At 41.2% G+C, this 121,896-nt stretch overlaps 10 protein-coding genes across 16 annotated transcripts in view; 4 read left to right on the top strand and 6 right to left on the bottom strand.

Moving 5' to 3' along the window:
- Positions 1–394: 394 nt before the first annotated feature.
- Positions 395–21,177, bottom strand: hnf4a (hepatocyte nuclear factor 4, alpha; the record flags this gene model as incomplete). 3 transcript variants are annotated; one of them, XM_080763852.1, is made up of 10 exons in its annotated part: positions 395–537; positions 1,154–1,276; positions 1,465–1,701; positions 2,621–2,773; positions 2,867–2,954; positions 3,627–3,782; positions 3,916–4,022; positions 4,977–5,071; positions 5,502–5,676; positions 21,129–21,177. In XM_080763852.1, 10 exons carry the CDS (start codon positions 21,175–21,177, stop codon positions 395–397), a joined length of 1,326 nt encoding a protein of 441 aa, XP_080619978.1. The 3 variants fall into 3 exon arrangements, with proteins under 3 accessions (XP_080619978.1, XP_080619979.1, XP_080619977.1); XM_080763853.1 differs by lacking the exon at positions 21,129–21,177 and adding an exon at positions 6,817–6,913; XM_080763851.1 differs by lacking the exon at positions 21,129–21,177 and adding an exon at positions 6,817–6,904 and having other exon boundaries at positions 1,154–1,314; positions 1,446–1,701.
- Positions 21,178–22,705: 1,528 nt separating this feature from the next.
- r3hdml (R3H domain containing-like) lies at positions 22,706–25,950 on the bottom strand. The gene is made up of 5 exons (XM_080763887.1): positions 25,820–25,950; positions 25,280–25,398; positions 24,412–24,514; positions 24,183–24,298; positions 22,706–23,589 (listed from the first exon to the last, which is right to left on the bottom strand). The coding sequence occupies exons 1-5, from the start codon at positions 25,829–25,831 to the stop codon at positions 23,463–23,465; spliced, it is 477 nt and encodes a 158-aa protein (XP_080620013.1). The 5' UTR covers positions 25,832–25,950; the 3' UTR covers positions 22,706–23,462.
- Positions 25,951–37,016: 11,066 nt separating this feature from the next.
- fitm2 (fat storage inducing transmembrane protein 2) lies at positions 37,017–39,329 on the top strand. The gene is made up of 2 exons (XM_080763376.1): positions 37,017–37,197; positions 37,829–39,329. Exons 1-2 carry the CDS (start codon positions 37,025–37,027, stop codon positions 38,439–38,441), a joined length of 786 nt encoding a protein of 261 aa, XP_080619502.1. The 5' UTR covers positions 37,017–37,024; the 3' UTR covers positions 38,442–39,329.
- Positions 39,330–43,726: 4,397 nt separating this feature from the next.
- gdap1l1 (ganglioside induced differentiation associated protein 1-like 1) lies at positions 43,727–59,054 on the bottom strand (the record flags this gene model as incomplete). 4 transcript variants are annotated; one of them, XM_080763826.1, is made up of 6 exons in its annotated part: positions 43,727–44,070; positions 44,379–44,493; positions 46,952–47,046; positions 47,892–48,081; positions 54,099–54,323; positions 58,866–59,054. In XM_080763826.1, the coding sequence occupies 6 exons, from the start codon at positions 59,052–59,054 to the stop codon at positions 43,727–43,729; spliced, it is 1,158 nt and encodes a 385-aa protein (XP_080619952.1). The 4 variants fall into 4 exon arrangements, with proteins under 4 accessions (XP_080619952.1, XP_080619953.1, XP_080619954.1 ...); XM_080763827.1 differs by having other exon boundaries at positions 47,892–48,065; positions 54,131–54,323; XM_080763828.1 differs by lacking the exon at positions 47,892–48,081 and having other exon boundaries at positions 54,131–54,323.
- A 2,858-nt stretch (positions 59,055–61,912) lies between these two features.
- On the top strand, positions 61,913–82,093 carry jph2 (junctophilin 2). Its single transcript, XM_080764689.1, has 6 exons — positions 61,913–62,852; positions 64,902–65,706; positions 74,880–74,998; positions 78,114–79,045; positions 80,034–80,134; positions 80,559–82,093. The coding sequence occupies exons 1-5, from the start codon at positions 62,474–62,476 to the stop codon at positions 80,112–80,114; spliced, it is 2,316 nt and encodes a 771-aa protein (XP_080620815.1). The 5' UTR covers positions 61,913–62,473; the 3' UTR covers positions 80,115–80,134; positions 80,559–82,093.
- A 1,221-nt stretch (positions 82,094–83,314) lies between these two features.
- Positions 83,315–89,768, bottom strand: LOC308315799 (tubulin alpha-1C chain-like). Its single transcript, XM_080763951.1, has 4 exons — positions 89,675–89,768; positions 88,139–88,364; positions 87,423–87,571; positions 83,315–84,403 (listed from the first exon to the last, which is right to left on the bottom strand). The coding sequence occupies exons 1-4, from the start codon at positions 89,675–89,677 to the stop codon at positions 83,429–83,431; spliced, it is 1,353 nt and encodes a 450-aa protein (XP_080620077.1). The 5' UTR covers positions 89,678–89,768; the 3' UTR covers positions 83,315–83,428.
- Positions 89,769–91,512: 1,744 nt separating this feature from the next.
- On the bottom strand, positions 91,513–96,717 carry LOC308316363 (tubulin alpha chain; the record flags this gene model as incomplete). The annotated part of the gene is made up of 4 exons (XM_080764936.1): positions 96,659–96,717; positions 94,407–94,629; positions 93,653–93,801; positions 91,513–92,493 (listed from the first exon to the last, which is right to left on the bottom strand). Exons 1-4 carry the CDS (start codon positions 96,659–96,661, stop codon positions 91,513–91,515), a joined length of 1,356 nt encoding a protein of 451 aa, XP_080621062.1. The 5' UTR covers positions 96,662–96,717.
- Positions 96,718–101,355: 4,638 nt separating this feature from the next.
- On the bottom strand, positions 101,356–111,092 carry pmelb (premelanosome protein b). The gene is made up of 12 exons (XM_080763682.1): positions 110,985–111,092; positions 109,191–109,286; positions 108,766–108,912; positions 108,549–108,677; positions 107,802–107,963; positions 107,246–107,581; positions 106,413–106,673; positions 105,329–105,454; positions 105,114–105,216; positions 104,046–104,251; positions 102,071–102,161; positions 101,356–101,663 (listed from the first exon to the last, which is right to left on the bottom strand). Exons 1-12 carry the CDS (start codon positions 111,040–111,042, stop codon positions 101,504–101,506), a joined length of 1,875 nt encoding a protein of 624 aa, XP_080619808.1. The 5' UTR covers positions 111,043–111,092; the 3' UTR covers positions 101,356–101,503.
- A 1,604-nt stretch (positions 111,093–112,696) lies between these two features.
- On the top strand, positions 112,697–119,694 carry sarnp (SAP domain containing ribonucleoprotein). Its single transcript, XM_080763788.1, has 11 exons — positions 112,697–112,740; positions 113,671–113,770; positions 113,911–113,954; positions 114,060–114,133; positions 116,008–116,059; positions 118,028–118,101; positions 118,217–118,254; positions 118,392–118,417; positions 118,532–118,600; positions 118,989–119,075; positions 119,519–119,694. The coding sequence occupies exons 1-11, from the start codon at positions 112,708–112,710 to the stop codon at positions 119,558–119,560; spliced, it is 639 nt and encodes a 212-aa protein (XP_080619914.1). The 5' UTR covers positions 112,697–112,707; the 3' UTR covers positions 119,561–119,694.
- A 2,169-nt stretch (positions 119,695–121,863) lies between these two features.
- ccnt1 (cyclin T1) overlaps positions 121,864–121,896 on the top strand; it is a 5,465-nt gene continuing 5,432 nt past the window's right edge. For both annotated transcript variants that reach the window (XM_080762752.1, XM_080762751.1), the window contains exon 1: positions 121,864–121,896. This exon is cut by the window's right edge and continues 147 nt beyond it. In XM_080762752.1, coding sequence (XP_080618878.1) covers positions 121,868–121,896 — 29 coding nt within the window. In that variant the 5' untranslated portion in view covers positions 121,864–121,867.

Raw genomic sequence — 121,896 nt, 5'->3', positions numbered from 1 at the left:
GCCTTTCAATAAGTCGGAAATCCTCAATTGCTGAATTTGTGTACACATTGCAAAAAGAGCATTCTGCAAGGAACATTTCTGAAATCTACAATTTAGATAACTTATCTAGTTTATTATTTCAGTCAAGTTGACACATTAATTGTGGAATATATGGGAGTTCTGTAAAACAGCTTTAAAACAGTAGTCGAGACGATAGAAAATTGAATGCTGACCACTACGAATGATTTATACTTAGTCATACAACACTATATTGCAAAAATCTCAAGCTCACAGTGTTGCATTGCAACGCGTTGTGGGATTGTAGATTTGCTGTTCTTGACGTGCGACGTCATACAATGGAGTAGTCTGACTATAAATGATTAAATTAAGCATATTAAAGGGTCAGTTTGGGATGTTAGATGGCTTCTTGCTTTGTAATGGTGGGCTGAGGGATGGAGGTGGGCTGCTTGGGCACCGCGGCAATGACCCCCTGGACCATTTTATAATGTTCTGAGCTGGAGGCAGTAGGTGGTGAAGGTATTGGGGTTTCAGGAGTGGCTGAAAAGTATAATAGAAAAGTATGTGAGTTTAGCATCTAACTTATAGGTAGAGTAGCCTATAGTGAACATATTTGCTTCTCAACAGTATAACATTTCTTGGAACAACACCATTTTTAGACAAGGAATAAGCACTTTTGTGACATTTCTGAGGGCATTAAAATGTTAAGAAAAAATAACAGAAGTTCTCTTTGACAAAATAAGCCAGATTAGTCTCCATGAAGGACATAGAGGATTATTCTGCCAAGCCTGTTTGTCCTTCCAGCTACCACATGTAGCTTGTGTACTAGTGAGAAATGTTAGCAATCTCTGTTCATTTAAATATTATGAATTGTAATGCATCATTTTGGATCGGCTTTAAAGTTTTGATTATCTTAGTCCCTTGATTATATGTGGTACAGCTTTGTGGTATACGCCATATCACTTGGCATGGAACGATGGTGAAATAATAGAGAAGCACATTAAACCCATTTTTGGGAGGTTAATCTGATTCTGCTTATATACACACGACACAGTAAAATAATGTATCCATTTGTAACTCCATTGCACTCCGAGTTAAAATTAACACTCAGGATCGTACAGTGTACACATCTCAAAAGTGATGGATTTGTACTTACAGATTTGACCATTATGGATTGGAGTCGGCATGTTGCTGGACACAATGACGTTGCTACTGAGGTGTTCTTGAACTAGGTGAGGATGCAGGGAGTGGGGCGCGTGAGGGGCTTCATTAGCAGAGCCTGAGAGATAAGACACAAACAGATTATCATATTGCATCGTAAAATGTGACAATTATCGTTTGTTTTAAACCGTGTTTAACTTTGACAACTTTTTTTGCGTGAAACTAGTCGAATGACGTTCATTTCAGGTTTGCCTCTTGTTTGCACAGCAGCAGGGAATTTTCAGTACCAATAAGAAGAGGGCTCACCCCCAAGCAGCATCTCCTGGAGCAGGTTGTCGATCTTGGCCATGCCAAAGAGCTTGACGAACTGGATCTGCTCGATCATCTGCCAGGTGATGCTCTGCAGCGTCGGCAGCAGGAGGAGCAGCTCTCCGAAACGACCCCGCGAGTCATACTGCCTGTCGTTGATGTAGTCCTCTAGGCTGACCTGGACCTGATACCTCATCCGTTTGATTTTACCAGGGTCACTCAGTCCTTTGGCATCTAGATGCAAATACAGTACATGGAGGATATAAGTGTGTGGGTTTAACCCATTTTGGCCTGATGTAACAGTTTTCTGAAAGACCCATGTTTCTGTATCAGTGGTGCTCAATATTTCATGTCAATGACCCCAAAAAGTAATTGGCCACCGTCTGAAAATATGTTGTTCCAGGAACCCCCCCCCCCCTTCCCCAGAAGCAAAGATTTGAGTTAAAAACGTTCGCTCTGAAAGAATATGTATTCAAAGATTTGCGCCACATTTTAACGATTTTTCAAAAATAGCAGACCTACAAGCTCGTAGCGCGGCACTCGGTGCCGCGCTATGAGCTTGTAGATCTGCTATTTTTCAATAGCTAAAGCATAACATAGTGCTTAAAACACCAAACGGGGTTCCCGCCTCAAAATGGGTTTTAACAACACCCGAGTGTTAATGAAAGATAAGGGAGTATTTTCCGATCCCTGAAGGAGGGGAATTTGCTTTTGCTGCATGAACCTGCTGAAGGCTGCTCAGATGGCTTTGATGAGCTGTGGGACAGTGGGCAAGCCAAGGGTCCGATGACCTTACAATTCAATCAGTTACGGTACACTCATTGTAATATATGATATTATTACAATTGCATTATATGTTGCAGTTATATACGGCATACAGTAGGTTGGAGACAACACTGAGCTGTCTACAATATAGTATATCGTACAAAATAGGTAGACAGACAAACAAAGAGAACACACTGTAAAGTCGTCAGTGTCTGTTTGTCTCTGAGAGTGTATACAGGTAACCAAATGGATAAATAAACACTGATGATTTTTTACTGTGTAGGCAGAATGCAGCTTAAGATGACATAGTTTTAACTTCCCAATAACCCATTTTAGTTTTTATGGAACCATGTCTACAGTGCAAAATAGTATGTTCTAAATTAAGTACCTGGGTCAAAGAAAACTATGGCTTTCAAACATGCATATTCGTTGTCGTCTATCTGAAGTTCCTGGAAGGGAAGAACCAGTTCATCTAGGATCCTCACCGCTACCCTGCTCACCTCCAACTCCGGGCAGTTCCTAGGAATAATGTGATCATTCCCTGTAGAAAAAGGAGGAGTAAATCATATTAGAACTAGACATTTTTTAACTACTGTAGACTATACTATGTTACCATATTGTTCATAATCTTTACCTAATAACAGGATATCTTTATATAGCATAGACCTCTTTGCAACGCCAAGCAGGAGATGCTCTCCGGCATGAGCTCGCAGTAAAGCCACCTGAAAGAGAAAATTAATTTCCTCGTGGTTTCATATTTGTTTTGTTGTATGAGAAAATCTTACAGGTACCACATATATGAATTAATTAATTGTTTTTGATAATGCCACTTGATCATATTATACCTCAAGGTCACACAGTAAACCAAACATTCAATGAGGGAGAGCAACAGAGATACAGAGACCATGTGGATGTCTGGTTCCCTCACTAATTCAACATCAGCAAATCAGTTACCAAGCCCTGGTGATCACAGTGTTAATGATTCTGGGCTTTTTTTTTAGGGGGGGGGGCATATAACTTTAAAACCAGCTCATCATATTCTAACTCAGGATTAAAATACATTAACCACTCTTGTGGAGGCATTTATATCTTCAGGCCCACAATGAACAAAACGTGTTCGTCGCTTCTTATTCCTAATATGCCGTCCTTTAATGCAATGTTTTCTCCTTTAGTTTAGTAAATATGTTTACTTTCAGAGAGAGAGAGAGAGAGAGAGAGAGAGAGAGAGAGAGAGAGAGAGTACATTTTATACTGATATACGTAACACTGTTACTTGTTCTGTTGAGGTGGTATGGTTTGGCGACTGACGTTGCCGCTACTTGAGCACTAGTTGATGAGTGACCAGAGTGTCTACAGGTATGTATGTGTACACTGGGTCTGGGTAGGAGTCTCACCTGGTCATCCAGGGGCAGGTCACAGAAGGCCGGGATGTATTTAGCCCACTCCACCAGGACCAGCAGCTGCTGTTTCATAGACTCACACACATCTGTGATGGTAGCAATTTTTTTGGTCCTGATGTCTCCGTTCAATATGGGACCAGGAGAGGTGATCTGCTCAGGGGAAATGTACAGTATATAGAAATTTCTTGTTAGCATTCTGTCTCACAGACGTGAGCAGATTAAACTCAAATGGGGAAAAAGCTCTGTGGCATGTGAATCCCAACGTTATTTTTGGCTGTGTTACCTGTCTTGACAGCACATCTGCCTGAATGAGTGCGTTGATGGATGGTAAACTGCTGTCCTCGTAGCTGGATCTCCTGGTGCTGATTCTGTCTCTTTCGTTCTGTACAGCTGAGATATAAACTGAAGGTTTTACTTTGTAGTAGTACTACACAACTAACACCCCAGCTCTGCAGTGTTTTGCGTGTGATTGAACATTGTGGCTTTTTACATAGCGGAATAAATTGTATACATAGTACAATTTAAATGTTGTTTTTTTTTTGTTTTTTTTTTACTAATTACCAAATAGAATATGCATGCTTTGACTTTTTTTTCTTTTACAATTTTATTTATACATTTTCAGGTTTAAAGACAAGACATACTTTACAAACATTCACAACACATACACATACACATACACACGCTCCCACCCCCCCACCCCCCCATTCAAAGGAAAGAAAAAGGAAAAAATGAGCATGCTTTGACATTAAACGGGAAAAATTAGGGTTCCAAGGCTGTGGTGTTTATCACTATATGACTATTATGGCCCAGAAATGTTTGCTCAGCATAAGCTGGTCATAGACTTCAGTGCTTTGTGGAGTGAACATTAACAAGGTGCTATTGCAACACACTGTGACAACGAGTAGCTTCAATTCAGTGAGGCAGCTCATAGTATGACAGTCAGTGTTGTTTTTGGCAGAAAATTTCTATTTTAGTTTTTGTCATAGTCTCTTGAATAGTTTTCACTTAGTTTTAGTCACCTGGAATGTATTCGTGTTAGTCTAGTTTTACAGGTGATTTAGTCAACTAAAATGTGTTTTAGGCGGGCCTTGATGCCATCGTAATGGTAGATTTTATACAATCTACAAAAGAAATTCGTCTTAGTTTTAGTCGATAAAAACAACACTGATGACAGTGATTCACAGATCTGTTTTTGTTACCCTGAGAGAGATGAAAGAAATCACAAAAAATCACTTATTTTAACAAGCAGGCATGTCATGTACAGTATACTGACTTGTTGGGACAATGTGTGTGATTCACTCTGTAACTGTATTGAATAGATAGCTACAGTACATGGTCTCATACCTTCTTTTTTCATGCCAGCTCTAAAGCATTTCTTCAGTCGACAGTATCTGCATTGATTCCTCTTGTCTTTGTCCACAATACATTGTCTGCTAAACCTGGAATTAGTTTGGAAATGAATCAATCAACATTTTTGCTATAATATAATTTACATTTCAAGTTAAATAACACCCCCCAGGGATCTATACTAGGCCGCCTCATGTTTCCCTCCATTTCCCTCTATACTAAATAATATTGTAGAAAAGCCGATCTAGCTAATAGCACATCTACTATTTTGCCGAATGTTCACCCCAGAATAGGGACAGTGGGACACTAGGGGCACCAACAGTACACAGATTCCTATACAGAGTTCCCCTATATGCTGCAGCAGTTGCCATTGCTTCCTACTTGAGTTGCTGTTCTCAAGTTTGGGGAAAACATTGTTCCCTTACTCCCCCCCCTACCCAGAATATCTTGTCTCAAAGTTAGTACTGCTCACATTCTTTGTCTATATTATTGGCAGCATGTGCACAGATCTCGTTCTCTCACCTGCACGAGTACATATGGTTTTTGCGGACACTGCGCCTGAAAAACCCCTTGCAGCCGTCACAGCTGGAAGCCCCATAGTGCTTGCCAGTGGCCCTGTCCCCGCAGATGGCACACAGAGTGCCCACTCCCATGTGGCTTGCAGCATTCATGGTGGCACTCTCACCAGGTGAGGAGTCTGACACAACGAGAGAGAGAGAGAGAGAGAGAGAGAGAGAGAGAGAGAGAGAGAGAAAATGAGAGAGAAGGAACATGAGTTTACCCAAATTAACACTAAAATATAACCATGTTCTATGAAGGGCATTTTTATTTACGCACGCTTTTTCATACGACGCTTCATTCATTGTAAATGGTTATTCGGGTTGGTGTAAATGGCCTCAGTCCTTCCAGCTGATCAAAGACATTTCAAATCAATCTGCAAGGACTACTCAGACACAGTAAACAGGTCAACAGTTTTGATTACCTCTGAAAAGGCAATCACTGGAGACTGTCTTCCCTTCAGCTGCCGTCATATCAGATAAGGTCAATCAATCACACTGAATGTCATGATTTCTTATTCTTCATTCAATAAGTTACGAATGGCTTATTGCGGCATGTGTTCACGTCATGTACAAATTACAGATATGAAGAGTACTAATTGTTCAAATAATCATTCTTAAGACACCAGTGTGACCATAAAATAGGTGAGAACTTTAGGCAGTGAGGTTCAGGAGTTGTTTCGCTTTAGGATCGGCTTTGCAGCCAAAAGTCATGGGAGAGTGAATGCAGAAATGTGTCATTTTGTCATCCTAACTTCTCGAAAACCATTAATCACACAATAAAGGCTAGAAACCCCATACTCTGGTTCTTAACTTCTGAATCTGTGGGAACCAACCGTCTGTAACTAGAGATGGACTTTCTTGATACTCAGCGGCCTATACCGCTTCATTAGAAGATCTATGCCATGTAATCAATCCGGTAGAAATATGACCATGTATCACATCTGTCCACAGGCTTGAACAAGTCACGTCCATGTCTGTAATGTATATTGCCCAACCAGCCAATTAGCACAACATGCATTGAGCACTGCTCATATACACTCTCGTAAATCTAAATCCTTTAATGTTTTACTATAGCAGTAAGTGATAAAAAAAGACATGTCACATGGGACTATAGCATCCACTATCATCCCTTGGCGAGGGCCAGAAGATGGACAAGTGACCCCTTGTATCACTCCATGGCAGAATCCCCTTTGCCCTCTAATGAGCAACGTTTTAAATGGTGAAAAGTCTCAAAGTTCAATGGCATGGCCATTGCATATAGGCTTTCTGTGACTCACCTGCACCCATGGCGAGTACTTGCATGTTTTCGAACTCCAGCGTGGTATAGGCTGGGTCCAGAGCCTCGCTATAGTCTGCCATGTCCATGTCTGCTGGTGCTTTGGGCAAACAAACTCTCATCTACCTGACAGTGAGGCAGAAAGTGGTTTTCTTGTCCAAGAAACTATAATGTCCCCCCCCCCTACCCCCACCCGCACCCCCTTCACACCTACAACCCTCTATTTGAGCCTGACTCCGCCCCCCGGTATGCTAGGTAGATCGTGGGCCCTGCTGCTTGTGCGTGATGGGGACTGGATGGTGTCAAAGGGGAGAGCACATGGAGGCTGCCAGTGACTGACAGCGGTAGGTCCTCCTCCTTCCTTCCTTCTCTCGTGCCTCTCTAACCAGAGGAGAGGCAGAGTGGCTCTCTAGTTGATGTTTAACTGGCCTCCTCTGTGTGGTGGATCAGAGGGGTTGTGGGTTTTTTTGGAGCGATAACACAACTTGGATAATTATCTTTCTTTCTGTTTTGGATCTGTGTGCTCTGTCTGTCTGTCTGTCTCTCATTATCTCTCTCTGTCTGTCTGTCTGTCTGTCTGTCTGTCTGTCTGTCTGTCTGTCTGTCTGTCTGTCTGTCTCTCTCCCCCTCTCTCTCTCTCTCTCCCCCTCTCTCTCTCCCCCCCTCTCTCTCTCTCCCCCCCTCTCTCTCTCTCCCCATCTCTACACACTGCTGCTAATAATGGATAAACAATTTCCCAATGAGGGCCATAAAATGTCAAATCTGCACCAAAGACACATCACCACTCAGCCAGTCCCTTTCAAAGCAGTAGAAGTATCTCATCACACTCTATGGCCTTGCCATATACTGTGAGTATATATTTAAAAAAAATCAGTGACCTAAATCTACTTCAGTACAAGGCAGACTATGCCATTTACAATTCAGTATTGAGCAAAGTTTAGCTTACCTGGGTTGCCCATATCATTAGTCCCAACAGCTTGGATTCAGACTTACATTTAATACATCCCTTGGTAAACCTCAGTTAATTCTTGCATAATTAACTAGAGAAATAACTCTCACTAAAGCAAATTGATGCCTTTAGGTAAAAGAGTTCATTGTTTCTCAAAATGCAGGGCATGCATGTGAGGCTGCATTTTGATCCAAATAGGCCTACTCAAAACTATGGCCTCGCCAGTTTCTCGCCAGTTTCTCCTCAAGTATAGGTCTGTCATGAAAACCTGACCTTCTGCAGGAAAGGGCACTCAAACTTCTGCATGTGTAAGAAGGCCCAGAGGATATATTTTGAGAGTAAAGCTTAAACTTCTATTTTATCGAATACTAAGGTTTCATATGACAAAGTACACAATACAGTAGGCTCAAGCCCACAGCCGCCAAGGTTTTACCAAATAGAAGTATTGAGCAAGTTAGTGAAAAGACTGGCCATATAGGGAATACATCTAAATCTTTGTAATCAAGATGATGAGCTCTAGAGAAATATATTATGCTCTTATATACTGCAGCAATGGTAAAAATGTTGTTGCGAAAATCCACAGCCCCGATCTGTGCGTATGTCAACGTAACATGGCAAACAGTAGTCTGGTATTTGAAGAAGAGAAAGTGCCAGTACAAAGCAATAGGTCAACGATCTTGGGTTCAACCAGACCTCAGGAGCAGTAAACCCCATGTGGGTGAACTTGGTAACCATCCACCCAGAGTATAGAGGATTCATAAAATAATATCTCTCTCTAGAGGCAGGCAAACACCATAACATTCCTCCACGTCACTGTGGAAATAGTCAGATGTGATCTTCTTCACAATGAAATATTGAGCCATATCTCTTAATCCAATCACAAATTAAAAGGAGACATTGTCAACCAGTGATTAAAACCCATTGAAATGGTTCTCTGAAGCCACTCAATGACAATACCCACTCAGATTCCGATTGGTTTATTGATTGATTGATTCATGGTTCGTTTGAAAAAGGCAAAGATTGGAACAAATCCTGATTAAAATTCACCGCCATTACACCTATATTATTAAATTAGTTCAAATCATTTCAACCCGAAAAGAATGCAGTGATCAAAGAATGTACTGAGAGCATGGTTATATATCAATGGCAAAATGTCTTCACATTCATGTGTGTTGAGAGTTTGCTCTCATATTTGCTCAGGAAGTTGGTTCATTATTTCCAAAGCACCCAGTGAGCAGGGGGATGGGAATGAAGGACAACCTGCGTGAAGCTATGAATGAGTCACTTGGAACAAATCTTATCTTCGCCGTCATTAAAGCTTTTTTTATCGCTGCTCCCATCTTAAATTTCTGTGAACTCCTCAAGGAACAGTCATATACAGGACTATAAAGTATAATCTGTGTGGTTATAGCTTTCTTAATCACACTTGGTGACACAAACTGTTCTCATGTGTGAGATAGCCATAGCTAGTTTGAAATCCTCAACTTTGGGGGCATTTATTCTTGCGAGATAGATGCGTCCCACGCATGCATGCACAGCATGCATAGTGTATAAGCATGAAACAGATGGTTGCTGCAGTAGTTACATAAAGATACTTAGCTTTATAGCTGCCCACGATGACCCAGGGAAAAATAAACCTAATGCATACAAAGTAGCAACTGCTTCATAACTTGAGATCCTATTGCTCAAGTTCAGACTATCGGAACCAACTATAACGCTCATGTTGGGTTGGGTCTGGTCCACAAGATTCGATACACCACCAAGGTACCTGTCTAAAAACGTCCTTATAATGTCAATGAAGTCCACACCCACAACACCAGAGGGAATTCAACAAACCATGTGCAACCCAGATTCGACACAAACACAAACTAAATTAATTTCGCTCCTATGTCACAAAAATGTGGAAGCCGTCATTAAGACATGCGAATCCCTTGACTCCTTCAAAACCGCTCTCAAAGGGCACCTACGCACGGCTGCAATTCGTAACTGGCCCCCGTAAAATCTGAATCCCCCCACCCACCCCTTTCCACCCTCACTGTATATATTTTTTCCTCTGTTATGATGATTTCCTGTTTTTGGCTATATAGAAGTGTATATTTGTATTTTGTACGTCTCTAAATGTTATGATGAATTGAAGACAGTGGATCTTCTTGTAAACAAGTGTAATGCAGTTTTTGTATTGAGTTGTGCTTGAAATGTACTGTAATTAAATAATTAATGCATTTTATTTAATAAATTAATCATTCAATCAATGTTCAAGGAAACATTTTTCATAGGAAAATATTCCACAAGAAGAAATAGACATTTTCTTATTTACACAGGGCTATGATAATGTTGGCACACAGCTGACAACATCTGTATTGGAGTTCATTTTGCAGTGGCCATGATGGGATGGGATGTGAGTCCTTTCTTATAATCAGTCACCCAAACTCCCTGCCCTGGGGCTAAAAGTCAAAGGACCGCTGAGAACTGATGTAACACTTGTGTGATTCTCCCCTTTGAAACTTCAAACTCCAGTTTGTGAACAAAGTCCTGTCTATCTTCACAATAGGAATCTCCGACCACTGACCAAACTCCATTTGTAACCGCTGCCTATTTGTACCTTCTCCTCAATCACTAGATTCCATTTACCAAGTCCAGTCCCAAAGGCAAGTGGCAGTATGAAGCCGTTTAGTAAAAATTGAAATTCTGGAAAAAGCAGTTGAGAGAGCAAAGGAGAATTCATTATGGCCTGGAGTTGTCAATAGGATTTGGAATACATTGCATGGGAACCAACTTTGTTTTTTTTAGAAGGGAGCTCCACCACAAGGGAAACGTGAGTGTTTATTGTGCACATCCAACTCTGTGTATATTGATAAAACGACAAAGAGACAATGTGCTTGCTCAAGCACCTTTGTGGCCAGCAGAAAAAGCCTACTGCTCTCCACTCACCTTGTGTGGTAGATGGAGGAGATATGTGAGTATCATGTCCTGGCGAAGACCTTGTCAACAGATAACTATCTGCAAATCACACAGCTTATGCAAGCCCCTCTGGTTGAGCAGGGGAATATCACGTTTTATGTGTCATTGACAAGTTAACTTAATTATTTCTGCCAATGGTGGTTAACTTTTAAGTATATAATTGATCTTATATGTGCCCTTTTTTATGTTTTCTTTTTTTTTTTGCTTTCGCCTATATATTCTTTTTATGGAGGGACAGACAGTAGGCCGACAATATGTGCCCTTTTTAAGTTATTGTCTTTAACGTTTGGATAGATCACTTTTCTGGGATCTAATTAAGCTATTTCTAGTCAGCTCGGTTTTCTGCAGTTCTAAATGATGATACACAGTAGTATAAAAACTAAAGGAAAAGCATCAGCCCCAGAGGCCTGCGATCCCCGTTTGTCAAAAACCTTTGGGACTGTTTGTTTACTTCAGTGAAGTCACCATCTAAAGTCATTGATATCCTGAAGCTGATATGACAGATTGAGAGTCTTTTAATTAGAGGCTTTTTAATTAGCAGATGGGAACTGCATGTGTGTCATTTCAACTCTTTAAAATGTGAAGACAGTGAATGAAGCTTTTGCGCTTTTGGGGCACATTTAGGTCAATGTGATGTATTCTAAGATGGTGAAAGCATACTAGTATGCAAGTACAGAGTACCAGTGTAGTTGCTAGTACTAAGTAGTAGAAAAATACCTCAGAGAACAACAGAGAATATCCACAATCATGATGTGGGTTTGTGTGTATTTTGACACTCTCTTTGGCAATGTAAAATGTGTTTTATCATGCTAATAAGCCCTTTTAAAATTTAAAATGGAATTGTAATAATAAACCAGTTGGTGCTCATGCATGTTGCACAGGTTTCATAATGTACATGTTGGACAATGGACACAGAAGTGTGTAGTTAGATAGCATCAAGTCATAATTGTGGTTTCTCACCTACTGAGTGGGAAAGCTCTAAATCATCAATAGTTCTGTGAAATGAATAGTGCCACTACATCATTTCTCATTTTAGCAGTAATATTGCTGTAGTTGCCTAGTTGGAAGCAGTCATTTGTTTTTTTGTTTTTTCAGACTTCCGCATAAAGATGGACTGATTAAATATGTCATCTTCCAATACATTTCTTTAAATTTGAACGGTATATCAACATGTTTGCATTTGATATATCTACGCATATAGCTTCTTAGCAATGACAGAGAAACTAAAGTTGCCTCAGTGCACCAAATAAGTAAACAATTGCATCAATAAACATGTAGACTGATGTGCAATGTAAATCAATCACAGTGCATGATAAGCCTCTATAATGATTAACCACTGTTTTGCTGAGAATTCATTTTGACTGCAGAGTGCCGACTCAATCACTTATGTCAGCAGCACCGCTCAGCGCACTTTTATCTTCCCGATTCCCTATAGGCCCTCCCAACATCAGCTAATCAATAGACATTTAACCTCAATATCTTGAATAACAAGATTATAAATGTTCAGGCATTCAACCTCATCCCACCCCAGCAGGACCAAAGACAAACAGGCCCACGTTGGGCAGCAGCCACACTTCAGAGGGAACATTTTCAATAGATTTTTGGCAGTTTAGGAACAAAATGGAAATGTCTTCTGTAAAATGTTTGTAGTGAAATTACACATCTGTGGCTGTTTATTAATGCTTATCAGATAGATGCTTATAAACCATGCATTTATGTGTGATCTGCAGTATGCTGTTGTTTGATAGTCTTCAGCCCGCTGTGTGTATTACTAATTATGGTCACAGTAAACTGACATGCTTCTTTGATATGGCCTTATGGGCAGTTTTATTGTTTTCAACCCATTGCCCTCATTATGGGGGTTCATAACCTGCAGGGTGGCAGGTATTTAACTCCCACGCAAGTCAACCATCCTGCAGCACAAATCACTGGATCTGGTCCATAGCTCTAATGCCTAGCAGTAAGGCTATGTATGGACCAGAGCTACTGCAGCACTATGCACAAATCACTGGATCTGATCCATAGCTCTAATGCCTAGCAGTAAGGCTATGTATGGACCAGAGCTACTGCAGCACTATGCACACGTACATCACTGACACTGGCTCTGAATGATGTCTGACCAACCTAGTCTGTCAGTGACGTTACAGTGCAATCACTTGCTACTACTGCCACCATGTGGACATTTCTATACACACTGTTGGGAAATGTGTTATTCAGCATCTAAAATGGTCACCACACCATATTCACTATCCAGAGTAGGACAACAATCTAATACCTTAACTTTCAGCTGGATACTACTACATTCTTTCTCCATTCAACAATATTTTATTCCTATTTTAATACCTTTTACGCCAAATAAGCGTAAAATGTATTTTGGACTTGGACACCATCAAGTCCATACTGTAAACCACAAACACATAGCATCAGTTATTTATAACAGTCGTAACATTTGCTCCCTCAGCAGCGCAGCGGCTTTACTCTCCATATTTATTACAGCAGCAGCTTGTTGTTTTTGCGCCTGACTGTGGAATAACCTACATACTTTTGACTAATTCCTTCGGTTCACACACAGCCAGGTTTTGAAAATACCTCTGTTTTTCTTTCACTTTACCTGGATTGGTGTATTGCAGTGTTCCATCCTCACCAAACATCCCTGTGATGGCAGATAGCCCTGACAGTTATCTGGCCCGTACTGAGCGAAGAAGGCCCATGAGCCCCAGACTTGGAGTGGGCTGCAGCTCTCTCAGGCCCAGCCACACTGAGGCAGGCAAACAGAGGGAGCAGGGCCAGGTCTGTTGTGCTGCCTGGCTGGCTTGCAAGGGCCATAGGGCTGGCCGTAGGGGCCCGAATGAGAGTAGCAACTGAGGATAATCCACTAATGCCTGTCACAATGAGATTTGATTGGAGGCTTGAACACCCAGCTTAATGGTATCAAGCAAAAAAACGGTAATACCCACCCTCCAAGTAGGCTGCTAATTGGGGGGCTCTGCCTCGGGTTTAATGCTACCTAAACACATGAAAATTGGCTAAATTTCCATTTAATGTAGATGATAATTTAGTTTACCGACTTCAAAACACTTTCTGAATTCTGACACAAAGGGCAAATCTTGCCTTATCCTTATCCCTAAACGTATTTGCCATTTACTATTTTGAAAAACATTTGAAAATAGTTCAACTAGCCGATCTACATCGAGACATTGTGAGCTTGTAGATCGGCTATTTGAACAATTTTAAACGTTTTTTCTTTTTTTAAATAGGCAAATTAGTTTAGGGATAAGGGTTAAGGGGTGGTGCAAGATATAGCCCAGAGTTGCATTTAGAGCTATGTTACTCTCAACTTCCGCCGCTCGCATGAATGCAGACCAGCCTCTCCTCTTTAGCGTAAATAAAAAGAACACTTTTGCTACTCACCAAAACAAAGGCGAGTTGTGTCATTAGAAAGCCTACTTTAGTGGATGCACTCTGAGCCCCCCACCACACGTATAAACTGTACTTTTTGGCCAAAAGGGGATTTTGTTTCCACCGGGAAAAAAATACTTTTAGTTACTTCGCTGCACCCTCTACCGATATTGCCCAGAGAATTGCCCCATAGAGAATATTTTTCCGGTGAAAAGAAATCCCTTTCTGGCCAAAAAGTACAGTTTATACGTGTGGTGGGGGGCTCAGAGTGCGTCCACTAAGGAAAGTAGGCTTTCTAATTACACAACTCGCCTTTGTTTTGGTGAGTAGCAAAAACGTTTTTATTTACGCTTAAGAGGAGAGGCTGGTCTGCATTCATGCGAGCGGTGGAAGTTGAGAGTAACATAGCTCTAAATTAAACGCATTAGAGCTATGGATCAGAGCTACGTGTTGCATAGTCACAAATAACCAATATGTAGCGATGGCCTGATGAGCTCTTCTCTAATGGCCCCACAATATCCATAGCTATTCTCTCAAAAGGTGTCTCAATGATTGGCAGAGGTTGTAATTGGGCACGTGCCACCCCCCTCCCTGAAGTCAATTGGCATTTCTCACAGGAGCTACAGAACTGAGCAATTTGACTGAGTATACATGCCCGGCCAGACAAAGTGACTAGAAATCCTGCACAGTGTTTTGTGGGAAGCCATGTGCGGCTGCCCATGGAATTGAATGGCCCCATTCCATCACTTTTTGTCCAAAATGCTCTGAACTCAAGATTTCCCTTTCTCTGGTAGAGTATTCCCCCTTTTATTATATAGGTAGCCTCTTCCAAACAGCCTGCCGTGCCCTGTTTAACTCCCTCTACCTCAGTCACCTTCTCAAACCAAGGTTTTAAAGTAGAGTCCTCTCTTTGCAGCCTACCTACTGTACATCTGGTGGAATTTCAACATCTAAAGGACAGTCTGGTGTTGAAAGCTGTTCTACACCCTTTTTGGCTGTGCCAAGCAACTTCTCTCTCCTTCTCTGGGTCTTTGATTGTAGAGGCTTCACTGGGCCCGCCTCCAATTCTACCTCAGCGAATGGCAACTCTCTGAAAACTGTTCTTGCAGTCTGAGCTCTCGTGGTAACCACATTGCAAGGCTGTACTAGTTTTGTAGCTGTTTGCCTCCTTCACCTGAGCTCTGTACCTTGCTGGTCTGTACTGGCTGGTGCACAAGGTCTAGTAGAGTAGGAACATCATTACCTAGAATGACTGCATATGGCAAAGTAGGAGCTAGCGCTACCAACAAAAAAAATGTCTGGCCTCCTACTGTCAAATAAACCTGTACTGTGGGGTAGGCTACTCATGTTTATCACCATGAACGCAGCTAATTGTGGCCTTCTCTTCACTCCACCTTTCTCTTGGGACAAGACTGGACAGTATTATTGACTGAAAACTCCCTGTATCAAGTAGGGCTTCCTCCCTCTGACCATTAACCAAAACAAGTACAGTAGCCTACTGGCTTTCTCCTGACATGTAACTATGTTGGTCGCTCTAGGGGCTGCAGTGAACATAACTGGTTTATTGTCACCATTTGCTGGGCAAACATATTGGGTGTGGCCTAGACCATTACATAGATATAGCACCTAATGTCTTGTTTTGAGGATCTCTTAGAATTAGCTGAAGGAAAATGCCTACCACTAGAAGCCCAGACCAGAGCCCTGTCTCTTAGAATTAGCTGAAGGAAAAAGCCTACCACTAGAATCCCTCCCCAGACCAAAGCCCTGTTCACCCCCATTGGACTTACTGGACTGAGCGTTGTGGTTCTCGTGGCCAATGCTGCTCCCCTTTCTGGCTGATGTAAAGACCTCAGCGAGGCGTGCTGCTTCGTCTGCCGTCTTGGGATCGTGTTCGCAGATCCAAACCTCCAGGTCAGGCTGCATCATCCTCAGAAACTGTTCAAGGATCAATGTCTCTGCAATATCTTCCTTTGTCGATTCGTCTGGTTTGACCCATTTTCCAAACAGGTCTTTCAAACGTACGTACAGCTCTCTTGGAGTCTCTCCCCGCTCGATGTTCAGGGACCGGAACCTTCTGCGATAAGTATCAGCTGTTATTTCATCACGCCCCCCCATCGGCTTGCCCATCAGGTTCTTCCTCCTCCTCCTGACCTCCTGGTGCTGCTCATGTCCAGGGCCTTCTCCCGTGTCATTGACCTGCAGCTGGAGCTGCTGGAACTGGTGCTGCATACCCTTCCAACTCTGCTCATGTCGAGAGTCTTCCCTCTCCATCTGCTGGTCTCTAGTCTTCCGTGTCCGAACAAGACTCTTCACCATCTCTGTGAGCTCCTCCAGACCTGTCCCCGGCTTAGCCGCTGCCATGACCCCCGGGTCAGCTGACGCGCCCACGTCATTCTCTGGTGCCTCCTGGCCGGCATCCTTCTTTGCTGGTTTGGGTGGCATGACTTTGTGGTCTGTTGTGGGCCCCACTCACTGCCACCAATTGTAATGTCGGCCCGATAAGCGGCTGGCGGCCCGATTTACCTCCTGGAGTCAGGAGGTAAAATGCAGCCACACCATGGTTTATTCCCAAAAGAAGGTTGACAGCATGGGAAATGGCATAACACACCGTACACACGCAGCAAACAAATAGGGCATGTTGGTGTGCAGCTCCACCATGCCCTCTCACTGAATCTAACACTGAGTGTGTGTGTGTGTGTGCTTCCTGGCAGCCTTTTATAGGCAGCTGAAACAATCAGTGCAGACTCTACCATATTACCGGTTAAACATGCAACACTTCTGAACCCCACATAACCCACATCACATGAGCCTATAAATCTATATCACTACACCGGTAAGTAAATATCAATTATGCCCACTATTGCACGATAAACCACATATCCCATTATCATTAGCAGCTCCAATGCATAACTCAAACACCCCCTGGCCATTTCACTGTGGTCCAGTCCAGACCAATATATGGCGCTCTGGTAGCTTGGGGACTCTTTTGCCCGAAGAGACAGAACAGAAGCAGTCAGTATTCAAGTACCCATAACACAGTCTCGTATTACATAATTGTACTTATTGCCCTGACACATATTGCATTCTCATGTTCATAATACTTTCAATAAACCAGTTCAACTCATGACTTTTCCTTTGTGTGCAAATACAAATACTTAAATGTGCCAAATATCAGTAACGGAGGACCACTTCGTTACAATGGCCTACCTTGCAAAAATGTTCAGATATGATTCAGTTTGCAAATTTAACGTTAGCTCCACTGGATTCCTAAAATACATGAAGTTTCATATGTCCTATCCAAACCCTACAATTCTACTGCTCTTCCAAGAGTAGTACCTGAGACAAGGGTCTACATTTTTCATTGGAAGATTAGGGGAAACCACTTCGAACCACTAAAGATCATAACATAACTTAACATAACATAACATATCATAGGTTGATTAAAATAACATTGTATTAATTAAAAATACAATATTTACCAAATCCTATCCTAAAAATAATTTATCATGAGCACCACAAAGTAGGACCTGTCAGTGTAAGTGTTCATTTAACTCTGAAAGCGTAAACTTGTGAGGGTCTTTCAAAATTAAATGACTTCACTATAACATTCTCTGCACCAGATATGGTCTTGTGTGTAGGAGTCTAGCTTATAGCATCTCAGTGCCTCTTCACCAGATATGGTGTTGTGTGTAGGAGTCTAGCATCTCAGTGCCTCTTGACTTCACCAAGTCATTCAACTTTCTAGACAAACAGATCTGTTCATTGAGGGGCTGTCCAATAGCCTTTGTTGTGTTTACATACACCAACTGATTCTGCAAATGACAGAGCTCAGCGTTTGCCTAGGTTGTGACCGTTGAGCAATTAATATCATGTGTCTGACATGAAGTTATGTGTAGCCCTATTATAAAAGCTATAATGTTTGCTCTTCTGTGGTCTTGGTAGTCAACACTTTATGATAAATTAGATTTAAAAGGATATGCAAATTGTATGTTTCCATTTGTGACATTCAAGTCACTGCTGGTTAATACGTGATTGCAAAATGTAAGTAAAATAATGCAAAAATAATGCAAGGAAACGTTAAACTCAGTAATTTCACTATTGTTATGCTTTCTGGAGACAATTTCTACATTGGTGCATCCAGAGCAGTACTGTACTTTGCTGTTATTTTTGTTTGCACCAAGAAATAAAGTGCAACCCGGTCTCAGGCAAAAAGAAGCTTATGGCAGGCACTGGGCAGCTGCCAAGGAAATGCATTTGTAACATAAATATTTCTTGAAAATCTGGTATAGGCTACAAAATAAATAAATACAGTGAGAAATGCATCGAATGGATGTATTTAACCTATCCAAACTATTATGCGCAGCACCAACAGAACAGCTTTAGTTAATTTCGATCTTTCAGAGGGAGACATTACACAAAAACAGTTTACTTTTTCTTTTTTAGGTGATCGAAAAGGCATAGGCAGAAGCTTAAAGCTTATTAGTGCCTATCCTTATCTCAATGTATTCCAAAATACTATTGAAGATATGCATCATTTATAGAAGAAGAAGAATTAAACAAACAAAAAACAAAAACAGACAACAGACAACGAGAAACAAGGAGGGAAAAGGACAAAAACAGACAAAGCTAAAATGTTATAGTCCAACACTATATAGCATAACATAGCTCAGCTCCCCACTCATTCCAGGTTATAATTATACAGTAATTCCTGTTTGAGCCTCTTTTTAAATGTGAAGCCATTCAGGCCAGTGCCTCAAGGTGACTGGCAGGAGTTTGTCCCTAACATGCACGCCTTTCGAAGTGAGTGGGAATTGGAGCACCCAGACAAATCCCACATCAACATGCAAAAGCCTCAGTCAGGTTCAAACTCCTTGCCAACCACTAAGCCAGCCACCATCCAAGGCCAAATATGAATGGATGTGTGGACATAATATATTAGTTGGCTTATTATCAACGCCCATGTGGTTGTTTCCACATTACAGTTTGTCATTTCAACTCTTTTAAACTATAGCCCTATATCATTTTCTATCAAGGGACATACATTTGCCTTGGGCTTTTCGTCTTTTCAGTTATGAATGGATGAATTTGAAATGCCCCATGACCATATAATATTTTTGAAGGAAGTAATGCACTCCTGTGGGACAAGGCAAGCACCCACAATAATAAACGTACCACTAGGCTGAAGCATAATTATGTGAGATTACTGTTACTGTTGCTTTTATTATTACAAGTAGCACTGGGTATAGATGATTTATTTCATACCATGACTAGAAATGGGGCGTATGTTGGGGAGAATAGACCTACAATATATATGTATATTATATATATACTATATGCAGTCGCAAGGTGGAACGGAGAACAGAACAGATAACTGGAAGAGACCATTGGATCTAATAAGGGTTTAATAACTTTTTGAGAAAAATGTGAATATTTATGTCTGCGTATACCTATCTTGTATTTTTAATCTAGATACATTTACCATACTCTTATTATTGTTATTGTTATTTTTGCTGTTTATTAATGGTGTTTTAAAGTAAAGAGTAAATATTACTATTACTACTTTCTCCACTAATGCTGTATGTTATTAGAAATGAAAACCGTAAAAACAGTAGGAATGGTCTGCTCTTAAACCCCCTTTAAATGGTCTTTGCATACCTATAGTCCCATAAGACAGGGGTTCCCAAACCTCTTCACGTCAAGGACCTCCAAATTGACACCAATTTAGCCTGTGGACCCCCATTTGAAGAGATATGCCAGGGACCCCCATAAGAGAAGATTTTTACGGCTCTAGCAGTGATTCTCAACCAGTTCAATTTCAAGGACCCCCAGGGTTACGGAACCCCCATTGAATGGCATTTCTATCTCTTGAGACCCTCAATTTATATTGTAAAATCAATGTTAATTTAACTCTGAGAGTGTACAAATGGAACTACCAGGTCCATTTGGTTCCATTTGTACACTCTCAGAGTTACAGACCCATAAGGGACCATTTGGTTCCAAACTATCATTTAGCTGGGTCCCCCCTGGAACTCCCTCAAGTACCCCTGGGGGTCCCCGGACCCCACTTTGGGAACCACTGCCATAAGATAGAAAGACAGAGATGGAGAGCATAGTACCAAATATTGGGAAAAGTTAATCTGTTCTGTTCTGTTCAAGTTATATCCCATTATAAGTTTAGTTTTCTTGTGTGCTATTATATGTTCATTGCCAATAATGTTTTTGCATCTCCCATCGTAACATGCAAACCAGAACAACTACACCCATGCCATCTATGCACACTATATCTGGTTCATATTCACATGTATCAGAAAAAATACACACAATCTGTCAATTGATCAATTTCTAACAAGGCCAGGATATTAACTTGTTAAAGTGCTTGTAGGTATACAGTAAACAGCATCATATAGGCCTACTATAACAAAAAGCAAAGTTCCAGACAATAATCCACAGAAAACGACTGACATGGTCTCGACTCTCAACATTTCTGTATTTTTCTTGAAACACGTACAATGCAACCCTGCGTTAATTAGCATGTTAAAGATTCACCCTTTACAAAACAAATTTAAATGAATACAGGATTTTACTTTGTACTTTTGCTGTATCCTGTACTCTGCTTCAAACACACATATAGGCAGGCCAATACTCCGATCGGAAACCTAAAACCATCGTCTGTGTCTTTGGAAGGTTACACCAGCCTTTTCTCCATCCCAGACCAGTGTCATCATCGTGTTGGAACACAGCTTTTAGGGCCTATATTTAACAACCTCCATATCTTTGACACGCCTCCTTGATTGCGGGCGGCCATGTGAAAAACCAAGACGTAAATGGCGATGATATTATTAACCACCAGGAAACCATATAGCGTCCCATAGTTGCTCTCAGGCCGGTGACTTTGCAAAGCTACCGGCTTTCTGAGAAGCATAACGAAAGCAAGCAGCTGGCACACACAATCTTTTTCACTCCAGCCACTGAGTTAAAAGTGATGAAAACAAAGTGGTGCTCACCTAATGGTAGTTCCATACTTGAACTGACTTGTTTATTAACATTGACCATGGCTTCTTCCTCCTATTATCTCCTCCAAAGCATGTGTTTTTATAAAGTCTCTTATTCTTCCCCCACGTCTTCTCAAAGCATAAGGTGCAAAATATGGAAGTTTGTCAGCGCCGCGTTGTGAGAAGGGTGTTGTTGGCGCAAGGTAAGGCCCGGTGTCGCTGCTGTTATCTTATTGATTTTTCTAATCTGGGTAAATGTGGGTGGAGAGGTTAAACAGTAACCAGGCTTGTATGGATCCAACCAATCTATATGGCAGCTGCATGTAACTATAGCAACAAGATGATAGAAATTCAAATAGACGTAAAGTTATGATGTGTTTCACCCTCTTTTCTCATCACCAAATGGGACATTTGTCAGCATATGAATTAATTCGGCTGAATAAGAGATTTGAATAGGAAACTGAGTTTGTACAAGAGGAAAGAGAAAGCCAGAAGGCTGTGGGGAATGACATGAGAGAGAGAGAGAGAGAGAGAGAGAGAGAGAGAGAGAGAGAGAGAGAGAGAGAGAGAGAGAGAGAGAGAGAGAGAGAGGTGTGGAGAATGTACTGAGGGTGGGAGTCTGTGCATGTGAGTGACGTAATCCGTTTTGTATTAGGACTGGAGAGTAAAACATATTACCTGTTGAATGACGTAATGCAACTGAAAATAATAGAATAGCATTTATTTATCATTGGTATTGGTGGAACTTACTTTTGGGATTTGTTACACTACTAAACTGCTGGCCTGCAGTTGTCGGTACATGTTTCACTATTATCCATTGTTGATTGATTAGCATCATGGCTAGTGAAAAGGGGGACAAAACAAAAAATTAGCACCAGTCTAGGGTGACAAAAATCTGTCTTCACTGCCAAGTGGTGGTTATGCTTGTGCCTCTCTTTCTCTGTGTGTGTGTGTGTGTGTGTGTGTGTGCGCGCGCGCGCGTGTGGATAGTTTGAGAGCCCCAGCTAATTTCCCCATATGACCATAAAAGATGCATTAGATTCCTCTTTTATAGCACTGAGGTCTGAGACATGTAATGATATCCAAATTAAGGCAGAATCATTCACCATAGCCAGTGGTTGAAAGTAAAAAGTAAGTATAAGTACATGTACAATTTTGAGGTACATTTATTTTTCTTCACCCATTGTTTTTGATTGATTGAAGTATGTATTAACAGTTTGCAGAATGGGTACATTTCACATGAAAGCACAACTCAATACAAAGACTGTTACTGTGGACGACACACTGCAAAAAGCATTACACTTGTTTACAACAGGGTCCACCTTTTTCAATTCATCAGATCATTTAGAGACGTACAAATATACACTTCTATATGTGATACGGTAAACCTCTACTCCACTACATCTCAGAGCCAATCTTGTACTTTTTACAGCAATACAATTATTTGACAGCTATTTAAACTTTTACTCCTTTCGAATACAGGACTTTTAATTGTAACAGAGTATTTTTTATTGAGTACTGCCTGTAGATCACTACTTTTTAATTATTATTATTATTAGGCCTATTTATTTATGGAAATGGATGGATTTGTTTGATTGTTTTAAAATGTATACCATTTTTTGAAATGTTGTTTTAAAAATATATTTTGAAATTTATATATTTTATAAGGAAATTATAAGGAAAACAAAATTTGATTTTCTTTTAATAGTCGTGACCCATAAAAATGTGTTTGTGACCCACGATTGGGTCCCGACCCACTGTTTGGGAAACATTCAGTCGTTTTTAACATGCATTGAAATATTATTAACTACATTGTTTACTTGATTACTCTGTTTTTCCAGCCATGATAACAAAGAATAATGTTACAATGTACTGTAAAACGAAACTGTAAGAGAATCACTAACAACTACTGTATCAGCTGTACAATAAAAAGTGCTTAATTTCAATTGTAACAAATCTTCATAAAACTTAATAAATGCATCAATAACAGTGCAAAACACATGTCTCACGGGTGTGATCTGATGACTGAAGTAATTTACTTCTAAATGTTATTTGCACAATGTAATGGAGAGATTCACAAAATCCTACAGAAAAAACATATATTTGTGCTATTAGACCCACTGGATTATGTATGTGACATTCATTCATAAAGGCATACGTATATGACAATAGTGGTAAAGTAATTGCTAAATTGTTTTTTTAGAAAACCAACAAAAAAAAGATCATGTGCTTTTCTTCCAGTCGTGGTTTCCATTAATAGCATGAGCAGAAGTTCACAAGGATATCTCATTCTCTTCATTCTTCCATTAAAACATGAAATTATGTAATTTTGTCATATTGTTGTTTCTAATATCTTTTATGATTTTTGGTGTATCCAGAACACTGGTTTCTACGGCAGGCTCCTCCGTAGCTGGATGGACACGCTGAACATGGCTTCCCGGTCTTATAAGGAGCCTCTCCGATCCAGTTACCCCTGAGGAATGGAATAAAGAACGTGTTCATTACAGTGTAACCTAAACCTAATTCTAAAACATAATTAATAAACAAGAAAAACTGCGTATGAGATATCTTTTGGTTAAAACAAAAAGTGTGTATGCGGGTGTGTGTGTGTGTGTGTGTGTGTGTGTGTGCGTGTGCATGTGTGTGTTCAGATGGGTTGCCAATTTCATCCAATCAGGAGAGAGTATGAGCTTCAATTTTAAATTGTTCCATTTCCACATTATAACATGATATCACATTGTATTGTAATGTGTGATGTTAAAATCGGATACCTTTTTCCCCCTGACATGGCAGCAAATACACATTTGCAATTGAACACTATACGTTTAAAACCCATTCTGGGCGGGAACCCCTTTTAGTGTGTTAACTAAGCATTATGTTATACTTTAGCTATTGAAAAATAGCAGATCTACAAGCTCGTAGGTCTGCTATTTTTGAAAAATCGTAAAAAATGCGGCACAAATCTTTGAATCTATATTCTTTCAGAGCGAACGTTTTTTTTTTTTTTTTCTCGACGTCAGGCCTAAATGGGTTAACAAAACAACCACATAGTTGCACAGTACTTACTTTATAGAGTAGTTGCAGACTAGAAGCGTGGCCTCCCTCCATTTGCTACCTAACACATACATATTTAAACACTTCTTCACTGCACATCCCATTCTGTTGGTGCTGGCCCACACCATCTGAAATGCAGTGCACGGATTCCACAGGTGTAAATGTTAATGTCATAATTATACTCTTCACACAAGTCACATGTTGCTTTCTTTTGGGGAACAGTTTTTGAAAGCCACCATACCTGTGTGTAGTGCGAACACACGGGTCCATGACACCTGTTGGGGTAGGAGAAGTGTTGCCTCTCATTGTACCACGATCTCAGTAGTTCAGTAATGGACCGGTATCTGTCACAAACAAAGTCACATCCTCATTTTGTTTACTCGTCCATTTCAGGCTGATACTGCATGTTTCCCCACCACACGTCTGTATTTCTTACGCTGCCAGTCTCATCTCATATTCCATATACGTAGGCTAACTACGTCCATAATGTTACAAATGCAACCAAAAACGGCCTCTGAGCAAAAACAAAAGCAACATAGTCCGGCAACCGACAGGCTTATTTTGTTTAAAGCGGGAAATTTGGTATATATAGTCTTTTTTATTGGCCTAAAATATTGTCTATATACATACATTCATGAATGCACTTGCTGACCGGCTGTTAGTATTGAGCAATCTTTTTTTATTGGGGTTTCTTGTGACACTATACCATCCTATGGCAGGCAAAAATGTCAAACTTTCATTTTGCTTTAAGTAGTCTGACATGATTCTGAATCCATTCCAAGCATTACTTTTGCACAAAATACACTCCATGGGCTAAAAGCAGCCATAGCCAATTGTCCAAAATGTGCTGACCTCATCACATTTATCATGATGTCTATGGCTCAAGGAGTGTATTTTGTGCAAAACTAATGCTTGGAATGGATTCAGAATCATGAAAACCCCCTAGTTTGACATGTCACATGCTACTTAAATTCAGCCGGTCAGCAATTGGATTCATGAATGTATGTATGTATATAGACAATATTTTAGGCCAATAAAAAAAGATTTCCCACCCGTCTACCTCGACTGCCGGACTAACAATGGAAATATGATATTCTATTATATGCTACCTTCCAGAGTTTATTGATAGGTTCTGGCCCATATATCTCATGGCTTGTGTTGGGCCATGATCCCAAATGCAGCGTGAAGCCCAGGAACCTGCTGATTTGGCTAATCCCTCATCCCACACCTGTAGATGAGAGAGAGAGAGAGAGAGAGAGAGAGAGAGAGAGAGAGAGAGAGAGAGTGTCAGTGGGACAGACAGACAGACAGACAGACAGACAGACTAAAGAGAACATCTGTTCAAGGACTCACCAAAACCATAAAAATGAAAAACAAATAACCCCTGCTTCTGCAGCAATAAAGAAGACCATGTGGGAAACCCTAACTAACCCTTCACTGGTTTTCGTGTTTCCAGGAATCACATACAGTATGTAGGCCTATCTGTAAATAACAAAATAAAAAACATTTTGTGTTAAGTGAATCCTTTATATGGCAACAGACTCTTTTTCAGACTCTCTGTTACTTTCATTGTAAGATAATTGAAGAGTGGGACTGGTCTCTTGTTTCCTGGTCTGGTACAAAACACAATGTTCACAGAAGACACTCACCATGTATTCCATATTGGCAGCAGGGGGGGAAACTTGTGAACGGACTCGGTTGTGGTAATCCAGCAAAGCATTCACATCCCTGTTCGAGATGGCTCGCCGCCGTCTACCACGGGAAACATTGACACTGCTGGTAAGATTCTTGAAGACCGGATGAGTTTCACCCGCATGGGTTTTGGTCATGTTGAGGAGGAGGTCTGTGGGATTTGAAAATGTAGTAGCTGCGGCTCCCCTGTAAGGTACTGTCCACAAGATGGCAGCAAAGAGGAGTTGGACAGAAGCAGCAGCCATCTGTGCCTTCTGGGCAGAGTAGGAGCAGCACCAAGTCCTCAGTACACTGTTCTGATGTGGAATGAAAGAAAGACTATGAAACTATTGAAGAATTATTTGTTTACATGCTTATACAAAGTTACAAACTATGTTCAGATAGTGCCATGCCAGACAATTCTGCTAACAATTTAGACATAATAATAATAATAATAATAATAATAATAATAATAATAATAATAATAATAATAATAATAATAATAATAATAATAATAATAGTAATAATAATAGTAATAATAGTAATAGTAATAATAATAATAATTATAATAATGGTAATAATAATAATAATAATAATAATAATAATAAAATAAGGTAATAATAAAAAGAAGGTATATAAGGTTTATTAGAAAATGTATTCAATGATTTGCTTTGATTCATTACAGGAGTCAATTAAGTCAATGTGCAAATGATGAGATTAAAGATTAAACTCACTGTATCTGATTAAAATTAATCAACTGAAATTTGTACTGGATTCTGTTTCATTAACAAGCAATCTCATATCATAGATTAATCTTGATGACAGCTGGTAGATGGAAATCTTGAAGAAAATACATTTCAACAAGAAAAACTAAAAGGAATTAAAATAGGAAAGAGCTCTATTTTTCATAACATTACATCTAAGACATACTCATTCAAACCTTACTTGAAAGTAACAATACAGAATACAAGACAAGATCTAGAACTCATCCAATCTGTAAACTATCAAAAATAAAAAGGTCAAGATTAACAGAGTTTAGGACATCTGGTCACTCACCATCACAAGCACATGAATTGTACAAAACATCTCTACTGTAATACGATACTGCAATAAATAATAAAAATTACAACATAATAGTTGTGTTATTGAGTAATAGAAAAATTAAGCAAGTGTGTCTAAAGCTCATGAAAGCTAAGCCACATACCGTCATCAGGGGGATGTTTCCAGATCAGCAGAGCAGTGAGAGTCAGACAAGACGTTGGGAAGCAGAGGACATCCACACTTTAAACACAAGCCTTTGCAAACAAGCCCGTTTGACATATGTGGCAGGGAAATGTTACTGCTCAGGGCATCTGACGCACAAACCCTCCTGTACGCTTCCTCCCACATGGGACGCTCGCTCACAAAACTGTTTGATAGGTGATTCAGCGTTCTCACTACAAGCATTACAGTATGTATAATCTCTTTCACAACTCCCGTAGAAATGAATCAAACTGACAACAAATGTCTCGTGAAGTTCACTGTAACAAACCTTTGACGTGTTTTGTATGCATCACATCTGACATCACATTTGATGTCTTTATGTATAGCGGTATTAATCTTCGTTTTATGATGAATGAATAGTGATATTTTGTCCAAGATTTATATTTCAGTAGCCTAACTGGAATATTTGGGAAGCTGTCTTTCAAACGGCAGTTACCCGTAGAACACATGTTAAAGGTTTTTTATTGAAACTCCCTGCAGTTGTTTCAATAAAAACACAATGAAATGTTTAAATAAGCACAGGCCTACAGTAGAGGAAGGACTGAGCAGCATGTTGAGGAATGCATATTAACCAAAGGGGAATAAGGACCCATTTTGAAGTGACTGCAGACTCAGCGCTCATCTCCAGCTGTTGTTGGTTCTGGGAAGGGCTTCTGGGCCCCTGGTTCTCTGCCATGAGTAATAGAGTATACCAAGAGACTTCAAAACCATGCCAAGGTCCACAGTGGCCACGGGTTCAACAATCACTGGGGTCAAAGAGATCACAGAGACTACTGCTCTGCTGGGTAGGGGGATGATTATTATATAATAAAGGCAGAGTCACATTTGAAGCATTATTATGGCTCATTGTGGCACTGTAGTTTATAATCAGGATGGAATGAGGTATTCGTGTCAAATACTTCATAGGCCTGTGTCTTGCAGACTGCAGATCATCTCCAAAAACAGTTGAGGTGTATATGGCATGGTCATTGAGAAACGTGATTTTCACAGATTGGCCTTCTCACCATGAATTATAGGCGAATAACCTCTTACATACTGTACGTGGCTGTGTGTATGAGAATGGTAAACATCCTGGATCTGCAATGTAATAGAATTCTGTAAAGAATGACATGCATTTACATGAACCCTATATAGCGACCTTATTCTGGAGCAAACAATTGCTGAAAATAGTGGATCTATACAAGCTCGCAACACACATCATGTTAATATTGTATTTTAACTATTTTGGTGCAGATATTTGGTGTAGAAGGAAAAAGGAGCAGATCATGTACAGTATGACCCCAAGTAAATTTACACATTCTATTGAGGCTTCTGATTGTATGGATGAGGAAAGGCAACTTAGTCCATATTGGTTTACAGGGGAGGCTTCAACACATTTAAAATGAATCGCTCCAATCCTTCCAACAAGACAATTAGGCACACATTAAATTGGCTATACATAGCACAATCATGAAAGACAATATACTATGATACAGCTGTGAACCATGCAGGCCAAAAGGCCAAACGCCAATTACAGTAGCTTGCTGGCATTGTCCATTCTTCTCCAGTGCTTCCTACATCTTGACATGTTACTGTTATGGGTGAAATTTCACAGAGCCTTAACAGAGAGTATCCATACAACAATAGTGAGATTTTGTCCAAGATTTATATTTCAGTAGCCTACTGAAATATTTGGGAAGCTGTCTTTCAAACGGCAGTTACCCATAGAACACATAGGTTTTTTTTATTGAAACTCCCTCAGTTGTTTCAATAAAACACAATGAAATGTTTAAATAAGCAGGCCTACAGTAGATCAGACAGTTTTTACAAGAAAAAAACATTAAAGTATTAATATAGCTACACAGTAAAATCATCTATGTTGACTTAATTCTGACTTCACATGCACTCAACACGGTTTATGTTTTGAAAACAGTGAAAAAGACAGCGATCTTCAAAAAAAAAAATTGTTTGTTCTGGTGGGACATTCAGTTTGCATACCAGCCGAAATCAGCATGTACTTGTACAGTACTGTAATACAGGCCTTAATACACAACAAACATTTGCACCCGTTAAGGTAACAACATTCACTTACATGTGTATTGAGTTCAACAGCTTCACATGTCAAGGTGTCACCACAGATGAAACCATTAGTTTCCTATTATGTGTAACCAAAATGTACACACCAAACCCAGTGCAGCCAAGTTTATGTGTCAAAACAGCAAAGTCACCATTTCAAAGGCTTGCTTCAGAACAGATGTGGTTCAGTGTTGTCAGACTTAGTGACTAGGTGTTTAAAGTACAGAGTGGTCATTGAAAATGTCTGTGTGGGTCAGTCCCCTTGTCCATGTCAGGGTCCATGTTGGTCTTCTTAGGCCAAGTAGCCAAGTAGCCATTAATCCATTTCTGTTTGGTTGTAACAGTAGTTACAGTGCCATCAGCATTAAAATGATAACGCTCTTTTGTGCGGTTGAGGGACATGGAGACGTTATGAAGCAAAAAGCAAAAACAAAACATTCAAAATTGTACATCTATCAGCAACCTGGAGCCAGTGGTTTCCAGCATTGTACAGCCCAGATATACCTGGAGAATGGAGTTGTACCAGGTTACACCACCATGATATAATCCAACTGTTATCTTTAGAGTAACATCAATGGCATTTTTTGGTGTTGGTTTGATGGATGAGTCTCAGCCAAGTGCACCCGACTGACAACGCAGCCTTGTGAATCCACCATTTATATTTAGCTATAGCCACATCCATGTCAATTCTGTCACATAGTTAATAACTCTATCATCCCACATCAAAGAGGGGACAGAAATGTTGAACAACAATATAAAATGGATCCATCAACCCTGTGTGTGTGTGTGTGTGTGTGTGTGTGTACCCAGACATACGCGTCAAGTGGTGGCAAGGAAGCGCCTAGAGCAGGCGTCTCTTCCTGGTTTTTAAACAGCTGGTAGATGGAAATGACGCTGCAACTTGACGGTGTCGGCAAAGCGTTTCCATTTTTTGCCGACATGTCAAATTGCAGCCGCGAGCGAGCGTAATAATTTCCATCCACCAGCTGTTTAAAAACTAGGCGCTTCTTTCCACGTATGTCTGGGTACACTGTGTGTGTGTGTGTGTGTGTGTGTGTGTGTGTGTGTGTGTGTGGGGGGGGGGGGGGGGGGGGGGGGGGGTGGGAGGTGCTATCATGCATGTGTGTTCTACTTAAGGATGAATTGTAGATCATTATCTTGAATTTGATCATTATTATTTATATTGTATATGAATCATGTGTGCACTGTAGTGCAGTGTACAAATGATAGTATTTTCTTGTACCAACGATCATTGACATGTCTAGAGGTGTGTGTATATAAAAAAATGTGTATACATTAAAATACCGTTCCTATACTGTTGTTGTGTATGGGGCCTTTTTTCCTGCCAGCATCGTTCAACCTTTGCTTTGGCAACCTGAACACGAATTTGCTGAGTGATGTAGTCCCTTTCCGGTGACACAGAGTTGGAGGCGCAACCAGGCAATTCCAAGCAAAGTTTTACAGGAAACTAAGGAATGAAAAGTGCTCCCTTGCATAAACTTTCAGCCAAGCATTTATACTAACAGGATTGCTGTTTCATGCTCTGGTATAGACAACATAGCCTGGCTAATAAGCCAGACTCAAATCACACGCCGGCAGGCCAATTCTGTTTTGCCAACGGCTGATTAGGTCGGGCTTATTGGCCAGGCTATAGACAACATGCAGGTGATATTACAACATGACGTCTTGTGATCAAGCTTTTATTGAGAGCAGGTGAACTATAAATGCATAGTGATAGTGACGCACTATACTACTGTACTCAACATACACACATGTACTTCAGTATCAGTGTTCATTTATACGTTGGATGCGTGGTGACTCGCACCATGGACACCCACCCAGCACACTAACCAGAGCAGTCTTCTCCTCACGTAACGCTTAATTTATGCTCTGAGTTTGCATGGTCTGCTATCATACAATGAAGCATAAATCAGGCTTGAGACTGAAATGGATGAAGCTATAGCAGAACCTCAGAGCACACCAGACGACCCAGAGAGAGACAAATCCCACACACCCCCCCTGCAGCATGACATCATCTGTCTGGGTCGCCGTGCCCGTGCTTCCGTGCCCTAGCTTGCATATACAAAAGAACACTGTGACGTTTATATGCTAGAATGGCATGGAAAGCCGTTGCACAGAGCAATCTCTGCACACTCACAGATGGCCTCCCTTATTTAACCGAGGGGGGAACATAAAATAAACCTTGTACAAACTATATTTGAGGTCCCTAGCTAAACCACAGCTTTTCAATTGTCTTGCCAGCCCTTTCAGCTCTGTCTGAGTAACTGTGCAGCAGCTGGTGCCTTTCTGAGGGAAAGACCTTGGGGCCTTCTGATGCAATCCACCACAAACTTTCACTCCTCTCAAAGCATTCCGAGTCCAAGTAGTCCATTTTCAAGTCAATTTAACGGAATAAAATAACTAATTAGTAGCTTTGCATAATAATTTGATAAAATAAGTAACACAAAATTAATTAAAATAATATCCTCAATCATCAATTTTGTAGAAGCTGCTAAACTAAACTCTCTCTCTCACACACACACACACACACACACATCACACACACACACACACACACACACACACACACACACACACACACACACACACACACACACACACACACACACACACACACACACACACACACAGGCCAGGGAGGAGGGCTTGTACAGTACAGTACTGCAGCACAAGTACAGTGACACTCAGTTCAGACGGTCTGATTTTACACTATCATACAGTTGATGAATTTTAACACTGAGGAATTAACATTCCGACTTTGCCGTGTGGTGAACATAATCACTATAAGGCTGCCGCTGGAAATCCAAATCATACTCCTTTTTATCTGCAACCATTTATTTAAACACCAGTATTTCGCTCCTCAGTGTATTCTGGAATGGCTTTGAAAGGGTGTTTGAGAGTGTATTTTCAGGAACAATCAGCCACCCGGCACGTCTGGAAAATTCGATTTTGAGGAGAGGCATCATTCTCACCTCAACTCAGAATGCATCAAGGGCAAACCCGAGAGAGCTTCAATTCAGAGGTGCTGGGTCTTGAATACTAAAGAGGTGAATATAATCAAAGATGATAATTTGGCAACAGAGCTCACCCGAATTACCATCATTACTCTCATCTGCACCTCATAGCAGCACCAGGAGGCTGACTTATATAAAACACATTTTTGGATATTACTCCTTCAGATTTGTTTCGCATTTTGACCTATAACTGCACCGATCTGTATAAAACTTTCTATGCACACTCCCTAGAGGCCAAGGAAAAACGCCTGGCCTACATTTTTCAATTTTGCCCTTTAGAGCACCACCAGGAGGCCTACTTTTGTGAAACATATATAATTTTTCTTTGTGATCCTGTCATAATAAATCCTCTACAACACACTACAATCCTAGCTACTGTAAGTCTTTGTCTATTGGCTATTAACTGCTACTTCATAGATCACTCAATACCAAACAATGCACACCCACAACAAACGTTCCTGACCTGGTGGAGACCTGTGCATTTTTTCTAGTTTTGTTTCTGAATACATGCTGGCCTGTTGTGATCATGTTGAGCGGTCGGTCAAACACTGACATGAAAGCTGACACCATAACCTCTTGGCTTGTGTCCAAATACCAAACACTACAAGTCTCTGTCTGAGCAAACATGACCCTGAACAAGACAGGAATGGACAAATCTCACGTCACGAAACGGAAGATTGTGTGTGTGTGTGTGTGTGTGTGTTTGATATATAAATAAAAGTAGTCCCATATCTCATGGAACTTCCCTTTGACGTTGTTCCTCCTGGCAATTGAGTATTCAAAGGATGCAGTTTCAGTCATAAGTTGGGTCCAGTATGTGATCTCTGGCGTAGCAGAGCTCTTCCAATATCAACCTAGCTGCAGTAATAAGACCTGCAGTCACCAATGCATGTTGTGCCTTGGTGACCCCCTGTGGCAGCACCGTGCGATCTCCCAAGAGATATAACCTTGGGCATTCTGGTAGTATTAGCTCCATCCAGTCTCCAAGTTTCCCCAGTACCTCTTTCCAGAAAGGCAAAACCACAGGACATTCCCAAAAGGCATGTATAATCGTTACCATGTTGAAAGATTTAAGTTATTTTTTAAAGTTATTGAATTATGCAAGTATTTATTAGTCATATCTACCCTAGTGTAGAGCTTTTGTTTACGAAGCCTAAAAAAAGCCAGACAAAGTGCAGAAAGCCAAATCTGTACCTCTCCCACCCTACCCCCGTCATTCTAAGGAGGATTCCAGACAGCATAATTTTTCTGTAAAAAAAGGATTAAAAAAATAAACAAAGCAAGCTAGTAATTAAACAACGTTTTTTTTAAGTGTTGATGAATGATTTCGAACCTGATTGGCCAACATTGGCTTCCAAAGTTTGCAGGATTGGCTCGTTTTGAACAAAATGCCTCAAATCATGAATGCAGAGTGCAATTTGAGGGAAATTTTGCACCCACATTATAGTAGGCAGAGGAGTAAATCTCACCCTTCACATTGGCCTGTTATAGCCCCTGTGTCAATAATCTAATGTGATCCTGGGCTCTACACACCCTCTGCCAACCTAGTCCCCATTTATGGGGGACATGGGGAGAGCAACGGACTTGAACTGAGCTTCCTTCATGCCTGAGTGTCCAAGTTTGCTCCTGACAGGGGGGAGTTTTCCTGGTTGGACGTACTGTAGCACGTGGAAGGGACACGTTATTCCAACCAGTTCCTTTCCCCTCCATCAGGCCAGTGCAAGGCAGTTTAGAGACCAGGATTACTGCATGTTTTTGTGAGGGTACCTACAGTATACCCTAGGACACGGGGAGAACATGCAAACTCCACACAGAAAGGCCCTTTCGCCAACAAATCATGACTTTGAATGTCGAATTGCCATCAAAGGCGTAAGAAGAAATGGTACCCTTTTCATATTGGCCTATTATAGCGGCACCAAGAGGCCACGATAACCTACCTGGCCTAGTGGAGATGTGCTCAGAGGAGCACCTTTTCTAGTTTTTGTTATGATTCCCTGCTGAAAAACCCCCCCACAATGATAGTGTACGGTATTTGGAACCATATAATTCAACATATCTCATAGGGTCCCTTTGCCACTTGCTGGCAGCGGGAGCCTTGTACTCTGTCTCTCTGCTAATAAATGACCATCTGAGGAAACATCAAGCTGCTGTCTGCTGTCTCAACTTTCTCTCCGTTTCAGTCTCTGTACACAGTAAGGACTTGGGGGTGTCCAATATTTGCCACAAATTAGTAAAATATTGGACAAAATAGGCCTACTGTACATGCAGATGAATGGATTCACCTCCAGATCTTCATCTCTAAGGGCTCGGCCCGGGTTGAGCCTTCCGTCGAGCTCCTCCTATGATGATTTCCTATTTTGACTATATAGTTGTGTATATTCGCACGTCTCTAAATGTTTTGATTAATTGAAAATGGTGGGCCCTATTGTAAACAAGTGTAAAGATGTATGGTGTCGTCCACTCACAGTTAACAGTTTTTGTATTGAGTTGTACTTGAAATTTACTGTAATTATGCAAACTTTTAATAAATAAATCATTAAATCAATCAATCAATCAATCAATCAAAATCGACTATCGAGAAAGAAAGAAAGATTAATTCAGGGTATAAAACCCCCCCGCTCTGAGCCATGGATGAATTCTGACTGCAATGAAAGCCAGAGACAAAAAATACTCTGAACTTCCTAAATGCAAGTCCAAGTTAGCCAAGCGCTTCGACAGTGATCTCCAATCCCAACTGGGCATCCTAAAACCCCAGCTAAACAAGCTAAGAAACATTGTAACTGCCATGACCAAATCCGCAAACTGTATCAATGATAAAACAGAGGAAAACAAAAACAATCCTCGGGAGCTCTGGAAGCTACTAAACAAGTAACAACCAAGGCTGTTGTCAGAAACTAAAAACCAGGTTTACAAACATAAACATCAAATCAAACGACACCCTCATCACTGACAAGCTTGACGTAGCCAGAGCCATTCTACTGTACTATATCTAAGGCTCTGGACATAGCCAACTACTTAAACATCTTCTTTACAAACATTGCAACAACGCTGTTAACAAACTGCCCTCCAACTCTGGGCGCTTTGGTGTAGAGCACATCAAAGCCTTCTACAAAAACCTATAGGTGTTTGTAAAGATGATTTTAAACTATCAAAACGGAGGAGGTAGGCCTACTTAAAAAACTGAGTGCCCTTCAACCCCACAAGGCCATGACAATATTCCCTCTAAATTTCTCAGACTCGGACATCTCTATAGCTCCAATCATCACCCACATAATAAACCTCTCCATCAAACATGGACAGGTCCCCCAAGATTTCAAACTGGCCAAAGTAACCCCCCTGCACAAGAAAGGGAGCAAATTAGACTCCAGCTACAACCGCTCTAGTTCTATTCTATGAACAGGTTGAAAAGTATCTTGCCACAAAAAAATTAATATACGAATTTCAATCCGGCTTCAGAACATCCCACTCCACTGACACAATGCCTCCTCTATTTGAGTGACTACATCAAACACAAGGTGGCATACATGACATCAGCTTGTGACTACAACGTGTTCCTGTTCGCACTCGCAGATGACTTCGTGGTTAGAGTGGGTGACAAAATTATCACACGAAAAGAAGAAATTACCTACCTAGGTTCCATCCTGGAGGCAAATCTTTCCGGTGATAAAATGGCCACCAAAGTAATAAAAAAAAAGTCAACCAAAGAACAAGATTCCTATACAGGATCGTACAAGGTTTCTTCGACTATGCATGCACCTCCTGGTACCACAGCAGCAACTCTAAGGCCCTTAAAACAAGGCTCCAGACTTCCCAAAACAAACTGGTCAGGCTACTACTTGGCCTCACTCCCAGAATCCACCTCACCCCTGCCCACTTTGACAGGCCGGAATGGCTTAGGGTTGACGACAGAGTACAGCATCTTGCAATGGGTCTGGTCCACAAGATTCGATACACCACCAAGATACCCATGTACCTGTCTAAATACTTCCTTAATGTCAACGAAGTCCACACCCACAACACCAGAGGGAGTTAAACAAACCATGTGCAACCCAGATTCGGCACAAACAAGAGACTAAATTCATTTCGCTCCTATGCCACCAAAATGTGGAACGCCCTACCAACAGTCATGTGAATCCCTTGACTCCTTCAAAACCGCTCTCAAAGGGCACCTACGGATGGCTGCAATTCGAAACCCACCGCCCCCCCACCTTTTCCCCTCACTGTATATGTATCCTTTCCCTTTTTGCTTCCTAAATGATGAATTCCTGTTCTGTTCTTTAACTACATAGAAGTGTCTATTTGTATGTCTCTAAATGTTTTGATGAATTGAACAATGTGGACCCTGTTGTAAACAAGTGTAATGCTTAATTGGGTCGTCCACTCACAGTTAACAGTCTCTGTATTGAGTTTGTGCTTAAAATGTACTGTAATTCTACAAACTGTTAATAAATATTTCAATCAATCAATCAAAACTCAAGGCTGGGTGCTATTGCACACTATTATGATTCATTCCTGATTTGTGAAAAGCAGGAAAGGTTGCACCTTCCTTCCTTCCTCCCTTTCCCTTTCTATGTACTTTCTGGCAGGCAGCGTCTAGACCATAGATAGAGTAATTAAAAAGGAATGATTAATACAAATATAAAATAAATAAATAAATAGAATAAATAAGTAATAAAATGTCTAGAAGACCATGGGGGAGCTGGCCCCTTGACATGGCGTCTTGGCTTCCGGGTTCCTCCCAAGCAAAGCCCTCATTCGTTAAAACCATAACGCACTGACGTCAGAGCTGCCCTTGGGCTGAACGTCCGCCGTCCGCATTCAATAGTCAACATGGCACGGCTGGATGTCATTGTGGACAAGTTTGTTGCACTTTGGAGATTAACGTCTGTCCGACAAAACTTTCCTTGGATATTTTTGCTCCTTTCAATCGTGGGATCAATTTTAAAAGAGTTAGAAGTCGTCCCAAAGACATATTTCAGCAGCAGCAAAAATCTCATTAATGTGTAAGTAAAGAATGCTGACATGTTAGCTTTAGCTAGCTGGCAATGCTGGCATAACGTTATGGTGCTGTAGCGGTTGTATGTACCTTGTACGTTTATATGAGACAATACCTGGCACCTGGCTGCAAGATTTCAGAACTGAATTGTAAAGACTTTGTAAATAATGGGTCAAAGATGATAGAATATTCCATACATTGGCCAATGGCCATGCACTCATGCACTGCACTCCACTCGTCTCGGATCAGAGTCATAGCTCCCTTTTATTGAAAGTCTGGCAGATTTTACCATAATATCTAGTCGGGATTCACAAGGACTACATGAGATGAGGGAATGGAATGCAGCCATAAACACAATTCAAACTTGTATAATTTGATAGAGGCCGCGGCGTCAGCCATTCAAGAGCTGAATTCGCATACTGCCACTGTGCCACATTTGTTCTTGGTAAATTAATGTTAAATGAAATGAATGTATATAGTGCCTTTATCCAAGCGCCTTTGAATGTCAATTGCATTTATCCATTCACATACACATTCATTCACACAGGAGCAATGGCTGAGGAAACCATACAAGGCTTCACTGGCTTGTAGGCATTTTATTACAAATTTTATTGGTAATGTTATTTATCTTCTCTTAGGTACTTTGTGAAGGTGTCCTGGGGATGGACCATATTACTACTGACTCCATTCCTCCTCCTCTCCAACTCTTCCATCAACCGGAATGTGTTCTTTCTATTTCGGCGGTTGTTTTCTCTCGTGGTAGCCACAGTCATTTGGTATGTATGCACTGAGACTTTCTTCTACATCGAGGATGTCACTGGTTCATGTTATGAAACTGAATCTATGGACATCCTCAATGACGAATTCAATCAATCAAAAGCCATCTGCAGGAGGGCTGGCCTCCACTGGCAAGGCTATGACATTTCGGGACACTCCTTCATCCTCACCTACTCCGCCCTCTTCATCTGGGAAGAGATTGCTCCCATGGCCTACCTGAACACAGCTACTTTGTCTACGTTGCCAAGAGTTGTTCTGTGCGTGCTGTATGTATCCCTGAATGGAATTGTGATGATCTGGACATGGATGTTCGCGTGTACCTCGGTTTACTTTCACGACCCGTCTCACAAGTTGCTAGGAACATTGTGTGGAATCCTGGGGTGGTATGTGACATATCGGGTGTGGTATCTAAAGCCATTGTCTCCTGGAGTCCCTCCTCACCGTCAGCCAAAAGAGCATAAGCAACACACCTAACGCATGCTCATTCTCATTCAATATCGATGCCAAGTAGTCAAACTAAACCGAAAATGATAACACATATTATTAAAGTTGGATATTTCCATCTCACTGGGTCTGGGTCCAAGTTGACCATGCTATTTAGAGTTCTTCCTGCCTCACAGAAAGGTGACAGGGGGATTGGTTTGCAGTCGTTGGCAGTTGGCAGTCGTCACAGTTGGCGCAGCTGCTGTTCCCAAAATGAATTCTCTGTAATCTGAGATAAAACGCTGACATCTAGCTTTGACCTCTCACCTATCAGCCGCCCTGGTGCTTATGCATCATTTGTTTAATTCTTTGTTGCCTGTTTTATTTATGTAAATTGGTGTGAGTAGGAAGTAGGAACACTTACAGAATGTTTTAATTCTAGAGTTGTTTAGCGCCACCGACTACTTTTATTAATGTTACCGCCAATAGAACAAGTGCATGTCCGTTTAAATAACTGTAGTAGACCAATATTTCATACAGATTTAATGTTTACCTCCATCTAGGTTTTTAAGGAACCATCTGTTTTGTTTGATTTGGTATGATTTTGTTCCATTCATTAGATTTTTTATGTGTAATATTCACTGTGCAATATAGCCAACAACAACAACAACAACAACAACAGTGAAGTAGTCTATTATTTGTTTGTTCATATTTTATGAATGTGATGTTACGGTATATTCTTACTGTATTTTCAGTACTACATGCTTTGTGGTCACAAGATAATAAGCTGCTTGGTAAAGATGATTACGTTAAAGTGCCATTACCATGTTATAGACCAATTCTCTCTAGTAGGCCACACTTTACAGATTGACAGTGTGCGCGCATGGCTTTCTTTTGGGTGCAAGATAATCATAACATTAAAACAGTTTTCATGGACAATATTTGTAATCTTTTGGATTTGTAAAACTTGACACTGAGAGGATCAGTTTGACACAAACTGTAAAAACCGTGTTTTTTAACAGTGTAAAACTCTGTGGGCTCCATGAAAGAAAAAACTCTGAAAAATCAATTTTCACAATTTATTTGTCATTGATGGCAACTGAATAAATTAAGGCTTATGAACAAATATCATAAAAAGCACCATAAATAAATGTATAAATATAGAAAATTAAAAGTAAAAAATAAAAAAATACTATCGTGAAATATAATGGTCACAAATAACAACTAGGATTTCCCAACTTGAACTCTTTGTGTGATCCAAGGATTATAGGCCCAGTCTTCAGGGATAATGATTGCGTCAGCATTAGCAGTGGAGGAGTCGTAAACCAAAGGTGCTTGTGGTAATCAGAGAATAATCAATGACAGGCTGGTCATGGTCGTGTGATACCTAATTTGTGCTCCGTCGTGTGACAAAACATCAGCTCTACAAGCTCAAACATTGTCTTGTAGATCTACGTTTCGGTGTCCGACATTGTCGTACGGCAAAGCATAAATCCAGGTTTAATCTCTCAATTATTTCTTGAGCTTTTTCTTGCAACTCGGGTCATTGACAAAATACACCAGTAAGACGCGCAAACGCGGGAAGCGAACGCAGCTGAGACCCTGCAGATCATGTCTGTCTGTCTGTGTGTCTGTCCCGCTGTTACTGTATATGTGGACCTGGCCCCTTTTGTGCCCATATATGGAGCTGAGTGATTTGTTTGTGATTGATGCAACACACTCCATATTTGGACGTATTGATGCAACACACTCCATATTTGGACGTATAGCGGGACAGACAGACACACAGACATGATCTGCTAGGTCTCATAGTAAGTGCTCACTGCGTTCGCAATGAACGTTTGTCAATCCAAAACGCAAACCGAAGGGAAATTACTTTGTACAATGCTGACATACACTCGGAATAGACCCGTCGTTAAATCATGAGAAATTGTTCATAGTATACAGTACCAGTAAGACGCGCAAACGCGGGAAGCGAACGCAGCTCGTACATATTTGGATTTTGGACGTATAGCTGCTTTGGGGACTCCTTATATGGTTATGGCTGAGTCATGGTGACGTAATCACTCAGCTCCATATATGGGCACAAAAGCGGGACAGACAGACACACAGACATGATCTATGGTTATGGCTGAGTCATGGTGACGTAATCACTCAGCTCCATATATGGGCACAAAAGCGGGACAGACAGACACACAGACAGACAGACATGATCTGCTAGGTCTCATAGTAAGTGCTCACTGCGTTCGCAAAAATCCTTCTCAGTGTACAAATGGAATCAAAGTTATGAAGCCATTTGGTTCCATTTGTACACTATTAAATTAACAGTGGATTTGACTGTGTACATTTTGCCTAGACATAATCTTTACAATTGACCTTTTTGCCATTTACATCACTGCTAATATCATGCGAGATTTTGAATACAATCCCTTCCCTCTAAAATAACTTTCTTTAGACTCTGCAATGTATAAAAGATTGAGCCCAAATAATTAAACTCATGGTTATATAGCAAGTGCTCTCCCCATCATAATGTAACAAACATAACCACCACTTTCTTTTCTTTCTTTTTTATAGGTGTTATAAGAGTTTTGTAAATGAGAAATACGTTTGCCAGAGTCAGATATTTCCTTGCAGACACTGTTATTAAAGGAGCGCTGATCATCATCTTTGGTTAAAACACGATAGCATTTAGTCACGCAGCGTTTTATTAACCACATTAACCCTTCCTTATTTTTAGCAATTATAATAAAAATGAAAATCCAAGCCTAAATAAACAAAAAACTTCTACAGTACAGATCTACAACCTCCAAACAGTATAGGCTATAGGGTCATGAAGTTAATTAGCACCTGCAGTTTCTGTGGCAAAAGAAAACTTGGCACATCCTGACTTAAATATTGGCCTCCTGGGACTGTTTGTCTTGTTCATCGCCCAAGGCCTAATTTCAGTTGAACGATAATCTCCTTTAAAGATATAAACCCTGTTCATGTTCCACGGTGATGCATATCGAACCATAAGTGTTGTGATCTAGTGGTGCAGACTGCAGACATAAAAAGAATCACTGTGCTGTAGGTCCATCAATGTTGAATGGCTTGGGTCACAGTTCCCATTAAGAGGTTTAGTCTATGTACTGTACATTATACAGTAAGAATGTCTGTACAACCAGTCACAAAACCAGAGACATCATGAACAACATCTTTGTACAAGTTTGTTCAAGTTCACACTCCAGATTTTGCCATGTACTCCCAATAACGCAAGTTCACACTCAACTCACTTTTCAAGTTCACACTCCAGATTTTGCCATGTACTCCCAATGACACTTAACATAACGTTATGAACTGAAACCTAAGTGGTACTGGAGTGGAACCATAAGTAACATTGTGCAACGTTAACCCCAAATTTGACCCAAAATATCAGGATGGCTCAACAGAACAAAATTAATGACGATTTGTGACTGAGCTGACAACATCTTTGCTTGGGCAAAGGCAAGTTAGCCTCTTCATATTCCGCCCTGCTTTAAGATGAGTCAGCCCGTCTACACCTTCCCCACTCATTATCCAAGTTTGAAACCATTTGAATGCCGTCATTCAACGATGAGGAGGACATGAGAGAGTCTGACATTACAGTTCCCAATGTGCTGTGCTGAGAGTGTCGTGATGCTTGCGCTGGAAAAATCATCAGCCTACGTAAAATAACGTGCTTGGACACGCTTTGATGGCATCCCAGCACAGACAGAACGCCATTGGTAAGAGTTATGTCAGATTTTCCACTTGTCCAACTTACAATATAGCCATTAGATCCATGTTAAATACTTGTGAAGTTCCCCTAATAATTCAGTTTAGTTCAATAAATTCAACAAAATGTGCAATTATGAATATCTATCAGTAAAACAATCTAGCATCTGTCAGGAGGATTAAAGGGCAGTAAGAAGCCAGTGATGTCTTGCTTGATATTGGTGAGGGATAAAGCTTCACCATGTAAGGTTTTTTTTAATAAATAAAATGCTATTTTTACCAATCTGTATGGTAGATTATGAAAATACAATATAACTGTCTATACCAACTGCAGTGGTTGTATTTGGTCTCCCTTTTATTCTATTCAGAAAAGTAGATCCTGTGGTCTGGTATGACCTTTAGTGGTTGACAATTGGTACTGCCTGAAAATTCTATTTCTTCCCCTCAGCAAGCAAGCAGGCTAATGGTAAAATATTATTTTCTTGCGTAGGGGATTCAAATCCCAGAAAGGACATGAAATTTACGTAGTGCTGGTTGAATTAATCCCAATATATATTCATAATAGTAATAAATATAATAATTATTAGTATTAGTATTATACTGTAATTATTATTTAACAAATTAATAATGTGACATGATGCGTCACATTATTAGTTGAAAATCAGTTATTCCCCGTAAGCAATGCCAGGTATGACTATGAATTAGGCGTTACTCTACCCGGCCCGGACAATCTACAAAACACAATAAGTGCTTCAGAGTTCATGCTTATAAACTTGCGCTGTGTTATTAAACGTTTATTCAAGAAGAAACCTTGAAATGAAATTAAATCTGTCCTTGGTGGTTATGCAGAGACCTCCAAAAGCACTGGTGTGTCCACCAATGCAAAAGTTGGAATGTTACGTTACCGCCACAAGATGTCACTCAAAACAGCAACACCCAAATTCCTGGTTACCTACTCTACAGACATTGAGAGCCACTGGTCTATGCAGATGCGCAATATGGGGAATGTTTACCTCCATCATTCATCTCATCTGGCAGTTTCTGGTAGCACAGCAATTATCATAAATAATTTGTCATTTAAATCTCCTGAAGTTTCACAGAGAAAACCCCAGGCCAATAAAGGAGTGAAGAGCAGTAAGGTGAACGCCAATGCTATGAATAATGGTTATAAATTCAGTGGTTGAGTGACATGCTGTGGACTGGTAAGTGGTGGTAACCCCTGTAGATGATGCTTTAACCTCATTCCATTATGCCCAATTGTCTATTTCTCTTGTACTTGTAAAGAATATTTGGTTGAAATTCTCATTATGGCTTGACCATGCCTCCAACGAAATGAAAATGAGTGTGCAGGACTAAAGTCGTGAGACCTGAACATTACCACAAATAAAAGCTACTGTAGATGAAGGCATTGATTACCAGAAAAATGTGCTGTCAAGAATTCCTTGTTATGGAATGTTCTTAATATTCTTTGTTCACCCAGGATAACAGTAATAGTGTTCTCTATATAGATTCATATGTTTCCTGCAGTCATAAAACAGTACAGAAAAGTTGAAACATCACACACATATACACAGACATTAAACACAACAAGGGGGCATTCACCACTATATGTATTTCTTTTTTAAAAACCAATAGGCAAAGTAACCCATTCCTCCGAGGGAGCCCATGAGAAAAGAGGCCCCGAAGAAAGATGGTGGCTTCTTTTTTACCATCCGAAATGCGTTGGGTAGAACTGCCGACAGGAGGGTAGTGTGGATGTCGCCCAAGACCTTTCGGAAGGCGTAGCGTTTTTGCACACGCACAAAAAAGGACTGGATGTTGGGTCGGCTGCCGTCCTCCCAATATTTCTTAGAAAGTCCCAAGAACATGAGCCTGTGCAACAAGGCTCCCAGACAGACATCAGCTAGTGTAAATTCAGGTCCACATAGCCACAACTCACACTTTTGACCTGGCAAAAGAAAAGATCTTACTGTAATAGGTAGTCAATTTGAAATGATATGAAAATTAAACTAATTGATTTATATTTGTTTAAAAAAATCTATAATTTATTAAATTTAATAAAATAATTAAATTAAAGTACAAAAAAATGTCCAATGTTGTAAAAATGCATTGCACTCCCAAGTATTGGCAGGTGGTACATCAGTTATTTGCAATTATTCAGTTATTCAATTAATCAAAAAGAAATAAATCAATAGTTGCAGTCCTAATGCAAATGCATTCTTAATAGTGTCTTAATAAATGGGAGTAATATTATACCTTGATACTCAAGTTTCCTCTTTTCTAGCTCGGCTTCCACCTGATCTAGAACCATGGTTAGCTCTCCCAGAATCTTCTTCAGGTGGTTCACATTGTCATGGTCTATGATTTTTGCCTGTTAACACAATAGAACATGTGCATCTCAAGTCCAAATGCAACATTCTGTACAATTATTGTTGCTGACGGACAGAAACCTGTGCAGTATGTCCAAAACCATTACTATTAAAAAAAATAACCTGTGTTCCAATGGATCCAATGTAATTATTAGTGTATTTAGTTACAACCTCTTGTTAATACTTTTGATTGGTTAAATATTTCAACCCGCCGTCACTATTTTTGGCATGTCATATACAGTAGGTGAAAAGTAAAGTGCAGCTGCAGACACACTGCTGACACAAGAACAACGCAGCAAGTCAACATAGTCCATCAAATATTGGAATAAAAAAAATCAATAACACGGAAGAACAAGCTGCAGTGTTTTATTGCCATAGCAAGGTGTGGCAATAGAGAGGATGGAACTGACAGACTTGGAATCACATATTGCTAGGGTAGGTTCCTGTCCAAGCAGCATAAAAAAAAAAACTGGTAAAATTGCTAGGCTGTTAACAGCATTATATCCTAATGTCATGACTCATATCTGTGCATCTGCAGTCATAGCCACATGCACTGTATGTACACTGGACTGTATGACATAGTGTATTAAACATTTAAGCTCTAATCCTTTAGGAAAATACTAGCTCATAACGTGTCGCCTTACGGTGTGTTGTGAGCTTAGCGTCTATTTTTTAAAACAAACACTAAATGTCGAAAGAAATCTGAATGTATTAAATGTTTTGACAGTGACAAAGTAGGGACACCGGGGTTAATAATAATAATAATGAATTGCAATTTATAGCGCTTTTCCAAGTGCTCAATGCGCTTTACAACTGTTCATTCATTCATGCATTAGGAGGTGAAGCGGCGAACAGTCGACGCCAGCGTCCTCACTTCCCACATTCACACACCAATGGTGGCAAGCTACAGTAGCACCGATTGACTCATTGGAGGCAATGTAGGGTTCAGTGTCTTGCCCAAGGACACTTCGACATGTGGACAGGAGGAGGAGCCGGGAATCGAACCGCCGACCCAGGGATCATTGGACGACCTGCTCTACCTCCTGAGCCACAGCCGCCCATAATGCATAATGGCTTATGCATTATGTCCATGTTCATTTACATTACAAACGCAAACACCCTTATTTCTGTGCCCGGATAATCACACGCTGCAACAATGTGCTGCAAGGAAACCCTTATCAATGCATCACTATCTGTTCCTTGTCCTATACTGAATGTCAACAACTACTACTATCAAAAGCTCATTTAATGGATTACCACCATGCATCAGCGCACATGGATCTCTATCTTCAGTCTAATGAATAGAAGCTGCATTCAGGGCAGAGTGATGCGGCACAGTCATACGCAAAACATGCATGATGTTCATATGTTTTCAGCATGGCGCTAACTAAATTACTGCCAGTGCACACACAAGTGCAACACTTAAGGAAAACAGGAATGACTCGTTTGGATCATTGAAATGACAGCGATGCCATGAGGCATAGACAATGTAGACCGCACTTGGCTTGCGTCAGATTCATAACCTTGCCTACTGTATTAACAACTACTCTATAACAACAGAGTTAGGTTGGACTTGTTTTCTCTCTTTTGTTTGAGGATTCAAACATCGGTCTAGACACGATAATAACTAATCTACGAGCTGGACACCACCACAATGGTCTGGTCTCTAATTAACGCCAGAGACATTCCTGCACCTTTTTAATGTGGAACTCTGTCACCATCATCGGGAACAAAGATATTTGTATTTGGAGGCCAATATGATCAGGGGACAGGGCTGGACTGGGACAAAAATTCGGCCCGGGCATTTTCGCGTGAATTTGGCCCAGACCGGCCCACCACAACCAGCGTGCAGATAGCAGACAGAAACTCTACCGCCCGATCCGTCGCGGCACACACAAACAAACAAGCCCTAATACCACCACTTTTACAGAACAACATAAGCCTAAAGCCTAAATGATACAAACCAACAGACAACTACACAACCCTGTAGAGGGTTTATTTGTCACTCACTGATACAGGTACAGTGAAATTATCATGATGGCACTGTCAGAATGGCAGCACGCCCGGACCTTTCCAGGTGGCCTGCCGCCTATTGGCCTGTCTGCCTTTTTTTTTCTTTTTATCATGGAGGCCCCCTACGGTCGCGGCCCACCGGGAAAATGCCCGGTATGCCCTGTGGCCAGTCCAGCCCTGTCAGGGGGACTACAACAACATCAGTGTGTTTGACCAGAGACCGACTGCTGGCTGAGCAGATTCCGCACGGCTTCTTCCAGAAGGGCGCAGCCGCACAGGTGTCATTCAACTATGCCTACTGTACAATGTACTGTTACTGTACTGTTACATACTTCTTGAGGACAACTTCAACCGGAGGTTCAATAATCTTGAACTTTGAACTGCACTTGTTCTAGCATCAGCATTTATACAGTAACACACACGTGTCTGTTGTGTGAATGAACCCACCATGAGTTTCTTCTGCTTGGAGAGGTAAGGTTCTGTCAGCTGGGGCTCCTCATGGTCCAGCTTCAGTAGCTCTGATGCAGCATTAGCCAGGTGTCCTGAGTGGACAGGTGTACACACACACACACGCACGCATGCGCACGCACACAGGCACACACAAACGCACACCACACAGTACATTTGTCAATGTCAATACATAATTACAAATACAAATCACACCCGTGTGAAGTGAGGGGCACTCTTATCATCATACATCATCTCATTCTGGCAAATCACAATTTGTGTGCTCACTTTTCCGTGCATGTAGGTAGGTATTCAGTTTGCCAACTGGCAGTGCTCATAGTCTGCACACACAGACATGTGCCTCTTTAGACAGCTAAGCCATGCCATCAAAACATTATTGTCTCTAATTACACATAAACATCACTGGTTCACCACTTCTATTAAGCCATCAGGTTGATTTAATAGTTATCACACATACTAACTGAGGGTTGCTTGTATAATTGATTCTACTGCAGAACTTAAGGCTAATCCTCTCCCTTTGCCTTGATTTATAGGTTTACACAGAATTGATCGCCAAGACAGCAATGTGCTGTGTTTAGGCCAGGGATTCTTATATTGCATACTGTGTATGTTAACCACTTTAACCGGAACCCTGGCGAAAATAAAATAAAAGTAGGAACATTTAGGAAAAATATAAAAGATAGAAGTCCTGCAAAGTCATTGCGCCTTTTTGTTGGTAGGTGTGGTGTTTTATAACTGTTATCAAACACCACACCTACCATCAGTTCCCAGGACTTCCAGCTAACTTGCAGCACCAAACCAAGCTAATTGTCCAGCTTGGAGAATATCGTGGGGCAGATCTCCACACTGGCCTTGGAATGCCTTGGGATGGATGGATGGATGGACGGATGGATGGATTGGCTTTAATGGCTTCACTTACTACGTATTTCTTCAGTGGCGTACTTTGGGATCATGGAGTCAGTGGTCAGCTCTGGATGGAGGATACAGCCATGCGTGTAAGCGTCCATGGGCAGGCCATCTAGGAGCTGACGGTACTGCTGCACACGCTCATGGAGGACTGAGCCTTCATCAGGAATCAGCTGGGCCACCGTTTCTGAAGGCGAGATCATGTACATCATGATATATATAGCACAAACAATATACACTTATAGCACTTTTAATTTAATCATTGGTTATTGTACAACACCCTTAAAAAATTAATTCAATTTTCACCTTGAGTATCTTGTGGTCTACAGATCTTGTCTTTGATGTTGATGAGCTAAAATCGACATGGATGTCTGCATGCTTATGTTCTTCATTAGTTTGCATCGTTTTTAGACACTGCAGTGACTGCATGTTAGTTCTGGTCTGTAAGCAACGCCAAAGAAGGCCTTGCAAAGTGGTTAAATTGTAACACACGCCATGTCATATAACATTATATGGAATATTATTTACACATTTGACATATTGGCCAATATTATGTTCAGTCAGCTGTCTTTCAATTACAGAGTGTATTCTAGATCGGTTTAGGGTTGTATAAAATTGTACAACTCAATCAATCAAATGTCTTTTTTGTGTAATCAATGTATATTTTCCCATTGAACTGACTCAAACACCCAGACTTACACCCGGTAATATTTAATAATTCCCTAATTATGTTTGATACATTTTCTTATCACATCCATGGTATGAAAACAATGTTAAAGAGTTGCTTCAATGAAATATAATTGATTTAAGCTGCAAACGATGTTTAATGGCATTTTCTTTTCTTTTCTTTATACATTTTTTACATTTATGGCGCATGCCGTTACAATTAATTCCATATGCCCAGTGTGGAACAGAGTCCACTTTCGGTTTAATAACTCCCGACCCGTTTCATCAATGGAAAAACTTGAAGTGGTTTATGATAGCAGACATGTGTAGGTCCTTTGCCTGAAAATATTACATATGTAGATAAAAGGATCTCTGTGTAAATGAGTGAAACTTGCAAAATGTTACAACCATGGCGGCTCTCCCCTACCATTTTATATATCACCTAGCACACAGATTTTATAACACAAAGCCCACACCTTGACACCAACTAAATCTATTATAATGTAATGTTAGTGGATTATTATAATAGTATAGATCATTATAAGACGCCTGAGACCAGTAAGACGGATTTTGAGTGACAAAAATTCCCCATGTATGGAGATTTTGAGTGTCAAAAAAATATAAGATTTCATAGACCATAGGTGATTTTAGGCTCTTCCAACAGGGGGGGGGGGGGGTATTCAAGCCTACAATTTCTGTGTACACATCTGTGAGAACTCAATGGCTATAAGTTATAGAATATAAACAACTAACTGTGCAAGTACACCTTTTTCTAGACACTATTATTTACTCATTTTGGAGCATACTATAGCATGTGAGTCATCAATCAATCATGTAATGTAAAACTGTTCATTACAAAACATGAATGAAATGAAAAGTATAAATGAGAATGAAGTTACAATTGACCAAAAATATATATTTAACCTTTTTTGGGGGGCGGGGCACCAGGGGGGGAACGTGCCCCTGCCTATGACTGCGACCTTCGGTCGCAATAATAAACTATACTTATATATCCATTGAATTCAAGTTCATTGTACAATAGATGTATATTCATCATCATGCATATATTCACTGGTGGTGATTGATTGATTGTATATTTGTTTGTTGACAGAATATACACAAAATACTACACAGCTATAGTATTTTTAGTCTAACTTCCCAGTTCCCAGGAACATCACAACTTTATAGATCACCCATGGTTTCTAAGCAACCCACGTTAATGCCAAGCAAGCATAACAAACAAAAAAACAACAAAATATGACGCAATGAGTACATTATGACGTACATTTTCCCTTCGTTGTCAATGGCGTTTACAAAACAAACATTGAACTAAAGACAAACATACTAAAAAATAACATGTCAGCCATGATATTGGCAAACAGCATGGTAACTACAGTATAGAGCCGTCCTCAACCGCAGTCGTTCCCAAACTTCCATAAGAGAAGATTTCTACAGCTCTAGCAGTGATTCTCAACCCATTTAATTTCAAGGACCCCCAGTTTGACATGCATTAGTCTACGGACCCCCATTTAATGATATTTCTATCTCTTGGACTCCCAATTTATATTGTAAAATCAATGTTATTTTAACTCTGAGAGACCCATAATGGTCCATTTGGTTCCTAACTATCTCTAATTGAGCTAGGTACCCCTGGACCCCACTTTGGGAACCACTGCTCTACCACCACCGTTGTGGTCACATTTCACATAAGGATGACATCTCATTCTCAACAAAGCACTGAGAATACTTAGTTGAATGTCCCCGGCCAATACACTCGACACTATAAGCATCAAGTATTACAATAGTGTGGTATACAAAACCAAATTAGTTGAGTAGTATAATTAGTATTTAACAAGTGAAAAAAAAAGAAAGGTTTTTTGCAAATTTTATGCACATTTAGTATTTTATCAGGGTTAAAGGTCAAAGGTCATAGGTTAAAAGTCCAGAGAGTCCAGAGAGTTTTAATTTGTGTGAATTTCAACCTCTGTGGGGGGGTATTTATATGCAAATATCATGACAACATCATGATGAACATCAATGAACATCAATGATGACGTTTAGGTGAAAAGAAAAAATAATTATATATATATATATATATATATATATATATATATGTTGTATTATTGCAACGCTGGGTGTTACAGGGTTCAAACTTAAAACAGAGCAAGGTCGCAGCAAGGCAAGTCATACACACGGCCCATGGGGACACTGACGAAAGAACGGAGGTTCCATTCCATCCCCATGGGTGGCTGCATGTCCTAGCTGTTCTGTTCACAGTACAGGTTTGTGGAGGGTGGAGCTGCACCTGGCAGAGATCCAGGACTCTGAATAATCAATCCCAGGGCCAGAGCTAGACCGACCTGCAGGGCATGGCAGGTGCAGTCTGCTGCAGCACAGGGGTGTGAATATTTTGAGCATCTTAGGGCCATACTACATTATGGACCGACTGTCGTGTCGTGAAGGCATGCAGTTCTCCTTCAGGCTGAACATGGTCCAGGTGGGATGTATATAATGCCTCCCGCAGTCTGGGTTTAAGTGCTGACAGAAAAGTAAATAAATAAAACAAGACCAAATTCAACGCAGCCAATGTTTCAAAGTATGCATTACAATTGAGAGCTTTAATAGAACTCTCAGAGCCAACTGCTGGGGATTTGGACACAGAGCAGTGGCATATCCAGGAATTACGTTTTGGGCAGGCAAGATGTGTTATTTGTCGTCTCCCCCTGCGCAATCGTAGCACTAAAGGTTTTCAAAGAGATATACCTGCAAGACGAGTAGGATACAAAGGCTGAAAGGCATGCGTTGACATTCCAATGGGTGATTCCATTAATAGTTCTCAGGTCTTGTTTTTGTCCTCTTTTTTTCTCCTCATTGTATGGATTTTGGCCCACGCCAGAAATGGATTTGGACAGGCGCCTGCCCTCGCCTTATATTGTAGATACATGTACGCCTCTGACAGAGGAAATGCATTTCAGCTGATCTCGTCTCGCTGATTAGCAGCTTGAAATCGATTTAGTTTAAACTCTACCTATCACGGAACATTTAACAGGAATAATTGTTTTCTATGTGGCTAATTTGGAATACAACTACACCAGTACAGTAAATAATGCTATTTTAACCGCATCAAACAGTTAAATGAATAAGTTTGAATCGCGAACCATCATCAGCTGCTTTCCTTCTTATAGGAGTTAACGATTAAAACCGGGAAGCATTGGTGTCATGTTATACTTTGGCTATTCAAAAATAGCAGATATACAAGCTCATCGCGTGTCTCTTTATGCCGCGCTAGGATCTTGTAGATCTGCTATTTTTGAAAAATCTTGAAAAGTTGTGCAAAATATTATTTTAATGATATATATTTTTTTTATCCAGTGTAGTCCTGCTGTCCAGTCATTGGTCGGGGGGGTAGGACCAAGGGATTTGGGATTTGTTTATAAACATTTTGGTATTTGTTTATAAACATTTGGGATTTGTTTATAAACATTTGTGATTTATTTATAAACATTTTGGGATTTGTTTATAAACATTTTGGGATTTGTTTATAAACATTTGGGATTTGTTTATAAACATTTGGGATTTGTTTACAAACATTTGGGATTTGTTTATAAACATTTGGGATTTGTAAGTCTCATGGGGGGGGTAGGACCACTACCAGTTTACCTGTAGTAAGTCTCATGGTCGGGGGGTAGGACCAAGGGATTTGGGATTTGTTTATAAACATTTTGGTATTTGTTTATAAACATTTGTGATTTGTTTATAAACATTTGTGATTTGTTTATAAACATTTGTGATTTGTTTATAAACATTTTGGGCTCTGTATAATATGTTGCCTAGGGCCTCAAAAGGCCTAGAACCGGCACTGCCAGTCCTATACCAACCTCACTGGTTGATCTCCTTGTCACTGGAGAGCATGGACAAGAAGACGAAGAAGACTGACGAGTTCTATGAACATGACGGATATCTCCTATGGTACCACTACCAACATCAATGATAAGTAAGTAAGTAAGTAGCCTTGCCGAGTCATGAGGCCCCTTAGGGCAGGAGCCTATGTCCTGTTTCTGTAGCGTGAGGCAGCTTGATGTACAAGTACACCCCCTGGACATGACGCTAGTATGTCGCAGGGACTGAGCCCCAATCCAACCCTTGATGCTGAGTGTCAAGCAGGGAGGCATTGGGCCCCATTTTTACAGTCTTTGGTATGACACTGGGTAAAAAAGAAAAGGGTTTCAAAATACAGGAAAAAAGAGGAAAACCACTGCTATACAGCTAGATACCTTATTTGTATGCAATATTGGTATTAGTACTAGTAAAAATGTGATTATATTATATTTATTATATATATATATATATATATATATATATTATATATTATATAATGGTGGCACTGATTACCACACCATGCCATGGGCATGTGGGTCACTTAGTTTCACTGAGATCCTTGACCCTCAAAACATAGGTCTAGACACCTTATTTGTTCATTTAAGTGCAATATTGGCTGAGATAGTGAAAATCTATTTTTTTGATAATGGCGGCACTAATTTGCATAAGAAATGTAGCTGGGATACTTTGCCATCTTTTTACATAGCTGATTCAAGTAATAATGTGAAGTCAGTTCAATCTCATGCAGTTATTCATTCATTTATTCCAAATGTATAGCTGTATACCCTCATACTGACTGAATATAGATTTCTACCAATTTGAGGTAGAATTTTGGCTACAAAAAGAGTAATTTTCAAGATAGAAAGTTAATCTTGGGGTCAAATTAAAGGTTAGGGAAATGGGAAGTTTTCTATATACAAGTGAATCAGTGATATTCACCATAATGTGCTGGAAAATTACCATCTTTGTTGTTATTTGTTAAGCGAACAGTATATTGTTTCGTGTTTCTGGGGATGATGTCGGTCATATTTAAAAATACAATGGTTGCAAGCCCCAAACCCTATTCTGCTACTTACCCCTATGTGTCAGGATACTCCATGCCAAAGTTGAGACTACCATGTTGATTTATGTAATTTTAGTGAATTAATGTATGCCTTTACACAATTTCACCAGAGCCATATACCAAGTCAGTGGTTCCCTGAAGCATCAACCCTTCCTGCTGTGGATGAGTGAGCACAAAGGGTCTCTTTACTGTGACAAGGACATACTCAACATCCCTCAGGCATTTATTGGATTCATACTCCTAGGATATTGCATAATGGAATGTACACTGCCTCTGCAACTGATGCAATCTGGAGTGTTAATGATCTCTGATATCAGAGTTAAATTAACAAGATTTTGCTGTGTAATGTAGGCTACTGTATGCTTCCAAACTCTTGGCGAGCACATACGTAGCATAAATCTCTACTGTGGCTTATTTTTGAGTGGTGCAACCACTCCTACAACCAGCAATGTCCCTGCGTATGCGTGTGTATCTGAGCACGAGTATATGACTTATTAGTACCAATAGGGGGCACCAGAAACAGAGAGAGGGATAGTGCTGCTCTGTTGCCTGGGGGGGGGGGGGGGGGGGGGGGGATTGGTTTTGCATAACCAGAACTTAACCTGCAGCTACTCCAACATAACAAAAACAGAATGTTATTGTACCTCCCACAAAGTTTGCCTCTAGGTATTCGATGATCTGGTTGTAGTCGCTGACGATGGTGTCTCCGTGGATGACGACGGGCACCTCCTCGCCCAGGTTCAGCCTCATGAACCAAGGCTCTTTGTGCTCCTGCAGAGGCAAGCTCACGTCCCTCTCGTCGCAGATTAGACCTTTCTCGTTAATAACTAGACGGACCTAGAAATTAAATAGTGAATGCACGCAGAATTAGCTGACTACACAAGCCACAGATTCAAGATTGCTTTATTTGTCATTCTTTCCAACTGCAGCAGCAGAAAAAAACGAAATTACGATGTGCTGAGTGCACGGGCCGCAGCAACATGGGTCACGCCGCCACAAACTTCTCTTTACATCAGAGAGAAAGAAAAAGAAGCAAGATAGGTGTGGGGGGGGGGGGGGGGAGCAGAGTACGGGTGAGGGGTATTGACAGAGAGGGAGGGGGGGACGGGACAGAGACATCATATCACATTACAATTATAATTGTATCGTGTAGGCACAGAATGTACTTGGGTGGGGGGCAGGGTGGGTTCTGTCTGGGCAACAATTAAAAAAACACTACTCTCACGCCACCCCTCAGGTTTTAGTACTCCCTATAAGCTAAAGAAGTTTACACTACGCCTGCAGACGTATTGCTGATGGGGCAGGTAAGATGAGACAGTAAATACAATGATATGAACTGTATGCCTATACCACACCCACTGGGGTTAGAAGTAATTTAAACCTCAGAACTACAATAAAAGGTTTTAAGTGCAAATGATTAACTTCCCTTTTCATGGTGTAGCTCTGCTGGAGGCTATAGCTGTCTAGAGCAGGGTTGGTCTGTGGTGCTGGAACAACCAGCGCCAACATATTATATTGTTAATTTGGTGACATGTGATCAATCTTTATAATATTGAACAGAGCTGACGGACCTTTCATCTAGGAGACAGAGTAAAGCGATATGTTCTCAATATCGGAGATACAGAATAGGGAGTAGCCAGACGAACAGAGATCTCTGTCTACCGGTATATGTCTGGTAACATCTAAATAAAATGAATGGGCTGAATCTGAGTTGAAACAATTCAGAAATTTAAAAATAAATAACAGTATTGCAGAACCAAAGAAAGCAAAGACTTTAGTGTGGTCCTTCACAAAAACAGTTTGGTCAGTCAACATCCGTTACTAGCAGGACAAGCTAATGTCCATAGAGAGTTAGCCTATTCATGGGTCAAAGAATAACCACTTTAATCTTGATATCACTATTTGTGGGCAGGTTTCTAAAAATAAAACTAAAGTAAGAGGCAGGGAGTGTACAGTTACAGTCGCCACAGGCCTCTGGTTTGGACAACTTGGAGGATGTGTAAAGCTTAACAAAATGCCACAAATGCATGTATTTTTAAGTAACATTGAAGGAGAAGCTGTTGAAATCTACAGTGAGCCTAGATAGAAATGAATATACTGAAAATCTAAATGTTTCTATGAAAACGCATAGTCATGGCCTTAAAAACAAAATCAGTTTCTTACTTAATGAGTTTAGTCATTGCCTTGTAATATTGCCAATATTACCTCAGCTGTTTAGACATTTGCCCATAGGACTACACACAGAAAATGCAACACAGTGATATAATACTACAGCATAGTATAATGTTCATTATCAAGAACAGCAACATATAGCATTGACTATATACACTGTAGTATTGGAGTACCGACGCACACAGTGCTCTATGCCGATATGAAACGGCAAAAGGTTACAAGCTATGTTGAACATATAATTCTGTAATATGCAGCCCTCAAGAATGCCAGTACTGTAATTTTCAGGCATCAAATTGCCATCCTTCTCTATAACCATAACACCTCTGTTGTGCTTGCTATACTTCAGTCACGACTCACGTGCTATCAGACATGTTTTTTTCTCCAGACCACAGTTTGCTGAACAACGCTTCTGTGAGAGCCGATACCATATCTCGGATATCACTACGATGTGCTTTGCTATCAGGATCAACGATACCTTACACTTTTGTTTTGTTCTGTATGTAGGTTGTTGTTTATTTTACATGCACAAGTCAATGTGCTTCGTATGTCACCAAACATATTAGGCCTAAAATGTAACTGACATAAAAGTAGCATTTTAACCCATTCTGACCTGAGATCAGATTCTAAAAATGTTTATTTTATTCGATTTTTCAAAAATAGCAGACCGACAAGCTCGTAGCGCGCTATGTGTGGCGTGCTATGAGCTTGTAGATCTATTTTTCAATAGCTAAAGCATAACATGATGCTAACACCAAAAGGGGTTCCCGTCCAAAATGGGTTAATTCCACCTACAAATAATGCTGAAAGCAGTTGCATTATATGAGTCACATATTTGATATAGATCCTAGTGGAATGGTCAAGCTATTATGTTAAGAAGTCCACATGCATTAGCTTGCATATCAAACAATGTAGCTAAGAAACATTTATAAATATAATATAAATGCAATGCAGCTTTTCTTCTTTTTCTACGATATATTTTGGGCTATTCTGCCTTTATTGATAATACACAGTAGAGAGAGGAGTTGGGGATGGGGAGTGACACGCAAAGGTCTGGGCTCGGGAATCAAACCCACAACTCGCTGAATGTAATGCAGCTTTGATGCTAATCTTTGACAGCATCTCTTAAGAAAGAACCAATGCTCTGATAATTCATAGCATTTATGTTCAAAACGGCCTCAAGCTGTCACGGTTTGCAGGAAAGACTGAACCCAATTGCAGAGACAAAAGCAGAACAGGTTTCAAATTAACTTATTTATTAAGCCAAATAAGTTTACAAACAAAAAGTAGGGAATGCAAGAAGTAAAGTCCAAAATCCAAAAATGCAATACTTCAAGAAGCAATAATGCAAAACTCAGTAAGTACAAAAACTTAAAGCTATACAAATCACAAATACCTTTTAGAAGCCCAAAATAACACACAAGGAGTCCAAGGCAGACAACACAGGAACAAGGATGTATGTACTGACAGTTTGTTTGTGAAATGAGTCCAGTCTTATAGGGAGCAGGGTGATTGCAGAAGTGTTCTCAGGTGTGGAATGGGCATGGCACTGTTGGACTGAAGAGGGGGTGGAAACAGGTGTGTGACAAGGACTGAGAGAGGGAATGGAGAGTGGGAGTGGCTGATGAGAGTGGGACATGGACCGGTCTGTAGAGCGACAGACCATGACACAAGCTATAGTAAATATAAATCAAACTACTTTAGATTGGAGCCAGCGTCTTGACTGAGAGCCTTGTCTTTGCAACTTTGCTGAGTGACAATGGCTCCAATAAGCCTCAGAGGCAACAGCATGTTTAACAGGCAGGATAAACCTTTAGCCCTGGACCACACGACTGTGCATCTGTAAGGTTGTGGACAGTATAGTATAGTATCACATAATCACATGCAGGTTTTCCATAACATTGACTTATCTGCTTCACTCAACTGTGCGTAAAATAGTGAATGACATAGGCTAATGCTGTGCAAGACTGTAAAATATATCTATGTCATTTTATTAGTATTCAGTGTCCTTTCTGAAGGTAACATTGTGTTGCTCTAATATATGTCCACAATGCCTCCATATATGGAAATATACATTCTTTACCACGGTAAAGAATGGTTATGGTTTTTGAACTTCTATTCCTTCAACACAATGTACCAGACACTCCACTCAGGTTTACTTTACTGTTCCTTTGGTTAGTATTGAATTTGGTAAATATGCCTTTTCCTTTAAAGCCCCTACAGACTGGAATACTTTACCAAATAACATTACCGGTAGATCCATCTCAACATTCCCAGTTTTCAAAAGTGCACTATCTCCCTAATTCAAAGTTGTATGTTCTTGCTTTCGGTAAATATGCCATTATATCATCACCATGTTTATTCCTTTATTTCATTATTTTATTTTGTATTTTTGAATTTTCATAATGTGCTACAGTATATTATTGGATTCAATGCCGTAATGAGGTTGTAAGGTTTTCAAGGTTTGGAATGTTTAGTGTTTTGTCCTGTCCATGTTAGGTGTATGTACGGTCATTTGTTTTGTTTTACTGTTTACATGTACAATAATGTTGTGACATGTATCTGTGTTGGGAGCCCCTTGAAAACGAGATGGTACATCTCAAGGGGTCTTTTCCTAATAAAGAAACTTGAATCATCATATGGTTATATTCACTTAAAGTAAGGGGAGAAAGCCAGCTCCATTTGGTTTGGTTTGCACAGAGATACTTCATTTTAATCAATTATTTAGACACTGTCATGTGTCAGAGTCAGACCACATAAGGTGTAACCATCATTCACATGCTATACAGAGACAAAATAGACCCTGCACGTCAATAAAAAGGTTACTGTTTATGAGATGAATGAATCATCCACTCATACATGAGCTAGTGCATAAGATATTGATCATGAATTCAGGCTATATGTCGAGGAATTGTGCCCCTGCATGCTGCAGAGGTTTCCTAATATCTAAAAGGAAAGATCTGTCAGGATAACATTCAAATGCCATGTTGCATAGACCATGTGTTAATAATAACCATGCACAAAACATGCTTTGGTCACAGCGCACGCGCACGCACGCACACGCAGGTGACACACACACACACACACACACACACACACACACACACTTCCGTGCTATAGAATGTATAGCCTATATGTCACGAAGGAGATGTACTGTAACACCTCCATCTTCGTGCTGTATAGTGTATATTAGCCGTATATAGCCGATACCTTTTGGGAGGTGAAGGACTGCGTCCAGTGGTACAACACGAGCCTGTCTTTTGAGAAAGGTAATTTGGGCTCTGCTGCCATCGTCGGTTCTTCGCCTTCCTCCCCGTCTGTGATTTTGCCGTCTTCATCGAAGGCTGAGATAGGCCACCAGCTACAGTTGGTGGGGGTAACATTGTTGGAAGACGCCATGACAGAGCGTTTTGTGCGTGTGAGAGAGGACCAGGGAGGGGAGCGAGAGAGAGGGATGGAGAGGGAGGGGACAGAAGGGGGAGGGGAGAGAGAGAGAGAGAGAGAGAGAGAGAGAGAGAGAGAGAGAGAGAGAGAGAGAGCAAAGGATTTCAGCACCACGAACCGCGAGCATGCATCTCAACTCAACGCAGCATCATCCGTTTGGGACAGCTCCAGTGCTGAAAGGAGTTCCATAGAGATATCTGTGGCTTGCCTTTGCACACTAGCATAAGCATATTGAAGGACAAATAATGAAGGATTTAAAAAAAAATAACCAGTGGCTCGATGTGCAGTGTTGCATGCTGGTATAATTAAATCCACGTGAAACCTATTAATATACACATGATAAGCGCACAAACATGCGCCGTGGTGGATGCTATATATGCTCAATGAGGGAGGGACACAATTAAGTGCATGTTTTTTCTGTAAGGTCAACCTGCTCCTTATCGTGACAGTATACAGGTCTAATGCTCCAAGGTTTTCTGACTTATAATTTGAACAGATGCAGGCTGCAAAAAGCATGATGTATACCATCAGTAGGCTAATAAGAAAAGTATTAAGGATAAGACATAAGAGCCGAGAGATTATTTTTGCTAAATCTGAGTGCGGTTGAATGAATAAACTGATTTCAAATTCGAAGGAAAATTACTAAACTAACTGACAAATTAGGCCTATGTTACATATTGTTACGGTGAAAATGTTGAAATGTTTTAGTCAGAAAATCCTATCCTAATAATAACCACAATAATGTAGGTCTTGCGGTCATTATTATAGCTACAAGCTGAAAGCAATTTTGCTAGACGATTATATTCCAAGGGTGTTGCAATAATTGACATGTACCAGTAGAGGGTGCGACAATAAAAAGATGCCCTGCAAACCTGAGGGGTAACCAACTCTATGGGGATAACAGATGGAAGAGTGGCCATGCACCTCAGTGTTAAATTGGCTATTTTTTACAAAATGTTAAACAAACAAAAAATATTTCGAAAATGTTTTTTAATTAAAGTATAGGCTTATTTGGCTATACATGAATGAAACATGCTTAAACATTCGACAATAAGGTCTAATAATTTGTACAATTCTTACTAATCTGTAGGCCTAGGCTATGCCCGCCCCCTTTCAGAACGAGAGTGGCCCAGGAAATAATTCCCCATTCATTTTCCCCATAGACATTTCAAAAAGTATTTATTTAAAGACGTTTACACCGCGGACAAAGCCAACTCGGCTTGTGACAAATCATGACAATAAACACAATGTTTTGGTCCAATCAAATAATTAGTAAGAAGAAAAACAAAACAAAAAGTGTTGTAGGCCTACCCTGCCTTTTTTTCTTCTTTCTAATTATTTGATCTGCCCAAAACATTGTGTTTATTGTCATGATTCGTCACGAGCCGTGTTGGCTTTGTCTGGGCGTAAACGTCTTTCAATAACACTTTTTGAAAAGCCTATAGGGAAAATTAATGGGGAATTAATTCCTGGGCCACTCGTCGTTCTGAAAGGGGGCGGGACTGCGATGCTCTATAGAGATAGATAGTAGTAGTAGTAGTAAATAGCCTTGCCAGGCCATGGGGCCCATAGGGCAGGAGCCTATCTCCTGTTTCTGTAGCGTGAGGCAGCTTGATGTACAAGTACACCCCCTGGACATGACACTAGTATGTCACAGGGATTTACCCCCAATCCAAACCTTGATGCTGAGTGTCAAGCAGGGAGGCACTGGGTCCCATTTTTAGAGTCTTTGGTATATGACCCGGACCGGGGATTGAACCTCAACCTCCCAGTCTCAGGGCGGACACTCTAACCACAAGGCCACTGAGCTGGTATATCTATAGAGATACTGTGTGTAACGATTTGCGGGATTTTTGGACAGAATCTGGAGTAATATAAAAAAATCACACCCGTGTGAACTGAGTGGTGCAACTCCCCCCCCCCCTCTCTCTCATTAGCAGGCAACAGTGCAGCACTCTCTCTCTCTCTGTTTCTGGCACAACAGCGCCCCTACGAGTATTAATAGTCATACTGGTGCTCATGAACCAACACATAGGTGTATGAACCAACACATAGGTGGCCTCTTAAGTCGGCCTCTTGGTGGCACTATAAAAGGCAGATGTGAAAAATGCAGTCAAAGGTTTTTCCTTGGCCACTATAGGGAGTGCATTCAATGTGATTGGTGCAGTTATAGGTAAAAATGTGAATCTGCCTCATGGTGGCGCTATAACAGGCGGTTCAAAATTTGGGGCAGAGGTTCCGGTTCGTCATTGGCATCAGGGAGTGTGTGTGCAAAGTTTGGCATCGACGGGGTTAATGGTGCCATCTGGTAACGGATGCACACACACACACACACACACACAAACACACGGTGGGCAAAACATATACTCGGCCTGGTGGAGACAATAAACCATTTGTAAATGGACTAATATACCCCTATTACCCCAACAATATTATATGATAGGCTATAGGTTGACCTGTTTGAGTAGGCCTACCAAGAAGTAGAAAGACAAACGTTCTAATGTAGGTAGGTAGGCTATAGACAATAGGAATTCTTCATGCATAACCTTGGCTAAATTTTGCGCGAGGCTGATGATGGGTTTAAAGTGGCGGCCAAAAAAAGATAAAGCTAGACTTTTAATTAAACACTATAGTTAGCTAATTAGAGTATTCCTATCCTAAATGGCATGCATGATGACGCTGATGCAAACCAACCACGAAGTGGCAAGACTCTGGCATTGCTCCTTGCAGGCAGCAGAGTAAGGATTGGGTTGTATTTTTGGAACGGTGTGTGTGGGGACTGGTCGCCTTGTTAGGTCTGGTGAAATATTTCCAACAACAGCACCAACTGTCAGGCGATAGCTGCGTCTGAGCGAGGGGTGGCAGGGAAAGGGGAAAGGGGCTATTCTATGGCCACCTTGAAAGCCATTTAAGATCACTGGCTTGTCAAGATAAAACATAGAATTAACAGTTTAATTAAAGGGAAACGGGAAATTGGTATTTCAACCCATTCAGCAAGAAAGAAACGTGTTAAGAGGGCCTAAGTTGCTGAAATCGACGAATCCACGACGGGGACAGGACTCCAGGAGTCATTAAAAGACCAGAGGCGAACAAGAATTAGACTAGGCCTAGCCTACTAATAGTGATAGGCGTTTTCTGCAAATACTATAGACTGAAGTGCACTCGGAGCTATAGAGATGTTCAGACATTACCAAACCATTTTGAAACGAAGAAATTATCACAAGCACAGTGCCAATAAGGATATGATCTCGAATCATTTTTGATGTCAGGTGAAGGTGAAATCAGACTGGTGGTGATATATTTATCGAGATAGTCAAATAAAAACTTTTTGATAAGTTCAGCGTGCCTCTGGGCAGGCTGCAGAAAGTCTAGGCATGAGTGGAGGTCGCTTTGAGTTTGACGACGGCGGAGCGTATTGCGGTGGCTGGGAGGGGGGCAAAGCCCACGGGCATGGGATCTGCACCGGACCTAAAGGGCAGGGCGAGTTCTCCGGCTCCTGGAATTACGGATTCGAGGTGGTTGGAGTTTACACCTGGCCCAGCGGAAACACCTACGAGGGCTACTGGGCTACGGGGAAGCGTCATGGTCTGGGACTCGAAACGAAGGGACACTGGATGTACAAAGGAGAATGGACACATGGCTTCAAAGGGAGATATGGCTCGCGTCTTAATTTTAGCAGTGGAGCAAAGTATGAAGGAACGTGGAATAATGGACTTCAAGACGGATATGGCACGGAGACCTATGCTGATGGAGGTGAGAGATCATTCTATTAATGTCATGGTGTTTTCGGCATCGCCATGTATTTTAACTTGATGTAAAAGACAAGTGATGATGATAATGAACACAATATATTAGCCTGGGTTGAATTTTAGAGTGGGCAAAATAGTTTTAAGACCAGACACCTAATAATGTGTTGTCTCGAATGTGTTATGTCTGTGATATGTTTTAAGAATGTAAAAGTGCAATGTAGAAATACTGCTATATACAAGTAAAAGTGTACGAAAAAAAATACTTGAGTAAAAGTACTAAAGTAGGCTATTGGTATAAAAATGTAGGCCTACTTTCTACCAAAAGTAGAAAGTAGGGCCTACTCATTGTGCAGAAAGTTTTCAAGCTATAGTAAATATATAAATCTTTTGAAAATAGCAGCAAGGCATTATGAGCTTGTAGGTCGGCTATTTTAATGATTAATATTTGAATGGCCTAATTTAGCAATATAGGGCTAAAGTTGTTAATATAGGCATATGTTTAGTCATAATAATCACAGTTTTTAAATAAGTGGAGTAAAGGTTGGCTACAATGTTTCACTCTGAGATGTAAAGTATATAACTAAAAGTAGGCCTATTGAAAACTGGAAATATTCCAGTAAAATGAAAAAGTAAATCTACTTAGTTACTTTACACCACTGTTTTTGATATTGTAACATCGTAATAGTAGCCTATACCTCAAGCATGCACTAAAGAAATGGGTCCATATGGTCTATATGGCACGGAACCTGAGGAGGGAACACCCATGATGATGCCAACATCATAGCATGTCATACTTCCTATATTATAAGAGGTGCTTTGCCTCTAGGGCTTACATTGTAATCCTTACAGTATGTTATATTTGCAGCCAAAAGAACTGTTGCTGTCAGTCAAGTTGTAGTATATCTTTAGACTCTAGTCTAGCTCAACTTCTGGAAGGGCCAAAATTAATAAAATAGCTTTATTCCTCAGTCTCCCACAGTCAAATTAGTTCGATTTCTTTCTTCTTTTTTATTTTATTTTTATTTTATTTTTGCCTATCATGTGCGTTTTTTTGTAAAAATGCACATAATAGGCAAAAAGAAAAGGAAAAGAATAAGAAGTGTGGTTGTATAGCACAAGGTCAAAATGAAAATATAAAAAATCACTAGAATACTGCAGCACTATTTTGAGCCAATTCATTTCGAGACAGATTAATTCAAGTACACAAGCACTTATAGAAGACCTTTAATAGTTAATTTAACAACTTGTGCCCAAGACGTCCACAGACGTCCTGGGAATTACCGCTATGTGGTGCCCAGGACGTCTTTGAATTTTTATTTTATTTTATAAAAGATAAATAAAATGTCAAAAATAACATTGGGCACCCATTTTGAAAATGTTGAAAAGGCACACAATGTTAACTCTCCTTTGCAGCCTATCCTGGTGATTGCTTATCTCGCAGTTCACATCATTTGACAGTGTTTCTATATAGAGTTCATAAGTTGGGCCATGCAGTTCAATTGATCGTAATGGTTCTGGTTTGTACAGAGGTAGCGCTGCTCTGCTCAACAGCTGACTCATCAGCTTTCAGCCCCATCATCACTTCATCATAGTTGTATAGAAGAGGGGGGTGTGGTGATAGGATAGATGTCAAGGGTGTAATAATAGCACAACATGGCAGCAGGCCTGTGCCCCTCCTGGTCTGACAGCCCTCTGCCTGTCAGTGGACCCAAACACGTGAGCATTATAGCATGAGAATAGGGCCACATGATGAGGTTTGGTGGGGGACTAGAAATGACTCAGTCTGTAAGCCAGTCCTGGCACACTACATACAGCTATGACAGGACCAAACACATGCACCCATAACAAAGCAACCATGGTTGCCTTTATTGTTTTTGTTTGAAATGTTAGCTTTGAAATGTCAAAGATATATTCACCTGAGTTCGACTGCTTTTGTATATATGAACTGAAAGGGAAAGGACCCAAATGGAAAGCATAGAAGCAGCGTGAAAAAGATTAATTTATATAATTTTGCTTTTGACAAATATGCTAATTTTTTACATTGTCAATTCAGGCACGTTCCAGGGCCAGTTTACTGGTGGGATGCGGCATGGCTATGGCGTTCGTCAAAGTGTGCCTTATGGCATGGCAGCAGTGGTCCGCAATCCTCTCCGTACCTCCCTGACCTCTCTTCGCAGCGAGCACAGTAATGGTACCATTCTGCAGCAGGACTCCATCATCACCAATGCCTCAGGCGATGAGATACCTGTCGCCACCCCCACACACCTGGGACCATCCCGCGGTGGCTTCGCCCTCACCCTTCAGATAGACCCGGAAGCCGTCAAACCGAAGAAGAAAGGCATTTTTCAAAGGGCCAACCTCCTGGGCAAGCTGAAGAAGTCGGACTCTCGCACCTCACTGTCCAGCCAGAAGAGCAAGCTGAGCTTCCTCAGGAGTGATTCAGCCATGAGCTCCAATGCCAGCGAGACCAACTCCACCATCAGCTGCGACGAGAGTCTGGCCGGAGCCGAGGACTTCCCCATGGTGGAGGCTGACATCGACGCCACCACCACGGAGGTCTACATGGGCGAGTGGAAGAACGACAAGCGCTCGGGATATGGAATAAGCGAACGGTCCAGTGGGCTGAAGTACGAGGGAGAGTGGCTGGACAACCAGCGGCACGGGTATGGCTGCACCGTCTTCGCCGAGGGAGGGAAGGAGGAGGGCAAATACATGAACAACATGCTGGTGAAGGCCATGAAGAAGAGGATGATCCAGCTGAAGGGAAACAAGATAAAGCATAAGGTGGAGCGTGGGGTGGAGGGCGCACAGAGAGCTGCAGCCATCGCTAAGCAAAAGGCTGAGATTGCTGCATCCAGGTAAGGTTGGCTGCATACTGTATGTATTAGACATATTTAGAACATTTGGTTTCATTAAGTGTTGCGACTGTTTTTAATGTTTGCTCATATAGCAGCTGCTTATTGGTAACTGTTCGCAAGACTGAGGAAGACAATGTTGGAAGGTATTCGATTGGTCAGCCATTAATGGTGTGTTAATCTAACTCTGAGAGTGTAGAAAATTACCTGTATGGGTTCATTTATACACAAGTAATACAGTGTCAGGGAAGGGTGCTAGTTAATGCACACATAAATTACTGTTAAGTTCAATGGAGCAAGTTGGTAATCCTGTTGTAATAATAGGCTCTGATGCCATTCATGTGGCCTTACTGTATCTCTGTCTACAGTATCTGTCACCCGCTGGTCTGTATGGGAAATATAATGTATGTTGTATTTTTTTGTTGTAATGCGAGCTCTTCTACAGCAGCGAAGTAGTAGTAATGGGTGGACACCTTAGTATAGACACAACAAAGGATTAGGAAAATAGAGTAAATGATTAGGAGAACTTATAATAACATAATTGTCATTGTCCATTTACAACATCACATAATGTTTTCCTTGATTGCTTTCTATTAGTTCTTGTTTGTGTTCACATTTCCTCCTTACTGAACACCATTCACTTCCATTGTTGTGGAAAAGGTGTGGATAAACACAGAGAGTTAGTAGGCATGCTGTGGGTAACTTGCCCTTGTGAAAACTAAGATATCGTTGGAGGTTACTGTCACTACTAACGTTACTAGAGTACTCTACTAAAAACCCTTCAAATTCATTCTATATGATAGAAATCTGTTTTGCTTTCCATGCGTTATTAACTACACCAGTAGGTGTAATTAGTAATGTCACGTTCAAGTGGCTCTCAGCCTCTCAGTTTCAGCTTGCTGGGCTCAATAACAAGCGCACCCTCTTTTTGAGTGGTGCAACCACTCCAAGGGACAGCAATGTCCGTGTGTCTGTGTTCACCTATGTGTGTCTGACTGTCTGTGTTCACCTATGTGTAAGTTAATGAGCACCAGTATATGACTATTAGTACCAGTAGGTGCGCTATTTGCCAGAAACAGAGCTGGACTGTTGCCTGCTAATGAGAGAGAGAGAGAGAGAGAGAGAGAGGAGGGGGGGGGGGGGGGGAGTTGTGCACCACTCGGTTCACACGGGTGTGATTTTCTATGTAGTATAGTTTCCGAGTCCGACTGCCAAGGCACATAAACTATAGCTACTCACACTTTAAACAAGAAGAAAGCAAGCAGTTTAGGAAAAACTCTGTTATTACATAAGATACTACAGGTTTGTTTTGAATGAAAACCCACTTCTAGAATTGTCGACTTAATTGTATGCACTCCTTGTTAAATTTCAACATGATATGAACTCAAATCTATTATCTAGCATATAGCATATTACTACGGAATGTGTTTTTAGTTTGCTTCTTGCTTTATTTATTTATTTATTACCAAGGACGACATTTTTACTACACTTATGCGTAAAGTTGTACAGGGCAAAAGATATGACACACATGTGCGCCTTGGGGTTTTTTCTATGGCCTTACAAGGCGGTAGTGTTTTTATCAACAGTAATCCTCAGCACCTGAAATAAGCCTAGTGTTTATAGTATGGTGGCTCACACTGATGGACTGCAGATCCTTTCCCTGGACAGATTTAAGTCTAAATATTTTAGCATGGGGAGAAGCGGGTATTATAAGAGTTATTATGGACCTGGACCAGTGTTACTTTGTAATGGTAAGCACAATCAAGCACCCTGAACTATACATCATATTCACGACTCTGTCTTCAGCCTCCAATTAACCCATGCGATTCCTTGAATAGGCATTTGGTTGAAGCTATGTACACAGCCAACATCGAAAACAAACAGCATTTATAGGAAATACTTTCAAGAACACCTTGGTGCCCTTTAAATAAAACCTACACCTATAATATATATCTATACATTTTCATGATAGATACAACCACACCTAAAACATTACATTTTGCTCCGTACAATTATACAAGCCGAGCTTAAAGGACAACTTTCGTTTTTTTTCCGAGCTAATAGAAACGGCAGGCTTTCTATTCCTGAAAAGTTGCAATGCGAAAATAGAAGCCATCGGTCTCACAATAGAGTATATGCGTGTGACATCATCATCATACCCGGAAATTATGTGGGAACGCGTACTGGGTGGAAAATAGCAACTTTCTGGCCTTGACATCCCATACTGCACATCCAAACAGGAAAGTCCTATGTATTGAACAATGTTAAACGACGTTAAACTCACTTTGCCACTCACTTTGCCACCTGACTGACAGACAGACAGACAGACAGACAGACAGACAGATATTCAGAAACGCTCGGGAAGGCAGAGCACATTTATCGTCGCTGGATCGTCTCGCAGAGCCTTTCACACACAGTGAGCAAAATCTCTGCAATCAAAGCCTGATCTTGTGTCAGATCGGGTTTTTTTTAAAAAGCGCCCAAGAGCATAATCGGAGCAAATATCATGCAGTATGTACCTTAGGGGGGGTATTAAATACTATAGTCCTATACTAGACCCCAGGAAATGACATCTGGCCACAAAAGATCACAGGATCTATTGAATGTGAAGAGGGAGGTGACAAACTGACATACACACAACTGACACCTACGACACAGTATGGCATCCCTCTAGTATCCCCCTTCACATTCAGTAGATCCTGTGATCTTTTGTGGCCAGATGTAATTTCCTGGGGTCTAGTAGGACTATAGTAAATAATAATAATAAAGAAATCGCCGTATAAAGTGTAAAGAAAATACATATTTAGCCACTTGTTCGAATGCCCCCACCCCTTGTCAAAAATAGCTAAAATCGCTAAAACATGAGAAAGCACACTCATCTTTTACTTTCTCTAATAACAACCTAAAACATGAACCGTGGTTGAAAAAAAAAAGAAGTTGTACTTGTACTATATTAGTTGTACTATATCGGCTATTTTCATTGTACGATAAAGTATAAACCAGGCTGGCTGTCATGTATAAAAGTAGGTTGCATAGTTCTCATAAACCCTGTAAGTCTGACGGCACCACACCAAAGGCTCTATTTAACTAGACAATCCTGCACTTATACATTGATAATCCATTGTTATGTAAAAAGAACCGCAACAGCCAGGTAAGCAGTTTTCCCTGCTTAAGTCGTCAAAGAGATATGCTTGTTCTTATTCCTGTCCTTTGGAGATGCAGTCAGGGTTTATAAATAACATGTAAAACCTGTCCACTGGGTCACTGCACGGACCCCTTGTCTGCCATGGTCAGCTGTTAGCTTTAACTGCTCGCTGTGTTTTTGTTTCGTGATCGTGGACACTTCATTCGCGTGGGCCCGGCCGGGGCATCTGGATGTGGCCCGTGACGTGTGGCCAGCAGGGGGTGTGTACTGTATACTGCACAGACAGGGGCCATATGGGTCACAGAGGAGCCCTGACTAAATAAGGACAGGCACACTGTTGCTAGCTATCACAATCACAGGAGAATGCAACAGCTGATTATCCTCCCCACCTCCCACTGGCTCCCTCCCAGCCTCGTCTTTCCTGTCCTGCCTGCGTCTCTCACACACGCACGCACGCACACACACACACACACACACACACACACACACACACACACACACACACACACACACACACACACACACACACACACACACACACACACACACACACACACACACACACACACACACACACACACACACACACACACACACACACACACACACACACACACACACACACACACACACACACTTCATTTCATGCTGAATGACAGGCGGGCCTCTTGTTTACATTCACACCACGTCACCTGTTACTCTGCAACAGCAGCACTGTCTGTAACAACAAATCAAACAGTCCCTTTGACCTCATTCTGCTTAAAAAGCTAGTTATATGCTTTGCCTTGCCATTCCAGTAGGTGGAACGGGTTGAAATACACAGCAAGGCAAGTTTATTGAACTCTGCCTCTCCACCTTTAGTTTTGAGAACAGAAGACCAGAGAGGCCTGGATGGTGCATGATATATTACAAACCGTTCATTGCTTTATAGAGCAACAGTAGTATTTTGAAATATGTTTTTTTGGTAGGTGATTTGATCCACTTTCATGGTTAAACAATTCAGCTTCAACTGAGATACTGTACTCAATAGCCCCCTGGTGAGCTTTGGCCTACTGACAAGAACAGATCACAGACACCAGACCAGTCCATCTTGCGTCAGTGGTGGTGTCAAATTGTCCCACGGATATAAATATGACACACCTCATAAGCAACTAGGCTACTTTATAGGGATAAGGAGTTAGCATACTGTAGGCCTACCACACCTTGCCTTATACTCTTTCATGCCTTAATGCTGATGTACTGCATGCATTTTGTGTTGGGAACATACTGTAAAAAATATGGACAAAGCGTTCCCCGGGTCTAAGAGGAACGTAAAATGAAGCCTGTCAGTCCTTGAATTGTAAGTCGCCATCTTTCTAGATCCGTTTGGGCCCAGCTGGCCCATTGGCTGGCCCAGACAACGAGGCGGGACATCCCTCCTTCTTCTTAGTTGGTTTTTATTTTGACTCGAGTGGGTGGGGAATCCCGATCATAGACTGTAACTCCCGGAATCCCGATTTCCTTGTGGCTTCACAAAATATCTGTCTGACTGCCCCCCTGGTTGGGAAGCAATCACAACCATTCAAGCTGTCTCACCAGAGCAGTGTTGTACAGTATGTACCGTAGGATCCAGGTTATACAGTTCCTCAGCAGATGACAATAACTGGTAAAAACAAATATGTGATATACGTGATAAAGGAATGCCGGACATTTCAGCTATTATGTGAACCCCATAACAATGTTGCAATTAAGGGACTGTATGTAGCACATGATACAGATATCTAAATAATAAGTTATCTAATTGTGCACTAAAACAGCAAGTCATCTTTTTATAGAACCACTCCCTCTTTCTACCACCCCCTTCACACTCTATGTCACAGTTGAATGGGACACTCAACAGAGATCCAATGGCACATGCCAATATGTAGCTTGCAAAAGCATAGTTACATAAAGCTGTTCAGAAGGTCAGAGACATCTATAGAACGGGATGAGATGCACACAGCGATAGTAGATAACAAAAATATATGCTAATGCACAATGCTTTGATTGCTTTCCAATGAACTCTTACAGCCACAACTTCCACAAGTATCAAAGACAAGTCTCTTGACAACTCTCTTCCTATGATTGACGTCTCGTCATTCTTCGGAATACAACAAGTAGATCGTCCTTAAGGGAGCCCCGAAAGCGTAGCGTATGTAGGTCAAAGTTTCACATGTCACACTGGGTTGTGAGAGTGAGGATTGAGAAAGGAAACTGACTTCATTAGTAGTGTGCCTGGTGTTAATCCTGCTGAACTTTTGGGGGCTCTTGCTTTGCAATGTGGTGTAATTTGGCTATGCACTAGTATGCTGTTGGACACCACATCTAAGGTTCAGATATTGCTGCATTGGCTGACACTCGTCTAGAGATGGCTTTGGGGGAAAAATCACACCTGTGTGAAGTGACTGAGGGGCGCTCCTATCATCGTACATCATCGTACATCATCTCATTCCAGGCAATCAGAATTTGCGTCCTCACCTTCGTCTTCAATGTTTGTGTTTACGCAAACACTCAAAGCTGGCCATTCATTGTAAATGGCATTCCATGTTTGTGTTTACACAGAATACACACACCCTCAAAGCTGAACATAGGAGGGGATAGCGCCCCTCAAAAATACCACCTGCTGCCATTTCCTGTCCTTCACAGTGGGTATACATTGCAGATTTGACTCGACTTTGGCTCTTACAGTATAACTTACTACTTTAAGGCCCCATTTACAATGACAATCAAATCAAATCTAGCCTGATTCTAGCCTGGATATAAGATCTGTGCCACATCAAGATTTAAATCAGATTTGTTCAAATAAGTCTAAATGCAAACAGGTCACATGGAATCAGATTTGGCCGCCAGTCTGAACACACAGATCGGATCTGGTCACTTGCAAACCAGTGTGAAAGGTCGGGCCAAAATATCTGATTTGAGAAAAAACGAACAAATTGGAATCGGATTTGACTTGATGTGACTGCAATCTAAATGGGGCTGTCATTTATGGTGTGGTAACTAGGCTGGTTACTCTGAGAAAAACAAATTGAGGGTGGCAGGTAGAATAACTTTGTAGGGAGACGCCATCTGTTGCCATTGTTTCCTTTTTTCCCCACTCTGTGGCAACGTACCCAGCACAACTTTATGGCGGATTAGCTGCCTGACTGGCTGCCAGCTTGACAACTGCTAAACACCAACGTCATTAGGCTTTCTCTAACCCTTTCCTAAATTGTACAACAAGTGGCTACTTTGTGTGACATCTGTATGCTGGAACAGCTATTGTGATTACATTCGTCGTATGCATCCAGCATAATTTTCTCACTGTTTGGATCTAGTTTTCACTTAACGTTAAAGTTAACTGATTTGTTTGGACAGAACAGACACTCATCAATGTCTTCAGTGATAATGTATCCATTTGTAACTCCGAGAGTGTACAAATGTACCAAACACATGTTTTGTATACTCTCAGAGTTAAATTAACACTATATTCTTCTGTGTTACAAATAACAGCATGCTGGTTAGGCATGCTATCTGCTATTGCAACCTACATATTATCATCCATTTGAATCTAGTTATCAACATCTTGGGAGAACTGGGCGAGAGTATATAGGTGTTGACTGTATGGACAGGTGTTGCTCTGCTATATGAAGCAGGGAACCTCAAGGGGCTCTAATTGTTCCAGTGGGAAGTCACCGTGCCTACTACCCCACAGAGTCCTCAAGTGGATATGTGGGGCTATTTTCAGCACAGTGTAACATTACAGTATGCCAAGAATTCCTCAGAGTAATCACAATCGGTAATACTCCATGTTAATGCGGAAACAAAATATCAATAGTGAGCTTTGAACTTTCAGGTCAGTGAATGGTTTGGCCATCATGACAGTATAACGTCATAGCTGAACACCACAATCTCGTGACGGACGGACGGACGGACGGACGGACGGACGGACGGACGGACGGACGGACGGACGGACGGACGGACGGACGGACGGACGGACGGACGGACGGACGGACGGACGGACGGACGGACGGACGGACGGACGGACAGACAGACAGACAGACAGACAGACAGACAGACAGACAGACAGACAGACAGACAGACAGACAGACAGACAGACAGACAGACAGACAGACAGACAGACAGACAGACACACACACACACACACACACATTCCATTACTCTCTGTCTCGCTCTCTTCCTCTCTCGCTGTCTCTCTCTCTCTCTCTCTCACTCTCTCTCTCTCTCTCTCTCTCTCTCTCACACACACACATACACACACGCACGCACGCACGCACAGATATGCTTGATATTTGAACCCTCAGTAATAAGTCATTTGCTAGAGAAGGAGTATGGGGGGTTAACAAAAAAGACACCCTCGCTCATAGTACCAATGAACCAGTGAAGCCACGCATGATATGATTTAATACTGTAAACAAGCCCTGCCATGTGGTATTTTGGTCAGTCTGTAACTAACGATGAACTGATTGTGTTAACTTGGCAGTGGCTCAGGGTAGAGTGGCGTAGACGGCGGGGGTGCTTGGCAGCTGGAGAACCCCCCCAAGAAATTATAGGAACACAAAATAGCAACGCCTGAGCTCCCCTCCCCCATGACGGGGGTTTTGTCACGTAGGCACACGATCGACTCACACCTTTACGGGGGGTGGTGGGGGCTTTTGGGCCACTGGCGGGGGTGGGCATTGCCTGTTCCCTGTTCACAGAACAGGTATTCAAATGGCACCCCCCAGTTATAAGAACTATTCGCCCCTGACCGCAAGGTTCCCCAGTTCAAACCTGGGCTCCCCCAGAGTCAGTGTCAAAGTGTCGTTGCCGTTTTTGCAAGACTCTGAGCCCGTAATTGCTGGGTGGATGTAATGCACAATCTATGTAGCGCATTGGATAAAGGCGCTATATAAATGCACCATGTATGTTCCATTGTACTGCTTTTTGTGCACAGCCGGGTTCAGGGATGGGTTCTAAGTATAGTGAAACAGAGAGGGCACTGCTTGGGGGGGTTTGAGGTCTTAAGTGTTGTGGACTTCTTGTAACTTTTTCTTTTTTTTTTACATTTTTTTTTTATCCCACAATTTTGTAACCCATTTTTCACCCCTGTGCCAATCATCTACTGTGATCCTGGGCTCTACACACCCTCCGCCAACCTGGGGAGAGCAACGGACTTAACTCATGCTCCCTTCATGCCTGAGTGTCCAAGTTGCTCCTTTACACCTGACAGGGGGGAGTTTCCCTGGTTGGATGTAGCGCGTGGAAGGAACACGTTATTCCAACCAGTTCCTTTCCCCTCCATCAGGCGCCCCGGCTGGCCAGGGGGAGGCAGTTTAGAGACCAGGATTACTGCATGTTTTTGTGAGGGTACCTACCCTAGGGGACACGGGGAGAACATGCAAACTCCACACAGAAAGGCCCTTTCGCCAAACCCGCCCTCGGGTATGGGCACTGATGACGCGGAGGAGGAAACACGCCGCCAGCACCCACAGTGCCCCGAGCGGGAATCGAACCCAGGACCTTCTAGCTGTGAGGCGACAGCACTACCAACTTGTAACTTTTTATCGTCCAGCAGTGCCAACTGCCAAAGTGTCTTTCCAAATAGAGGGCAGGGAATGCATATGGGGGTGGTTGGGTTTGCAAATGGAACCCAGGAGGTCATTGATCTGAGAAAGTGTGACATGTCCTGCCATGTATTTGTTTCATAAATAATTAAAGTTAAACAATTGTGAAGTGAGCGGCGCTCTTATTATCTATTGCTTCACTGTTAATGGGAATTTGTGTATGACTGAAATAGCCAATTTGCTCGTCTACATAATTATGACGTAAATTCTACATTCATTCAATGGGAGTTTGTGTAGGACAAAAATACCGATTTTCTCAGACACATGACATAAATTCTCAATTCATTATCAATGTAATGTTTGTGTCTACATATAGAAATGGCTATAGATATTGTTATTTGTTACTGCTTGTACATGGCAGGTATAATTTAGATGCACTTCAAATGTGTTATTTGTGTTACTTGCAGAACGACCCATGCGAAGGCCAAGGGAGATGCAGCAGAGCTGTCTTCTCAAGCTGCCAACAGTGAGTCCAGCATCTCTAGAGTGGTGGCTAGAGAGCTCTCTCCTTCCTTCCACCAGCCAGGTCAGTGGTCTTCAGCTTCTGCTCTGTGGCCTTCAGCAGTGTTCTGCTATACAATGCAGCATAATTCTATTTAAAAACACAAAACGAAATAGACCGCATCATGCTATCATTGTGTACATAGTAACATCAACAATGAGAGTCAGTATACACAGAGGAATACAGAAAATAAATAATATTGTGTGTAGGCAACACTAAAGGTCCTTGCGGACTCCGAAACACGCTGCAGTGTAGACACCTTAATGTAGTATTATTGCATGTCATAGTGCTAGTCACTCGTTTGTAAGGATGTGAGGATGTATGGATTCATATCTCACCTGGCTGAGTCCTGGAACAGTATTACTGAGGATATAGTCAATCCTAGCAAAGAGCTGTCTCCGGTACTCCAGGCTGTCTAAACATTGGAGAGTCAGCCTCTATTTATGATTTGTATGTTTTCTTGTGACGTTGATTTGATTTGTATGTGCTCTATGGACCCCCTGTGTGTCTGGATTCTGGAATAAAGTTGGAATTGAATTGAATATCTATCTTTAAATCAAACCCCAGGCATAGGCTATAAACAAAACAGAATCCCATTTTCTCCTAGCCAGCTTCACACTGTACTGTGTGAACCAACTGTACTGAACACATAATATACTGAGGAGTATAGTGAGGAACCCAAGGTAGGGCGAGACTCAGGGTGGGGGCGTAGTCTCTGGAGCTGACGGTCATCTTTGCTCTATACTCGGAATGAGCGGCTGGTCGTCTCTGCTCCGTCACTGCCCCCCCTGGATTCCTAGAGAATCGAGGCGGAAGGAGGAGGTTGGGGTGGAGGAGGATGGCGATTTTGAAGAATAGTGAAAATGGCCGATCTACAAGTGCAGTACTCACAACCCATGTTTGGTCTGTCGTGGAGCAGAACAAACAACTTGGTTGAGAGATCGCAGGTGTATTTATGCTGTGGTGATTGCGCCAGGGATTGGCTGGGTGATAATGAAAGGCAGGTGAGTTGATGAGGAGGGAGGAGTGGTTCGGGTGAGTTGATGAGGAGGGAGGAGTTGTTGATAATGAGGGAGAAGTGGTTAAGGTCAAGCGGAAGGAGGTCTCTTCTCCCGAAACTACGTTGTATAGTACAACTTCCCTATATATACAGCTTTAGCTTTCAGAGACTTGGCTGAGCCTCAGTATAAGGGTAGCCACCTTTGAATGCGTCTAAAAAAGGAACATCTTATTAGGCCAACGGGATCATATCAGTTTCCTTGTCGGACTGGCAGTCCAGCAAAGAGATGTGACACGCACGCACGCGCACACACACACACACACACACACACACACACACACACACACACACACACACACACACACACACAGACACACACACGTCACACACACACTAACACCCAGAGCCTTGTATAAGCCTTTTGCATTTCTTCCCATTTCCTCAGAAGAGGGCTTAGAGACGAATTCTAGCAGACACTGATCAAATGTAGCCAGCATTGAGTGGCTGAGATATCTGAGGTCAGTGCTGACCACAGCCTGACCGAACACTGCACTACACATTCCTCCATGAAAGCTCTTTCACCATGAACTCAGGAGATAACACACAGAGAGAGTTACCATGTCAAAGTGATTGTTTGTTTTCAATAACTTAATACAGAGGTCCTGTATAGAATAAATGACAATACAAAATTGCAGTTATAAGTTTATTTTTTATTTTTTATTTACAATGATTGCAGTAGTATACAATTAAATAAATAACTACCTATAGTAATACAAATCACACTTGTGTGAAGTGACTGAGGGGAGCTCTTATCATCATACATCATCAATACAGTGGCATCACCACAATTCCGTCCAATCACTTTTGCCGTCCTCACTTTTCTGTAGGCCTACTCACTAAGCCATCAGCCAATCAAATCATCTCCATGGGGTACACACAGACACACAAAGCTGGGCATAGGAGTGGCTAGCGCCCCTCAGAAATAGAAGCCATATAATATAAAAGCTATTACAGACAAATACGATTATATCAGAGACTGATATAATCGAGTCCAGTTTCCATTTGCGATGTTGTGCATTTAGGGTTTGAATGGCTAACTTTAACATAAATATCCCCTTTTCAACATCCCATTGTTGTCACTTTATAATATCTCATATTGGATCTATCAAGAAAATAAAAATCACTGTTGGGGTTTGTGAGCCCAGGGACAGACTGTGTTACAGACTGAACAAAAATACCACCACTGGCCTGGGCCATGTTGGCTCAGCGGTCCAGGCACCTTGGCTGGTAATCCAGTCTGGCAGTGTGCCGCGGGTTTCACTCCTGATCCCAACAGCCTTTACTGCATGTCTTCCTGTCAGCCTACTGTCTGTCCCTCCATAAAAAAATATAAAATAAAGGCAAAAGCCACAAAAAAGCATCCAAATATATAGGCCTACCACCACTGTACTTCCTATTTTCCTATCGCCACAAGATATCATCTGTCTTTTTGGGGCCGTAAAGTGTATCAAATATACTAGAATGGTCTTGTTATTCACTCTTACAATGACAATTTAGCCATTTATCAGAATCTCTTCTCTGGAACAACATATGTGATCAGAGTAAATAACTAAACCTATACCCCTCAACACATGACAGGGCCAATGTACTTAAAGTGCAAAGAGGATGATTTAATTATCAAATAAAATAAACGGTCTGAAATAACATATTAATAAATATTGGCCTCTGATTGTTTGATTGTTCCTTTGTTTTCTTCTGGTTATACCGTACGACATATACACCCCTTCTCATGCCTATTGGAGCACCAGAACCAGACAGGATTGAAGTGCACAGTAGTTTATTCATATAGCTTTGTACAGGAGGTGATTAGAACATGATGATGAGAATGACGATGGTGGTGATGGAAATGATGATTTAACTGAGCAAGGAAAAGAAACACAGTAGTGTAAATAAACAAAGGCATATTAATCAAACTAGGCAAGAACAACTCAAACAAACAAATACTTAAAGGGCCCTTGCAATTATTACAAGTTCAGAAAAAAACATTTTAGGGAATCTGTATTCTGATCATTTGTGGATGAATTGTTGGTCTGTGCACCGCTCTGAACACTGCATTATACATTCCCTTTGGTGCTATAGGCCCTGAGTACCTGAAGAAGAGAGCATTAGACGAAGTACCCGAGGGCGGTGAGAACGCGGACACGGTCATGCACGAGCCCGCCATGCTGGCCGAAGAGGAGCCCATGCCCACGCCACCAGATAGCCCCCTGATGAATGAACTGCACCGGCTAATGCCCGGCGGCACCACCCCGGCCCGCACGCCGTCCCCTAGCCCTGGCATCACCAACAAGGAGGTCACCAGCAGCCTCCTCACACCCGGAGGCTGGGACGGAGGAGACAAGCCCGTTAAAAGTGCTGGTGGAAGCAGGAGCAGCAGCAGACCGGGCAGCCGCTCTGCCACTCCCTTGTCTTCCGCCCCTGCTGCTGCCCCCGCTGCTGCCAGCGAGCTGGAGTCCAACGCTGCCCCCGGCAGCCGTGGCCCCTCCTCCCGCACGCCCAGCCGCCAGAGCACGAAGGCCGAGCAGGGCTCCGACCTCGAGATTAAGCCTCTGCAGAAGTTTGACTCTGACGCGGCCGCCCCGGTCACCGCTGCTCCTCCCGTAAGCAATGGACTCATCTACGCGGATGAAGAAGAAGTGTCGCCGCCTGCCTCGAAAGCGCCCTCCAAAGCGGTCACGCCCGAGCCGAAAGCGGCCGAGCCCAGACACGAACGAGCCCCGTCTGTCCAGGAGCGGGCGCCGTCTGCCTCGGAGAGCAAGGTGGAGTCGAGGGAAGCGAGTCGACCGGCCAGCAAAGTGGAGCTGAGGCCACCTGTGAGCCGAGAGCCTAGCCCCAGACCGTCACCAAAACCTGCGCCCAAATTTGAACCGAAACCTGACCCTAAGCCAGAGGAACCTGTCGTCGCCAAGCCGGCTGCCAAACCAGCCGCGAAGGTGGACCCCAAAGCTGAAGCCCGACTGAAGGCTTCAGTGACAACCCCAAGTTATGAAGTGACTGCAGAGTCACTGGAGGTAAGGTCATGTATTCTGAACAATTCCCCCTTTTTAAGATCAAATAAGACAGTTTTTCTAGTTTCTCAAATGTGTTGTTTTATTAACGGCTTAGCCGTTGTTTTACTTCCAAGTGTCTGGAAGGTACAGGGCATGTACACAGCATGTTACAAAAATGGGTGTTGCTGAATCTTTACACGAGATTCCACATTAATCTGTTACTTTGACATACTGCACAGTTTACCACCAGCCCAGCCCTTGATTTGAGATTGAGATAATTTTATTATTTTACAATAATACACTTTACAATAATATATCTTTTTTTGCTCACTACACCTACACATCTTTAAGGCTTTACTTTTGAACGCATAAACATCTAAACGTTTGTTGCAAAGACATATAGGCCTACTGTAGAAACACATACAGTATGTACACACATAGAGAACCCCATGGCACTTTCATTTTATTAGTTAATTAATTTAATTTTAACTAGGCCTACTTAAACCCTATACTTCATTGACTTTGGTCCCCAAGGGGTGCATACTATGTAGCCCCCTCCTTGTATCCCTCTACAGGAAAACTCTTATAGCTGAAAATAGCAGATCTACATGCTCATCTATTTTCACTGAATGTTTGCCTATTATAACATACATGTAATGTTCATTGGTTAGGGTCCATATTGTCTCACGAGCCAGACTGTTGCCTTCCACAATTTTCATATGCTTCCGTCATACAGTCTGGAGCACGGAAACTCTGTGACGCCTTCTCCTCACTTCTCTTTCTGTCTTTACAGTCTCGCATATTTGTCCTAGTATCAATAAAAAAAAATCAAAGCCTATATAGCTTGCTAAATTCAAAAATACATTTTCAATAAATTTAAAATATATTTTCATAGCTTCTTTTCTTGGCTTCTCGGGAGATGTATTTTCAGACTAGGGTTCATGTGATTAAATTACGTTTATTTTAATATTCGTGCCCACTCACCATGGATTGTTCTCTTCTTTTCAAGGGGCCAAACGCCATAATGATCTTTATGGTCATCTTGCTGAACATCGGCTTAGCCATTCTCTTTGTGAACATTTTGTCTTGAAACATCATCAACCAACCCAGGTAATAAAAATACTCTATTATAAATCACACTTAACATATATATTTTTTTAAACATTTTTCTTTACAAGATTGTATTTTCAAAGCAATTATTCACATATATTTTGCCCCCCACAACCCCATGGCAGCACAAATACTAAACAAAATCTTCGAAGAAACATCAGGAAATGTCCATAAATACAAAACAAATTAAAAGAATATTATTAATAACAACAAAAAAACATACAAATTACATACAGTTAAAACAAACAAATGCACAATGTCCCATCACACTTAATTAACATTTATTACATTTTCCATCAAAAGGATATGGACCATAAGCACTGACTTTAATTTACCACAACACATTTGTGTGCTCTGCTTCAATATGATGTGTTCGGAGTGGTGCTGTCAAAGGTTTGATCTGTGTGTTGTTGGCTGTCCTCAGGTCACCAGCAGTGTTGCAGAGAGAGATGGCTTGATTCTTCAGCAAGAACCAGAGAGATGAAAGAGACTGCAGAGAGAAACAATCCTTATATGGATACTCACAGCTGCTCCGAAGCTTCTGTCCTGTTCACTTCTGTTCCGCGTGAACCAACTCTATGCCGATTGAAGAAGAGATAGAAGACAAGCGGGAGGATTCAAGTGATTCAGTCAATCTAAACGTGATGACGACGACGGAGGCTTTTGGACTTTTGATTTACATGTTTTGTTTTGTGCTCATGATCTCATGAAGCTCTCGTGGACAGTCAATTCTGCTATCTCTCTGCTACTGTAAATCAAAATAATGTTGTATGGTCATGTTTTTCCACGCTCAACGGAATCCATGAGTTGTGCAGCTCTAATGCCTACAATAACTTGGAAATAAGTTTAGAGAGGTATATAACACTATGCATTTTATACATTCATTAGTATTTTCTATTATGGATATAATGTATTAGTTTAAACACACAGTACACCATCATGTTTCATTGATTTAGGAAATGATGAATGGAATAGACTAGGGAAATTATTGGGTGCTAATATGTGTGATTGTTATTGAACACCTGTTGTAAAATGTGTTATGCTTGATGTTTGTCGTACAGTACTGTGAGGCACCCAAGTGGTTACATTGTGTATGTTTTGCAATGAGAGGGAGAAGCAAGGCAGAGTTAGAAAACGAATAGTGTGGTTAAGAATGGTCTGATGATATGTGAGCAAGAGGAATGTTAATGGAAAAGAAGAATGAAAACTTCAGAAGGGACACTGAAATGAATTTCTAGAATAATTGAGTAAATTGGGGTTATGTTTTGCCTGTAAACAAGTGCTATTGCTTGTGTTCACACCAGTCAATACTAGTATTATTAAGGGCAGGTTATGCTTCAGAGCCAATCAGTTTTGTTGTTATTTTTCAACTTTTGTACGCATGAAGGCACTTTGAGTGAGCGTGTGTATTTTTGTACATTCATGAAATGCACATCTTTCTGCAATGAAAGCACGCTCTTGCAAGATATTTGGGAGAGAAGTGCACAATCACATATTACTAATATTTCCCTATGAGTCAATTACCTCAGGATTGTGATATGGAGGAAAATAGAGAATGACTGGTTACTCCTCGTCTTACATAGTGCTCTCTGACAATCAGTATTGGTTGTTTTGTTTAAGATTTAATTTATTCTTTGCTCTATTTTTGATGAATTAATAAGTGGTAACAATAGGAAATTCATTAACAATTTTACAAGAAAGGTATTACAGTTTCAATATTCTAGACAAGCCAGCCCATGCCAAAGCAATATAAAGAGGCCCTAGGCCTGTATGACTCTCAAATCAATGACTGTGTATCGTTTTCATTGCATGCAAAAGGCAGCAAATGTCATATTTTTTTTGGTCATATGTCATGTCATATTTTTTCTTTTGTAAAGCTCTGGGTTCAATGCAACTCTAAGGAACTTTAATGCATAAAACTGATGAATGGAAAGTAAACATTAAAGCAGGTATACGTTTCATTTTGTTTTGTCCATTTAGTTTTCACTCGCAGTTGCTATAGTCCGCGACATTTCTGAATTCAGAGTAATTCATCTGGTTTTGCCAGAACTGGTCTGAATGACAAAATAACGGAATAAAACTTATTTTACAGTAATGGTGAAATTCATGATTTATTTGAGTGAATTCGAATAGTAAGCAGAGAATCAGTTTTCAAGCATACACTGACCAACACCATTCATAAAATGTACTCTTCTCCAACAGTCCAAAATGTTTCCTCATAAAAGTCAGATTTGCAAGCACACCACAAGAATATTTGTTTTCTTGGCCGGTTTACCATGAAATAAATTCAATTTAATTATTGGTTTAGAGTATAAATTCAGTCTGGCAACTGTGGGAACAAAGATAGTATTTTTAAACACCACCTGTTTGCCAACTTGACAGACCCCCTATACCTCCCTCCCATTGGGCCTCAGTGAATACCAGCCTTATTTTAGACCAAGGCAGTGGCCTAGGTTCTTAAAGCTTTCATGCTGCATGTGCATGAGAAAGAGTTCACACCTAAAGATTAAACTAATATTAAAAATAGTAAACTATAGCCTGGGCCGTGGCTCAGCAGTCCAGGGACCTTGGCAGGTAATCCAGTCTGGCAGTGTGCCACAGGTTCAACTCCCGATCCCGACGGCCTTTACTGCATGTCTTCCCCCACCCCCCATCTCTCTCCCCAATTCCTGTCAGCCTACTGTCTGTCCCTCCATAAAAAATAAAGGAGAAAGCCGCAAAGAAAAAAAACATAATTAAAATATGAAACTTATATATATGTGAATTATATAGGCCTTTGGTGTGATGTTTTGTTCCAGACTTTTTTTTCCAATAGATTTGCAACTTTGCAAAATGTGTTGAACCTCAGCCTAGCCCAGTATACAAGAAACGCTGCCAAACACTGACTGCCATCTAGTGTTGAATGATCACAAGCGTGTGTGGGTTTCTATATTTTTAACCATGATATTATTGACACAAAATGAATTGTTAAACCAACAATATACATCTACAAATTGGGGCAATTTGTAAGTAAAAAAAATAAGTCATATGCTGAAGTGACTACTGCATTATGAGTGTAGGGTTCCGATCATCAGTACCAACAGACAAGGCCAGAAATTCAACTACAAAAAAGAAGACACACTGTCCCCTACAGGAGTGGAAGTGACAACAGAATATGTTACTTATTGGTATAAGGTTTATCTAAATATAATCTAAATTTAAAGGACAAACTTGTGCTGTAAAATCATTTATTTTAAAGCAGACAATTTGCACACAACAGAAAGGAGCAAAGCATTACAAAACGTCTATGCCAGTCTAGTATTCTTCTCCTTCATCATCACCGTCGGTACTATCCGCCCCCACCTCTTCATAATCTTTCTCGAGTGCTGCCATGTCCTCTCTAGCTTCAGCAAACTCTCCCTCCTCCATACCCTCACCAACATACCAGTGCACAAAGGCACGTTTTGCATACATGAGGTCAAATTTGTGGTCAAGGCGAGCCCAGGCCTCTGCAACAGCAGTGGTGTTGCTCAACATGCACACAGCCCTCTGGACCTTGGCCAGATCTCCACCAGGTACTACAGTGGGGGGCTGGTAGTTGATGCCAACTTTGAAACCAGTTGGACACCAGTCCACAAACTGGATGGAACGCTTGGTCTTGATGGCGGCGATGGCAGCATTGACATCTTTGGGCACCACATCTCCACGGTACAGAAGGCAGCAGGCCATGTACTTGCCGTGGCGAGGGTCACATTTCACCATCTGATTGGCTGGCTCAAAGCAGGCATTGGTGATTTCGGAAACTGTCAACTGCTCATGATAAGCCTTTTCAGCAGAGATAACAGGGGCATAGGTAGCCAGAGGGAAATGGATACGGGGATATGGCACCAAGTTGGTCTGGAACTCTGTCAGATCAACATTAAGAGCACCGTCAAAACGAAGGGAGGCTGTGATGGAGGACACAATCTGACTAATGAGCCTGTTGAGGTTGGTGTAGGAAGGACGATCAATATCGAGGTTCCTACGGCAGATATCATAGATGGCTTCATTATCCACCATGAAGGCACAGTCAGAGTGCTCTAGGGTGGTGTGGGTGGTCAGAATAGAGTTGTAAGGCTCCACCACAGCAGTGGACACCTGAGGAGCTGGGTAGATGGAGAACTCCAGCTTGGACTTCTTGCCATAGTCAACAGACAGACGCTCCATCAGCAGGGAGGTGAAACCAGAACCAGTTCCACCTCCAAAGCTGTGGAAGACCAGGAACCCCTGAAGACCAGTGCACTGGTCAGCCTGAGGAGAGAGAAGTATAATAGTCATTGGGGCTTCAAGCCCGAAAAGCTTTGTATTAATTGTTCTTCTCCTGCCGTGATTTTGAAAGTTCCCATAAGGGTCATAACATAATATGAGACCAATTTGCCTGATGGGGTTGCTAGATCAAGATGTTGAACTCCAATGCCTTGAGTCTGATTTACACTAAACTTGCTACACACATCTCTTTACAAATTTGCCTCAAGGATATAAAATCCCTCTGACTACATTTAGATTATAGATACATTTTTGACATCTCCTAAACGTAGGTCAAATCAAATCAAATTATATACCACATTTACAACAATCAAAATTGTGCGCAACAACATAGTCACAGGACTTAGCTGTCAGCTAAGCTCTTAAGGAAAGATTGAAAAACCCCCAATAGTCTGAGCACTTCTAATTGTAAGGGGTAGACTGTTCCAGCGCCTAGGGGGCAGCAGCACCAAAGGGCACAGCCCTTTAAGTCTAGTTTTTGGGAACCTCCAGGAGCAGCTTGTCAGCAGTGACCATAACGTTTTTTGACAAATGTTTGCCTATTATGATGACATGTCCAGAATAGGGATGCTATGATTCATATCACAAATATTTCGCTGAATATTGTAATCGCAATTATTAATCATATTCATAATCATTAATCGCATTAATCATTAATTTAAGTTTTCAGGAAAAGTAAAATTTTATAATATTTAATGCCTTTGTTGCTCATTGTGCTCACTGCTTATTGCTCCCATCTTCGGACAAATAATATGTACTGACCTCTGAAGGATCTATACACTCTCTCCCAGGTCAACTGCAGGTTGAAAAGACCCTCAGCTCTGAACTCGGTAGAATCTGCACCTGGCTCGCTGATAACAAACTATCCTTACACCTGGGAAAAACTGAATCCATTCTCTTCGGATCAAATAGTAATCTCAAAAAGGCAGATGGCTTCTTGGTTAGAGTTGGTGATGATATTATCACACGGAAGGATCAAATTACCTACCTAGGTTCCATCCTGGAGGCCAATCTTTCCGGTGATAAGATGGCCACCAACGTAATCAAAAAAGTCAATCAAAGAACAAGATTCCTCTACAGGATCTCCTCACTGGTCGACAAAAACACCTTGAAGACCTTAACAGGAGCCCTTGTACAAGGTTTCTTTGACTATGCATCCACCTCCTGGTACCACAGCACCTCAAAGGCCCTTAAAACAAGGCTCCAGACCTCCCAAAACAAACTGGTCAGGCTCCTACTTGGCCTCACCCCCCGAACCCACCTCACCCCTGCCCACTTTGACAGGCTGGGATGGCTTAGGGTCGACGACAGAGTACAGCATCTTGCAATGGGTCTGGTCCACAAGATTAGATACACCACCAAGATACCCATGTACCTGTCTAAATACTTCCTTAATGTAAACGAAGTCCACACCCACAACACCAGAGGGAGTGCAACAAACCATGTACAACCCAGATTCGGCACAAACAAGGGACTAAATTCTTTTCGCTCCTATGCGACCAAAATGTGGAACGCCCTACCAACAGTCATTAAGACATGTGAATCCCTTGGCTCCTTCAAAACTGCTCTCAAAGGGCACCTACGGATGGCTGCAATTCGAAACTGGCCTCTGTAAAAGCTGAATTTGTATCTGGATTGTACTATGTTTTTGTATGGACGTGGTGTTGGGTGCCTGCACATATGCACACATGGCATCAACGCATGGTGTTGTGTGCAGGCGCCCTACACTCTGTCCTTGTACTATGGATTGTACTATGTTTTTGTATGGACGTGGTGTTGGGTGCCTGCACATATGCACACATGGCATCAACGCATGGTGTTGTGTGCAGGCGCCCTACACTCTGTCTTTCGTTTTCTTTTCTTTTATCCCCCTGTTCCCCTCACTGTATATATACTTTTTTTCCCTTTTCGCTTCCTATATGATGAATTCCTGTTCTGTTCTTTAACTACATAGAAGTGTCTATTTGTTTGTCTCTAAATGTTTTGATGAATTGAACAATGTGGACCCTGTTGTAAACAAGTGTAAGGCTTAATTGGGTCGTCCACTCACAGTTAACAGTCTTTGTATTGAGTTTGTGCTTGAAATGTACTGTAATTCTGCAAACTGTTAATAAAGATTTCAATCAATCAATCAATGGTGAATACGACCTGGGAATTAAGTTGGGCAACATCTAGGCCTACTGTCACGTTTGACTGACAATGGAATGCAGACGTGCGTGATCACTCCCAACTCGTAATGGGTTGACGTGCCAGTAAAAACATTTAAAACGCGACAGGAAAGCCTGTCGCGTCACACGCCTGACACTCGGTCAGATGTTGCCCAACTCAGCACCAAAGAATGACCTGGGTGTGAGAAAGCATTGGAGGAATGGGGAATGGGGTTGTACAATGTTCTGGTTGTTAACCCTTGTTGTTTTACGGTGACAAAATGTGGCCACGGTGCAACAGCTGACCAAATAATGTTTTTTTTTTTTATTGCTTATTTTCAATTAATTATGCAACCATATGTAAAATTATTTTTGTACACATGGCCGTTAAATCGAGTTTGTCTCAACATCACCAAACTAACTAACGGAAATGTTTAAGCTCATGAAACTACCGGTATAATGTTTTTGTCTTTGAAATTGAACAGCAGGGGGTGGCAGCTTTGCAGAAAAAGGGTGAGCCATCTCTGGCCAATCATCATAAAACCTCTTATTTATCTTCAATACAGGTGTCAGAAACTGTCAACAACCCCTCGCTATTTATATTTGGTTCGTAGACGCACATAGTTGGAGGGTGAAGACAAGAGAGAGATGGTGCTGGAGGTTGGTAGACAACAAGCCGATGTGGTGATATGCATGAATTGAATGAGTGAGTGCAGCGCTAGTCCTATTTGTAGCCTCCCACACCTGTGTGCAGGGAGCAAGCTGCCAGCCACTTAGCCGTGATTGCTGGATTGGCAGTGAGTCTCCATGGGCCTTTTGACAATATTACTATCTCACTATCGCCTAAGACAACTCACCATTTTGCGGGTCCTGTCCAACACCAGGTCAATGATCTCCTTGCCAATGGTGTAGTGTCCACGGGCATAGTTGTTGGCAGCATCCTCTTTGCCAGTGATCAGCTGCTCAGGATGGAACAGCTGGCGGTAGATGCCAGTGCGCACCTCATCTGAGGAACAGATTGTATACGGTATAGTAATCTCAATGATAATGTTATCCTAAATATTATTACCATATAATGCTCAGATATATGCAATACACTACGGAGCATTTAATGTTTTCTTGTTGTTAACTGGTGATTGTGATTCATATAGTTACTGTCGATACTGCAAATTGTACAAATATTCATACAGATATGCTCACTGTATAACGCATTTAGACACTAAATTCTCATATTAATTCTCGTACATTCCCTTCACTACCAATAAGATGTATATTAATTAATATTCCCTGCTGATAGATTGTACATTATGACTTTTTGAAATTTTTGATAGACTCTACATGATGTTAAGTCATTGATTCAGAGACACGGTGCAGATGATTCCTATTCCTATTTCATTGTTTTTAGTTTTTATTTTCATTCTTATCTATCTTGGTTCGCCTTTTCACTCTCACCTATACCTCTCCTGTGCTTCACTCTGCTGTTGCTGGTAGGATACAGGGAGCGAGTTTTATCTCATCTTATATCTTGCAACCTTAATTCTGACATTTTTGATCCAGAGCAGATGAAGCTTACCAATGACAGTTGGTTCCAGGTCTATAAAAACAGCCCTGGGAACATGCTTTCCGGCCCCAGTCTCACTGAAGAAGGTGTTGAAAGAATCGTCTCCACCACCACCTCCACGCCCGCCACTGGGCATCATTCCGTCCGGCTGGATCCCATGCTCCAGACAGTAGAGCTCCCAGCAGGCATTGCCAATCTGGACACCAGCCTGGCCCACGTGGACTGAGATGCACTCACGCTGGATGGAAAGTTAGGAAACATATAGACACTCTTGTTTTTAAAACATCCCGGCAAATCACTGGGGTTGGGAGAACTATATAGCTACTTGCGCTGATTGTTTGTTTTTATCGTGGAAATACACCATACCCACATGACGATGAAAACTCTGAACTCTGAACCTGAAACATAATCATTACACAATAAAATAAACAAGTCCTGGTCCTGAAGTGAAACGGGCTGGGAGGAGTTAAGGAAAGAAGGCTCTCATTGTGCGGCACAAGATATACCAGCACAAGATACCATGACCACACACCACCTGACAAGTTGCAAGCTTAAATTAACTCAACTACTCAAGACAGAATGTTCTTTCAGTTCAACACTTCATTTTCAGGCAAAAAATACATAACACATGTGGTGGCTTATTAGTCATCCTGTTGCCTGAATTTAAAACATGTGATAAACCATGTAGGCTACGGCAGGCAAAAGTATCCAATTCATTTGTGTCAGGTGGAACTACTACCGCTATGAATTAATACACACACATTTTATTACAAAGACTAGAACTTGGGTGTATTTGTCAGTTGTGGGGGAAAAAAGCTTGAACAGAACATCTGCCTTTCATGCTGAGGCCATAGCCAAGTCACTATGAAATGATCATCACAATTATAACCCAGAGAAAGCATGATTCACATTTCATCCTATAGTGCTACACCCGTAGCTCTTGAGCTAGTGTAAGCTACTAAGCTCACAAGAATACATCTCTGCTGTCGGGAAGAAACCAACTCCAAAATGTTCATTTTTCAGAAAATGAAAACCTTCTATTATGAAAACTAAGCAATACTGCCTCATCAAAGTTGGTGACTTTTTATATTGTCAATTACTTGCATGAGAGGTGGTGGAGTTAGGTGTTTAATTTAGCAGACGGTTTGAGGGTCCAATGGAGTTAAGAGGTGTTGTCCAAAGCGCTTTTTAATATACTACTTTTCATTGGTTCAATATTTTCGAAACAACACACAGATGTAAAGGGTGTTCGATAGCACTGATTATTTTAACGGCAGGACATTTAAGGATGAGTGCCAAAGAATGCACAAGTCACAGACTGTATAGCTGTCTGTGACAATGACAGTGTTTTAAAACATCATAATAAAATACTTATTTAGAGGAGTAATAACATTTAATAACTAAACGATGTGGCCAGCCCATATATATATGTTTTATTCATCTTTTAAGATCTGAACTTAGCTGCCACATGCACTTTGTCAATCAATGTAGGCCTATCCTTCTGAACATCAAAACAAGCAAACAAAAACATCCCCTGTTCATACTCACCATGTTGTCTGTGTATGAGAAGTCTCGGATGAGATGAGATGAACGAAAAAATAAGTTATTCTTACAGGTAGACCTTCAATGAGACCTGTGTAAGAAGTTTGGTAAGGAGTGTGTGGTTGGGGTGGGGCCTTATATAGTTCTAGCCGGCAAAAGAAGGGGGGTGCTGGATCCGATTGGCTGCTCATCACATGATTCCTTTTCTATTGGATAGATGGAGTTATCTTTTTCCATTGACACGCCATGATGACATATCTTTTCAAGAAAGTGGGACAGTCACAAGAGGGTGTCTGTATCATGAGTATAACCTCCTCTATACTATACCATTTCACTGGAATGTCAGACCTTTCTGCTTGAAAATGTTTGCCAAATTGATTTCTTATAGTAACAAATAGATTATTAACATACTTTGGAATGGGAATTTGTATTTAGCCTGTGACTTATTGGTCTTGAACCTTTTCACGGCAGGGTAAACACAGCTGGCCTGTTGTGGGTTTGTTTTTCATGTATGTGTTAGGTGTGCTTGCTTGCATGGATGGACAGTCTGTCCTGTACAGTTACATTTCCTGTTCGCACACAAACGGCTAATAGGGCAGGCCTTACCTTTATTTCAAAGCACAATAGCATGCCTTAAAAGGGTCTGTTCATCCTCTGTTCATCGGTGCACTTGATACCACAAATCAACAATCACGAGTGAAGGCTGCCTCTTACACTCATATGTTTCCACATGAGTATTTTTGATAATCCACCTCTACCTCCTCCAGATCTTCCAAGAAAAGCCATCAGTTTCCCAGGACATGGATATGCCACTTGCGTGTCAACACTCCAACACATATCACCACCCTCCTTGCCCATTCCCTATTTAAAAATAAATATATAAATATAATATATTCGGTTTGTTCAATTGTTCAAACCAAAGGGATATATGAATATTTAGATGTTAAACATCAAGCATCAAGTCAAAGCATTTCCAATGCTTGTAGCAGGCTCGGTTTCCGGATGAAATGACTGCGGGGGCAGTTGAAAATGGCGAGGGGACACATCTCATTTTGATATAGTAAAACAGTACATAAAACTTAAACTGAGGGGACAGAATTAGCAACTGAGGGTACCACTGTGCCAGGCACCCCTCTGGCACCTCTAGGGACTCAGGGAGCCAGGCCTGGCTTGTAGTAGCCAGCTGTGGTTTATGTGCATATCATTTGTATACATTTTTTACTTTAATTTATTCCATTGTGAACGCGTCTCACATTAACGGCAGATTTAAATATAACTATCCATACATTTGATGATGACAGAAAATCTATCAAGCAGTGTAAGATTTTCTAATTGAAAACCCTCACTCAATGAATAACAAGGTTGTCATTGGTCATCTGCATACATATACTGTATGTACTGTCTATAAGCACTTATAAGAGATTATGCATGTGATGAGTGCGTTACTTTCTACATATATACTTTATCTATGTTGGTCATCAGTGATTAGTCTTGTGCACAAGGGGAATCAGTCACAGCTGCTGCATACAGTAGTAGGTTATAGAAAGAGATCAAAAACAGGGGACAAAAGGACTGTACTGTACAATAATAGGGTGCACAAATAGAGTATAGACTTCAAAGTAAATGCCATATATTGTTGGTACTGTACAGTGCATGAGAAATAGCTCTTGGGAGTCATGATGGTTGAGCATTTTATTAATACACCAAATTGATCCAAACTTTTTCGACAACCAAATTAGCCTTTCCACAACAAAAAAACAGTGTGCATTGTTTATATGATGTGCATTTATAAGATACTCCCCGTTGATAGGTATCAATAGAAAGTAATTTAACAAATAAAACACTTAATACTCTTCTCCCTCCTCCTCTCCCTCACCCTCAATTGAGTCAACTCCAACCTCTTCATAATCCTTCTCCAGAGCTGCCATGTCCTCTCTGGCCTCAGAGAACTCTCCCTCCTCCATACCCTCACCTACGTACCAGTGAACAAAAGCACGCTTGGCATACATCAGATCGAACTTGTGGTCAAGGCGAGCCCAGGCCTCTGCAATAGCAGTGGTGTTGCTCAACATGCACACAGCCCTCTGGACCTTGGCCAGATCTCCACCAGGTACTACAGTGGGTGGCTGGTAGTTGATGCCGACTTTGAAACCAGTTGGACACCAGTCCACAAACTGGATGGAACGCTTTGTTTTAATTGTAGCAATGGCAGCATTAACATCTTTGGGCACCACATCTCCACGGTACAGAAGGCAGCAGGCCATGTACTTGCCGTGGCGAGGGTCACATTTCACCATCTGATTGGCTGGCTCAAAGCAGGCATTGGTGATTTCAGAGACTGAGAGCTGCTCATGATAAGCCTTTTCAGCAGAGATGACAGGGGCATAGGTAGCCAGAGGGAAATGGATACGGGGATATGGCACCAAGTTGGTCTGGAACTCTGTCAGATCAACATTAAGAGCACCATCAAAACGAAGGGAGGCTGTGATGGAGGACACAATCTGACTAATGAGCCTGTTGAGGTTGGTGTAGGAAGGACGATCAATATCGAGGTTCCTACGGCAAATATCATAGATGGCTTCATTATCCACCATGAAGGCACAGTCAGAGTGCTCTAGGGTGGTGTGGGTGGTCAGAATAGCGTTGTAAGGCTCCACCACAGCAGTGGACACCTGAGGAGCTGGGTAGATGGAGAATTCCAGCTTGGACTTCTTGCCGTAGTCAACAGACAGACGCTCCATCAGCAGGGAGGTGAAACCAGAACCAGTTCCACCTCCAAAGCTGTGGAAGACCAGGAACCCCTGAAGACCAGTGCACTGGTCAGACTGAGGAGAGAGGATAGTGGTCAGTAACAGTTCATTTTAAGGCACATATGACACCTGCATAAGCATTGCATGACATTAACATACATGTATAAGTATATTCATACATTTTTGTTCCACATGGTGTCAACTGTCATTAAGGGCTACAGTACTTGTCAACAGTGTCATGACAATCAATGACAAGCTCTTCTGTGTATGACATTGTCATAGTTACAATTTACAATTTAGGCATTTAGCAGACGCTCTTAATCCAGAGCGATTTACAATAAGCAAGAACAAAAAACATGGTAATACATCAAAACATAAAAAGGTCATCATGAATCCTACGTAAGCTTAAGAACCTAACAGTGCAATATATATCTAAGGAAACTATGTGTATACACTATAGTGCTATGTCTACATAAATTATTTAAATTACATAATTTGAGCCTGTGCATACGCCTGTAGGAGGCCGAGGCCAGGGCAAGCACTACGGCAAGTGCTGTGGGCTAAGATGGAGTCTGAAGAGGTGCGTTGTTTTAGGATGGGCTTGGTAGAAGACAAAAGATGTTGGAAATGTAAGGAAGAAAATGTCCTGTGGTTTAAGTACTGAGGAAACTTGAAGAATGGTTGTGACAAAGATGACCAGAATCTTCTGTGAGATAGCACACTTTTGCCACAAGGGGTCAGCAAGGCACAACGTGCATTAGTGACTGCAGGCCTTATCAATGCAGCCAGGCTGATATTGAGAAACTGGAAGAGAGTATGTACACAGGGGCTCACACAGATTGGACCCAATTTATGACTGAAACTGCATCGTATGAGTATTTGATTGACATAAAGAATATTCAATTAAATCCAAATGAGCTTTAATGGCATGAGAAAACATACGTTCACATTGCCAAAGCAAGTGTCCAAATACTATAAAGTATGAGTATGAGTGTAGACGGGTGCCTATTAGCGTACCGGTAGTTTTTGACTGCTTGTTGTGTTTTGTTTTTTTGTCCTATTCTATGTTTCAACGTGGTTGCTGTCGCTACTATGACACCTGACATTCCAGGGATCAATAAAGGTTATCTCACATTCAAATTAAGTAATTATACATTGGCCCATACAAAACAATTATCCATTTACATTGTACATCTACCAAAACAATCATTTATATACTCTAAAAACGACTTACCAGTTTGCGGACCCTGTCCAACACCAGGTCAATGATCTCCTTGCCAATGGTGTAGTGTCCACGGGCATAGTTGTTGGCAGCATCCTCTTTGCCAGTGATCAGCTGCTCAGGATGGAACAGCTGGCGGTAGATGCCACTGCGCACCTCGTCTGAGGAAACAAGAAGAGGTTTGACGGTTTTGAGAATATTCTGTTGATTATTGGATAATTGGTTTATTGCTTTGGGCACAAACGGCCTCGCCTCCCAGGCCTAGGCTATAATTATGGACAGGTGTGGAGGGAGAATTCATGCACCTACGTGGAGACATGTTTTTTTATCAGTAGCACAGAAGAATGAGTAAATGTTTGTATACTGCACTTTATTTCCAGTAAAAGCAAAGCTAAATGAATGCAACTTGTGGACATTGACTGGGTGCATCAGTGGGTTTGTCATTGAACTGTTTGAAAGCCGACAAACAATTACATTGCAAATGTAACTTTTCTTTGCACAATTTGATATTCTGACAGAATAGAAGAAGAATGTTTTGGTGTCCGAATATAAGTAACTATTGTATATAATTAGATTTTCATTCTTGTCTATCTTGGTTTGGCTTTTGCCTATTACTATCACCTAACACCTCTCCTGTATAGGTCTATTTCACTCACTGCTGCTGCTGGTATGATACATCTAGGGATCAATCAAGTTTTATCTGATCTTATCAACAACAACCTTAATTCTGAAAGATATGCATTTATCCAGAGTAGATGACGCTTACCAATGACAGTGGGCTCCAGATCTACAAAGACAGCCCTGGGAACATGCTTTCCAGCCCCAGTCTCACTGAAAAAGGTGTTGAAAGAATCGTCTCCTCCTCCAATGGTCTTGTCACTGGGCATCTGTCCGTCCGGCTGGATCCCATGCTCCAGACAGTAGAGCTCCCAGCAGGCATTGCCAATCTGGACACCTGCCTGGCCCACGTGGATGGAGATGCACTCACGCTGGAAGCAGAAAAGGGGCATTACAGCATTTTTAAATTGCAATCCTCTCCACTCAGTTCATAACATCACACTTTACTTAGATCATTTCACACCCTGTGTATCATATTATTTAGAGGAAAGAAGAAAAAGGGAAAACAGTGCCCTCTTTTCCTTTGAATTGAGTCAACAGTCTGTCTTGAGACTACATCATCACTAAACAAACCTATATATTTTACCTGATATAATCCATAATTCCATAAAAATGACCCACCCGCCTCAGACATCATGAAGCTTTTTGATTTAAGTATTTATTAACAGTTTGCAGAATTACAGTACATTCCAAGCACAACTCAATACAAGAACTGTTAACTGTGAGTGGACGACACCATAAACTTTTACACTTGTTTACAAGAGGGTCCGCCGTGTTTACAAGAGGGTCCACCGAGCTAAATTAATTTAGTCCCTTGTTTGTGCCGAATCTGGGTTGCACATGGTTTGTTGAACTCCCTCTGGTGTTGTGGGTGTGGACTTGACATTAAGGAAGCATTTAGACAGGTACATGGGTATGTTGGTGGTGTATCGAATCTTGTGGACCAGACCCATTGCAAGATGCTGTACTCTGTCGTCAACCCTAAGCCATTCCAGCCTGTCAAAGTGGGCAGGGGTGAGGTGGGTTCGGGGGGGAGTGAGGCCCAGTGGTAGCATGGTCAGTTTGTTTTGGGAAGTCTGGAGCCTTGTTTTAAGGTTTATAATGAAAACCTTGAGTCTAAACAGTATATTTCCAAAATCATCTTTTGACTAGGCTACTAGTACTATAGTAGGCCTACTATGTAGGCTGAAAATTACATTTAAGACCAACACATTTCCATTATAGCCTACTTTAGCAACCAATTGTTTTCTAGCACACAATAATGCACCCAAGCAGAGAACAGATCATCTGGGTCATGTAGAGGCTACTCTGCCTCTTTAGAATACCATAGAGACTGGTTGATTGATTGATTCATCATAAAAGGAGGTAAACTGGGAAGAAATATAAACAGTGAGGGGGAAAGGGGTGGGGGATTCAGATAAGATTTTAGGGGCCAGTTTTGAATTGCAGCCAGTACCGTAGGTGCCCTTTGAGAGCGGTTTTGAAGGAGTCAAGGAATTCACATTCACATGTCTTAATGACTGTTGGTAGGGCGTTTGTTTATGCCGAATCTGGGTTGCACATGGTTTGTTGAACTGTTCAACAAACCATGTGCAACCCATATTGTTGTGGGTGTGGAGCCTGGACTTGGTTTAGACAGGTAGGCTTATACTGGGTATCTTGGTGGTGTATAGCGAGTCGTGTAGGCTACGGACCACACCCATTGCAAGATGCTGTAGGCCATACTCTGTCCGAATCTGTCGTCAACCCTAAGCCATTCCAACCTATCAAAATGGGCAGGGTGAGGTGGGACCACCACATCTTCCACATTTTTCACCACGATTAAATGCACATTATGTTACTTTTGCAGTAGAAAAGACAAGTATTTTAGAATAGGTAGAAGAATATTTATTTGATATAATGCGTCGTGGTCAAGATTAACTATAAATTAATATTTTTCAATAGGCCTTAAAATATTCCAGAATAATAGACAATGTATAGCCTAGATCAAAATTGCATATAGGTCTGCAGTCTATATTGGCAAAATGGCTGACAAACTACCGTTATAGCCTATACGAAGGAGCCGAGGTAGGCTATGAGCAATTGAATCCGTGCCACGGATTCATTGTTAATCTTGACAAAGGTTTCGCAATGGTGGCGATATAAAGCAATACATTTGAATTAAAAATAACGGGCTAGATGGTGCAATGCGTAATCTATTTTACAGACTATGCAATGATGTGACAGCTAGGCATGCAGCACAGCAGGTGACAATGGGCTTGAGGGAGGCGCTCAGAAAAAAAGCTCCTATACAGCAATAAAAAGCATTCCATTAAACCCGCCCAAATAAATAAAAACAATTAAACCAAAGGAACCCCAGTCCACAGTGTAATAAATATGTGGTCGTAGGCATATACGTACCATGATTGCTTGTCGAGATTATGCAATGTAATATCACAAGGCTAGTGCGGTGCTTCTTCTGCAGGAGTGGGGTGAGGGTCTGACGCAAATCTGATAATCTGCGTCAAACAGGCTACAGTATAGCTGTCTGAGGGGGGCACGTGTACACATGAGCCAACCAGCGGCCGGCCACCTGCTTGATTGCCTACATAGCAGAAAATACCCTTTAATACCTAAATGATTTATTTTTTCGCTAGTCAAGAGAACCGCAGTTGCTCTCTCTCTATCTAGCTCTTAGACTATTCAATAGCTTACCATATACACAAAGCCTATAAACAGTTTTGTCATTCATCTGAAAATATTTTGAGTTTGGAGTCGGACCACATGCAGCTATAAAAGTGTGCTCGCATCAGTCCATCGATCGAAGGGCGCAGGTCTCGGCTATAGATATCCCACAGTTCCCACTGCAGGGCCTGCAAACCTCGGAAGGCATGCAGGCATAGGCTATAGCCAATTGGAATGTAAAAAAATCACACCTGTGTGAACCAAGTGGTGCAACTCCCCTCCCTCTCTCTCTCTCTCTCTCTCTCTCTCTCTCTCTCTCTCTCTCTCTCTCTCTCTCATTAGAGACACAGCACTACCCATCTCTCTGTTTCTGGCGCCCCCTACTGGTATAACTATGTAACATACTCGTGCTCATACAGGTACACAGGTACACAGGTACACGGACAAAGCTGGATGTAGAAGTGGTTGCACCACTTAAAAAATCACACCCGTATGTATGGGGAATGTCCCCAACTCACTTGTGACGTGGATATCTCTTTAAGACACACCACCAGTTGTACTGGCACGCACGGGTATATAGCCTAAGGCCCAGGTGTGCGTGATTACACTGATTTGTTGATCTCCACTGAGCAGTCCAAGACGTGGTCTCCTCAAGTGCAGAGCAAGTTATCCAGAGTAGATAACGCTTACCAAATACCAATGACAGTGGGCTCCAGATCTACAAAGACAGCCCTGGGAACATGCTTTCCAGCCCCAGTCTCACTGAAAAAGGTGTTGAAAGAATCGTCTCCTCCTCCAATGGTCTTGTCACTGGGCATCTGTCCGTCCGGCTGGATCCCATGCTCCAGAGAGTCCAGACAGTAGAGCTCCCAGCAGGCATTGCCAATCTGGACACCTGCCTGGCCCACGTGGATGGAGAATGGAGATGTACTCACGCTGGAAGAGAGAACTACATTGTTTGACTCAAGTTCAACAGAACACAGACGGTATAAAATGTGAGTGAGACAATTCAAGTTTAACCAGTTTCTAATTACATAGTTGTATTGGAAACATGGTCATGGTTAAGTGTCGCATAAAGCTTTGAATATGAATGAATGTCAGGATTTAGAAGGCATTTGTAGAATCGTCCTCAGGTCTAAATAGGTTAAACAGCAGACCTATTAGAAAGCAAATGACGAGAACAATTAATGCAGTATAAGTGTCCAATGGCCATTTACCAATAGCAACAGGCATATTTAATGACTGGCAGGTGGCCATGCTGACAGTGCATTAAATACATTCCATCTATCAGCCCATGGATAGGGTTTCTTTGGACAAGGTCCATTTGATGAAGAAGAGCTCTGTGTCTACACATCACCCATGAGCTATACTACCATGATGAGCAAGGACCAGTAGCCTATAGGATAAGATAAAGATAGGATAAGCCTACCTCAACCTCCAGCCCATTGTGAGTATAGTAGTGGTTGGAAGCGTATTATTCATTCTAACCACACCAGTGTTACCGCATATGTCTACTTATTATATGTGATTATGTGACTTTGGGCTTGTTTATCTGTTATCTCTAAAATTGCTTGTAAATTTGGCTTTGTTGTATGCAGGCATCGGGTCTGGCAAGTCAAGCACCCCCAAATCAACGTGTAGCACTAGCTTTACAGATTTGTGTTGTTAATATGTTTAGGAAAATCTGCTCAAACATTACTCTTTAACCTGCTTTTTACTAAGACTAACTTTACAAAGATGCCCAGAAAATCGGGATGAACCTGTGTAGTTTATGGCTGCTCCGTAGTAGTGGCAACATTCAACAAACGGAATGTCAAAAAATAGACCACGGTGGCTGAGAGTGAGACCAGAGCCATAGAGTAATGGTTGAGATGAAGCAGCGCAAGGTCCTAAAAGATACATAACGTCAGTCTTACACAATACCCAATCTTTAATAATACTTTTTTTTATTTAAAGGGTTTTGATTGTCAACCTTTTGTTCTGGCATGGCTTTACAATGCATGTCACCTGATTCAGTTAACTTATAAATTATAGTTTTAATTAAAACAATCATAAATTGCTGTTGCTGAATGTACTTCTCATAGCCTTTCTCTTCTTAGTTCTTTCTTCTTCACTAGACACTAGTATCTAGTGTCTTCTGTAGGCCGCCTAATGGAGGTTAAACTGTTCAGTCATGTAGATGAGGGATATGTGGGCCAGAGTTACAGATTCCCAACCCCCTCTCAATCCCTCGTCCCAAGAACTTGCCGTTGCTAGGAGATGGTGGACAACGGAGTCGCCAATACAGCCTATATCCACATAAACCGCCTCCCTTTAGCCTGGTAGTCACATGACTACGCTGAAATAGCAGCACACTAACAAGCAACATTTCAGCTGCCCCGGGGGGGGGGGGGGGGGGGGGGGCTGCCTAGATCATTCTCTGCCCACTTGCCTTGTGTCCAAGGAGACAAGTGAGCTTGTGACAAATACATAATTCAACCTACCTATGTATAGAAATGTTGAGTCTGAATATTTAGACTACTATACTAGTAGTCTCATTAATAAGATTACACTCACATTATTTGTATGTTGGGCAGCTATCTATGACCTCCTAAATACAAGTTCAATGTGTAACGTACCCCCTGTGCTCATAATATACAGCAAGTGCAATAATTAATATTTAATATTTTTGAATATCAGGGCCACTTTGTTTGGTGTCATATGTTCTCCATGCAGGATTGAGTGCAGGCCGGGTTCTTTCATTCAGCGGAGGACCACTCCTATCTTGAACTTGAACATCCTCCTCTCTCCTCTCAGCATTCAGCTGTCCAGCTAGGCCACTCCCCCTCCCTGTCTCACAGCTGCTCTTCCCTCCCCGCAGGCACACTGTCGCGCGCAGACGCGTCAGAAGAACCTGATGCCCTTCTTCTTCGTGGGGTTTTTAGACAGCTGGTGGATGGAAAAGAAGCTCCACCGCCGTGGCTGACTGATGCGGAGGAGAGCGCGTCCGGGAAGCTGTCCGTCGCGTCAGTCAGCCGCGGAGGTGGAGCTTCTTTTCCATCCACCAGCTGTCTAAAAACCCCACGAAGAAGAAGGGCTTCAGGTTCTTCTGACGCGTCTGCGCGCGACAGTGTGCCTGTACTGTCTGAAGAACCTCGGCATGGAGCCAAGCGTGGCTTCCTGTTCTGCTCTTTCATCCCACTCACAGATGGTCTGTTGTCAGTCAATCATTTCCACAATTATCCAGTGAATGCATTTCCACAGGGCAAGTTAGTATAGTGTGTCTGTGTGTTGATTGCTTTTCATGCAGTAATTTATGTTTTTTTAGGTATTAAAAAGGTTACTTATATTGTCACTTCACTGTCATCTGGGGACTCCTCAAAATCGGGGACCCGACCCACCGACTGTCCCAGATCACTTAGATTTGAGGCAGAATAACCTGTGTAAACTTATTTTCAAAATGCTCTCAGTATTCAGGGTATATAGCTTGAGAACAGGCAGGGCATTCAAGCTCATCTCATGTTGTAACCCTAGAGACGATGCTGTTAAAATGCAATCTTGGTTGACCAGCTTGTTCTATCACACAACTTACAGTTAATTGCTGCAGTCTTCGTGAGGTGACCATAATGAGAAAAGGTCAAATCATGCATGAAAATTGTTCCTTAAAATGCTCAGAACAAGACAAGGCAAATGGATCAAGTGCCTTTCAAACACTGCAGTCCTGCAGAGACTGAGGAGCAGTGACGCTAGCTTACTTTTCCTCCCCAATATCACTAGTATAGTAGGGGGCCCCCGCGAGGCAGAGCATTCTCACATTCTAACACAGCCTGAAAACCTCACTCTGGCAGCCAACTTGCCTTAATTGTTAGTCACTAGACTTCCAATCCACGCCTCCTGGGTTTGAATCCTGCTGCCGCCACTAACGACCGCCGTTTTACTGTTTCTTTTTGTCCGGGAAAGTATCGTTTTAGACTGCAACGGAGGGGTGCCGTCTCTACCGAACTTGAGCCACGAGAGACACCACCGAGCGTGCACCCCGATAGGCACAGATTAGTCAATTGTTATACCCCCCCCCCCCTCCATATTATTTAATTGATGCCTTAAACAAGTGTGTTTTGTTCACTGGTATGTACAGTGAGGGTATGGAGGAGGCCATAGGGTGTGTTTGCTGAGGCCTAATACAGTAGATAGGTCATGTCAGGTCTGGAGAAGGATGAGGACTTCATTGAGGCAAAGGAGGCAGTGATGGAGCCAACTCCTCTCAAATTCAGAACATCCCTCACAGCATTTTGTTGAATTGAATATTTACTACAACTATTTTGTACATCAAAAATCACTAAAGTAAAACTGAGACAAATTTATTCGAAAAGGATAGGAAATACACTTTCCTCAATAGGTATAAAAATGAACTCTGTAGCCGCCTGAGACCATAAGCATTACTTCAGTAGGGGCAATTATCACTTGAAAGTGATTGAAAGTTAAAGAAAATAAGCCAATTCATAAACATTCGTGAAGGTTTACTTCAAAATGGGAATACAAGTATAAAAAACACAACATCCCAGGTGACATCCCATGTTGTTGAAAGTGGTGATTGGGGCTGATTTACACCAGCCTGTCCTGCAACAGTGGACAGCTGTCCACGGCACCGCGTCTGTTCACAAGGTTCCAGAACATTGCAGTCCCAGAACAGTTCTGAGTCTGGCTGGCCTGGGGCCCGGCAGCCACAACGTCCTCCTTGAGAGGACCATATGACTGGAATCGCCTATCGAAAGTGAAGGGAAAATAAATATAACATTGTCATAATGTCATTCTGAATTGTTGCAACCATACATCTAAATGTGTCCAAGCTTGATGAGCAAAATCATATGTACAGGCCAAAGTGATACTGTCTTTCTAATCTCTTAATCTATAATTTTTTATTGAGGTTTTACAGCAAAACGGAAAACAAACATATACGTACATATACGGTATGTACATACATAATACATAATAGTTATCTGTCTCTCTACTCACTCACTTATTGATCACTATGCATATACGTACAGCCCGCATCCACTTGTTCACATCTTCAAACAGGTGATTATAAAGTCCAAAACTGATTCAATAAACACTTTATTCGAGGTGGTCGATCAAAAGACTTCATTATTTCTAACACAAGTCAGTTCTTACTTGTAAGAGAATGCCACTGTTGCTACTGCCATGGCAACCATCAAGACTCCCATCACCATGGCGAAGGTGCCAGATGAGAGCAGAGAAGAACCTAAAATGAGAGACTCTCCTGTTATGATTCATATTTTCAGGTTACAGAGGGAAAAAAAGTTTGCAATAATGTAGAAACAAATACTTAAAGCAGAAAAAAATAAAAACAGAATACAAAAAACAAAAAAACAGGAATATGAAAATAAGACTATTGTTATTCAGAAAACTTCAAACAGTTCATATAATAGTCTGCTCAGTTCACAATTAGACATTGCCTCCAGTGTGCACCTCCCATTTATCCCATTTAACAGATAGTTATCTACTTTGTTAAGAAGCTTGAAAGAGAGTTTTTCCAGTGCTGCTACCTGACCAAGTTGACTAAACCAAACATTCACAGTGGGGGGCAGAAGGAGCCCTGCAGGCTGCATTCACACATAATATTACGGCCCAGCATTAGCGCTGTTTGATCCCACTTAGCATCATAGGGTGTCAGGTCAGTGGCGTGCACAGATAGACACTAGGGGGTTCTAGAGCACCCCCTGCCCTTTCAAATGTGCCCTTTCTTTTATTTTTCTCCTTTATTTTTTTTATTTTTTTTACAGTGTACAGTACTGTACAGTATGTTTTTATTTTATTTATTCCAGTGCTCTAAAAGAAAAGTGTAATAATGTGAGGCTTTTCAGAAAATCTCATACGTCAGAATATCAGCACTCTGAGGAGTAGAAGGTGATGCAAATGTTTGTACTATTTCCAGTACTGACACTGAGGAAGATCAAAGTACACACATTCCTTTATCCAGCCACTGTCTCCAAATAAATGGAGAACCAACGTATAGCTTTTGGTTAAGACAAATAGAGGCCGAAAGATGTTTATGTGACTTCGACCTTCTTCCAAACCCACTGCAAGTTGCATATTATTGGATGAGATTACTCATCTGCCGTCAATCCGGCTGTGATGAGGTGAACATGTTGTAGAGGCGCACATAAGGATATGCTTTCAATAGGGAACCAAGGAGAAGGAGAAGTGCCGGAGACCAAAGGCGTAGTAATACAATAACAGATTTGGAATGCCAAGACCACCTTGATCTACCTTGATCTACATTTTTTAAATTCAATCTGGGACTTTTACCATTCCACAGGAATTTGTTGCACGATAGGTCGAATATTTAAGAAGAATAAATAAGTAATTGAATTTGGGTGCACAGTTCCTTTTTATGACATTGGCCTTACCCCACAGAGACAGGTAAAGAAGGAGAACGGACCACCTTATGTCAGATTTAAAGTGATCTAAAATAGCCTCAAAATTGGCACCTATAAGGTCAAACAGTTGCGGAGGTTATAAAACACCAAGATAAGACTTCCCTGTTTTAATACTGCTACAGTATTTAAGCAGACTAGAAATCATAACTATATACCAAAACTCTATACTTTACAATGGATTTATCATTTCAGCGTCATTAAGTGTGGTTTATGGACAATGTTTTCAAACTGCTGGAAGTGTTCAGTCTAGCTAAATAAGCCTAATTAATGTGTTTTCCAGCTGAAAGTCCATCATGCAGAATGTCGACCGCATTGATGTCGACCGCACTTTTTTTTATCCTGACATTCCTGAGCGAGATCTTAAGATAATTAGAAATCATGTCCTTTCATCTATTCTACCGTCTGTCTAATTCACCTTAACCCCCGACTGCATTTGCATGACAGGACATCTGACCAGGAATAACCTGGGGCCATTGGTAGTATACATGTCATAGATTTCAATTTCTTGTGTAAAAATCGTTATGGATTGGAGACCATACACCTTGCACGCTGAAAGGGTCGTGTTTTTCTAGGGATCTCTAGCAAATGAATGGAATGTCTCGTCACATTTTATGCTCACCCTGTAGTTGACTTTATCGTAACTTAAGTTATATGTACGTTTCACCATGTAAGGTTGTGTTACATACCCGTGCTGACGTTGACTTTAGCGCTGGTGGCAGCCAGGCTGACATCATTGGTCATTGACACATTGATGCAGTAGACACCAGAGTCATTGAAGAAGTGACGTAACACGAACTGACACTCATTGGATGGTTCTACCATGTTGCACTCTGTGTGGATGGGCCTCAAACACTCAGCATCCAGAATCACACTACACACCTGTTTTGGAAGGCTGGAGAAAGAACATGACTGTTCAAAGACTGTACTTCTACTGTAACTAGGATAAAGGACCATACACATCATTATTCACAGCTTTGGTCACATATATCGCACAGTATGTGAACATAAACCATGTTACTTAATTTTTTGAGGTTGCCGTTATCATTCGTTGCAGTTATCATTCGTTACATTTTGTCCTCCAAAGTCATTACAATTCTACCAAACTTACCTGAATAACTGAAACAATCTTAGCTTAACAATAGGCTACTGTGTGATTTTAATTTATTTGATGAAACAATCTTTTCTCCATGCAGGGACAAATGTTGGCCAGCCATTTCAAATAAAAACATAATTTATAAATGCAGTAAAATTAAGTATAACCAGTAAGACGCCCCGAAGGGCGAGGTTGCGTGCACGCATCCGGCTGGGTGACGTGATGTCACATGATGTCACAAGGCATGACCATATATGGAGGCGTGGGGTGACTAGCTAATGGACGAGATATTTTCATAGTAAATGCGACCGCAGTCGCAATAAAACTTTTATCGAAAATGATCTACTGTATCTGACAACTTAAGTCCCTGCCAGTTGATTTTACTGTATTGAAATTAACGGAAAACATTGGCTTTCTTGATGACCACATAAAATGACTGTATGATTTGGAAAATTAGCAGTATTGTCAAGTATATACAGTGATTCTTCAGTCATTTATTATTATTAATAAGCTAAACATGTATGACACACCACTGGCATTGTCCTTTAGACCAGTTTTTGTAATTACCTGTTTTTACTTAGTTAGGTTTGTAATATTATTATTAAGGTTCTCTCTTAAAGACCTGATTCAAGTTTTCAACTTATAATGCGGTAGTACTCACCTTCCCTGGCAAATAACTGTAAGATCCAACACCTTTCTCTCAGCTTTAGGTGTCATCATCACAGAATTGTCCATTTGCACTATCTCTACTTTCTCAATACCCTCTGAAAGCAAAGGCGTTAAACAGTATGGAGAAAGAGATTCATTGAACATCATATAAATGACCGTAGATGACCTCGATTTGATGTTTGTTTATAATTCATAAACACAACTCACCAACCACTTCAATCCCGGTACAGAAGGAGCCATATCGATAAATCACACAGTCATCATTTGACGATTTGTCATCTGCATCACGTTTCTTCACCACAACCACTGTAGCTTGGCCCATCAGAGTCCTCTCTGCACCGTATGGGAAAAATGCATTGTCATCGACCAGACAATCAACTGAAACAAACACACTTAAGCACAATAGAACAAATCCATTTGAAGACAAACTTACCTTTATTACTTTGTTAGTTTACTTAACAGACAGGGACCATATACTGTACAATTAAAAGGAACATTGCAACAGAGTTATTTTAGTCTGCAGTATAGCCTATCTGCATTATCAAAAACATAGCATCAACCTATTTGTATTCAGGGGGGTAAAAGAATGTCTGGCCTTCTTTGGCCCTTGGTCGTGGAATGATCTACAGTCCAGACAAAAATTGGCTTTGAAAGTTCCCTTGAGAGGTTTCAAAAGGATCATCTTTGATGTGCAGTCCAACACCTGCACATGTTTGGATATGTAGGCTACTAGCCTATGTTCATGCCTATATTTTTTTAATATCTGTTCAGATCGTGTCCTACTAAAAGGTAGGTAGGTGGCTTGTTGTATTTATGCATAGGTACTTTAAGGTGTACCAGCTCAGTGGTTAGAGTGGCCTTAGCCTTGTGGTTAGAGTGTCCGCCCTGAGACTGGGAGGTCGGGGTTCAATCCCCGGCAGGGTCATACCAAAGACTCTAAAAACGGGACCCAGTGCCTCCCTGCAGCTAGACACTCAGCATCAAGGATTGGATTGGGGGTCCCTGCGACATACTAGCGTCATGTCCAGGGGGTGTATACTTGTACATCAAGCTGCGCCTCACGCTACAGAAACAGGAGATAGGCTCCTGCCTCATGGCTCGGCAAGGCTACTTACTTTACTTTAAGGTGTATTATGGATGTTGTATTTGCTGGTTCAAAATGTAACATTGGCGATGTGGTATTGAAGTGTAATTTTATTTCTGCCTTTTGGCCCATGCAGTTCCCACTTGTAAAAGAGACGCAGTCTCAAAGGTTAAATAAATAATAATAATAATAATAAAATTCACTAACCTGCAACAGATCCAGTCCCAGCTTCACTGTTTGACCCAAGTGCCTTGGCGATGATGGGACCAGTTGGCGGACCAGGGTTGACGAGGGAGGAAGTCTTGTCCATTGTGTCTCTTTCCTGTGCAGGTTGAGCAGTAGATGGACTGGAGGCTTCCTCCTCGGCGTTATCTCCCTCTGTATCAGAGGGGCCTACTTTCACAGTCATCACTGACGCCCTGGTGGACACCGTCAAAGGAACTGCGGATGCCAACACAGCAGCGTTCACTGCAGACAGATCAGATTTTGAAGTTGTAAGTCCAACACCTCTTTTCAGTGTGTTGTTGTACGTATATGTACAAAAAGCATTATCAAACAGTTATGGCAAACTTAAAGAAGTGAAGCCATTTCACTGTGTTTTGTATTTTTTGATTATTATTTCTGTTATTATTTATCCTTATTAGTTTGGAGAATATTCTGTAGATAATTGGCTAATTGGGTTATTGTTTTGGGCACAGACGGGAATGCCTCCCAGGCCTAGGGTTTAATTATGGACAGGTGTGGGGGGAGAATTCATGCACCTACGTGGATACATGGTTTTTACCAGTAGCAAGAAGACTGAGTAAACATTTTGTATTTTGCACTGTATTTGAAGTAAAAGCAAAGCAAAAGAAATGCAACTTGTGGACAATGAAGTTCTTCCTGCCTGCGTAGACCTACACCCATAGAATGGGTGCATCAGTGGGTTTGTCATGTAAATGTTTGAAAGCTGACAAACAGCACTTACAACAACGGACATACAAAGTACATATTGGGCTTTCGTTATAGGGTGTTCCAAACAATATAGACCAGTTTGTTACCTGTGGTTCCCAGGTCAGCAGGTGGCGGGCCAGGAGCCTGAGTGGGCTCAACGACCGGGGGATCACAGGCCTTATCGGGGATGACCGCCTGGACCACCACGTGTGGCTTGAAAGAGCCAGACCTGATGTAGGTGTGGGTGACCGACATCTCTCTGGTTATGAGGGCTCCGCTCGCGTCTCCAAAGTCCCAGTTGAAGGTGACGTCGGCGTCACTCAGGTACTCACTGGGGTCGTGGAGAGTGACGGTGAAGGCGATGGCTCGGTTCTGGACAAAGCGCATGTCACCCGCCACGATGTCGTCCACTTGATCCAATGACACGGCAAAGGGGATTTGATCTGAAGAAAGACACAGTTGGATACTCAGACCATAAGCATATTATCACCTATTGTGTTCCAAACGCTAAAACCACGTTTTTTTTAAACATGAAATAAATTAACAAAAACTGTTGGATAAACAAATAGAAAACTGTGCATGGATCATACTAAATCATACTAGAATAACTAGATGATATTACCGTAAACTTCTAAAATATAAATATAAATTTGAATTATTAACCAGTGATGGAGAACTGAGTGGAGGCATATCCCAGAGGAATGAACTTCTGCTTGCTGCGATAGTGATAGATGACAATGTCCATGGTGTAGGAACCCAAAGGGATATCGTCTGTGCTGATGGTCAGTGAGGAGGATGGACCATCTGACACCTGCCAGTACTGACCTGGTCAAAGACGACAAATAGATCATGTGGATAAAGTGCACACATATACCTACAATCATGGCCATCATGGCACCATTGTGTATTAATTCACTGCTGTTACCGACACTCAATAAGTACAATAATGCAATTGTGTTTAGTTCTATTCAAGAATCATCCAGCCAGCCTTCATATATAGCCGCATGTGACTCGGCTGAATATATGCCTGATACTTACTCTACTGTGTGTGCCTTACGGTCAATTACCGCACATTATATTGCATATAAATAAACATGGGTACATTCCATGTTTAAATAATTGACCATGTGTGAATGTGGTGTTGTGTTTCTAATGAAATAAAAAATATTAAATAAATGTTGTAGATTCTAATCTAATGCATGATATATTTTGCCTGAAAGGCATAGCCCCTTTGGTCTAACAAAGGCAAAGTTGAAGAGTTCATATGATCATATGAGCCCTATTAAGACTCTTGCACATAATCCATTCTGGGTCAAGTTTCAGGTCATGCCATGTGGTCTCTCTGACCCAAGGAAATATACATTGTTTAAATGTGATTTAGAATCTTAAGGAGAAGAAAGCTGCACTTACCCCATGTTTTCCATACATACACGTAAGCAGGTGGCTTGTCCTTCTTAAACTGTGTGCCATCTGGGAAAACGTCTTCCCAGTCTATGTCCGGGGCTGGGTACACAGGCTCAGATTCATGATATTTAGTTCCTATAGCAATAAATAATGACATTAATGGTTACAGCCTGTTCAGAAATATGCAAAAAGGTATTGTTAAAGAAACTTGCGTGCGTATTACCATTGATCACACAGTCCTCAGCCCAGACAACCTGTCCGTTGGGCTGTACTTTCTGGTTGTGTGGAAACTCTAGGTCGATGGTGAAGGTCACCTTGGCTCCAGTCAGAGATGGAGCATCATTCCCCACGTTGAAAGTCACCCTTCCACCTGTAGAACAGCAGACAGGAAACACTTAACAACATAGTACATGACAGAAAATAGTAAATACAGCCTAACTAATTCTCTGTAAAACGTACATGTTAGCTTAATGCCGAACAGATAATCAACAATGATTGGACAAACACCCACGCGCGCGCGCGCGCGCACACACACACACACACACACACACACACACGCACACACACACACACACACACACACACACACACACACACACACACACACACACACACACACACACACACACACATTTTATATTGGCATACCTTTCCAAGAGTCTTTGTAGCGAGCGTCTCCTTCTCTCCAGACTGGGTACATCTTCGAATTCCATGACGGATATCTTGTGAAGCGGTTTTTGGCCTCTGAAATACATAAAATAAATACATTATTTAAATAAATAAATGTAGAGTTCCCACCTGTACCTGTACTGAGATGTATTTTCATGGCTGCGCTATAATTTATTTAAAGTGTCCAAATTGTATTCCCATACCAGGGAGGTATAATATATCAACAAATTCATCATTGCTTTTGTGGCTGAAGGTGCTGCTTGACTGTTGAAATTATAATCCAGTCCTCCAAATCCCTCTCATGTGATAGTCAGGTGTGTGTGTGCTGTGCGTGCGTGCGTGCGTGCGTGTGTGTGTGTGTGTGTGTGTGTGTGTGTGTGTGTGTGTGTGTGTGTGTGTGTGTGTGTGTGTGTGTGTGTGTGTGTGTGCGCGCATGCGTGTGCGTGTGTGCGACCATGCGTGCGTGCATGCTCTCACATGGAGGCATTTGATTTTTTTTTTACAATAGATTAATTTGGATTAAAAGCAAAGAGGGACAATATTAAATTAACTGTAAACTGACAGATACTGACAGATTATTACTTATGGTTTGGTTTTAAGTTTGTCACAAGGTTGAACTGGAACACAAGCTATTGATGAATTATTTCGTATGATGAATGTTATATTGAGTATAGGCATTGTAATGTGTCGCTGTTGGATGAAACACGATGAATTGTCCCTTTTCTCAGATAATGTTAACCTAATTGAAGCTGGTGCATGAATTTAAAAATCATCTGACAAAGATGAAAAGAATTCTCTGCATGTTTTCTTTCACTCATGGTCTGGTGAATAGGCCTATCACATGGGAATGGCTTGAAACTACACAAACAGGCCTTGAAACTTCAAAAGGTGACCGTACATCTAATTGTGTACAAGGAGACTATAGGTTTTTATATGAACAAAGCTAGAAGGCAGTATTTTATTGTATGCACATTTATCATGTTGAATTTTTTTTATAAGACACCTCTTTGTTTTAAAGGAACGTTTGACCTGTTAAAGAGACTATCCTTAATCCACGAGTAAAGATAGTTCCTGTTAAACTACAGTATTTCATTGCTTTGCAACTCTCAATTTGACTGTATGCATATGCTATGAGTTTATTACATACTTTTGGTTTTTATGTGCCCATGTATTTGAATTAAACAAAAAACATAGATCCTATAATCCTATCCTATAATTGAGACAATTATTTAACATTAAACATTACTACGTAGTACGTACACATTGTTTTCAAAAGGATGAAAAACTTCTTTAATGGCTGTACAATAAAATCTTCAGTGATACTTTTTCCGTCTGTAACTCTGAGAGTGTACAATTGGACAATACAGGTCCATTTGGTTACATTTGAACAATCTCAGAGTTAAATGAACATTGAGGATTTTCCTGCGGTAATGTGCCTTTATCTGGCTATAGATCTTGTACAGTCATCTCTGTAAGAACAGGATCAATGTCAATCATGGTACTATAATGATTCTGACTGGACCTATGAAATGCACACATTTTTTTTCTAAAATCACAGACCACAACAACCACGACCATCTGCTCTCACCAGAAAAGACGTGTCGGTTTTGTAGAGTTGCAATGTTAGCAATAAAATATACAGCCCTCAAAAGGTGACTAAGAACCGAGTAGAAAGTACAAACAATTAGTATTTATAAGGGACCATTACCCATAAATACTGCATGCATTTTGCCTTCTATTTTTAAAAATGTGTTTAAAAGTGTCTATACTTACTTGCCACAGCACATGAAGCTACTGCCAGCAGCACCAAAGGTATAAGAGCCGTCCGCATTCTCGAGTGCTGCCTGAAATATCCCTTTTCTGAGTGCCAAGCCAGAGGAAATCAGCTTTATAAACTCTTTCAACTCTGACCTCACACAAATAATAGACCAAACCCCTTCAACGCTATGAAATTCTGTGAAATTCTGCGATGCCTCCTCCCATAAGATTTAGAGGCACCTATATAGTATAGTGTAGTGATTGTGTGTTTACAGTAGAAGTACTGTATGTGTCAGGGATTTTGTGGGTCATATAATCCCAGATATATACAGCACATGTACTGTATACATACAGTACAGTAAAGCAAGCAGTGCAAAGAAAGTGCTTTAATTCTCATAGGCTGAGGGAATCACAAGATTTAGTTAAACGTGAACACATTATACACTTAGAGACTAAATACAATTTGAAAATGATACAGCCTCAAATGTGAACTTTGCACTGACTTGCTTCCTTTGTATCAATAATTATAGTGTGTTGGATACTGATCTATTCATTAATATTTTTTACAGAGTTGATACTTTTTAATGAAAACGCGATATTAAATCTATACTGAAAGAGACAAGCTCAACATAACAGAACAGAAGATTGATTCAAATATTCTTTCTGAAAATACGAATATATAGCCTCCTAAAATCTCATTAATTTGTTGTAACCTATATCTACAAAGCAATTGGTTTGAAATGATTTACTTAAGCAATTTTACAGCATTAAGACATGTTGTAATGCCTGTATTTTAGATGTATGTAGCGCTGGCTGGTATAGGAGCCAGTAGTACGGTCATTACAACTATAAGTCACACAACACTGCTAACTAAGAGAAGGAAGGAATGCAATGCTAATAAGGATTATTGAAACACTTGTGACTCCCTAAATTCATCCGGCTTTGTCCTACAACCGAAAGAACTATAAGTCACTGTGTTTTTATGTGTCTTAAATTTGACGGCAAACCGTGACACTGTTTAAAGCTATTTAAAACAATGTCAGCATTCACAACATATCCTATTCCAATCCGTTTCATCATTCATGAATGCCAAATGAACCTTGAACGTTCATTCGCCCACATTTTCATAACTTTACCCATCATTTCTTTTTGAAGTGCTGAATTTGTCTGACAAATTCAATACATGTATCTTCTATTTCTCGACAATACAATCATTTTAAGTTTAAAGTTTTGTTTTAAAAAAAATCCAATCCAATTAATAAAGATAATTGCATTTCAACAGGCACACAAGCTTGAAAGATTAGGCCTACCTTTGTCCCTGGGTGACAGTCTTGTACAGACAATCTTGATGAAGGTCGTCTATATAATATTAAATTATATAGGCAGAGGAGAGCCAAATTCATTTTGTGAATATCTTAAACACTTTGTTATTGTAGCCTATGTGAAAGCTATAATGAGTTTCCTTGTGTTTCAGAAATAATAATACAAAAAATGTTTACTCAAAGCTGTGCTTAGTGAAAATATATTACTTATATATATTATTATAACGTTCTTCACCTCTGATACAGTTGTCTGTACCATAGACTGTAAAAGGTCTGTACAGGTAAACCACACTGTAGTTTTGGATTGCCCGTCTTTCCAGTAGGTGGCAGTGTGAAATATTGCATTGTAGCGAAAGGTATCAGAAGTAGAAGAGCCCCGTCTTGATTGGCGGAAGACATTTCATCAACAAAGAAAGATGGCTGAAGTAATAGAGCTCCAGAAGCTTAAGGTTTGTAATAGATATGTCTAGTTTTTTCAATAATAGTCGGTTTGTTCCAGGATGAAAAAAATAACTTGTGCCTAGTGTTAGTCACCGTGTAGAGAACCGTAATGTAATCAATTCGATACATGCTGTTTTTATAGATAAAAAGACGGACGCGCGTGTTCATGGCGCTTGTTCGGCTAACGTAGCTAGCTAACATACAGTATGTGTGCCGTGCATATTTATTCTAAAAGGCTTTGAATGATGGATTGTTGTGAGATGCAATGTATCCGGAAAACTACCTCCGTACTCTCTTTCGTTTGTGGCAGATGCTTTTTTACGAGTTAATTTAACGTTAAAGGTCGTAACTAGGTCCTTAGCTCTCAGGGTTGAATGGATGCATTTCCGGTGAGGATTTTATTGTGTGGTTAGTGGTGTGATACTATGTATTCACGTGTCTTGAGATAAACTAATATGAATTAATGTTGAATGGTTTTAGTAGCTTGTAGCTACCGGATTACTTATTAACTAGCCGCAATTTGCAACACTTTAAAACAAACAAAATGGTTGAATCTAGAGTTACTGCCTTGCGTGCCGTGCGTACTGCGTACCTGTTTCCAGTTTGCACAGAAGGCAGAAGCCAGAAGCACGATGCGTTAATGGAAACTAGTGCTTCCAAACTGTCTCCAACACTTCGAAAAATAATCAAATGCACGGAATTTCTTGACAAAGTAGCTTATAAATTATAACATGTCTACGGTGGATTTTTATGAAACAAACGCTTTGCCAATTGAAAGAGGATAATTCAAGCTTGCCTTCGGCTGTAGTGCATATGTTGAGTTTAACGTTGTTTAATTCAAGCAGATCAGATTTTTCTATTTGGATCAATGGGCTGCCAACGGAGGGTGTTGCAACTCTAGATTCAACCAATTGTCCTCTTTGTCTCTGTCCCCATAGCTTGCTGAGCTGAGGCAGGAGTGTGAGGCCAGGGGTCTGGACAGTAAGGGAAACAAAGGTGAACTCATTGCCCGACTTCAAGCTTATCTGGAAGAGCATGGTGAGGCTAAATGCTGCTATTTGCAGAAATTATTAACATTTGTGGTGTTCTTTTTTTAAACGTTTTGTTTCTTAATTTGGACTAAAATATCTACCTCACCTCATTCTGTCATTCTGTTTATTTTTTAAATTCCCAAACAGAGGAAGACGTGGATGTAGATGATGTTTTGGCGGAAGACACAGAGGTACATTTCTAGACACTGAGACTTAATGATTTTTCAGTATTTGTTCCTCTTGGTTAGATTGTGCTCTTTGTCAAAATGTGACTAATGGCGTGATCTTTTCTTAAGGACTTGGATAAAGTTGAAGGTGCTGCCGACTTGAAAAACAACAAGGAGGTTCCTCAATCTGATGATAGTGAGACGTGAGTAGTTTATTTTTATTTTGTATTATAATTCTGACCAGGGATGTAATCGTATGCCATTTTTACACAATCATTTCCTTTAAGGGATTCCTTTAAAATAGGAGCTCTGGCTGCTTTTACTCAAAAATAAAAAAGTATATTATTCTCTCGACTGATATCATTGATGATGCGCTAGGACGTGTACACATGCATCCGACGATTGGATTCCCTATGACGTTTCCAGACGTCCTACGGATGGAATGTGTTTTAAGATAATATATATATATATATATATATTATATAATTTCCTCTCCCTTGGGCGAAGGTAGATTTTCAGGCCTGTTTTTAAAAGTGATTTGCATTTTTTGAGGGAGGGGGGTCAGGGCAATCCACACTTGGGTGGCGGTGCTGTAGAAAGATAATTTACCCATATATTTGTTTTGAAAATGGGTGGTACCAGATTGTTGTTCTCGCTCCCTCTAGTATTGTGGCTGTGGGTGTTGCTCATGTTTTTGAGGTAGTTAGTCAGGTATGCAGGTATTGAGGGCGGTTGCATTTACAAATTCGAAGGTCAAGCTAATTTTCAATTGCCTAACACAACAGATGCGCCAGCATATTTCAAAATATAGGTGCTAGAGTGCCAGCAGATATTGCAGTTTTTACTCTGAAAAGCCCCGACTTCCATTCCCCCCCAAAACCGGGAGGCATAATCTTCCATTCTTACCTCGCGCTGGTCAAGCTAAAGTTTCTCTAGAAGTGTTAATATTCCAAACGAGAGGCATGCTGAAGTCAGAAACGAAGACAGAACATCGCCCATCTGGTCAAAACCATGGATTTAGGAGATTTAGATTAGGAGATGCGAGCCATTCGTTTCTAACTGCAAACAAGGAAGTGAACAGCAGTGTGCATGTGCGAATCAACAAGGAGTACATTCCTTCTGCAATGTACTCCTTGTTGATCAATAAAAAGGCCAAAGGATGCCTATACACTAGCCTGGCTTTAGGCCAGCCTCATAGCGGGGATTCACTGAAGATTCCTCCCCGCATATGAGTCTGGAGTTGGGCCCATAGGCAGCATGAAAAGTGGGCGTTAGTAGTTGCCTTAACATCAGAAGGGGGCTTCGGTCTACCACAATTAAAATTGTCCTTAAGTTATCCTATTGGCGCGATTGTCTGCCAGGAGGTCATGTACTCGGGCCAGCTTGGCTTCAGATCAAGAGAGCTTCAGTGGGGGCTACCTCTTTGCCTGCTCTATTAATAACTCAGCTAAACGTAAATTACCATCCTACATAGCCAACCCGATTATACTTGACTCTTTTAAAATCTGGAAACAAATTCAGTCATTTCTTAATCTGCCCATTAGAATCCTGCGGTTGAGCTTTTTTGTCACCCGAATCCGCGTGTGCATATTATTTATAATCTGCCCGTTATCCGACCGCATAATTAATTATTCCAATTTATAAATCCGCAACCACCCGTGGACAAAGCCAACTCATTGTGACAAATCATGACAATAAACACAATGTTTTGGGCAGATCAAATAATTGTTAAGAAGAATAAAGGCAGGGTACAACACTTTGTTTTGTTTTTCTTCTTACTAATTATTTTATCGGCCCAAAACATTCTGTTTATTGTCATGTTTTGTCACAACAAGAGTTGGCTTTGTCTGCGGCGTAAACGTCTTTAGTTTAAATAAATACTTTTTGAAACGTCTATGGGGAATTATTTCCTGGGCCCTCGTCGTTCTGAAAGTGGGTGGGACTGCGACACTGTAGATTAGAATTAGTTTGCAAAAACATTATTGTACATTGTCTTTAGTAGCATACAAAATTAATTTGCTACCTAGTACCTATATTCTGCATTATTATTATACTGTTTTTCTTTTGTTTCCCTCAGGCCTGAGGATAAGAAAGTGGTGAAAATATCTGCTCCAGAATCTTCCAGTGAGGTATTAATTACATTTAATTTCTAAAATATATTAACACATGACTGTCAGAGTTTCTCTAGAACAGAGAAGAAGAACTTAACAGAATGTCTTTGGAATATATACCTATACTGTAGGTGTAGGTCTTTTCTTAGTTGCAATAAGACTTGCCAGAAGGGGAGTTTTGGACAATAACCCATTTTGGGCGCGAACCCCTTTTGGTGTTTTATGCATTTTATAATACTTAAGCTATTGAAAAATAGCAGATCTACAAGCTCATACCGCAGCACCGAGTGCCGCGCTACGAGCTTGTAGGTCTGCTATTTTTTATTTATTTGTGAAAATGTGGCGCAAATCTGTGAATATATTCTTTCACAGCTAACGTTTTTAACTCAAATCTTTGCTTCTGGGGTAGAGACCTGCAAGCCCGTCGGGTACCGACGGGGCCCGGCCCGGCCCACCAAAACGGGCCGGGTCCGGGCCGACTTTGTCACTGCCCAACGGGCCGTGGGCCGGGCGGGCTCACGCGCCGTTATATTAGTTTTCCGATGTGAATTTCACCCAGACTGGACTTGCTTCAGCAGCGAGGCAGCATGCTGCTGTCTGCTCCATAGTGAAGTGACAATAACCCCTCCACACACACGCACGCACACACACAAGCACACTAAAATCTGGTCAAAACTATAAAGACTTTGAAACAACGTGTTTTACATTCTATCTCTCTCGCTCCGTGCTTAGGCTCTCGTCCTCTCTCTCCTAATTATTATGCAGCGCAGCTGTACTACACACACACACACACACACACCGAGTAGGCTACTAAGTAGCCTAGTCTACGGCTCTCCTCTGAGATCCGCAGTCCGCAATAAAAACAAATTAAATACTGCGGGAGCATTATTACCAGTACCACACTAAACAAAGTTGGATTTGTACATTGCAGAAACTGCAGATACATAACGTAAGTGTTCTTATTATTGTCCGTCTACTCTGGGTTTTATAATGCAGCGTGAGTCCGCGATAGCCAATCTGCAAGCTCACAACGCGTTGCGCTGATTGACAGTGCACGTGCAGCAGCTACTGTATAAAACTAATTAAGTAGGCTACTTTTTAGTGTGATATTGACTCATTGTTCCTTAATGTGGGTTTATCAGAGCGCCAGACAGTGCAGCTGTGAGTGAGTAGCTGCTGCTGCGTCCGTGCACCAATAGAGCGACCGCGGCGGCGGCGTGCATGCTTGAAATATTAAATAAAAAATATGTCGGGCTTCCGGGCCGGGCCCGGGCCGTTTCTGGACTGTACCAACGGGCTTAGGGCCGGACAGGCCTTAACTCCACGGCCTATATTTTAGGCCCGTCCGTGCAGGGCTCTATTCTGGGGGGGTCGGCGGCCAAATACAAATTTTGGGGCTCCTTGACATGAAATAGTTTAAGAACCACTGATGTAGAAACATGATTTAGAACATGATTTAGAAGACTTAGAATCGGTCAGGTCTAAATGGGATAATATATCATAACCAGCAAATGCTGCCTCTTTCAAAAATCTAGTCGAAAGTTGGTCTGTGCTCTTAAAGGAGAATTCCATACTAAAAGGCTTTCTTACCTTTCTTTGTAGTTGTTACGTCCCCATCAAAGAGGTCCAGGTGTTATTTTGTGCAAAAGCTCCTTATTGGCTATTTCCCCTACCATAAGCCCTAAATTAATTGCATTGAATTGAATGGGATGTATGGGGTGTTGTGCTAATTCGCTTATTTCCATTGAAATAAGTAGTAAAGTGTGCCGCTTGTGTTATTATTTACATTATGAAGAGAGGATATATACAAAAAATATATAATTTTGAGCGATGGAAATAAGCCCAAAATGGTTTAACCAGATTGGTACCACTTTGATACATGGTATCAAAGTGTCTAAAAGCAATATCAGCAATTGCAATTTGCACTTAGAATTTCAATGCATGTATGTGCTCCTACCCAATGTCAAATTTTACTTCTATCTTCAGAGAATGCTGAAAAGAGCTGAGCGTTTCAACATGCCTGCAACAGCTGAAAGCAAGAAGGCTGTTCGTGCTGCAAGGTCAGTTCGTTGTGCTGTTTGCATGTTGAAAATGTTGAAATATGATCCCGCTCTACATTTTAATTAAGCTACATTTATATCGCTTGCTGAATAGAATGCACTCTCGTGTGTTTAGGTTTGGGTTACCCGCCGATGCTAAAGATCCTTCTCCAGGTTTGTGAATCAAACAGCTTTTTGTTATTATCCTTATAGTATAACCTTTGACTGTACCACCTGTACTGTTAACACAATTTCTAATAAAGTACTCAATCAATCACTCGATCAATAAATCTTCTTTCTCTCCCTCACAGGTGTCCTTGTAAACAGTAAAGCTGGTGTAAGTCTTTTTAGATTTGTTCTTAAAATGTAGCTGCTGTCTGTTTCTTAAGTCAAACGGTACCTAATGAAGAGACAACAGTGTCTAATGACGTGTTCTCCCTTTGTCTTGTAGGTGAATATAGATCAGCTGAAGAAGAGGGCAGAAAGATTTGGTGTGAACGTTTCTTCGACTGCACAAAAGGTAACTAAATGCATAACCACGGGAGGTTTAGGCCTGGGCTTACACCTATATGGATCTTTTTTAAATCAGGGGATCTCTGTAGTCATGCGAAACGGAGCTTTAGAGAAACTATGAAGTCGCCACTCATTAGCGCATATCATTTTTTGTATAGATTTTCTGCTGTTTTAGGTTGTAGAGGAAAAGAGGGGGGGGGGGGGGGAATAGAAGAGGGAGAGAGACACGTGGCAAAGGCTGTCGGGATTGCAAGTCTAACTGACTGTCCGGGCCTGCAGTTTTTACCTTGACAAGGATGAACTGGATTAAACAAGTCAGTTGGTACCAATGATTGGCCATAGAAGGTGTTAAAATGGTCAGCCATTTTCATGAGTGCTACTTCTGTGATTTCCAGGTTGAAGAGGATGAGAAGCTGAAGAAAAGGAAGGAGAGGTTTGGAATCGCGACAGGCGCGGCTGCAGTTGTCGCAGGAGATACTGAGGTAGCTTTCTCTTCCTTTTCATGCCTTTCAATAGATTAGGTCAAAGTGAAGTAAAATTTGCACTCCATACTACTATGGTGTCCCTTGCCAACAAGAACTGATCTACAAGCTAACAACGCCTTACATCGTAATACGTTTACAATTAACGCATTTAGCAGACACTCTTAATCAGAGTAACTTACATGCGCGAGATCTGAATAAGCATAATCTCTAGCCAAGGAAGGGGGGTGGGCATGGACATTTTGGCTGGTTGAAGACCAGGTGTGCACTGCACTCCTTGTAGATCAGGTCTTTTTGGCAAGTCACACCCTCACGGTAGAGTATAAAATTAAGCTTAACTTTTAAATGTATCTTTGATGTCTGGACTTCTTATGGAATTCATGAGGGAGTGAGTGACGGCATATTGTTGTTTTTGTCTCCCCCATTCGGCCCCTCCCCCACAGGCAAAGAAAATGAAGCGAGCTGAAAGATTTGGAAAAGACTAAGTGTAAATAACTTGCGTTAGATTTTATTGCTTTTGTCTTGTTTTGAAACATTTTCATCACTGTATTCCGCTTCATTTACCTGTCCATTTTTGTAACATTTTTGTGATGTAAAATAAATTGTTTTCAGATTTTCACTTCTTTGCTGTCCTGGTTAAATATATATTTGTCTGCATAGCTGCATAGTATTAATTTGGTATAACCTACCACCAGTAAGGTGAATAAACAGTATGGTGAATGTGAATGGTGATACTATTTATCCAGAGGATGTGCACTCGGGACTAACTGTAAAGATCTGCACAGGAAAGTGAAATCAATTGTTGCGTTTTATCCATAATTCCTCCAGCGGACCTGTCAAGTGGCCAGTTGTATATGAAAGGTGGTACTGGGTAGCTCTCAGATGTTTGTAATTTACTGGGTGTAAAGCAGCACTGAAAACTGGCTGAAAAAGCATTTGTGCTCAGCAAACTAGTGCTGCACGATTCTTGCTCAAATGTGAATCTCGATTTTCAATTCCTCCACAAGAATTGAGATCAAGATAATCATTTATTTATTATTTATTAAAAAAAACAAGAGTTGCTCAAATTAATTTGACAGCCAACGAGTGCTGCACCATTCTTCACAAAATGAGATTGCATGGGTGTCTGAGTCTACATCTTGATTTTTTATTTATTCATTGTGCAGCACTACAGCAAACCACTTTCGATGAATAAAGGTAACAAAAACACATTTTATAGAATACATACTTTAAATTCAAAATGTGTCTGTGATGCTAAGGGATTATGAACTACCTACTTTATATCTCCTCCACTGTCCACTCAGCACAGCACAGTGTGGTTAGTGTTTGCCCTGTGACTGGTAGGTTCCCAGTCATGCCAAAGACAAAATATGTCCCCAGTGCATCTGTGCTTTACACTCTGCATCAGCATCGCTGCATCAAGGGTTGGATTAATTTAGTGGTAAATTTACCCAGGGGTTGTACTTGTACATCAAGTTCCCCCAAGCTACAGAAACACAAGATAGGCTCTTTACGTAACGTATTTGGGCTACATGGGCTATTTTATTGTCCCATCCACTTGCCTGAAAGATTTTCCACACTTGAATCACAATGTAAAACTAATATTAAAAAAATGGAAATGTATAAACTAGTACAATGTAACAGACTGAAATAAATAAATCAATAATATAGCTGCAAACAGCGATAAGACAGGACTCAACAGTGCCACTTTAGGTCACCCAGTGGTATTGAAATTAACCAGTGTACTACTAGCAACAGCCAACAGACATGTAACTGACTACCGGTAACACGTTTGGAAAAAGGTAAGACTGTTGCACTCAAACTTCATTACAAGGACCCCTAAATTAATTGGCCGTGAACCCCCAATTGAAAATAATATAGGGGAGGTGACAATATATTTTTGCCAGGGACCCCCATACACAAAGGTTTTTAAAATATTCCAAATTCTTTCAAGATTCTTTGACAATAGCAGATCTACAAGCTCGTCACGGGCTCCACTTTGAGAACATTTCTTAACTGTGGCTGTGTGCAAAAAAAATCTTGAAAATAACTCAAAGCTTTATTATATTTTTGTAATATGTAAACGTTGGTACATTCAGACATTAATGGACCTATCTTGCATGTTATAGTATTTTGAAAAACATGAGTTACATTACAATAGTTAATCTACATCGACCCTTTGTGAGCTTGTGAGCCTAGGAAGATATGTATTCAATTAATCAACATAGCATAAAATAAGCTATTAACAAACAAATCTTGTATAGGGTCCCTGGGTCCAAATATATTCAGGTTGAGGTCCACGGATAAATACATATTTATATAATACATTATGAATCATGAATTTGGGTGTCCTTGACATGATTATACCAATATACTGTAATGACATAAGGGGATTCCACCGCGCCTCAAGCCTGTGGTAGGCTGGTCTCATCTGGTGCATTTTAGAAGCAGGACTAGGACTGGCAGCAGGTAAGGAAGGCACTGGAGCACCTTAGACAGTTTGAGCCTTTATTTAACAGGGTGCAAGCAATAAAATGACAACGTTTCGGATGTATCTGTCACATCTTCGTCAGGCTGACGAAGATATATAATGGATCAGACCATAGACATTTCTTATATATACAGGATCATCAGACTGGTACTATGCAGAGAGACTGCCTGGCTCAGCCTGTGAATGTGTGGTGCTAGGGTGACACCTCCTGGTCACACAGTGGGACAACAGGCGTTTCCCCACTATGGGACGTCACATCCTGTGACGCGCGACATTTTTAAACTATCGTCCTTTCTCAGTAATGGCGGCTTCGTTTCCTTCTCTTTCTGC

Source organism: Protomyctophum bolini, assembly GCF_963924005.1.
Source record: "Protomyctophum bolini genome assembly, chromosome: 5".
NCBI classification, from domain to species: domain Eukaryota; kingdom Metazoa; phylum Chordata; class Actinopteri; order Myctophiformes; family Myctophidae; genus Protomyctophum; species Protomyctophum bolini.
This window is presented reverse-complemented; position numbering and strand designations above follow the sequence as displayed.

What these genes read in the sequence shown, in the direction of transcription:
- LOC308315799 (XM_080763951.1), bottom strand. An exon ending in CCTGGAACCAACTGTCATTG is followed by an intron (nt 87,572 to 88,138) that starts GTAAGCTTCATC and finishes TCTGTTCCTCAG; the next exon opens with ATGAGGTGCGCACTGGCATC. An exon ending in TGGACAGGACCCGCAAAATG is followed by an intron (nt 84,404 to 87,422) that starts GTGAGTTGTCTT and finishes CTCTCTCCTCAG; the next exon opens with GCTGACCAGTGCACTGGTCT.
- jph2 (XM_080764689.1), top strand. Translation starts at nt 62,474, where the DNA reads ATGAGTGGAGGTCGCTTTGAGTTTGACGACGGCGGAGCGTATTGCGGT. An exon ending in GGAGACCTATGCTGATGGAG is followed by an intron (nt 62,853 to 64,901) that starts GTGAGAGATCAT and finishes TTGTCAATTCAG; the next exon opens with GCACGTTCCAGGGCCAGTTT. An exon ending in GCTGAGATTGCTGCATCCAG is followed by an intron (nt 65,707 to 74,879) that starts GTAAGGTTGGCT and finishes TGTTACTTGCAG; the next exon opens with AACGACCCATGCGAAGGCCA.
- sarnp (XM_080763788.1), top strand. Translation starts at nt 112,708, where the DNA reads ATGGCTGAAGTAATAGAGCTCCAGAAGCTTAAG. An exon ending in TTTTGGCGGAAGACACAGAG is followed by an intron (nt 113,955 to 114,059) that starts GTACATTTCTAG and finishes TCTTTTCTTAAG; the next exon opens with GACTTGGATAAAGTTGAAGG. An exon ending in TGCTAAAGATCCTTCTCCAG is followed by an intron (nt 118,255 to 118,391) that starts GTTTGTGAATCA and finishes TCTCCCTCACAG; the next exon opens with GTGTCCTTGTAAACAGTAAA.
- pmelb (XM_080763682.1), bottom strand. Translation starts at nt 111,042, where the DNA reads ATGCGGACGGCTCTTATACCTTTGGTGCTGCTGGCAGTAGCTTCATGT. An exon ending in CACTCAGTTCTCCATCACTG is followed by an intron (nt 107,582 to 107,801) that starts GTTAATAATTCA and finishes GTCTTTCTTCAG; the next exon opens with ATCAAATCCCCTTTGCCGTG. An exon ending in TACCGGGATTGAAGTGGTTG is followed by an intron (nt 105,217 to 105,328) that starts GTGAGTTGTGTT and finishes CTTTGCTTTCAG; the next exon opens with AGGGTATTGAGAAAGTAGAG.
- r3hdml (XM_080763887.1), bottom strand. An exon ending in CTATCAATAAACTCTGGAAG is followed by an intron (nt 24,515 to 25,279) that starts GTAGCATATAAT and finishes TGTTTGTGACAG; the next exon opens with ATACCGGTCCATTACTGAAC. An exon ending in GTCTGCAACTACTCTATAAA is followed by an intron (nt 23,590 to 24,182) that starts GTAAGTACTGTG and finishes TCCATTCCTCAG; the next exon opens with GGGTAACTGGATCGGAGAGG.
- fitm2 (XM_080763376.1), top strand. Translation starts at nt 37,025, where the DNA reads ATGGCACGGCTGGATGTCATTGTGGACAAGTTTGTTGCACTTTGGAGA. An exon ending in AGCAAAAATCTCATTAATGT is followed by an intron (nt 37,198 to 37,828) that starts GTAAGTAAAGAA and finishes ATCTTCTCTTAG; the next exon opens with GTACTTTGTGAAGGTGTCCT.